The sequence below is a fragment of the Nannobrachium achirus genome, assembly GCF_963921795.1.
Source record: "Nannobrachium achirus genome assembly, chromosome: 11".
Taxonomy (NCBI): Eukaryota; Metazoa; Chordata; class Actinopteri; order Myctophiformes; family Myctophidae; genus Nannobrachium; species Nannobrachium achirus.
The window spans coordinates 15787386-15931564 of record NC_137820.1 but is presented as its reverse complement, the minus strand read 5'-3'; the positions used below and the strand labels follow the sequence as shown (position 1 = coordinate 15931564).

General features: G+C 42.2%; 5 protein-coding genes across 5 annotated transcripts; 3 read left to right on the top strand and 2 right to left on the bottom strand.

The window, feature by feature from the left end:
• Positions 1-43918: 43918 nt before the first annotated feature.
• Positions 43919-65346, top strand: LOC308294582 (inosine-5'-monophosphate dehydrogenase 1b-like; the record flags this gene model as incomplete). Its single annotated transcript, XM_080737313.1, has 15 exons — positions 43919-44154; positions 45065-45163; positions 49369-49417; positions 54058-54159; positions 54522-54596; positions 56740-56946; positions 58237-58324; positions 58782-58981; positions 59698-59788; positions 59913-60008; positions 60672-60815; positions 61713-61857; positions 62695-62838; positions 63411-63494; positions 65325-65346. The coding sequence occupies 15 exons, from the start codon at positions 43919-43921 to the stop codon at positions 65344-65346; spliced, it is 1782 nt and encodes a 593-aa protein (XP_080593439.1).
• Positions 65347-69989: 4643 nt separating this feature from the next.
• Positions 69990-72134, bottom strand: prrt4a (proline rich transmembrane protein 4a; the record flags this gene model as incomplete). Its single annotated transcript, XM_080736887.1, has 1 exon — positions 69990-72134. The coding sequence occupies one exon, from the start codon at positions 72132-72134 to the stop codon at positions 69990-69992; it is 2145 nt and encodes a 714-aa protein (XP_080593013.1).
• Positions 72135-73577: 1443 nt separating this feature from the next.
• Positions 73578-92450, top strand: LOC308294161 (transmembrane protein 53; the record flags this gene model as incomplete). Its single annotated transcript, XM_080736885.1, has 6 exons — positions 73578-73599; positions 74292-74417; positions 74928-75012; positions 82654-82939; positions 90365-90611; positions 92089-92450. The coding sequence occupies 6 exons, from the start codon at positions 73578-73580 to the stop codon at positions 92448-92450; spliced, it is 1128 nt and encodes a 375-aa protein (XP_080593011.1).
• Positions 92451-93902: 1452 nt separating this feature from the next.
• rbm28 (RNA binding motif protein 28) lies at positions 93903-113389 on the top strand. Its single transcript, XM_080736542.1, has 20 exons — positions 93903-94205; positions 94986-95132; positions 96002-96135; positions 97280-97355; positions 97757-97849; positions 98008-98079; positions 99251-99353; positions 101657-101982; positions 102077-102143; positions 102573-102682; positions 102772-102845; positions 103010-103148; positions 103765-103829; positions 104033-104191; positions 104783-104932; positions 108360-108434; positions 110734-110845; positions 111260-111398; positions 111883-112003; positions 112826-113389. Exons 1-20 carry the CDS (start codon positions 94088-94090, stop codon positions 112958-112960), a joined length of 2415 nt encoding a protein of 804 aa, XP_080592668.1. The 5' UTR covers positions 93903-94087; the 3' UTR covers positions 112961-113389.
• Positions 113390-118073: 4684 nt separating this feature from the next.
• Positions 118074-119073, bottom strand: lepa (leptin a; the record flags this gene model as incomplete). The annotated part of the gene is made up of 2 exons (XM_080736884.1): positions 118074-118418; positions 118921-119073. The coding sequence occupies 2 exons, from the start codon at positions 119071-119073 to the stop codon at positions 118074-118076; spliced, it is 498 nt and encodes a 165-aa protein (XP_080593010.1).
• Between the last annotated feature and the right edge of the window lie 25106 nt (positions 119074-144179).

Sequence of the window (144179 nt, the reverse complement as noted above, 5' to 3'; positions counted from 1 at the left end):
ACACACACACACACACACACACACACACACACACACACACACACACACACACACACTGTGACGGTTCCCTCAGTAGGAGGTTGTATTATGTCACTCCTTTAGTTATGAGTTTGCTTTGTAGTAATTTCTGTTCTCCTTTCTCCCAATAGGACTGGGGAGCAGCAATCAATTGACGGCCGCGTTAGTTAGATGCTGTGCACCTGGGCCCGGGTGCCAGCCAACGCCCTATATAAGCCTGCTTCCCCAGTCCTTCCCCGGTTCTGTTCATTTCTGTTCTCCTCTCCACTCTGCCCTATTCTTCTCTGTTTTACACATGCTACACTCACACATACTACACCACTCACACATCCATCAATGCACTACACTACTGACTTTACTGACTTCCACACCTCACATTTACCTTTGATTGAGTTAATTACTTTTGATTATTTAATAAATTATTTAAACTTTGTTTGTTGACTGCGTCTCCCCCTTATTTTTTGTTGTGTTTCCTGGTGCCCTAGGCCAGGAACATAACAATTGGGGGCTCGCGCCGGTAAAGTTTGACTTTTTATGCAGTGAGTTTGGAGAATCAAGTGATTCTCCCTTCTGCATTTGTTTGCTAGTGCTGTGCCGCAATAGCATAGTTAATTGGCCAATTTGGGTGTCGGTTAATGGCTCGTTGGCACTAGTTTTGTGAATGCAGTGACTTCAGTTGGGAATCAGTCCGGGGGTTCCTTTGTCCTGTTTGATCAACAGTCCGGTGAGTACAGAAAGCGCTGCTATGCCTTTTGGGCTGGACTTTAAGTTTGGGAGATGCAGTTAATTTGCTTGGGTTGAGTTTAATCTAAGTTTCCTTGGTTTAGTTGCATTACTATTTGGTTAAGTTTGGTACAGTGGGGAGGTTTTTCCTGGGCTATTGTGCTGCTAAAGTGAAAGTTAAAGGGTGTCCTGGCTGGCTTTAATTCATTTTTTATACAAGTGTCCCTGTGAGGTGCGTTTGTTTTTTTCCAGCTACTGGGGTTAAAATAATGCAAGTCGTTTAGGCCCGGGTGGTTTAGGTGCACGGGGCGGCTGGAGATTGCGGGTGCGTACCGGTGTGTGCGTACCCCGTCTCGGGAGCGCAGCCAGGTGGTGTACGCAGGTGGCCAGCTAGTGGTTGCCTTTCCTACCCCTGGGTTAAGCTAGGCCTTTGCGGTGGCCTTCATGTGCATAAATACCCACCGTTAACCAGCACATCCAGTCGGGTGGAGTTAGCGGGGTGGTTTAAATAGTGGGGCACTTGTATTTTGTTTTGTTTGCCAGCTGGGGGATCTGTGAAAGCGCACATTAGCCAGGATGGTTACTGTAGATGAATTTATAGATGCTCCTTCTGAGGAACTGTTAAGTCAATGCACCAAAGACCAATTACTTAAGATAGCAGAACATTATAACATTGAAATTGAGCCAGGTGACAAGAGATTAAAGGAGACTTTATTTCAAGTGTTAAGAGAGAATTTATTTGAGAAAGATGTTCCTGTTCATGAGGGACTACTGTCTGCTCCAACAAGGTCAGATGTCACAGCGGTGGCGCCACCGTTTGTGATGCCTGTAGTGTCAACAGGGTTGTCTTTTGATCAACAAAAAGAATTGATTAACCAGCAAAAAGAGTTAATTATCTTGCAAGCTAAATTACAATCCGATCAGGAAAGAGTGAGACTAGATACTCAGTATGCAATTGAAAAAATGAAATATGATACTGAACATGCTAAAATACAGGTTGAGCAGAACAGGTTGGATTTGATAAGGGATGGTAAGATGACACCTGCTGCACACGTATCTCCTGTACCTGCAGATCAGTCCGAGGGGTCGTTTGACATAAATGGGAGTCTACGTCTGGTACCCAAGTTTTCAGAACGTGATCCAGAGGCATTTTTTGTAATGTTTGAGCGTGTGGCTGACCTGCGTAAATGGCCTGATTCGGCGCGCACATTGATGTTGCAGTGCGTCTTAACCGGCAGGGCGCAAGAGGTTTTTTCGGCAATGAGTGTGGCTGACAGTCAAAGATATTCCCGTGTTAAAGCAACGGTGCTTAAGGCGTACGAGCTCGTCCCCGAGGCATACCGCCAGCGGTTCAGGTTTAGTAAGAAACATGACAAGCAGTGTCATTTGGAATTTGCACGTGAGTTAACTACGTATTTTAACCGCTGGTGCAACGCCTCAGAGGTAACAGAGTTTGAAGACTTGTGTGACTTGATGATTTTGGAGCAGTTTAAAAATTCTGTTCCTGCTCGAGTGGCGACGTATATTAATGAGCAGAAAGCGCGCACCGCTGCGGACGCGGCGGCGCTCGCTGATGATTTTGTCTTGACGCACCGTGAAGAGTTTCATGCGGGAGGTGGCAATTATGCTGCCAAAGAGTCACATGGCCGATATAATAAACCTCATCCTGTCGACGCTAAAGGCAACACTAACAGCAGTGGTAATGTGCGGGAGCCGGATAACGTTTGCAATCATTGTCATAAGAGGGGCCACTGGAGGTCTGAGTGTTTTATGTTGAACGGTTACCCAAGGACTGAAAATTTAAATGCAGGTGATCGGCAACCAAAAGGGGCTGGCATGTCCGCTCCAGTTCATCCGGTGTCCACTTGTGTTACACCACATTTCGGTCAAAATAAAGATGCGGTAGTTGCAGCAGTAGATTCTTACCGTCCATTTATCATGAAGGGTTCTGTCTCTTTGGTGCAAGGTGGGGAAGAAGTACCTGTAACTATTTTGAGAGACACTGGGGCTTTTGACTCATTTATTCAAGCTGGTGTTCTTCCTTTAACTAATGATTCTGACACGGGTGACAAGGTGCCTATCCAGGGCATAGACATGAACATACTGTTGGTTCCCTTGCATAAAGTGATGCTTAAATGTGAATTGTTTCAGGGAGAAGCAAAGCTTGCTGTGCGTCCAGCACTGCCAATTCCAGGGGTGACGGTCATCCTGGGTAACAACCTGGTTGGTGCTCGAGTGTGGGCGGAGGTGCCACCAGCAGCAGTGGTGACGTCTGTTCCCCTGGTGACGGGGGAAGCGGATAAAACTGAACGTGACTTCCCAGAAGTGTCACCATGTGTGACACATGTAAAGGCTAAGTTAAAGGAGACATCTCAGTCAAATAAGTTGGTTAAGACTAAAGTGTATGAAAAGTTTTCAATAGCTCTTGCTGAGTTTTCATTGCCTATAACACGTTCAGATCTAGTTGCAGAGCAGCAGGCTGACCCTTCTTTGAAGGAGCTGTTGCCATTGATACGACCAGAGAGTGAGCTGCTTGACAGTGCTTGTGGGTTTTTTCTGCAGGATGCCTTGTTGGTGAGAAAATGGCGGCCATGTAAGGGAAGGTTGGTGGGTGAACCAGCGTTCCAAATTGTGTTGCCAGTTAAACTTCGCCAGTCAGTGTTAAAAGTAGCTCATGAGGCTGGACATGCTGGTGTGAGAAAAACGTACAATAGGTTACGTAGGCATTTCTTTTGGCCCTGTATGAAGAGGGATGTTTCGGCGTTCATTAAAAAGATGAAACCGTTGTTTGATACTAAAACCCCTCAGTTACACGGTTCATTTCGTTCTGGCCCTGGTTTTCGAAATGTGAATAATGTCACTAAAACTGATCTTTTTCCACTTCCCAGATTCTCCACTTAGGCTCAATTGGTCCTTCGCTTGTCCTGACATTCATCCCTTAAATGCTTCGTTGACGTCAGTTGCTGGGGTGATGGCTGACAGGGGGGGTTAGCCATGGGAGGAAGTTGTGAATTGGGCATTCCATATAGTGGTGTTCTTTTGTTTGTACTGACTAGTGTTCTAGTATTCAAATTCTAAATGTTTTACATCACTAACCCTATAGTGTGGAGAACCGGAATGGTTTTATGTCCGGTGATCTGTGTTTACCCTAAAATGTCCTGTTTTCTTTTTATCTATTATAGGCCGTCCTGTTGTTTAGCTTCTTAAATTGCTCATGTGCACGATGTTGCTGAAGCTGGAAACAGGAGGGTGTGGCGAGATGGAGTAAAAGTTAAAGGAGGTTTTGGTTCTGTACTGTAGGTAGTAGAGGTAGTATATTTGATATTTAGTATATTTAACATTTATAGTAACTTTGGTGTCCGGTGATCCCTTTGAGACCCCGTCTTTATGGGGGGGGGTGTGACGGTTCCCTCAGTAGGAGGTTGTATTATGTCACTCCTTTAGTTATGAGTTTGCTTTGTAGTAATTTCTGTTCTCCTTTCTCCCAATAGGACTGGGGAGCAGCAATCAATTGACGGCCGCGTTAGTTAGATGCTGTGCACCTGGGCCCGGGTGCCAGCCAACGCCCTATATAAGCCTGCTTCCCCAGTCCTTCCCCGGTTCTGTTCATTTCTGTTCTCCTCTCCACTCTGCCCTATTCTTCTCTGTTTTACACATGCTACACTCACACATACTACACCACTCACACATCCATCAATGCACTACACTACTGACTTTACTGACTTCCACACCTCACATTTACCTTTGATTGAGTTAATTACTTTTGATTATTTAATAAATTATTTAAACTTTGTTTGTTGACTGCGTCTCCCCCTTATTTTTTGTTGTGTTTCCTGGTGCCCTAGGCCAGGAACACACACACACACACACACACACACACACACACACACACACACACACACACACACACACACACACACACACACACACACACACACACACACACACACACACACACACACACACACACACACACACACACACACACACACACACACACACACACACACACACACACACACACACACACACACACACACACACACAGAGAGAGAGGAAGGACAGGAAATACCCTGAAAGAAGAGAGGGGTTGGCAGACTTTGGTGAGCATCTGCCAGGCCCACGCAGGGTGGGGCGCGGGGTAGACGGTGGGTCAGATATTGCTTGTTACTGGCTGCCTAATTAGCTCCATCTACATGCTCAGCTGTAGCTGCTGCACAACCTTGAAGCCCAGAGCCTTCTGGCCATGCGTCAGTGTCATACAAGGAATGCGATGACACTCTCCACTGCAGTGCGGGCCTAGCTGCCATTTGAATGCAGGCGAGAGTGAGATCCCCTCACGTGTGCAGATGCTGGACATTCACATGCATTACTACAGTATGTACACACAAACACAACACACATAATATGTGTGGTATAGCGTACACACGCAGGCACAGAGTACACACTACGACAGTGTTTCTCAACCACTGTGCCTGGGGAGTGCCTTTGGAGTGCCTCTGAGAAGGGTCAAGTGTGCCCCTTGAAACTGCTTGAAAGCCAGTATTTATCATTTTAAAAATGATTTAAACTAGTGAAAACAGACAATCTACAAGCACACAACGCCTCGCGGTGCGAGGCGTTGTGTGCTTGTAGATCTGCTGTCACTACGGTTGTGCGACAGCCTTGTATGATGAAGCAGGGCTTTACTTTGCGAAAAACGTACCAATTTGAAACTTGGAGATACAAGGTTTCTTCCCGACAGTGATGATATTTACACCCCCGTATTATGTTGGTGTGCCCATGGATTCTTGGGACATGAAAAGTGTGCCCATGCAGAAAAAAGGTTGAGAAACACTGCACTACGAGAGCATGCACGCTCTCTCTCACACACGCACGCACACACTCACTCACTCACTCACACTCTCGCATGCGGACACGCGCATCATCACTGTTTTTCTGTCTCACACACAACACACAAATAACCACCGCTGGCTGAGCGAGCAGCTCGTCTGGTGAAGTCAATTATACTGGAGGTGCATCACCTCTGCGCTTCATCAATAGGCCTTAAACAGGCTGCAGAATAAACAATGCAAGTGGATTTAATAATGCGTTCCGGTTGAACGCATGCACGCACACACGTACGCATGCACGCACGCACACACGCGCACACACATACACCCTACTACATTATGCATGCAGTGAAGACAGTGGAATAAACATTTCACTCCATCACTGTTTCTCTCTCTTCCTCTCACCCTTTTCAGGTCCCACTTTCTTTTTCCCTGTCATTCATTCTCTCGCCTCCTCCCTCCCTCGCCTCCTCTTTCTTTCTCCCTCCCTCTCTCTCTCTCTTTCTTCTGTCTCTCCATATCTCTGCCCCCCTCTGTCTGGTGTTGTTTTGTGGAATTCGTAGCAGCTACAGTCAGAATGTTACATGAAACCTTTTCCGTCAAAACCCCTCAAAAGCAGAATAGCATGGTATATAGCTTGATATATAGGGTTTTGGGGAAACAGAAAACTTTGCAAAGTATCCATACCTTGCATAACTTTCAACCTGGCATCCCGATTTTGGGCCATCATAGACAAATTATAATTTCAACATTTTGTTTTTAATTCTTTGGGAAAATTTGAAAATAGGTGATCTACAAGCTCACGGTTAATAGATTGGCTATTTCACTATTTGTTGGCCCTACTGTAGAAGATAAGCCCTAAGTGTGTTCATACCTTCCCACGGTTGTAGTTAGAGATCAAACATGACACAGTTTGTTTGTAATATGTTGTCAACATGTTGTAAGAATTTCACAATAACTATTGCAGCCATGGTTCTTTTTTATAAAAAGGGAAGTAAGCAGCCCTGTCTTCATTAGTCTCGCGTGGCCAGACTTTTGACTCACTCGATTTGCGAATGCTCCCGTCATATACAGTCTGGAATAACGTAAGAAGAACGATGAGTAACCGGTTAAAGCGGAAGTGCATCCTAGCTCCTCCTCACTTCCGTTTTTGTCACACATCGCGCACATTTATCCTAATAAATAAAAATCATCTATTGCATATTTAGCTTGTTGCTTAGAAGAAATGTCATTTTAAAATATATTTTCGTGAATGAAAATGCCAGCTTCCATTACTTGCTGTTCAGGAGGTGTAGTTCCAGACTCTATATAGCATTCGGAGATTGTGGAATAGTTGTCTGGCTACGCGAGACTAGTCTTCATTGATAGAGACAACACAGCCAGAGGCTATGGCTAATTTGGGGTCCTTGGAAAAGTTTGAGAACCACTGTCTTAACCTCTTAACCTACAATGTCTGTGTCTAACACTGTAATGCGTGGTCCCATTTTGACGCAGATCTGGATCGACCCTGACCCAGGCTAAACCAGTGGTTCTCAACCTTTTCAGTGCCACGACCCCCAAAATAATTATATTTTAACTGGGGACCCCCCACCCTGTCGAGCACTAAGAGTTGAGGCATTACATTTTGTATAATACGGTTCTATTGTGAAAATAGCAGATCTACATGCTCACAACGCCTCGCAACGCTATTTTCACAATTTCTGCCTCTAATATTTAACAATTTGGCCTATGTTTAATTTGTCATTTTAGAGGTATTAAAAGTCCTTTAAATCGTCACTTAGAAATGTGCAGATAGCCTCTATACACTTCAACTTTATGTTGGCTTGTTTACTGTTGAATGAGAAAACAGTGTTGCACATTAAGTTAATCATCTGTGGGGACCCCCCCAAAATAATTTGTGGACCGCCTTGGGGGTCCCGACCCACAGCTTGAGAACCACTGGGCTAAACTTTGGTTTAGAACAGGGGTCTTCAACAGGGGGTCCGGGACCCCTAGGGGGTCCTCAGAGTTACTACAGGGGGTCCTCCAAATCTTCCAATCCTTTTTATATTAACAACTAAGTACACTGGTGTCCATATTCTGAGAACTTTAGCCAAAAATAGCAGATCTACAAGCTCACAACGCCTCGCGCTGCGAGGCGTTGTGAGCTTGTAGATCGGCTATTTTTGGCAAAGAGGTTTGGTGTAGAGGGGAAAAAGAGCAGAGTAAAAGGTCAAGTTTATTAGGTAATGACGGCTCAAGTGGTTAAATATCTGAAAACACAAATTGACATGAAAACCAAAATACACTGATGATCGTGCTGTCAAACAACTAAACTATATGGAATCTATGAAAAGGTTGTGGGGGTCCCTGCTTCATCTCTCTCTCAACTAAGGGGTCCTTGGCCTGAAAACGTTGAAGACCCCTGGTTTAGAAGGTGTTGGTTTTCTGTGTTGAGGTAAAAGAGTGCCTCTGCTGCAGTAACACAGTGACATGAGAGATCCATGGCTGTGGTTTGCTGACACCAGCAATGCAGCCGACATCAGTCAGGCATGCAGCAGCGTTCTGCAGTCTGACTCCACGACTGTTTGACGCGGCTTTGATACGAACAGGAAAACATGATTAACTGTAAAATCATTTCATTTTCATCACGTAAAAACTAGCAAACTGACATTAAGAAAAGAAAGAAAGAAAATAGAAAACGGCAAGTCAATTGAATCCCTCAATCTATGTAAACTCGAAATAGCCTAGGACAAGTCATACAGTACACGTAGATTTAATTCTTGAATTGCTATTTCAATCAGTGATAGATTCATGAATTTATTTTATTTATAAGGGAATGGCTGAATTATAAATTAACAAATGAATGAATGAAACGGAATGCATTATGGATGAATAAAGCGATCATTCGTTGACTCTTTCATTGACTCTTTCTTTCTCACCAGAACAGAAAGTGCAGATAGCCTACTGCGGGACGAGAGCAGACGGTGCTGAATGGAGATGAAGGGAGGGAGAACGTAGACGAGGAACAGAGAAAATGAAATGCCATCTGCACGCTTCCAAGTCCAACTAATCAACCATAAGGGGCTAGAAATCCATACAGGGTATAAATAGGTTGAGCAGCAGAGATGGTAGATTGATTTCCTCTGTTACTGGCAGTAACATGAGCCTCTGCGTGTGTGTGTGTGTGTGTGTGTGTGTGTGTGTGTGTGTGTGTGTGTGTGTGTGTGTGTGTGTGCGTTTGCATGTGTGTCTACGCGTGCGTGCATGTGTGTGCCTACAGAGCATACAATCTGGCGATTAAAGTTGACATAGATATTTGACTGCACCATATAGACACCACTGAGGGAAGTCTTGTAGAGGCAAATTACTCTAGCTGTCATGCAGTCGGCATGCATCCGCTGCACCGCGCGGACGCCTGTCTGGCCTACTAACTGTGTCCACGCGTGAGTCAAAAGATGACCCCCGCTTTCCTGTCGGTTCGTAAACATGGGTTATGTCAAAGCCATCTTGTAGCATCAAGATAATCACATTAAGCAGGTTGGAGGTTGGGAGGAATAACTGGAAACAATCATTAATCTTCATTTTCACTCACACACGCACACACACACACACACACACACACACACACACACACACACACACACACACACACACACACACACACACACACACACACACACACACACACACACACACACACACACACACACACACACACACACACACACACACACACACACACACACACACACACACACACACACACACACACACACATGCGCGTGATCAAATTCTCACTGCCATTGTTTCAGGTCAGTAATCAGTAATCAGTATCTCAGCATGATGTCATTCCTCTTCTCGTCCCCTCCCCCACTCCATCCTACCTTCCTACACCCTCCGTATACCGTATGTGCTGTAGTGTGTACATGTGTGTACTGTACATCTGTGTACATGCGCACATCTGTGCTTGTGCAAAGGTACACATCTGTAATGTGTGAGGAATAAAAACACTACTTTACGTATCAGACAGCTGAATAATTCTACTCCTGCAGAGTTTGTCCAAACGTCACACAGATCGCTACACAATATCACGTGATCAACACAGATCTGTCCAGTTTTCCATATTCCATCGTGATTGGCTGAGATTGGCCTCCAAAGTTTGCAGGATTGGTCCGTTTTCAACATAATGCCACAAATCATGAACACGTGTGATGGTACACATGGAAACCTATCTTCACACAGACAGACAGACAGATGAGAATGCATATCGTCGTCGGGTGGAAACTTTGTATGTCCAAAACCGTTCGTTTTGTATTCATCGTTTTTAAAATGATTTAAACTAGTGAAAACAGCCGATCTACGAGCACACAACGCCTCGCACCGCGAGGCGTTGTGTGCTTGTAGATCGGCTGTTTTCACTACTTTTGTGCAACAGCCTTGTTTAATGAAGCAGGGCTTTACTTTGCAAAAAAACATACAATATGAAACTTGGAGATACAAGGTTTCTGCTCGACAGAGACAATATTCATGCACATTTGTGTGAGCGACCACGCGTGCACGGCTGCACGCACACACACACGCACACACACATGCACGCACGCACGCACACACGCACGCACACACACACCTCTGACTGGGGCATCACGTCATGGGGCGGTGATTTGATTAGTGGTGAATGAAGCTCCTGGCCCCATCACACTGAGTCATCTGGTCTCTGTCCTCTGAGACAAGCTAATTGAATGAAGGGGAGCTAATGAAGAGACATGGCCGACCAAGGAGGACGAGGTAAAGAAGCCTGTAGTCTTTGTAGTCATGGGTCATATCTCTGCTTGTTTTCAGAGAGATATTAATAGCCAACAGTGGGCTTCCCCTTTCGTGCACTTACTTAAGTGGAGGGCTGGAGGCATACAGTAGGCCTATATCATACAGAATGTGATAATTGGGCTATGATGTCACCCCTCCATAATGTACTTTGAACTTTATTCCAGGGGTCTTCAACTTTTACAGGCCAAGGAAACCAACCTTATCATAGATTACATATAGTTTCATTGTTCAAAAGCACAATTGTCAGTGTATTTTGGATTCATGTCCGTCAATACTCAATAAACTTGACCTTTCACTGTACTTAGTTTGCTCTTTTCCCCCTCTACACCAAATGTTGTGGTTAATATATCTATCACTCAAAGATTTGGAGGACCCCCTGTAGTAACTCTGAGGACCCCCTAGGGGTCCCGGACCCCCTGTTGAAGACCCATGCTTTATTCCAGTCACTAAACAGGTAGAAGCTAACTAATGAGCTGGAACATGCATGACGCTGTGACAAACTGAGATATGATGGGGGTACGAGGACAAAACATCGCCCCACATCAGTGCCGTATGCATAGCAGCTCCCTGCAGCTCCACGCTAATCCGCTTAGCTTCTCTGTATGTGAAGATACTAACTTGCCCTGATTTCTGTCAGCTGTAGGGTTTATATGGAAGAGAGATAGCTCCCAATGAATCTGCACATGAACAAGAAACAAGAAAGGGGACAACTGCAGCAGTGTTTGCCAGGGATTCTCCACAAGAAGTCTGGCCAAAAATAGGAGAAAACAGATCAGTTGAGATCTGCAGTATTTGTTTTAGGGATGTGCATGACTGACCAAAATCAAAGTCCATTATCCTACTGCTATTAAGAATGATTAAGAATCGATCACGGGCACATCCTTGGCAGCCCTGTATATATTATAGGGTCATATAGTATGCAGGCAGTATGGTATGCAGTTTATACCATCCACACTATAAAGTAAATGTCCACATATTAAATGACATAGAAAGTGTGGGGTAGACAGAGTGATGTTGAACAACTGTGGGAGATGTACTGTATATGAATGCCATGGAAATAAATACTTAATGTAATATATATATATATATATATATATATATATATATATATATATATATATTAGGGCTGGGATGCGATTAAAAGTTTTAATCTAATTAATTACAGGCTCTGTGATTAATTAATCGCAATTAATCGCATTTTAATCGCACATCAATATTTGACCCGAGAAGCATTTTTTTCAAGTAAAACACATTTTGTTGTATGAGTGAATCAAGGAGTGATTTTTTAAAATCTAAATTTCGCATCCACTGGGCCTAGCAAAGCGCTTTGATCGGCTATTTCTCCCTTTGCGTTTGTTGTCTCTTCTTGGTTGGTGCATCGCTATGATCGGTATGGCCGAAACTGAAGGTTCTGTGGTTAAAAAACTAAGTGCGATTAAAATGAGTTAATTTTTTTAATCGCGTTAATTTTCTGTACTTAATTAATCGCAATTAATCAGTTAAAGTCCCAGCCTTAATATATTATATATATATGGTTAAAGAATATCTTTGTAAACAATATATGGGAACTATGTATTATTATAACTATTACTTTTATTGAGCATGTGCAGGTGGTATGAGTGTGAATGTGTGTGAATGTGTGAATGTGAATGTCTGTGTCTTTATGTATTATATGTCACAAAAATCAATAAAAATATATTTAAAAAAATAAATAAAGTAAATGTCCATATTCATTCATAAAATGTACTGTGCAAATCTGCATACCATGTACTGTACAGTGTGACCATGTACTGGTCATTTGTTGCACAACTATACTTTACAACTGTGCTAGCACAATTTGACCCATTACTGAATCATTGCAAAATATTTGTTGAGGAAAAAAAGCGTTCATTCAAGCAGCTAAACCTACGGCGGAAAACCCATTTCTAAATGCAATTGAGATGCATCACGCAACAGCTTATTCATATTTGTTAGACGATCACGGCTTTCTAATGTGTGCATCGGGGTGACGCGGTATATCTGCCCTGGAGATGTTATAAGGACTTAGAATCTTGAGTGGTGTGATGGAGCGCAGAGCCAATTGGCTCAGTGATGAGCGTGGCGGCGACATCTATAGATGCCCTAGTTAATAGTTATGATGTCTTTTTCCTCCATAAGGAATCCAAAGACCCATATAGCGTATAATAGCCCATCAAAGTGTCTCTTGACACTAACCACACATAATATTAAGTTCAACATAAATTGATAAATAGACTAAGGCTGCACTGTTTGATATTATAGTCCTAAAGCTTGAAAATAATACTGTATGAATCTTTTATATAAGAAAAAGAAGGTGCGCATCAGCAATGGTTTTCTCAGTGTCAAATTTACATAAAAAGTAGGAATTGAATTCCAAAAAGGTAGCACATCCCCAATTTCTTTAATCAGGAGGACAAAGTACTCACATTTCCACTTATTTATTGGCACACACCAAAAACGAACGTTCCTTTTTGGTGTGTGCCAATAAATAAGTGGAAATGTGAGTACTTTGTCCTCCTGATTAAAAAATTGGGGATGTGCTACCTTTTTGGAATTCAATTTCTACTTTTTATGTATGAATCTTTTATTGCAGAATTTACTGACACTGTATCGACAAATAATTATGTGCACTTCATGTGCGTGCCAGCTATCCATGTCCTTTTTTAAGCATGTCAAAATGCGGCCTGGTTCTGAGGTCCTCCTATAAGACTTTGGCTGCCCCTCCTTAGCTGCTGCAATTCTGTTGAAACCCTTGACACGAAAACAAAACTGAAAACAGCCTGCAGGTATGTTTGTCTTACTTTAAATGCTGTAGGCTCTTGGATGTGTGTGGAATATTTTGACAGAGAGCCAGGGTAAAGGCAGTAGCGGAGGGGGGAGAGCTGCCTTGTATTGAGACAGGACTGGCTTTTGTTTATCAATAGTGGCTACGTATCGCTCAAAATGCATTTATTTGCTATGTAAGTTTGCAACTAAGAGGGCAAGAAATGTAACTTGTAAATGTAACTGTGCCGGAGATAAGCGTAGAGCCAAAAGTGTGACGTGACATGATGGACAGTCGGAGGGACTGACTGACGGAGGGACTGACAGACAGCCGGTGGAAGTTTTCATACTTGCGACCGCCAGGTCGCAAAAAGGCTAAAAACTATTATGAATGAATGAATGAATAAATGAATGAATGAATGAATACATACATAAATAAATGGATAAACAAAAGTCACTTATTGAGACCGTCAGGGAGCAGTTTACTATGAAAACCTCCACCGGCCGTCCGTCCGTCCGTCCGTCCGTCCGTCACACGTCACACGTCACACCTTTGCCCTGCTCATATCTCCGCATCAGTATGACATCACACCACATGTGTACACAAACCTTTGTGTACGTTGCTGTGGCAACAGTCTGTTGTTGCTGGTCTGTTAGTGTACTTTAGCAACCACCTTAGCAACCATGGTTTTACCCTAGCAACCAACTGTTTACCCTAGCAACCAACTGTTTACCATAGCAACCATGTTTTTTTACCCTAGCAACCAACTGTTTACCATAGCAACCAGATACGCAGAGCAGGGATCTCCATATATGGGCATAAACAGGTGACATCACACTGATGTCAGATACTCAGAGCAGGGATTTCTCCATAATATATGGGCATAAAAGGGATTCTGTTAGGGATCTCCATATATGGGCATAAAAGGGATTCTGTTAGGGATCTCCATATATGGGCATACAAGGGATTCTGTTAGGGATCTCCATATATGGGCATAAAAGGGATTCTGTTAGGGATCTCCATATATGGGCATAAAAGGGATTCTGTTAGGGATCTCCATATATGGGCATAAAAGGGATTCTGTTAGGGATCTCCATATATGGGCATAAAAGGGATTCTGTTAGGGATCTCCATATATGGGCATAAAAGGGATTCTGTTAGCTGTTAGTGATCTCCATATATGGGCATAAAAGGGATGCTGTTAGGGATCTCCATATATGGGCATAAAAGGGATTCTGTTAGGGATCTCCATATATGGGCATGAAAGGGATTATGTTAGGGATCTCCATATATGGGCATAAAAGGGATTGTATCCCAGATGATGCCCTGTTAGGAGATCCACACTAACAGAATCCATATATGGTCCTACCGACAGCTGCCATAAGCCAACCCTGGCGATAAGGTCTGAGTCGAAGAAATGCTTCTTTCCTGGCAAGAATTGCCCCTTTATACTGTAGGGGTCGTTTGTGTATTGTATGACATCACGCCACATCATCGGCTGAGGACTGTGTGATGTCATCATATCTCCATATATGGAGACATAAGTTGCTCATGCCCAAATATGGGCTGGTGAGGTCAGACTTAGTGTGATGCGTAGGTTATCTCCATATATGGAGATTCAACTTCAATGAGTAACCATGGCAAACTGTCAACTGCCCGTATGTCTTGATAATTGGTAAAACAAACTTTTGGCCTATTTGTGGAGATAAGCGACCAACGGTCGCTTATCTCCCGATTAGGGAGTCTTACTGGTAAATAATATTATGCATGTTGTCTCTAAAAGGACTGCAACAAATAATTGCGACCGTCAGGGAGCAGTTTACTATGAAAACCTCCACCGGCCGTCCGTCCGTCCGTCCGTCCGTCCGTCACACGTCACACCTTTGCCCTGCTCATATCTCTGCATCAGTATGACATCACACCACATGTGTACACAAACCTTTGTGTACGTTGCTGTGGCAACAGTCTGTTGTTGCTGGTCTGTTAGTGTACGTTAGCAACCACCTTAGCAACCATGGTTTTACCCTAGCAACCAACTGTTTACCATAGCAACCATGTTTTTTTACCCTAGCAACCAACTGTTTACCATAGCAACCAGATACGCAGAGCAGGGATCTCCATATATGGGCATAAACAGGTGACATCACACTGATGTCAGATACTCAGAGCAGGGATTTCTCCATAATATATGGGCATAAAAGGGATTCTGTTAGGGATCTCCATATATGGGCATAAAAGGGATTCTGTTAGGGATCTCCATATATGGGCATACAAGGGATTCTGTTAGGGATCTCCATATATGGGCATAAAAGGGATTCTGTTAGGGATCTCCATATATGGGCATAAAAGGGATTCTGTTAGGGATCTCCATATATGGGCATAAAAGGGATTATGTTAGGGATCTCCATATATGGGCATAAAAGGGATTCTGTTAGCTGTTAGTGATCTCCATATATGGGCATAAAAGGGATGCTGTTAGGGATCTCCATATATGGGCATAAAAGGGATTCTGTTAGGGATCTCCATATATGGGCATGAAAGGGATTCTGTTAGGGATCTCCATATATGGGCATAAAAGGGATTGTATCCCAGATGATGCCCTGTTAGGAGATCCACACTAACAGAATCCATATATGGTCCTACCGACAGCTGCTATAAGCCAACCCTGGCGATAAGGTCTGAGTCGAAGAAATGCTTCTTTCCTGGCAAGAATTGCCCCTTTATACTGTAGGGCTCGTTTGTGTATTGTATGACATCACGCCACATCATCGGCTGAGGACTGTGTGATGTCATCATATCTCCATATATGGAGACATAAGTTGCTCATGCCCAAATATGGGCTGGTGAGGTCAGACTTAGTGTGATGCGTAGGTTATCTCCATATATGGAGATTCAACTTCAATGAGTAACCATGGCAAACTGTCAACTGCCCGTATGTCTTGATAATTGGTAAAACAAACTTTTGGCCTATTTGTGGAGATACTCCCGATTAGGGAGTCTTACTGGTATAATAGAGAATTCTGAAACAAGGCCTGTGTGTCCATGCAAGGAAAGGCTATTCCCATGAGCTGTATATAGATAGTATAAACACAATGATCTCTGTGGGCAAGAAGCTCAGCGGTAACAGCTCTATTCCATGCCCTGTTGAGGTCAAACCCTTTATAGGCTGTGATTGTATCTGCTCCAATATCAGATGACAACCTGTCTCTGTGCTGCTGGCAGTTAGACTCAAACAGACATCATGTTATCGATCCTCTCTGAACCTCAATGACAGCCCTTCAAATAAGGCAGCGTATTTCCACAGACTGACACACCTCCCCACATCTGCTCCCACACAGTAACATCTGGACTGTTCATTTCATTCTGAGAGGGTACACATTTCTACTCTCGCTGAGTTTGATTGTCTCTGCCAGGCCGGAGGGCTGAAGACCGCAGACTATGCTTTCACACGTCCTGTCCTTTTACTCCACTAAATGTATTCGAAAACGTTAGTTTACTAAGTTACTTTTCAGATGAAATGATTATATTATGAAACATACTAACCACTTCAGCCCTGTTTTATACATAGGCTATTTGGAAGCTCACAACGTGTCGCATCACAACGCGTTGTGAGTTTGTAGATTAGATATTTTCAAAAATGTTAGTTTGTAAGTACATTTTGAATTCCGGACTTTTACTTCTATATTGCAGTATTGATACTTTTACATAAGTAATGAATGTGAGAACTGGTGAAACTTTGCATGCACACTCCTGGGAGGCGAAGAAAGAACCTCTGCCCCAAATGTTTTACATAATTAGGCCTGCTATAGCGGCACCATAAGCCAGAGCTTTGCAAAACAAATGTTTGGATATTACTAAAATCCTACAGATTGTGTTCCAAACCTCACGCAAATCGGTACGATCATGTGATCAAGATGAATCTGTCAGATATTTTTCAAGCTTGTGAGCCTTGCACTGCAAAAGTCCTTTGATGACAACCAAAGAGGCACCACGTCAAGCATGGTATTTCTCTAGTAGGCATCATAGCTTGATCACTGGAGATAAAAGTGCTTAAATTAAAGTGGAGGGGGGAAAACAATCATTCATCTATTCCCAATCCAGTCATATTACTTCAATAATTTTACTCATTCATAACCATGAATCTATGAGGATATTGGCCTGAACCGTCAATCAAATTGAGCAGCACTCAGGTCTAGTTGGCTCTATGACAGGCCTGAGCCCATTCTGTTTTATGGCTCAGCTACAGCAAAGCTTGGCCAATCACATTAGTTACAGACCAATGGAGCCCTGAGGAGAGCTAAAATACAATTTAACTCTGTTTGTGTGTTTGTATCGGCAGCTCAATGGATGAGCAGTGAGCACTCGAGCACGAGCAAATGTGGTTTTCTGGTTTGTGAGTCATTGAATGAGCTCACTTCCCCGCAAATAACAAAGATTTCGATATTAACACACTCTCTCCGTCTCCCTCACCCTCAGTGTTATATGCTTCTTTGATGGTCAACCGGTGATTACTTGAGATACCTTGTGTATTGTTCAATGCAGGAATGCCATTGAGTGTGTGTGAGTCAAGCCACATTGTAAAATGAATGACGATGACTTTATTAATAGCCTACCATCTTTCATAGGTTTTAGAGGCTCTCGATGGAAAATAAATAGGGCCAAGCAGAGGAGAAAGAGACGGAGAGGGAGGGAGAGAGAGAGAGAGAGATAACATAATACCATCAAAGGTCAAATCCAGAAAGCCTCTCACTCCACAGCTTTCTTAACCGATCCTGGACACACGCATGCAGCACGCATCTCTGTGTGTCTGTCTGTCGATAACTATTGATATATCGTGTGTGGTTGTTTGCTTTAAGGTCATTTGCACTGTGAGTTATTAAAAGTAGTTCCTGTACAGTAATTACTGAGAATGATAATCATTTCACCTGAAATATTAACACGCACAGTAGTGAGGGAGCATCATCAATATTAATCTTGTACACGCGCGCGCGCGCGCACACACACACACACACACACACACACACACACACACACCTGCTTAAACATGAATAATTAAACTAGGTTCATGCTCTGAACACATCATGTGAATACAAATGTCATGTATCCTATGTGAACAAATCGTTGACTTCCTCAGTGACGACAGAATTCACACAAGTTAAATTACTCCAATTAACACCCGCTAACATCATCACGCGCATACCGATTTGTATTGTTTATTGGGAAACCAGAGTTCATTGCAAGCTGTTTTAACTGCAGATAAAGCAGAAGGTCGCGGCTCAATTTGGAGTTTATAATCACAGCTGAAGAGTGACAGTAAACAGTTGGTGAGCCTGTCTTTTTTTTTACGACGCGGCTGAATGTGTTGACAGCCGTACGGTCTAGGGCTGTCAGCTCATAGGGTGCTGGTATGAGAACCCCCTGCCTACTGTATGTGATAAGCTAAACACACATGGAGGCAGCATTGTAAAATATTGGATTCAGGGAACAAGGGGGACAGTCTGTCAGCTTGGCGATATTTGTGCATCTCTCAGCTGTGCAAGGCCTGATTATACTTAGTCGGGTGCCAGTTTCGCACACAAAAACAACAGATCTACAAGCTCACAGGGTGTTGCATTGCTTGTAGATCTTCTTGTAGACACTGGCAAGCAACTAATGCCTGATTCATACTCAGTTGTGTGACGCTGGCACACAACTAAGTATGAATCAGGCTTAACCACTTAAACCCTTACATCACTGCGGTTCGCTCCAATCTCCAAGATCACAACACTTCCCAATGCAACGTGTTGTTGTGAGCTTGTAGATCTGCTATTTTCACTGAATGTTTGTCCCAGAATAGGGACGCTACAGTAGGTTCACGTGGGTTATGTCTGAGAAAGAGCCTTGAGAGGGAGTATGTTTTGACAGGAGCAGTCTGAGACGTGAGTGCGAAAACAAAAGCCTTCCTTTCCTCCTGCTCTCTCCTCCTCTCTTCTCCATACTAAGGATGGGACGATAAGCGATATTATCGTTTATTGTTTATTGATACGATAATCGTATCGTGGAGATTCAATTTATCGTGCTATCGTCCTCCATCATGCACTGGGATCAATTCACCTTAAATTTGCCGAGCTGCATATCTGGTACCACTTAAACCCTCTCTAATTGGTAAAAGGCACTTAACTCTTATTCTGCTTTGAACGTTCCTGTTCGCCCCAATTTTAACGAGTGAGGCGCGCCAATACGGCGCTCGTTCGTTTACCTCGTCTGATGACTGTAAGCTGATGAGGGGTCGTGCCGCCGTGTACTGTAATCACATCGCGAGCAGTGATGTTCTTAAAAATCCATTATGCGTTTACATCAACGGAGACCATTTTGCTTCCGTGTTGATTATCTCAGGCCCTGGGGCTTTGTGTGCAATGTGTCTTCCCATTGTATGGCAAGAGGAAGCGGCCACATTCACATTAATGGCATTACGCCCCCCTCTGCTGGCTGGCCTGCGAAAGCGCAGCCTGCCAGGCAATATAAGGCAAAAAAAAAAAGAAGAAAAAAAAAGTCTCTCAATCTACTATAACGTTGCAAAGGTAAGCCGCTTTTTGATGGCGCCAGACCCAATAAATAAATAAATAATCTGGCAGTAAGAGAGTTAATAATACTTGATACAGTCTTTTTTTCACTCTCTATCAAATGTCTTTGCCAAAAAATAGCCATAATAATGCGACGCATTGTGAGCTTGTAGATCTGCTATTTTTGTATTGCGATAATATTGTAGAATCGCGATTTCTTTTGTCACAATAATCCTGATACGAAATTTTCATAACGTCCCATCCCTACTCCATACATTCCACCTCCTGCCACTGCTGCCCTTTCCCCTCCTGTACCTTCCTCTGACCCGTCCGTCATCTCTTGCGCTCCGCCTCTTCTATCCGCACCCCCTCCCCTCCCCTCCGCCCTCCTCCTTCCCCCTCCCCCCTCGGTGGGTTGCATGGCCAATCGCCATAGTAACAGACAGCCATGACAGGTGGAGATAGCAGGTAGCGCCGGCGAGGCGTGACACCCCTCCTGGGGGAGTGAGCGGCACCGACGCCATAGAATGAAAATGAACAGAACAAGCCAGGGACGTGCTGGGCCCCTGATTCAGCCTGGGAAAAAAGAGTTGGAGAGGCCCTCATTGCGCGCTATAGAGAGAGATCTTTCTCTATAGCGCTGCTGCTACTCAAAGATTTGCCATTTCAGATCATGACAAGCTGACAAGCCAGTGGGCCAATTACATGAGTTATATTTCGTCGTTGTCGGGTGGAAACCTTGTATGTCCAAAACCGTTTGTTTTGTATTTATCATTTAAAAAATTATTTAAACTAGTGAAAACAGCCGATCTACAAGCACACAACGCCTCGCGGTGTGTGCTTGTAGATCTGCTGTTTTCACTACTTTTGTGCGACGGCCTTGTATGATGAAGCAGGGCTTTGCTTTGCGAAAAAATGTATAAATTTGAAACTTGGAGATACAAGGTTTCTGCCGTCCGTTCGGGAGTTGTCCCGCTTTTCCCAATGGCCAGCACGTCCCTGGAACAAGCTCTCTCCCCCCAATACAGAACAGAAGTCATAATTTGAACCACTCTGAAGTGTTCCAGTTCATCGAACCATTATCTGTTTGTGTGACAGGCGCGGTTATGGAATACCACTTTTTTTCTATAAGGATGGACAGAGTTGAGAGGAGTCAATGTGGTTGTCTTTCGGTGCGTTTCTACACTGTCGCTCTCCACCCATGGCCAGGCCTGAAGCAGGCCAAGCCGAGCCAATCTGTGTCACGTCACAGAGGAAATGGGTTCTACGATAACAAGGTTTTATAAATATAAATACGCCGCCGCCGCGGACTGCAGCGCGGCTCTTTTTTTCCCCTTTCTGTATGAGTCGAAACGGTTCACCGTTTTGGGCAAAATAAATCGATCGATAAAATCTATTGCTCTTGGTCTCTTGTCTTGTCTTTTTTTCTTTAGGTTATATATCGTCGTTGTCGGGTGGAAATATTGTATGTCCAAAACCGTTTGTTTTGTATTTATTATTTTCAAAATGATTTAAATGAGTGAAAACAGCCGATCTACAAGCACACAACGCCTCGCGGTGCGAGGCGTTGTGTGCTTGTAGATCGGCAGTTTTCACTACTTTTGTGCGACGCCTTTGTATGATGAAGCAGGGCTTTACTTTACGAAAAAACATACAAATCTGAAACTTGGAGATATGCATTGAGAGATCAGTTTCCAGGGCAAAGATGGGTCCCCTATGTGAGCTTTGAGGATATCGTCTCTGTTTTCTACCATGGGAGGGTCTCCATCATTCTCTGTCCACCCTCGTAATGAGCCAGGGGAATGGCCTTGCGTTGATCACACACACACACACATAGAGCACGTCCCTTCGGTTATTCATTGCCATACACAGAGGCGGACAGATGGGTATGAACACAGTCCACACACACACACACACACACACACACACACACACACACACACACACACACACACACACACACACACACACACACACACACACACACACACACACACACACACACACACACACACACACACACACACACACACACACACACACACACACACACACACACAGCTGGCAGACAAAGCACACACTTTTCATTAATCTCACACACACACACACACACACACACACGCACAAGCCCTCTTCCTAAACCCCACCCCGCTCCCCCTAATAGCATGGATTCTTCCCACACTCCACTGCAGCAGGACCTTGCAGTGCACGTGGAGCAGTGCACATGGAGCAGGTACAGACAAAGCTACTGTGTGTATAAGCGGACGACGCCAGCATTGAATGGGATTCCCTGTAGCGAAGGGAAAGCACTACTGTAGCATGCTGACTGTCCCCATGCAGGACATGATGAGCCACTCAGGGAGAATTTCAGAATGGAAGATAGTTGTAGTAAAGGGGGAGGGGCAAGCATCCTCTTTTTTTTTTTATGAGACGACAGCTCAAAGCCTTTCTTTTAGGTTATTCTCTAAGGCTCCGGGATCCCTAGGGGGTACGGGGTTCGCATCCCTATTCTGAGGAGAACTTTCGCCAAAAATACTTTCGGCAAATAGGTTTAGTGTAGGGGTAAAAAAGAGCAGACCAAGTAGAGAGTGAAAGGTCAAGTTAAGTAAAAACACGAATCCAACATAGACTGATGACAGTGCTGTCAAACATGTCTATGAATCTATGAAATCGATGTAAATCTGCATCATACATTTGAGCGGTCCCTGCTTCATCTCTCTCTCAGCTAAGGGGTCCTTGGCCTGAAAACGCTGAAGACCCCTGCTCTAAAGAAAGACAGACAGACAGAGAGGCAGAGAAAGAGAGACAGACAGAGAGCAGTTTACAGTAGTGCTTCTACTGAGGAACACACCGTACCCTGGTGATACTCACCATAAGGAGACAGACGGCTGATTCGGGCATGAGTTGGACGGCCATGATGATGGGGTCCTCCTGTGGTTTCCTCCTGAGATGCCGAAAGAGACCTGGAGGGGACCCCCCCCCCCCAACTCTGTGATCCTCTTCCCTCTCCTCCTTATTCTTCAGAGTCGTCACTCCTTTGTCGAGACTTCTTCTCAGACAGCATGCATCTCCCAAAACACTGTTTCGCTCTTTGCCTGTCTTTTTATCGCCCTCGCACTGCTCCTCGCCACAGAAGAGACTCACTACCCAGTGTCTCACTGGCTCACTAGACTGAAGATGGTGTGTGGGGGAACTCTACTCTCCTCCTTTGATCTGTTCCCAGAGCACACCCTCCCTCCCTCCCTCCTTCTCCTCCTGCTCTGCACTTTCGACAAGGACCCCGCAGACCCCCTGCTCCCCTCACCCCCCGACCACCACCTCCACCTCCAGAAAAAAAAAGAAGCTCTCTCACAACAACCCCCCCCAGGCTCCCCTTATCTGCTCTCCTCCCTCTCAGCACAAAGCGGATCGGGGCTCCGAGATGCTCGTAAGATGGTCTTCTCCACGTGGCTCTTTTCGCGCCCCCTCCGTTCCGTTCTGCAAACTCTCTCCTGTCGCTTCGGACCCGGTACCAAGATCTGTGGTGCTCCTCTTCCTCTCCCCTGCCTCACCACCAGTCCACGCAGCGCCCCCCCAACCCACCCTCCCTCCAAGTCCACAGCCTCCCTCCTCCCTCGGGGACAGATTACAGCAAAGCGCACGCCCTCTCCACTCGCGGCGAGCTGAGCCGGTACAGTGCAGAGAGCTCGCCCTCAGCACCGGCGCCTGCCTCATCCGTCACCGCGCGAAGCAAGGAGAGAAAGGCAACACGGGGAGATGAGGAGAGGAGACAGAGAAAAAAACATGAGAATGTCAGGAGGAGGGGGAAAAAGCGCAAAGGATAGAGGACAAGATAAGGAGAGCGAGCGATGGAGTAAGAGAGCAGAGAGAGCAGCTGATGGTAAAAGAGAGAGAGAGAGATACGCACGCTGTGCGGAGCGTAAACGAGAGGCTGGGATGGGTGGGAGGGAGGAGAGAGCAAGAGCAGACCGCGCCTATTGATGCTGGGCAGGCAGCACATCAGACACAGCAAAGGAGCATGGGATATGGGTAAATACAGGGCTGCTTATACTTAATGAGGGTGTGTGAGTGTGTGTGTGAGTGGACGCGTGGGCGCGTGCGCGCGTGCGTGTGTTTTGGTTATTGGCTCCAGTACCTGGGCTCCAGACAGAGATTTTCAGATTTCAGCGGTAAGTGCAGAGTGGAACATTAATAATTTAAAATGAAACACGTCTCACCATGGCTTTTGTCTCGTGTGTGTGCCAGTGAGACAGTGACAGAGAGGGCGAGAGGGCGAGAGAGAGAGAGAGAGAGAGAGAGAGAGAGAGAGAGAGAGAGAGAGAGAGAGAAACAAAGCAAGAGAGAACAAGGTAAATGAATACTGTACAGTCAGGCATGGTTAGATTTTAGCAACCTGTGACATAGGGTCTGATGATCAGGCAGTTTCTCAGCTGAATACCACACAGTTTAGTGTATTTTGTTAACATGAAAGTCCATAATTAAACCCATTACTTCCAATATAGGATATGTCGACCCGAATTTCAATCCTCTAATTTTGGTGTCAAGTCAAGTCACCTTTATTTGTGGCATGCTTAATAATTACAAAATCTCACCCAGTGTGAAGTGAGCGGTGCCTTTTATTTGTTAATTTCATATGAACGTCCCGCAAAGCTTGGCCAATGCCAAGCTCTGCGGGACGGACACATGGAAGGACGGACATACATACACACACACAAAGCCAGATGTAGGAGCTGTTAGCACCGCTCAAAAACAAGTGGGGTTGATCCAACTCCTGTGGTCTCACAGTGCATCACAAGACAAGAGAGAGACAGGGCAACCAATCAGGTGAGGTACATTCCATACAACAGGGGTCTTCAAAGTTTTCAGGCCAAGGACCCCTTAGTTGAGAGAGAGATGAAGCAGGGACCCCCACCTTTTCATAGATTCCATATAGTTTCATTGTTTGACAGCACAATCATCAGTGTATTTTGGATTCATGTCAATTTGTGTTTTCAGATATTAACCTCTTGAGCCGTCATTACCTAATACACTTGACCTTTTACTCTGTACTCAGTCTGCTCTTTTTCCCCTCAACACCAAACCTCTTTACCGAAAATAGCCGATCTACAAGCTCACAACGCCTCGCAGCGCGAGGCGTTGTGAGCTTGTAGATCTGCTATTTTTGGCTACAGTTCTCAGAATATGGACACTAGGGTTCAGGTTGTTAATATAAAAAGGTTTGAAAGATTTGGAGGACCCCCTGTAGTAACTCTGGGGACCCCTGTTGAAGACTCCTGCCATACAAGCCAGGGTGCCACCCCTCGGCTCTCCCATGCAGCTGATAGCACACGCCCCATCATGCAACACACCTAAATATACTGTAAAAGTCAGGGGCGTAACAAGGGGGGGAAAACTGGGACTGAGTTACAAGGGCCCAAGGTGGAGGGGCCTTAATTATTTTATACTTTAGCTATTGAAAAATAGCAGATCTACAAGCGAGCTTGTAGATCTGCTAGATCTGCTATTTTTGCTAAAATGTGTGCAGATCTTGGAATGTATGTGTTTTTTTAAGCGAACATTTGTAACTCAAATTTTGCTTTTGAGGGGTCCCTGGAACTACATATTTTGAGATGAGTGTTCTTGGCAAAATACATATAATTTTGGGGTTTGAGCACCACTGACATAGAAACATGGGTTTGTCAAAAAACGTTAGAAGGATTTGAAATATTCAAAGATTGTCACGATTTTAAAAAAATAGCAGATGTACAAGCTCGAGCTTGTATCTCTGCTATTTTTCAAAAGTTAAAGCACAAAATAATGTGTAATAATCCCTGTCAGCATTCATTGCACTGGAAAAGGCCCAGTACAGTCTAATCTCACCAACAGACTGAATGCAAATAATGTCACTTACCTATGATTTCTTTACCATACACTCACTCAGTTATTATTAGTAATCACCACTAGATTTCTCAAGTTCATATAATTTGATTACTCTCACAGTAAGTAGCAGCAGGCATGCTATATATCTAATGTATTGTAATCTCTTTTACTTTCAGCTACAGGTCTTTGTCTCCGAAATAAATACAACTTTAAGTGAAACTTTTTTTTTTTTTTTGTATTTGTGTATTGTTGTTTAGTACTATCAAGTATTAAAGTGACCTACAATCTACAGTTATCTGTCATCCCATCTTCACTCTGTCTCAAGGACGTGCAGAGAATGGTCTGAAATGTCTAAAAGGGCCTTTTGGTGAAAATATTGAAAATAGCCGACCTCCAAGCTATTTTTGGTACTTTGATACCACACTAGAATTAAGCACATGAATCAAGTGAATACTAGAGATGTGGCGTACAGGTATGGCATGGAAATTCATGGTCTGGAGAGGGCACTTTTTACAGACTGGTAAAAGGGCAGGGGCCCCCTTTGATGTCTATGTGTGCACGTGCCTGCTCTGTCTAGTGTTATAACATCCTGCAGTTCAACACAGCTTCCTCTAAATATAGTTACTGGTACATACAATATAGCAGCTGAAAACCACAAACATTACTTACATAGTGATCTTCCTTTCAGGGCACATCTGTCACCATCATCACAACCACTGCACGCCCTGGACACAGAGTTCAGTTCAACTTTATTGTAATTTAAGTCAGGACACTCTCGTCTTAGACACATTTATTGCAATGATATTGAATTGTATTTTGGTGTTGTGGTTCCTGAGAAAATCTGCACATGCATGACACAGACTTGACTCTGAGGTTACAAACACTACACAGTTAAGTTAAAGATACGCTGTTATTACATGATGGCATGCTAATAGACATATGAACCCATCATACGGCAGAACCTACAGATAATCAATAATACATTAACATAATGCATTTTTTTAATATTATCTGTATACATAAAGGTTAAGTAAATAAAAACATGAATGTTGGTCTGCCTAATTAGACCAGGAAGACCATGGGTGCATGTGATTTGACTGTGGAACCAGTTCAACTGACCCTGATTTTGAGATTTAGAGGTGGAATGGGTTTGCTCAGGAAACTCTCAGAAATGTGCCCTTTCATGACTTTTCCTTGACACACAAGCAAAGTCTTGTTTTTCTGCTACCATCTGAGACGTTTTGTAAATATGAAATAAATATTTGTTGAGTGTTTCCAGAGCAGAATTGTTCCATTTCTAAATCTCGAAACAGGTCAAAATGACCTGTTCAGTCATGCGTGTGACACATTAGCACAACACTACACCACCATCCCCAAACCAGGCCTAAACGTCACCTGTTCAGCAACCTTTGCCAGTGGAAAGAAACTGTACCGAGATGGATGTTGTAATATTTAATGCTCCAGTAGTGTACAATACATGTAGCAGTTTGCAGTTCTCATCAGTTAGGTTGCCAAACCTGCACTAAAACATAACTTCCTCTTGCAAACAATGTTCTGCCGGCCGGTCACCACAAATGAGGAACTGGAATCAAAGCATTTCCCCTCCAACTTATGAATATAAATAAATACAATGTCCCCCAAAAGTAGTTTTCCACAACACCACCAGAGATGGTGACGCAGAGAAAAGCGCTGGTTGAGAAATTAACACTGACCACTGCGAGAAGCACTTCCCTCTAATGTTTCTTAGGACAAAATGAAGGCCAGCAGACTCCTCCTTGCCATGTTTAGTGTGTATGTGTGTGGCTATAGTGTTTAATGGCCGTGTCGCTGTAGGGCTGCAAATTAAAATCATCCGAACTGGTTTTATGTGGGGATGGGACAATATGGACATTTCAAATCACAATTATTGTGACAAAAGAAATCACGATTTACGATATTATCACAATAATCAAAATTCATTATCCTATATATTTTTGGGCAAAGACATTTGATAGAGAGTGAAAAAAAAAGACTGCATATTATAAGTACCTTTTACCAATTATAGAGGGTTTAAATGGTACCGGATATGCAGCTCAGCAAATAAAAGGTGAACTGATCCCAGTGCATGACGGAGGACAATATCACAATAAATTAAATTTCCACGATACGATTATCGTGTTTTTTATCATGATAAGCGTAAATATTGCAATATCCTCCCATACCTAGTTGTATGGATGGATACAATGTTGCAGTCCAGTCATCCAGTTCGGTACAAAATGCGCTCTACGTATCGACTGTGTGAACTACTGTACTCTAGTCTTCCCTAATCAAAACAAAATCTGGCACACAACCTCATACAGTACCTGCTATGCTATACAATCAATTACTTGTATCAGTGAAATATTAAAAATATTTATCCTGGCCCAGTTCTCCTTCTAAAGCACTTTTGGTTGTTTCTTTGAGTCTAAAATGAAACAGTACTGGAAAATCTATTTCAGCACCCACACAGCCGTGCCAAATTGAGACGGCGACAATGTTTTATACTGGTGGGTGGAAAGATCTGATTAAACTGATGGGAGGGAGTAGATGGGGGGCCAGATGGTGTTGGGCTTCAATCGTTCAAATGTAAGATGTAAGGTACACACAGCATGCAGTCTTTTCATCAGAAAAATAGCTTGTCACTTTCAGCTAATTGAAAATAACCTCAACTATCCAGCTTGCTAATTGAAGTGGTTACCAAAGTGATTGAGGATTCAATGAGGAAAAATGTTTGTAGGATCATAAGATGGAAACAAATTAATCCTATGGCGTCTCACATTTTGTTTTATAATCAAATTTTAACGGGTCCTGTCGTGTCATGGGTGGGATGGCCGACACAAGTGTGTAATCATATTTCAACTAGGGCTGTCACAATTATTACATAATCGTCTAATCGAAATTATTTGACAAAATCACGATTATTTTTCATAATCGTCATAATGGTTTCCATGTTGAAAAATGTTCATATATTTTTTTAAGTAAAAAATAGTGGAAATAGCAGATCTACAAGCTCACAACGTGTCGCATCGTGGCGCGTTATGAGCTTGTAGATCGGCTATTTCCATTATCAATGTTCTTTTTAAGTATAAAGTTGTCAAATATGTCAGTAATTTCTTTGTATATTTAGGTTATGTGTCATATCTACCATGTGCAACTTCAAAGCCTAAAAGCCAAACAGAAATGTAATTGTCAACACAAACACAATTAAATCGTTAATTGCAAATTATTTGAGTGACAAATAATCGTCATGTAAAATGTCAGAATCGTGACTGCCCTGATTTCAACAACATCATGTTTGCATCTCACCATGTGTACTAGTGTCACTGCAGTCATGAACGGCCAACCACACCCCAATACCAAGTATTTTCTTCAAACAGCCCTGAGAGTAGAGGGGTGGACACAAAGAAGAGGACAGCGACACATGACTGCCAAGTAAAAGCAATCTGAGGACCATATCATATTTCTTAACACATTTACGATATGGTAAGTACCTTAAATTATGAATTATAATAAATACAAAGAAACCCACTTAAAAACCTTTATTATCAGGAAGTGGGTCATGACTTATCTTGAGGTCGAAAATACAGAACAATGTAGTTCTGCAATTTCATCCGATTTCATGACAATTACAATGCAACACTAGAAAAAGCAGTTAATGGACAATTGCATGAGCTTGCTGAAATTAAATGTGAATAAAGAAAATGTGTTTAGTACAACAAATATAATTTGAGAGGAATGTAGGCTACCTTCAATGTAAAAAAATACATAATCAGCTTATGTGTAGAATGTAATTTTAAAAGTACAAAAAGTTCAAGTAGAATTAGTTACAGTACTTCTATTCACTCAAAAGTATATCGTTGTTGTCGGGTGGAAACCTTGTATGTCCAAAACATTTTTTTAAATGTTTTAAAATAGTGAAAATAGTAATATCTACAAGCACACACAAATTTGTGCAAGTCTTTGATGTTTCTGTCAGTGGCGCTCAAACTTTTTCATGTGAAGGACCCCCCAAATAAAATGTATTTGGCCCAGACCCCCCATCTCAAAATATTTAGTTACAAATGTTTGCTTAAAAAAGACATATATTCAAAGATTTGCACACATTTTCACGACTTTTCAAAAATAGCAGATCTACAAGCTCACGGCGCTGTGATCTTGTATATCTGCTATTTTTCAATAGCTAAAGTAAAAAATAATTAAAGCCCCTCCATCTTGGGCCCTAGTAACTCAGTCCCACTTCCCCCCCCCCTTGTGACGCCCCTGTTGACAGCAGACACAGCGTGGCAGAGAGACAATTGGCGATGAAAGCCTGGAGAACTGGCAAAGCCTAGGCTCAGGGGGCTTCGGAGAGGTCTTGAGGGCCAAACACAAGGACTGGCACTTTGAAGTGGCCATTAAGCTGCTTCATGTCGGGTAATGATGAAAATGACCAAAAAGCTAAACCATTACGATGGGGATTTTATCTGCAACCATTAATTAGGTTGATTATTTCACACTAATTACTTTTCTAATTACTATCAAAGTCAGTTTCATGTAACTGTGTCTGCCGTTTCTCTCCTCCAATACGGTAAACCGGCCCCTGCCTTTCTGCAGCTCTGACACCTCGTGTCCCGACATGGGGCGAGAGGCTGATCATATGAACTCTGCCACCATTCAGTATTTTCCCAGGGTCTATGGGATGTACCAGGGCTGTCCCCCTGGCCGGGGCTTTGCCAAGAGGCAGGGTATAGTCATGGAGCTGATGGAGAGAGGCTCCCTGCAGTCCTTCCAGCAGGCCCTTTCTAAGCCCCCGCCCTGGCCCCTGGCTTTCCGCCTGGCCGACCAGGTGGCCCTGGCCATGAACTTCCTCCACAGTAAGAAAATACCACTTGTGCATATGGACCTGAAACCAGGCAATGTACTGCTGGATGCCAACTTAAATGCCAAGGTAAATATAATCTATCTACTTTTGTATTCAAATGAATCAGGGATAGGGGTGGGCGATATGGAAAAATACAATATTGTGATATTTTTCCAAGCTGTATCACGATACACGATCTTATCACGATTCTTTTTCATGTTGGTTTTTATGGTTATTTTTCAAGTTACTTAACAGTAACTGACAGTATACAAATGAAACCGTTTCATTTGTATACAGTCAGAGTTAAGGGGAGACCTTGACATTTTAAAGTTTGAGAACTACTGATTTAGACAAAAATGCAGGTTTAAATGAATTCTGCAATGAATCTCTGTATTAACAATTCAACAGGATTTCTTATAAGGCTCTCTCATTGTATCACGATATATACGATACCTCTGAAAAGGCAAATCGTGGCGACATTGTATCGTCTCAACGATATTTATCACCATATCACCCAACCCTAATCAGGGAGCACCCTGTTTGCTCTACCAATTAATGCCATGACAACCAACAGTTTGATTACCATCTCACGCCAAATTGCATATTGCCACATCTTTGCCCTCACTGCATGGGTCTCTTCAATGTCCTACTTAAATAAAAGACAGCGGTCTAAAAAACAAATAACAATCCTCTTTATTTCAATAGATATCCGATTTTGGCTTGTCTAACGTGTCCACCAGTGTTTTGAATATCAGCGACAAAGGTGACCATGGAGGGACAGCAGCCTACACACCCCCTGAGGCTTTTGAGCAGTCGTACAATCGCGTTCGCTCTTATGATATTTACAGGTAAACTCTTGAACGAAAGTAGTTGATAGAGTTCAAATTGCTTTCATTATTTATGAAAACAGTTTTCCAAACCATTTTCAACAGTTTGTATTTATTTGTATCCCTTTTTATTAGCTACGGAATACTTCTCTGGACCATTCTTACTGGAAAGGCACCCTATCCAGGTCAAGTACTTCTTATTTGTATATAATACAGAAACACATATGCACCTTCTACTTTAGAGTCTACAGCAGGGGTCTTCAACAAGGGGTCCGGGACCCCTAGGGGGTCCTTAGGGTTACTACAGGGGGGCCGCCAAATCCCTGTGTGATAGAATAATTATTTTAAATTAACAACTTGAACCCTTGCATCCCTAATCCGTGGAGAACTTTAATCAAAAATAGCAGATCTACAAGCTCTCAACGCCTCGCGCGTAGATCTGCTATTTTCGGCAAATAGTGTAGAGGTAAAAAAGAGCAGACCAAGTAAGTATATAGTGAAAGGTCAAGTTTTCAAAATGAAAACATGAATCCAACATAGACTGATGACAGTGCTGTCAAACAAGTCTATGAATCTATCTATGAAATCGATGAAAATCTCCATCATATTTATATACAATATGTAGAGGGGGTCCCTGCTTCATCTCTCTCTCAGCTAAGGGGTCCTTGGCCTGAAAACGTTGAATTCCCCTGGTCTACAGTATACACAGTATTAGAGAACAGAGTTTAAATGGAGTGGTTGTGGATGAGACTATCTCTCTCACACACCTTCAAATGTGGGATAGGAGAGGAAGTTACACTTCCCACAATCAACAGGTTTGCTTTGACATATTTGTTAATGAGCCTTTCACCTATCTATACTGATTATTATTTTCATTTTTGCTGTGTAAAGCGATTTGATGTTTATTTTTTCTCACAGGAGAGCTGGGGACACCTCAGAAAACCGCCTACCAGCCTACCATCGTTAGGCAGATTTTATTTTTTCAAACAATTGTGAGGGTTCCATGTTAGCTTTTCAGGAATAGAAAGCCTGCAGTTTCTATAAGCTTAGATTCCCCATCGATGATGTCACTGGTAGGCGGGTTTCTTAACTGTCCATACTCTGAGACACAGACCGAGTAGACAAAAATGCTACCATATTAATGAGCAGTGGTGAGGGCCAATTGTATGAATATTAAGTTAAAAAAAAGGCTGAAGTCGTCCTTTAACCTAATATCCACAATATGGGCCAGAACCTTAATTCTATTCTATTTCCCGTATTTTACGTAGGGAGGATTGATTACAGCCTTCTGGCCTTCAGGATTAGACAGGGAGACAGACCCGATCTTGACCAAATTGATCCGAAAGGAGCAGATGGATTCGAAGAGCTGGTTGGCCTCATGAAGAGGTGTTGGGATGCTGAGTCCACTAAGAGGCCCTTGTTTAGAGGTGAAATTACATCAATATTCAGATATTAACTTTTATATTTCATAGCAGTGTATTTATATTATATATTCAAGTCTCATGCACACATAACATGGCAAAAATGTAATTTGGACATACAATATATGTGAGAAATATACTTTAGAGGCCAGAATATATCTTTCTGCATACGCTTTTGAACTTGATTTACAGTGCAGGTTCAGAAGATAATTTTACATTTTGGGCAATTTTTATTAATGTAATAAATGTATCGTATACATCTTTACTTATATACGCACATCATTCACTCTGATACAGAGTTATAATTCTTGTGAATTATACAGTCAAATGGCCAAACATCTCTAGGCCAATACAGAGTAGACTATGTATGTATTTGAAATTCGTTTAGCATTTCATGGTGGTTTTCCTTTCAGAATGCATTGAAGTGACAAGTCATGTTTTTTCAAAGCATGCCAAGGGAATCAATAAGGCTGTCTATGAAGTCTTGACGGAGCTGGTAGGTTGGCTACTGATTTTCCTTTGTTACAATAAAAAGAATGCCTTGCTGTGTATTCACTACTCTGTTTTATAATAACGTTGTTCCAGGACCAAGTGAACAGACAGGAGTGTGTACTACCGCATAGCTACAGTCTACAGTCTACCATACTGCCAGTTTTTAGCAGCAGGTCACCAGGTATAGGTCTCTTCATGCATATACTGCATTAAAAATACTTAAGATGTTACCATTGAAAAGGTGTGTGTGTGTGTGTGTGTGTGTGTGTGTGTGTGTGTGTGTGTGTGTGTGTGTGTGCTAAATACTTTCTATAGCCTACTAGTAAGACGCCTCAGGGCGACATGCGACCTCGTGCCAATTCTTGGCCATCTGGCCAGTGATGTACAGTATATCAGACCAGTTACCCATATATGGAGACCCCTGGTACTGTATATGGTACATCCCTTTTATGCCCATACAAGGAGATCACTGTCTGAACCAGCCACACAGATATGGCATTCCCATATTAAGTTAGATATGGACTTAATATTGATGACATCAAGGGATCTCCATGTATGGGCATAAAAGGGATTCTGTTAGAGTGGTTCCCATGACATCACAACATACAATCCCTTTTATGCCCATACATGGAGATCCCTATCAGAACCAGCCACACAGATACGGGCCATGTCATGGCCATCTGGACAGTGATTTATATCGATGACATCAGGGATCTTCATAAATGGGCATAAAAGGGATTCTGGGAATACCCATATATGGACTTTTACATAGGTGATGTCACCTTTGATGTCACAGTGATGTGTCAAGGGAACCACAGTATTAGGCTAACCTTCAGAGATACACGGATACGTGGACAAGATGTGCCAGACATCACAGTGACATCAGATCATGATGTCAGAGCAGCAAACCCATAGACCATAAAAATGTGTAGGCTACACACACAGAGACAAGCTGTGACATTTCTCATGGTCAACTGCGACCTTCGGTCGCAACAAAGAATTATCTTAAATAAAACAAATCTACAACTTTTTCAACAGCAGTGCCAGGAGATGAAGGTGATCATAGCGATTTGGGGAAAAGTAAAGGACCCTCAAAGCAGGTAAAAGGCTCAGCTTTGTCCTCATACAGCTTTCAGGTGCACACAGGTAAATATGGATCAAGGCTAGCCTGAAACTATGAAATCCAATTCAGCCCTAGGTAAAATAAATAAATAAATGCATAAACCAACAACACGCGCCACCCAAACATATTACCTGAGACACACATTGTCGTTGCACGCTGTTGTTGTGCATTAGGCCTACACAACACACAACTGACACGGAAGAATAGCTACTAGGCTAGGCCTATCAACTACTAGACATTAGGCTATATGCCTACTATAGCCTACATCTGCAGGACTCTGCAGCTCACAATCACATCACGAAAATATGAATAAAATGCATCTGATAAACATCTAGTGTAAACTTTTAGACATTTAGGCCTATTCAGTTCGGATTTTCAGTTGACATTATCTGACACTCGATCGTCCTTTAGAGCTGGGTAAGTTCTATATTTTAGAACTACCATTAGGCTAAATAGCTAACGTTAACACACTAACAAAAGAGAGACAAGAGAAAACTGTTGTGCACACACCTGTAAGGCCTTGTGGTTACACATCTCCATTTAGAAACATGTTTTATAGTGGACTGCATGTGTGTGCAGACTGTGGACTGACTGTGCAGACATCGTACTATGTAGACTACTCACTACTACAACACAGGCCATGTGAAGAGACTGTGGAAGTCATGTAATTTCACCCTTCATACACTAGATGGCAACAAAATGCTTTGCTCAATGTCATATCAAGAGCATCAGCTTCAGGTTACCATTCTTGTTCAACACACCCAAGGTGACTTTTCACTTTACAGTTCACTGTCTGCTCTTCCCTTTCGTTCATTAGCTTGTTAATGATAGCTATACCTAACATACCTATAACATACCTATAACTATTAGTTATAGGTATGTTGGTTAAACCAACATTAACATTGTCCTAAAAGATGCTGGGCATTGCAGATTGCCATAGCAACTAGGCACCCCCCCCCCCTTTCTTTTACCTCCCCTTTCTCCCCAATTCAGTCCCCAAATTAGAAAATGTTACATTTTCTAACCCTCAAGAATAAAGCAATGTATTAGCAGGAATATAAAGAAGTAGCTGTACAATCATTATTTTAGAAAGACAGGCATAAGGAAAATTACAAATTATCATTCTCCCTAAGGAATTAGCCTATGTGCTAGGGGATACAATTAAATACTATTTTTTCCCCACATTCTTTTTTTATTGATAATATTACTAAATTATCTTTAGTATTAAAATTGTGGCAAATCTTACTCAAAGGTTTTACACATTTATTTAGTTTGTCTTCCGGTAAATAATGATAATTGATGATAATGATAATAATTCAGTCTTTTCAGAGTGTTCCTCTATAACATACAGGAGCAGCCTGTTATTTGTTTGAGTTTTCCTGACTACAGTATCTACGGTAGTACACATCATTGGTAGACGCCATGGCTCATATCAAAACCCTGTAAATGTGTAGATTTTAGTCGGCTGCTCATTTATTAGGAAGAAAATGGTTCACCTCCTGCGCACACTCAGTTGTGAGTTTGTCACAATTGCCTACAGTATACAGTATATCTTCCCAGCTCTATAGAACGGAATAGAGTTAAGCTATATACTTAATGTGACCCAAAACCACACCTCACTGCTCTCTCCAATTGTGTCTCTACGTGGTCTCACTAAGTGGTGACATTTTCTCGGTGTGCACCGTGCGGGCCTATTCTCCTCACACATCATCAAATTTCATTATTTTGAGGCTTTTTTTTCATGTTTCCTGACCTCAGTTACACCAAAAAACCTGAACTTTTAACATTCAGTGGTTTTTCTGTAATCTGTAGTTTTTTAAATTACTAGGCTCAGAAAAGTGAGTTAATTTGCCTCTGGACGTACGCATCATCATCCAGGGGAGGATGTGGTTGTAGGGGAGGGTGAACGCAACAACCAAAGTGGTGGATGGTAAATGGTAAATGGTGCATTGGACCGATGCAAACACAATGTAAGGTAACAGCAAAGGTGATACACCCTCCCCTACAACCACACCCTCCCCTGGATGATGATGCGTACGTCCAGAGACAAATGAACTCACCTTTCTGAGCCTAATTATTTAAAAAAACTACAGATTACAGAAAAAACACTGAATGTTGAAAGGTCAGGTTTTTTGGTGTAATTGAGGTCAGGAAACATGAAAAAAAAGAGAAAGATTTGATGTCATAAGACCTTTAATTAAGAGTTCGGCTTAAGGCTTAATTACTGTAAATGTTGTATTGAGAGATTTACTGAAACAATAATTAGTGGTTATTGTTAAATCTAACAGTGGCCAAACACATTGTTAGTTTTCAGGTTAATGGCTACTGTAGCCAATACCATGAAAGACATATAGCGCTCAGACATGATATGATTGAAATAACTTGATTGTGTACAACAGGATGCTGGCCAGAGTGTGACTTCAGAAAAAACTGATGTAGAAAAGGGTGAGCTTTTTCTGTTCTTGCTCTATTCAATTATTTAATGATGCAATTAGCAAGTAGGTTGTTGACTGGTGAAAGCTTTTGTTTGCCAGGGAGCACATCCTCAATATCTTATGTATAAATGTACCGATTGTTACACTAATATTTATGTGAGAATTGTCATTGATATAATGACATACTTTTCTGTGATGCATTCATCTCAATCACTCTCCTTTTCTCCTATACAGCACTATTTGTGGTCCAGCACAGAGCAGAGTTGACTCAAAATGTTTCTACAGTCATGGCTATAGTAGACAGTCTAGGACCCATGGTACATCCTGAACTCTATGCCAGCATTCAAGCCGAAAAGACAAGCATGGAACAAATGAGGACACTGTACACAACAAGGCTACAAACAGGGGGGATAAAAATCAGAGCAGCATTTTACGATGCCCTTAAACAGCACGAACCCCTTCTGTTAGATTGATTGGTTGATTGATTGATTGATTGATATAATTTATTTTGAATATATATGTGTGTGTATATACACACACACACACACACACACACACACACACACACACACACACACACACACACACACACACACACACACACACACACACACACACACACACACACACACACACACACACACACACACAGGTATATACACACATCATTCACAACAATCTCCATTTGGCTATATGTAGTGCATGCCTGCATAATTCCCCTGCACACATCTTCTCCCCTACAATGTAAAGGATGACAGCAAAAGGAGAATGAGTTCAGCTGTGGCTGTGTGTGTTTCTTGGCAGTATGTATATGTACGTACCCCAAGGGGTATGTGTGGAGTGGAACACTAAACTTTGGGAAACTTTGTGTGAACCTGCTGATCTGATTTTTAAACCAAATTAAATGAAAACCCTGATACAGCACAAATGTTATTGAATATACCATTATACTGTTTTATAAATGCTTTTATAAACTATTTCACTCTCTTTCTTATTTGTAATGTTATATTTAAAAGGTTTACTCATTTATAGAATTAGCCTACCGGTATATGCTAGCTATGCACTCAAATACGTTTGATAACCACTGATTTGAAGGATCAAGGATGTGATAAGAATTATGTCAAAGTCCAACCCAGGGTTGATCAAAGATCCAAAATATTTTTTTTGTGTCTGAAACATTTAAATTGTATTATCTGACTTAACCTCCACAGTGTTTTTGATAAAAGATTATTATTGTTTTAGCCTACATCTTCACGAGTTCAACTTCAAATGTATTTAGCTTGTGAAATTTGGCTCCATTGAAGGCCATTGTCCATGGTCAAATATTTGATTATATCACAGTATCTATAGTCTACTGTGGGCTTCTGTATCTGTCTCTCTGTCAGGCATGCACAAATATTGCCAACTATGATATCAGTAGTCTGGGATCCCTTCACATTTCGGGCTTTGATCCGGTCAGGAACGATGGCGTCCTACGTAATTAGTCAAAACGGACTACACTTTGGCCAGAACTATCAAACCAGAATTGGTTGTAACCCAAAAGTTCCATGGCATCATTATTTAAGGGCCAACAACCCTGGATGCAGCATAGTTTTGATTATTATTTTTAAATGCAAAAAATATATAAATGTGAGTGTACTTACCAGATACTATAGACGGGTTTCTTGTTTACAACCATTGAGACTAAATGCACAGCTGACTGTATCATGTAATCAATTCCGTCCAATCCCCAAACCTGTTGTTTTGGGGAGCGCTGGTTTCATTGGCTCATTTGGTACCGACCCTGCGCACGCATCTAGTTCTTATCAGTGTAACGTGGACCAGAAACCCGTCTATTTAGCGTGTGTCTACCTTTATTATACACAGGGAAATGCTATTCTTAATGTAGACTACCAACCAAATCAAAGCGACACCGCTTCTTCTGCCATTCGGTCTAGGGTGCCATCCGGTCTAAACGGATAAAACGACCTGTTGTTGTAAACGAATACCAGGATTTCCCCTGAGAAAGCCTGGTGACGCGAGGTTATGATATCAGTAGCCTACTATGACTCATATTGATGACAGGGTACTCCAGGGATTTGTGGTGTTATCAATAGTAGAAGTTAGGGCTGCTATGCGGCACCTATGTTGGTACGCCGATGTGTATTTATTGTAAGCAACAACCTTGTTTGACTTGCCTGATTGAGACAAATGTGATATAATAATTATGCTGCATAGAAGCAGGCAACTTTCTGGGACTTGACAGTGGTAGCTCTCCACCAAACAGACTACAACAGATTACTACAGACTACCAGTCAAATGAAGTTCTGAGATCAGTCAGTTGGAAGGTGAGAAGAATGTATTGTCTTTTACAGTTATAGACAGACAGACAGACAGACAGACAGACAGACAGACAGACAGACAGACAGACAGACAGACAGACAGACAGACAGACAGACAGACAGACAGACAGACAGACAGACAGACAGACAGACAGACAGACAGACAGACAGACACACACACACACACACACACACACACACACACACACACACACACACACACACACACACACACACACATATAGATGGACAGAGCAGAGTGTGAGAGAAATAGAGTGAGAGGGTAAGAGGCTTTTCTAGTTCAATCCCTCAGTAACTGTCACAAGCAGTCAGTCAGTCACCTGCAGCTGATGTTACCTAGGACACAGTCACTCTCATGTCACTGTCTAATACACAGCACAGCACAGCACACACACACACACACGCATGCACACACACACACACACGCATGCACGCACGCACGCACGCACGCACGCACGCACGCACGCACGCACGCACGCACACACACACACACACACACACACACACACACACACACACACACACACACACTCTTCTACATAGATAATGGACTCTAATCCTAATTCTTGTCCATTTGTATCACCCCTTTCTTTCTGTCCAAGTGAGAGTTGTGATATATGAAACCATGGGGCCTTACTCCAAACATGAAATACAATGCACTTTACATGGAGAGAATAAAAAGCATGTGGTGGGTGGATCTATCATATTTATATTTGATCAGATACACAGCTTTATATTGTGTAGTTTTATGCCTGTATAGAAGTGTTTCTATATAAAGGAAGCGTTAAGTGATGCAGTTCCTCTTGAGATAATACTCAATGATACACATTTGCTCTGGAAAAATTCAAAGCCTGAATTTTGTGTTTGGAACTGATTTATTTTCAACTGCATCAAAGGACATTTTCTACCACTTTTTGTGGTCACATGTTCAGATACTGGATTCTGGATCAGTCAACAACCTTGAGTTGGCTCATGGACCCCCCCCCACTGTTGTGTTGCAGTTGTAACATTTCCAAGATCAAGCAAGTTACAGCTGTGTTTTCTTTCAATTATATTAAGTGGTAGAAAAGCAATTTACCATTCGAGGGTTGTGGGTTGTTTGGCGCTCGGCTTCGGTTCGTGCCACAACCCTGAAACAGTGGTAAATCAGCCAACAACCCACTCCCTCTCATGGTAAATGGCTTACGTTTATTACATTTTCACACACTGATGTGTGGAGAAACAGATGCACGTACATGTGCATAGATACACACAAACACATTATTTCTTCATTGGTGTTTTGTTTATTTATTTATTCATCTCTTGTACATTGGTTTTATGACTATCTCTGTTATTGAATGTTATTAATACAGTGATTTTTATTTAGCTATAATAGAATAACACATGCGTTATCAGTTAGATGCAATCCACAAGTTTACAACGTCCCATCGTGCATTGCGCAGAAGGTGTGCGGCAGTTCCGGTGTCGCAGCCCAGAGTGATCTACAAGCTCACAACTGTTGCATCTGCGGTGCGACGTGAGCTTGTATGTCTGCTGTTCTCCGGAGGTGTCCCACACATAATTCTACAGTAAATTCTCACGGAAACAGGTGGATAGATACTGTACCCATGCTGCAATCATTTAGGTAAGAAGGAGATACAAGGAGATATGCATGTGTTTTGTGTTTGCACCGCTCACTTCGCACTGGTGAGATTTTTTAAATGCACGTTATTATTATAAATCCAATTGACTTGACTTGACTAATTTCGGAACTATGCTGGATGAATTTAAGTTCTGAGTGCTTCGCTCAGCTCGTAACGACTGCCGACTGGCAGATGAAGCCTAACAGCCCGTCACCTCACCTGCCAGCACTAACGGTCAGTAGTTCTCAAACGTTTTTATGTGAAAGACCCACACATTTATATGGTATAGCTCAGCAGGTTCAATGTTTACTGAACTCCAAGCTGCCACATAGCATAGCACCACTCAAACACTAAGCTCATCGCAGTCCAACAATGAGCTTGCAGATCTGCAATACGATAGGTATAAATCATGCTCTCCTGGAACGTCCATCACGTCCCAGCACTAATTCCCACCTGATGTCGTGTGGGAGTTCCGACTGCTCCAGACCGTACTGAATAATGTCTAGAGACAAGGACTCAAGTTTAAGATGTCCAAGGGGTCATTAATGTGATAAGTAGCAACCCGATAACTGTTCTCCCACCTTGCAACAGCACTTCATTTGAGACATTGAAGGCCATTTGAGGCCTTTCCCCTTGGGCTGAACCTCCTTCCAGGAGAAGGTCTCTGGATTGAATTTACACAGATCAATGAGATCAAGTAAGAACCCCCACATATAACTGAAACCCCTGCACCTTCCAAACGCACCAAATATGTACAGTTCTCCATTGTAAGAAAAGGCTGAATGACTACACCATTCTTTTGGAAGAAGCTGTGCAGAAGGCGCACGCTGTTTGTTTTGATGCTTTTTTGATGTTTTGTTTTGATGGTGGCAGAGTGACCTGCTGAGGCAAGTCCCGGAGTGCCTCTGGTGTTAATTAAAGACCAGTCCATTGTGGTGGTGTCCAACAAGTCATTAATGAAGCTGGTCCGGTTTAATCCTCCATAGACATACATGACTTCCTCCAAGACACAGGCTGAATGCTTCTCCCCCCCTGAAAACCTGGGCTTGAAGCATCTGTGGGTGTCAACAAGGACATTGCAGTACCCCCATGGCTTGTATGTATTAGTACGTTCCCCCAGAGGTAGGTTATATTTTCGATCAGCACAACTGTGTGGCCAACACGATAGGAGGGAACCTCTAGGTCAAATTCTCTTCCAATTGTCATTTTGGAAAACGTCATCCAGCACAAAGACACTGTGTTGATGATTTGCACCTCAATCTGACCATTCGCCATTCGTCCTTCCAGATGCTCGACCCATTGCAACATTACACACACACATACACACACAGACACACACACAGACACACACACACACACACACACACAGACACACACACACACACACACACACACACACACACACACACACACACACGCGCGCACACACGCACACGTGCACGCGCACACGCACACGCACACGCACACACACACACACACACACACACACACACACACACACACACACACACACACACACACACACACATACACACACAGTGCTAACTGCTCCTATACGTCTGGCTTTGTGTGTGTGAGCACGGATTTGTGTGAGCATGGATCTCCATGTATGAAAGAAGGTGGAGTCATTACATTATATGGGATTCAGGGAGATTACCAAAGGCTTCATATTATCACTGTACTCCACGTTAAAATATTACATGACACATATTGCTGCAATATCACTAGCGGTAATAAACATGAAACAATGTGATAGTGTAGTGACTATAGGGTCAAGTGTTTTGGAGCGGTGCCTGCCGCACCAAGATTTGACTTGAGTGTGTATGTCCGTATGAGTTCCGCCTGTATGTCCGTATGTCAGTATGATTATGGCCTATATGTCTGTATGTCAGTATGAATAGGCATACGGCCTGTATGTCTGTATGAGTACAGCCTGTATGTCTGTATGTCTGTATGAGTACAGCCTGTATGTCTGTATGAGTAGGCCTACGGCCTGTACCGTATGTCTGTATGAGTACGGCAACACCCAGGTGCTGTTGAGCAGCCTGCACCGCTCAGTTCACACATGTATGATTTTTTTTCTTAGCGGCAATTATTTATTTTGGGGCTGCAATGGAATTAATTATGGATAATTATATTATACTATGCACCTTGGTGAATTGTATCGTGAATTTACTTTCTCTTATCCTTTCTCAGTCTCTTTCCTATCCTTTCCTATCCTTGTCCCTCGCTCTCTCTCTCTCAGAGGACAGAACGCTGATACCAAGCTTTTGTCCTGGGATTTGATCCTTGTTTGTCTCAATTAGAGTTCTGTCTCCAAGAGAGCACTCATCACCAAAACACACCTTCTTAATCCTCAGGGGCAGGGGGAGACGGTGTGTTTAAGTGTCATATGTGGCCCCTCCTTCTCTCTCTCAGTCCCAACACCCTCATTTCACCCTTCCACCCCATCCATCCTGTATTAATGCTCCCAATCCTCTTTGTGGTGGAGTGACGTCTGCTGCTGTCAGACGCAGAGTTAAGCTCAGTGGGGCACCGGGGAAAGAGAGTGACGGGTGGACTCGACAACTGAGCAGAGCTGCTCTTCTGCAAGCCTCCGCTGGGGAACTCGTTCTCTCACTGGCTACTGGGGATGTCCTATACCCCTCCAAACGGTTGTAAAGGATAACTCTGTGAGCTGTGCCTATATATCACAGCTCATCTGCAGGTCAACAGGTCCTCCTGGCCAGGGACCACAGTGAGACTCTGAGGTCTTTGTGTCGTTGGAGCAGGTGAAAGCATTGGGAGTCGTCTTCCAAGACACAAACATTTTTTTTTGGGAAGAACTGCTTTTGAAGGACTGCTGCAAAATGTTTCTTTGAGAGGATTACTTTTTCTTTTTTTTCTGAGGCACCACATAGTACAACTTCACATTTGAGTCTGCAAACCTTGAGCTTCCAACTTTGTATTTTGCATTCTAATTATTTTCCCCCAAAAAGATAACAAAGGTTGCTTGCTGCCTCATCAAGTGTGTGTGCGTGTGTTGTTGGGGCTAGAGCATCAGGTGTTCATGAGTAATTGTTATCAGAAAGCCATTGAGGCGGAAGCTGTGTGCAACTGTGTGTATGCGTGCAGACACTAGCTGCTACTCTTTGTGAGTGAGTGCATGCGAGTGTGTTTTGTGTATGTCAGTGCTTAAAGAGTGGGTCTTTGAGCCGGCGGGGGCCGCAGAGGCCGTAGCCCTGGAATACCCAGAAATGGAGGGTCATGGGAATGACCGCTTTGGAGACGGGGAAAGGGACAACTACCAGATAGACTACCGAAGGATTGTTGGGGACATGGAGCCTGCACGGCCACACCTCCCACCCAGGGAAGGGGAACATGTCCACTCCTATGGGCCCTACGCCCATGCCAATCCCCATGGACACGGGCATGAGACAGCAGCACAGAGATACAGTGCCACACGCATCCAAGTCGGATATGAACCAGAGAGGTCAGACTCAAAACTACAAACAGCTTAGGCTTTGAGGTCATTCAGACAATTACTTACACAGAATCACTTACTCAGAAATCATTAAGCCAAGCCTTTTGTAATTCATTAACTCACTTTCTAGTGACGTCGCTGGGCTTTTAAAAGCCCAGGTATCACCTACTGGTACCTGGACAGCCAAGGTGATGTAACCAAATCCTCTTAGCTACTGTACAACACTCACGCATGTGTGCAAGGACTTTCCATTGACATGCAATGAGTTGTTTGTGTTTGTCTGTGCGAAAGAAATGGGAGATAATGTAGTCATAAAAGACAACTTGACTATAATAAAAATGTATAACATCGTAACAGCAACATGATCATAATACTGAACATTCATCAAGTAGATTCTCACAGATGAAAGCTCACAGATGAAAGGATGTGTCACTAACTGCAGAATCAAGTTTTATAATCAACATCTAATCACTACCAGCCAATGTTTCATGCTGTATGACCATACGTTCTCATTCGATGGCAGCCAATCATGGAAAATGTACGTAAAATACTGAAAATGTATAAACTAAGGTGTGACGCATTACAATGTATGTGCATGCTGTCCAAGTTCTCACATGAGAATGAAAATTAATACTTTTTTTTCTTCAATACTGCATGTGAAAATATAAGCCAACCATAATGCACAACTGCGTGTTTAAAGTATGTTTGTGTTCTGTTGCACCATGGCTAACTCCATGTACGTTTGTGTTTGTGTTGTAGTATGTCTGACTACATATTTGTGTTTGTTTTGTAGTATGTCTTACTTGTTTGTGATTAAGTGGTCTAACTATGTTTGTGTTTGCGTGTAGTATGTGTCTGAGTATATGTTTGCGTTTGTGTCATAGTAAGGCTGACTATTATGTTTGTCTTTGTATTGCAGCATGGCAGACTACTTGATCAGTGGAGGAACAGGTTATGTTCCTGAAGATGGTCTGACAGCACAGCAACTCTTTTCTATCGGTGATGGACTCACATACAAGTAGGTATTATGCAATGAGTCCCTCAGTCTGCTAAGTGGTCGGTAGTTATATCAGTAAAAATGCATCTGCTGTGGTTTAAAATGGAGGATTATTATTAGTAAAACCACTTCATGTTAGAGAGCTTATGTAAGCATTAGACATTAAAAGCAAAGTGTATAAAGTGTGTGCGTGTGTGTTTGTGTTTGTGTGTGTATGCGTGTGTGTAAGTGTTTTAATGGAGTTTAAGTTTTAAATGGAGGCTATATTTAGACTTTATGAATGCAGTGGATGTGTGTTAGATTCCAGGCTGACGGATGGGTCAAATAACTCACTCACTGTCAGAAAGCTGTTTCCTTGAACACTAGAAAAAGGAATATAGGCTACCGGAAGTCTGTAATGCCATTTACCATAATTATTTAAGTGGTAAATCTTCTCTTTAGGGGTGACCTATTTTAAAGAGGTGGTGCCATAGTTTTATACTTTTTTCTGTTTTGTATGTGTCTATGGTGTTAACATTACTCTAATAGACCCCAAGGTCAAGGCGTGGTTATAATATGCAAATATGTCTTCCCTGGGTATTTTTGGTTTCTTCCTGAAAGCTGATAGTCAAAAGGCCCAATTGAAATATACCGTTGTAATGACATCATAAAATCACCCCCCCCCCCCCCTTTACCATACAGCAACACTGTGGGTGTGACTTCAGCTGGGTTACCACCCACCTGAAAACCAGGTAGCCTATATAATTTTAACAATTTCTGTACACTTTTTTGAGATAAATCTTCTTCCAAGGATAATTGTGGGCTTGCCTGAAAGGCGAGAACACTATGTTATCCTCATTATTGCCAGACCCATGAAATGGGTAGGCCTACATAAGCAAATGTCGGTCCGGGTTTTTTATATAAAGGGTATATATGATGATGACATGATGATGACATGCCTACAAAAGGCATGATGTCATAAATGATGATGACAGACAGGGGGTCTGGCACAACCAGGTTGACCTGGTCTAGTTTATATATATATAGTGAGTTCCGCCACATATTTCTGCCGCAGACAGTACAAAGGCAGGGCCCTTAGCCAATGAGGCGCAATTGGTGGAAAAAAATCTGGGAGTGGTGTTAGCTGGAGTATTGGTTGAGCTTCACATGACAGTTAACACGCTGAGGCAACAAACCTCGCAGGCGGCGCTCCAGCTGAGAATGCGCCTAGAACTCCAACAGACATGAGGGGTATGAAACTCCAACCAGAGTGCACAAAATGAACAAAATGCCCATGGTCTCCCGAGACAATGAGAATGAGGTTCTGGATCCAGTGAGTGACAGGATCCAAGGAATGACCATTCAGCATGAAGGTAGAGAAAGGCCTCTGGAGTTCCCAGAGTCAATGGAAACTGGAATTGTGAGCAACTGTCCCTCCCAGCCAAGCTTGACAAAAACACGAGCGAGCCCACACTGTTTCGTAGGAACAGTATCTCTAGTGATTATAGTTTTCTTTGTGTGAACTGTTTAACGTCTCATCCGTAACACTCTTTATCAAACTTTTCAAGTCAAATGTAGGAGTGGTTTGCACCACTCAAAAACACCTTCTGTGCTGTTGCCCACAGGTAATACATTGCTGTTGGCACTTGGCAGTCATGGCTGCCAGGGGTGCATCCCCCCATTCTGACATGCTGCCATTCCGAAGTGCCGCCACTCAAGACAATTAGAAGTCAATGTTGGAATGGCAGCATGTCGGAATGAAGAGCGGCCCCTGGCTGCCAGTTCCCACCTGACGTTATGTGGGAGTTCCGACTGCTCCAGACTGTACTGAATAGCCGCTAGCTTGCATAACGTCTTCAGACTAGGATTCATGTCTAAGATGTACAGGTCATCTCCAAAGAGGACGACGCGATCTCCCACCATGCAGCAGAGTATGTTCCTCCACTGAGAATGACCTTCCCCCCTGAGCTCAACCTTGACCCAGGAGAAGGTCTCAGAGTTGAATCTCCACATGGAAACCTCAAAGTTATGGACATACCGGTACTTGCCGTTGTGGACTCCAAATATGTACAGCTCTCCATTGTAGACAAAGGCTGAGTGACGAGTAAATGTTTCTGGAAGCTTTGCGGAAGGCGTGTTCAGCCAACAGTCGGTCTCTGTGTCAAACACTCTAATATCATTGATATATTTGAGCTTGTCTTTCCCTAGGCCCCCGAATACAAACATCTTTGTCCCGATGGCAGTGGCAGAGTGGTAAGCCGAAGCAGGCGACGGAGTTCCTCTGGCGTTGATCAAAGACCAGACCATTGAGGCTGTGTCCAACTTGTAGAAGCCATTTTTGAGTCTCATCAGGTGGACAAATCCTCCGAAGACATACATGATCTTCCCCAAGACGCAGGCCGAATGGTCACGCCTCGCCTGTGGACGGCTCCCTGAAACCCCGGGGTGGGACCACGTGTGGGTGTCGACATCGAATGCATAAACCACGTTGCATAATGCATATGTCTCCCATATGAACCCTCCCCACATGTAGATGGTGTCTTCTATGAGCACAACTGTGTGGAAGGACCTACTGGAGGGGACCTCATGGGGGACGTCTCTTTCGGTTGTCACTGGGGGCATCCAGCGCAAAGACACCGTGTTGAAAACATTCACATTAATGTGATCAAGGAGCGAGACTGAGTGGGTTCCAAAGACGTGGACCTTGTGACCGACTGCCACGGCAGCATAACCACGGAGGTTGTTTATAGCTGACTTGTGTTTCACTATCCAGCGCAACATGCTTCTTCACTCTCTCGCTCTCTCTAATGTTAAGCAGAACTCCTTTTCTTTCTCGTTTCTGTCTCCCCCTCTACACGACTGGCATCATTACGGAAACATCCTTAGACCTTATGTATTGTGTGACGACAGGTCTGGTCTGGTCTGACGTCACACAAACAACAAACTGTTGCATGCAGCAGCTACTCGGCTACAGTCGTACCATTCATTGTGGGCTCGCTGAAAGCGAGACCAGTATGTTCTCCCAAATCTTTATATAGTAAGGTTATTCTCCTCAAAACTGTCCGAGTACAAAGGCAGGGCTTTTAGCCAATGAGGGAGCAGCGTTCTTGGTGACACCAACAAATGTGACCTGATATAAATAACAACACCCACATGAAATCTTTTGTTGTTTTTGAAATATTTAACTGGGAAGAGAGTGAAGAGACACCCATTGAATCCCTCAGTATCTGAGGGATTGAATGTAGGAGTCTCAGAAGTAATGTTGAAATGCCCGTTGCTTTGGGCAGATCTTTATGCCCATATATGGTGTTCCAAGTTGGAGTGCCCGTTGGGTAGATCTTTATGCCCATACATGGTGTTCCATGCGAGTCCCACACTGTTTCGTAGGAACAGTATTTCTAGTCATACATGTTGTAGCAGGGAAAGAATCATGGCACCCCGTCTTTAAATGTTTGTTTTTTGCCATGTGGAAATTTCATTCAAAAATATTAGGCTACAATGAAAACCTTCTTCTACCACTGCTGCTGCCATTAGGCCTACCATTAGTGGTCATTCTACCAGTAAGACGGCCTAAGGGCGAGACGTGGGCACATGCACATGGGCGCGTGCACGTATCCGCCTGGGTGACAGCAGACTGCTGGGTGAGCACTGGCGCTTTGGCATGAGATCAACTTTCCCTCAGTGTTTGTGGTCGCTTCTTTGTCTTTTGAAGACTATTAATGGGATCAACTTTGACCCAAAAAAAAGCACAGACCTGGTTGGTTTTTAAAGTTGAACAAAATGTGTCTGTATTTTCCCAAATATGGAGATGACTGACGTCTGACATCATAGATGTTTGATGTCATAGACCACATGAGACTGACACAATATGTCCATATACGGTATGGGCATTCACAGATATGGGCTTAATATTGATGACATCAGGGATCTCCATATACTGTATGGGCATAAAAGGGACAAGGACGGAATTAATTTGCAAGTGTGACTCACGTTGCGGTTGGTTGTTCAAGTTGGCCAAAATGTACAACATCATTGTGATGTCAGAACAGGTCAGCTATATCCTTCTGCTGAGCTGGGATGAGGTGTCATTGTGATGTCAGAAGAGTGACGGATGGACGGACGGACGGACGGACAGACAGACAGACAGACAGACAGACAGGCAGACAGACAGACATGAGCTGGAGGTTTTCATACTAAGTAGCGACCTAAGGTGACGATGTTAATACTTTGTTCTCCTTCCTTTTCAGTGACTTCCTGATTCTACCAGGTTTCATTGACTTCACATCAGATGAAGTGGTGAGTATCTCTGTAACTGGCCATTATGCTTGGCTATCTATGTCATACTCTACAAGTGTACATTGTGTGTGTTTATGTGTGAGTGTGTATGCGACTGTGCGTGTTGTGTTTGCGTTGTTGAGAATGTAACCTGGTGTGGTAAGGAATTTACTTTTATTAAATAATAATGATGCTCGACTAGGATAATGAATGGGTTGTTGTTGTGTTCTGTCATAACCCCATGCAATTTACAATTTAGGCTTTTAGCTGACTTACAATAGCAAGGTCATCATTACATCAAATGCATAGACATTGTAGAAAAGCGTAGGTAGACCAAGCACCTATTCAGTATGCCACCTCATCTAGGCACATGAACGCAACCTGAATATAACCAGTCGGGAGATAAACGACCGTCAGGTCGCAGCGTGATTTTTGGCCAAAATGTGTAGGAGCCGTGTCCAAAAATGTGTTTGAAAAAATCGGCCTGATGGTGGTGCTTTATGGGACAGATCCATGTTGATGACATGAGTGTAGACATACTGTGTAGTGATTTGCGTGATTTTAGGGCAAAATCTGTAGGAGTAGTGTCCAAAAATGTGTTTTAAAAAATCGGCCTGAAGGTGGCGCTAAATGTGACAGATCCATGTTGATGAGATGAGTGTAGACATACTGAGTACCGATTTGCGTGATTTTAGGGCAAAAATTGTAGGAGCAGTGTCCAAAAATGTGTTTTGCAAGAATCGGCCTCATGGTGGCGCTAGAAGAGGACCATGTCAGAATTGATGGGATATGGAGATATGAGCAGGGCAAAAGTGTGACGTGTGACGTGTGACAGACTGACAGACTGACTGACTGACGGACATCTGGTCGAGGTTTTGATAGTAACTGCATGCGACCTGACGGTCGCAATAAAATCGGATGTGGTTATTGTACCAGTCTACAACATGAATTCGACATTCGACAGTACTCACCCTGGCAGAGCAGATAAAACATAAACATGAGACCCAGGTCGCAAGACGCGCAGGGGACTGAGCATTGGTCAGACCTCCCGTTGGTTAGACCAGCTTAGCATTCACCAGGTTAACATTCACCAACGTCGGCAGGTTAGCATTTCACCAGGTTAGCATTCACCAGCGTCGTCAGGTTAGCATTTCACTAGGTTAGCATTCACCAGCGTTCACCAAGCAACCTACCGGTATGTTTGGTAGACTGCGCAGGGCATTTATTTATACCATGATAGACTTATACTCACACCTTGCTCACACTGAGGAAGTGACAGTATAGCTGTCCTAAGGTTGCCGGTGTGGCTCAGCTCTGACTGGTTACACAATACTGGAATGTGATGTCCAAAACATTTTGTTGTATAGAGGTCATCTGTTGGGTTATCCTTTGGATATTGTTTGGAGGAGGCATTCCATGTGTTTTAGCAGTCTATATAATGTCAATTGTACATACCGGTAGGTTGGTCAGTGGTTAGGCAGAATCCAGTCTACTCGACTTAAGGCTAAAGCAGAATTACGATAAAATATTATCTAAAAGTTAGTTGTATGGTTGGTTGTATATGTTTTTAATGTATTATGTGAACATGAATGAAAGTGGTCCAGTGTGTGACCAACTGCAGTTGTGTAAATGTCTGACTGGAGATGCCAGTGTGAAGTTATGTTCCTTTTTGTTGCGACCGTAGGTCGCACTTACTACAGAAAGCTGCTCGAGGTGTCCGTCTGTCCGTCCGTCCGTCCGTCCGTCCGTCACACACGTCACACGTCACACTTTTGCCCTGCTCATATCTCCGCAACCGTTGCCCCGATCCATGCCAGATTTTGCACACACACTCCTTACCTGCCAAACTACAACCTCCAAGGACCCCCGGAGCTCCAGGGACCCCCAGCTCCCTCGGGGACCCCCAAGTGTAAAAAATGAGCACATGTGCAAAAATTACCAAATGACCACCCCAACGGGGCTGCTCACGGGGCATTCCCGGGGACCACCCACTCCTGGTGCTCCAGAACGGATGCAAAAGTGGTGGCGCCCCCAGTGGAGGACCCCCTGCCACTGCAGCTCACATAAAATGCCGTAACTCGGGCTAGGAGCGACCGGGAGAGCCGGGGCCGGTACCTATTCGTCCGCCTTGGCGGCGCGGAGACCCCACCCCTCATTTCTCACATCTCCACAAAATGCTCTATTTGTGGAGATAAGTGACCTACGGTCGCTTATCTCCCGATTAGGGAGTCTTACTGGTGTTATTGAAGGTCTTTAAAGAGCAAGGAGACCACATGGGTGGCAAAAGAACACATACAGCTTTTCTGTGGCCGTGTTTACATCGGCATGGCACTCTTATGAGCTTTGCTCAGACAGTGTCTTTAAGAGCTTAAGTGTAAGTCTCACTGTGCACACAAACTCACTCAAGTCTATCCCGCTCTAGTTTACTGCTCTTAATTCCTTTGTCTGTGTCAACTCAACTCATGAATTCTTTGCTCTTTCTCTATACTACAACCCAATGATAACTGTCTCTTATTTGGCAGGTTTTGTTTGTTTGCAACAGCTGTAGGCAATCAAGCTTATTGTGTTCTTTCTTCTTTGTTTACCTCTTTGTAAACTCTGCTGGGATTGGAAATTAATTTGTTGCTGAGATCACAGGGTTCTTACAGGATAGGACAACACACACACACACACACACACACACACACACACACACACACACACACACACACACACACACACACACACACACACACACACACACACACACACACACCTGTGACACCTCACACAGCAAGTGCATTAACAAGTCAGCATGAAGCATAAAGAGGATAGCGTCTAAGCTGTTCCATCATGACATAATAAATAAATAAATCTGCCTCGAATCACACAAAACGAGCAGCTTGCTAATTCCGTATCAACTGGGATTTTGTCGTTTTTGAAGGGCATCTACCATTGCCTGGTTAATAAACCAGACTGAACACAACAACACCCCCTGGCGGTAGGCTGGCAACGCCAGGCAACATCTACCAGGGTGCTCTCCCGAGAAACACATGCAGGCTAACTCCCTAACCCTCAAAGTCATTTTTTTTATATCAACGAATCAATACGCTATGTCAGCCAAACATCTGGTTCCATTTTGTCTGTGTTTGGAATTGCCAGAGATAGAAAGAGTTGCATCATCTCCGTTCAAACCAGTTATTTTACAGCAATGGCGGATTATGAAAGTATAATATTCATATCATAACTCAAGGTCATGTGACTGTGTAACACACTATACATACAGTTTAATGCCCCATGATGAATATTATATTATGTGTAAAATGCTACTCAAAGGAGAGGGTCACTGGTCTAAGACGAGGACTTACAAGACAGGTGGCTTCCGATAAGAACTTAACCAATATATCAACCCTTGCAGTATGAAGGTGGTCTGGGTCTGTATACAGAGTAGTGTCAATGGAGAGTCCTTATTTTAAGTCCTGGAGGTCGAGGGTCTTGAAGGTAAAGTCTACTCTAGAAGAAGGACTTGGAGACAGTCGTATGCTGAAGAAAAAAGTGGATTGAATCTGGCTTCCCTCTGAGTATGCTGTGCCCTTTAAACTTTACACAGTTGGCTAAGACGCTCATGTCATCTTGGTGATGTCACGATGGGTTATATGGTCCCAAAGACAGTCATGCCCGAATAACGAAGATATAATAACCATGACAACTAGGACTCACTAACTATGGTGACCTGTCAATCAAACGAGATGATGTAAAAACCTTTGTAGCTCTATGACTATAGCATAGTCTATATGCCATACACCAGTGTTTCTCAAATGGGGGTACATGTACCACTAGGGTACGCAGGGGTACTCCAGGGGATACGGGAGAATAACTAGAAAACTGGGAATGTATTTACTGTTTTGGTCAATGATAAAACATTGACAGACTTTGTGTGAACCTGCTCATATGTAAATTGTTAAACCAAATTGCATCAATAACTTGACTAGAACCACTGTTGTTGAATAGAAACCAATGTTTATTTGGTTTATGCCATTATGCTGTTTTATTTTGAACATATTGGCATTGGAACTGGACGTTTGATGTACTTTTTTCTAAGCAAAATACTGTGGTCAGGGGAAGGGGGTACTTGGCTTCAGAAATCAGTATAAGGGGGTACTGCAGCCAAAAAGGTTTGAGAACCACTTCCATACACTAGTGTTATGAAGGCTTTCAGTGCACTGCATGGATCATATGTTGCCACTGGTTACTTTGAAAAAATATTCCACTTGTATGTTTGCTGCCACCACATAGGCGTAGTAACAGTACCTGTACATCTTATTTTGGCTACTCCATTATTACCAAACATGAGTAGTGTCTGGCAGAAACCTGGCAATGTATTTGTAGTCTTTGTAATTTGTGTGAATTAGCTTCCCTTTTTTTTTTTTTTTTTTCATTGTTGACTATTAAATCTATTAAAACTATGCCATCTAAGTCACTGATCTCAAGGGGGGAAAAAACAGCATGGGTTCGAGTGGTGGTGTGTGTTTGGGATTAGCTACACACATTACACAGGAGGAAAGCCATATTAAACCCAGTCTTGTGTGTTAATGGACTGTTTCCAAATGTAAATTTGACTTAAGTTTACTTTACTTCTATTTTAATTTGATCAAATGTTGATTATGTTTCTCCACCGTCAGGATCTAACCTCTGCGTTGACGCGGAAGATAACCCTGAAGACCCCTCTCATCTCTTCTCCTATGGACACTGTCACGGAGTCATCCATGGCCATTGCCATGGCAGTGAGTAGCCTAATGCAACATGTATCATTCCAATAGCATAACGTCGTTGTCGAGTGGAAACCTTGTATGTCCAAAGCCGTTCCTTTTCTATTTATCATTTTAAAAAGGATTTAAACTATAGTGAAAATAGCCGATCCACAAGTGTGCCAGTAGATCTGCTATTTTCACTAGTTTTGTTCAACAGTCTTATATGATGAGGCAGGGCTTTAATTAACACGAACAAACGTGCACATTTGAAACATGGAGATACAAGGTTTCTGCTGGGCAGTGACGATAATTTAAAATGGTAGTAGTATCCCATACAGCAAGAACGTTTCCAAATATATTTTGGATCCTGGAAAGGCATTTTCTATGTATTTCAGCTGATGGGTGGGATTGGAATCATCCACCATAACTGCACCGCTGAAGTCCAGGCCAATGAGGTGCGCAAGGTCAAGGTAAGAGTTGAGGCACATAAGAGTGAGAAATACAAAAAACTTTTATATAACTTTTGTATAAACTTTCTATAATACTGTGGAAGCCCTGGACAATAATCCCCACTACTTTTATTATCAATTCACCCAACAAGTGTACAACAGTCTTATAGTACAGTAAAACAGTACTGTAAGTGAAATAAACAGTATTTAGACTATTACGCCACACATTACATTTTTGCTGTATAAACTTTAGTGTCTCACCCACAAATTTGACCGCATTATCCAAAGCGGCAAAGTTTCATTCATTTTTACATGATGAATTCCTTAAGAAAAGAGTTCACTCACTATGTCATCTCCAATAGGGAAGATATGCCTTTATTTAGAAATGTGTCGGTTGCTGTATATCACTCATACAGTATTAGTATTAACAAGAATCGACACACAGTCAATTTAAAATCTGGTGGATTGGTGTGTTGAAGTTAGTGTTGGTGTTCTTTCTCATGTATATTTCATAATATTCTAACTTACTGTAGGCTATATGTCTAGGGATGGCCAAATGGAGATTTGTTCTTAACCGATAACCGTCAGGCCTTATCAGTTAATTAACCGTTAACCGTTAAGGAAATGTGTTCAAAAATGCGCTATTTTAGCGATTTAAAAAAGGAAAATAGGCCTACACACGTTTTTCCCCATAATAAAGTGCTATATTTACACATTAAAAACCATAACACTGGGAGAAACAAGAATACAAATGTTTTCTAAAAGAAATGTGTTTTTGCAAAGAAACGGATTGAAATGATAAGTCTGTAATGTGACGCGCTGGTCGCCAGGCACGTGCGCACATACAGCAAAAGGGGCTTGAGCCCTTAACTTTTATCCGTATGAAAAGGCCCTTTTAGAAATGTCAGCCCATGCCTCTCTAAAATTCTGTGCACTCCCTGGACCCTGGCTATTGCCTAACAAAACCAGCATGAGACGCATGTAGCCGCATGTAGCAATAACTTCCAATCGTATGACTTTTGGAATCGTTGAATCGGCTAAACGTGATGTCCATTTCATTCATTTACTTCTCTCACGCCCGTGTTTTGTGTGTGCTGATGCATCGATCATTGAATTTGCGACTCTGAGCTTTGTTATTTCGCATAGCCTACTATGTAACCAAGACGACTTTAGCGTTCCTCACGTCATCAATGTAACATTAGAAAGTTGTGTTTTAAGCTCTTCTTAAACAGGATTCAATGTGACGACGCGGGTCTGTTTTGTAAAATCCAATCGACGAGGGAGCATGTTTCCTGATGAACAAGTCAGCGTGTACAGCCAAATCAAGCACGCAGCGGCAGACTCGCAGTTGTATAAATGCATGGATGTTACACAGATATTGGTGTCCAGAAATGTGTGACCACAGGGCCTGACCATAGAGTTATAGGGCCTGACCTGTGAAGTGTGAAGGAATGGTGCTCCCTGCTGGACAAAATATTTCATTACACCAGTCTAGGATTCCATAGCCTGGAGGAGCGGTAAAGTCCCCTGCTATTGGCCCTAATGCAGTACCCCCCATCCCATCGTTTGGAGGGCCGCTCCCAATCATGAAACTAGCTTGGTTACCATGTGACATTGGACAGCCAATCGGCAAATAGGTCGCCTGAATGTCTCGCCAGAAAATGATCTCTTTAAAGATCTGGTTTACACCAGATAAAAATGCTGAGCAGGCACGTGCACACATAGACATCAAAGGGGAATGAGCCCCTGCCCTTTTATCAAAAGTGCCCTCTTCAGACCATGAATGCAGTTTTTTGACTATGGTGAAAGAAATGCAAATGCCCTCTTTTCCTGCCATACTCCAAACTCTCCTGAACTTAAATGCAGCATCTTATGTTGAAAGAATTGCCCTCTCTGTGTAGAAATCCATGCCGTTACGCCACATCTCCATTGACTTTATTGACTTGATTATGCTTAGTTCAGTATGGTATCAAGCGCCGAAAATAGCCAACCTCCAAGCTCACAACGCGTCACGCTGAGCTTGCAGGTCTGCTATTTTCAGTATTTTCACCAAAAGGACCTTTTAAAAATGTCCTCTCTAACATTCTCTGCACGTCCCTGAGGCTGAGTAGCACTGATAAATAAGAAGATCAACGACAGTGTTTGTATTTGATTGTCTTGTCAGAAATTCGAGCAGGGCTTCATCACAGACCCGGTGGTGATGAGCCCCCGCCACACGGTGAAGGACGTGCTGGAGGCCAAGGTGCGTCATGGTTTCTCAGGGATCCCCATCACAGAGACCGGCAAGCTGGGCAGCAAGCTGGTGGGCATCGTCACCTCCAGAGACATCGACTTCCTGTCTGAGAAGGACCACGACAGACCTCTGGAGGAGGTTGGTGTTATTTGTGTGCAGGCCGGGGCGTCACAAGGGGGCAGGGACATGCTGGGCCCCTGAATCAGCCCGGGAAAAAAGAGTTGGAGAGGTCCTCATTGCGCACTATAGAGAGAGATCTCTCTCTATAGCACTGCTGCTACTCAAAGATTTGCCATTTCAGATCATGACAAGTGACAAGCCAGTGGGCCAATTACTGTACATGAGTTATATTTTGTCGTTGTCGGGTGGAAACCTTGTATGTCCAAACCATTTGTTTTGTATTTATCATTTTAAAAATTTAAACTAGTGAAAACAGCCGATCTACAAGCACACAACGCCTCGCACCGCGAGGCGTTGTGTGCTTGTAGATTTGCTGTTTTCACTACTTTTGTGCGACGGCCTTGTATGATGAAGCAGGGCTTTGCTTTGCGAAGAAATCTACAAATTTGAAACTTGGAGATACGAGGTTTCTGCCTGTCAGTGACGATTTACTTTGTTGGCCGCCCAGCCTCCAACATGGAACGAAGCCTAAAAAGTTTTAGCCGATTTTTTTTTATTTTTTTCCTAATGGCCGGCCTGGACCGGCTGGGAATGAACCGGCCGCTCGGGAGTTGTCCCGCTTTTCCCAATGGCCACCACGTCCCTGGTTACTAGGGCCCAAGGTGGAGGGGTCTTAATTATTTTATACTGGCTATTGAAAAATAGCAGATATACAAGCTTGCAGTGCGGCAAGCTTGTAGATCTGCTATTTTTGAAAGGTTGTGAAAATGTGTGCAAATCTTTGAATATATGTATTTGTTAAGCAAATATTTGTAACTCAAATTTTGCTTGTGGGGGAGGGGGGGGGGGGGGGGGGGTTGATCCCTGGAACTTGAAATATTTTGAGATGGGGGTCCGTGGCCAAATACATATAATTTTGGGGGTCCTTCACATGAAAAGGTTTGAGCACCACTGATGTAGAAACACAGGTTTTTCAAAAAAACCTATGAAGGATTTGAAATATTCAAAGACTTGCACAAATGTTCAATATTTTTCAAAAATAGCAGATCTACAAGTGCCGCGCTGTGAGCTTGTATCTGCTATTTTTCAATAGTTAAAGCACAGTAAAGCAGTAATAATGTGTTCCCAGTCTAAATGGGTTATGGGTTATGGGCTATGAAGAACATTCATGGGGGGCCCGCAATGAATCCTTGTACCCAGGGCCCAGAATTTGGTGCGACACCTCTGTTTGTGTGTGTTTGTATTTGATTGATTTTGAAACGTAAAGACACTGAACATTTGAGTGGAATTCATTTCTGTTTTTACCAGGCAATGACAAAGAGGGACGATTTAGTTGTTGCACCAGCTGGTGTCACGCTGAAAGAGGCCAATGACATCCTCCAACGTAGTAAAAAAGGTACTGTGAGTCAGAGCTGTTTGTGTCTCCATCATGCAATGTGAGGCAGAGAGAGAGGCAGTTATGTTACTGCATAGTTTCTCACCTCAAATGTTTTAAAACACATATTTGAATGTACTTGTTGTTTGAGTTTAAAACGAGTGATGCACCGTCTCCGGCCATCATCTTTAGTTAGATAAAGACTGCAGTAAGTGAATCACACAGGTGAATGAAATCATTATTGATAGTTATTCACAAAGACTTGCCGATTTAATCATGCAGTATACGTTTGAATTTTAGGAGAAAAATTGTAGTCATCTCCTCATTATATTTTTAATTTCATTGTGTTTTTAAATGTTTCCAGAATATATAAAAAAAAAGAATTGGTCACAAATCAGCTTTTGGACTGAGACATAGAACCTCACTTCTCCGTTCCATCATTCAGATTTACACTCCCTACTTACTATCTTTCTTTCAGGTAAGTTGCCCATTGTGAACGACAGTGATGAGCTTGTGGCCATCATTGCTAGGACTGACCTGAAGAAGAACAGAGACTACCCGCTGGCCTCCAAGGACTCCAGAAAGCAGCTGTTATGTGGGGCGGCCATTGGCACCAGGGAGGACGACAAGTACAGGTTGGACCTCCTCATGCAGGCTGGGGTGGATTTGGTGGTCCTGGTGAGTGTTCTGTTGGAATTTAGTTTTGTCATCAGATTTTGTCATTAGGTTGTCATTAGATCAGAATTGTAATAAGGCATTCCTTATCATGGCTGGGTGGGTAAGATGCTTGCACTAGTAGTGAATTCACCCTTTGTCAGCCCTCTGATTTGTTCCTGACTGACCAACCAGCAGGCTCTTTCTGCCTTGTCCCGCCCTGGTTGTGCCTTTTTATGTTGAATTTACTAAAACATCATTTTTGGAGAAATGAAAACATTTAAAACATGCCCAGTCAGTATACTGCACCTGAGAGGCTCCTTTTTACTGAAACCAAGTTTAAAATGAGAATTGAATACACAAAATAACAATACGAAGCAACTGAATTTCAATGGAAGTGGATGGAGAGAAAGGACTGTTGTCCCACCAAGACACAACAACCAATGGGTGCGAAGAGGGGCGGGACAACGGGTGAGACTTGACAAAGGGTGAATCAGGAACTTTCTCCTATACAGTCACCCCATTCAAAGTCAATTTAAAAAAATCTCCGAACATCAAAACATAAATAACATAATAAAATGTATAATAATTGTAATATTCTTCAGCTACTGCACTAGAACTGAAAAACGGATTGGTTCATAATGAACCAATCCGTTTTTCAGTTCTAGTGCATTAATGTATTAATGACTATTGTTTCTTGGAGTCTTGGTCAATCTCTCATCTGGATGCTTGAATCACAGGACTCTTCTCAAGGGAACTCTGTGTATCAAATAAGCATGATAAACTACATCAAACAGAAATACGCTGAACTTCAGGTCGTGGGTGGAAACGGTAAGCTCCTCTCCTCTCTCATCTCTCTCTCCAGCATTTGTCTTGTAAAAGTAAAACCCTATCAGGTTATCGTTCTCTGGGTCCCATCTTCTATACTGATTGGTGTGTCTTTGGCTCCCTCTAGTGGTGACAGCTGCTCAGGCTAAGAACCTGATAGATGCTGGTGTGGATGCACTAAGGGTGGGCATGGGTTGTGGCTCCATCTGCATCACTCAAGAAGGTAGGGTCAGCAAGCAAGATGTGGCTGGAACCAGGGGCATCACAAGGGGGGAAAAGTGGGACTGAGTTACTAGGGCCCACGGTGGAGGGGCCTTCATTATTTTATACTTTAGCTATTGAAAAATAGCAGATATACAAGCTCACAGCGTGGCACCGAGTGCCGCGCTGCGAGCTTGTAGATCTGCAACTTTTTTAAAGTCGTGAAAATGTGTGCAAATCTTTGAATATATGTATTTTTTAACAAAAAATTTGCTTCTGGGGGGTCCCTGGAACTAAATATTTTGAGATAGGGGTCTGTGGCCAAATACATATCATTTTGGGGGCCCTTCACATGAAAAAGTTTGAGCACCACTGACATATAACGTTTTTCAAAACGCATGTTCACTCGGTGCCGGGCTGTGAGCTTGTACAGTATATCTGCTATTTTTCAATAGTTAAAGCACAAAATAACGTGTAATAATGCGTTCCCAGTCTAAATGGGTTAAACCCCCTCCACCTATGAAGAACATTCATGGAGGGCCCACAGTGAATAATGTACCCAGGGCCCAGAATTTGGTGTGACACCCCTGGGCTGGAACTCACTATTTTGGGCATTTCATGTATCATTGTATTATTTTACGTGTGTGTGTGTGTGTGTGGCCAAAACACTGCATTATCTTCTCAGTTATGGCGTGTGGTCGACCCCAGGGTACGTCGGTGTATAAAGTAGCAGAGTACGCCCGGCGGTTCGGGGTGCCCGTCATCGCTGACGGTGGCATTCAGACTGTTGGACATGTAGTGAAGGCTTTGGCCCTGGGAGCCTCCACAGGTGAGGAAATGTCTACCTTGATTCACATAGGACACTGTGTGCACCAGGGACGTGCTGGCCATTGGGAAAAGCGGGACAACTCCCGAACGGCCGGTTCATTCCCGGCCGGTCCAGGCCGGCCATTAGGAAAACATTAAACTGTTTGCCCAAAAGTAAAAATTAAACTGTTTGCACAAAAGTAGTGAAAACAGCCGATCTACAAGCACACAACGCCTCGCACCGCGAGGCGTTGTGTGCTTGTAGATCTGCTGTTTTCACTAGTTTAATTTTTTTTTTAAATGATAAATACAAAACAAACGGTTTTGGACATACAAGGTTTCCACCCGTCAACGACGAAATATAACTAATGTAATTGGTCCACTGGCTTGTTACTTGTCATGATCTGAAATGGCAAATCTTTGAGTAGCAGCAGCTACTATATCTCTCTCTATAGTGCAATGAGGGCCTCTCCAATTCTTTTTCCCGGGCTGAATCAGGGGCCCAGCACGTCCCTGGTGTGCACATCTTGTAGGCCTAGCTGTATTTAGGCCAGGTTTAAAGCTCCCATAACTTTATTTTATTGAACTGTAATTGTATTTAAAGGTGCAACGTTTCGACCTTATAGGTCTTCATCGACCTGTAAGGTTGAAACATTGCGGCATTAAATAAACACATTTTGGGAGGTTTAAACTAGTGTGCGGATGTTTTACCCTTTCTCCTTTTACTTTGACTAGGGGTTCATTTTAATCACACTAAAAACATCCAGGTGTGAAGGCACCTTAAGATGACATAAATAGGTACGATTCAAATGAAGAGATTTGGGTGAAATATGCAGCAATCAGCAGTCGTTAATGTGTGTAACTTGTAAGACACACATTTGGCCTTTCAGATTGTCTTGACATTGCCTTCTGTCCTCAGTGATGATGGGGTCGTTGCTCGCGGCAACCACTGAAGCCCCGGGGGAATACTTCTTTACGGACGGCGTGCGTCTGAAGAAGTACCGTGGCATGGGCTCTCTGGACGCCATGGAGAAGAACAACAGCAGTCAGAAACGCTACTTCAGGTAGAGACGCTCAGAGCAATAAGGTCATAGAGGTCATCAGGGACGTGCTGGCCATTGGGAAAAGCGGGACAACTCCCGAACGGCTGGCCTGGACCGGCCATTAGGAAAAAAATTAAAATAAAATGTCTGCCTTCGTTTCATTTTGGGGGCTGGGCGGCCAACAAAGTAAATTGTCACTGACGGGCAGAAACCTCGTATCTCCAAGTTTCAAATGTATAAATTTTTTCGCAAAGCAAAGCCCTGCTTTATCATACAAGGCCGTCGCACAAAAGTAGTGAAAACAGCCAATCTACAAGCACAGTGCTTGTAGATCGGCTGTTTTCACTAGTTTAAATCATTTTTAAAATGATAAATACAAAACAAACAGTTTTGGACATACAAGGTTTCCACCCGACAACGACGAAATATAACTAATGTAATTGGCCCACTGGCTTGTCACTTGTCATGATCTGAAATGGCAAATCTTTGAGGAGCAGAAGCGCTATAAAGAGAGATCTCTCTCTATAGCGCGCAATGAGGGCGTGTCCAACTCTTTTTCCCGGGCTGAATCAGGGGCCCAGCACGTCCCTGATAGAGTTCATCATTCTACTAAATGTACTGTCACTAATTATCCACTTTACACCTGGTTGGCATCCCTGTGTGTGTGTGTGTGTGTGTGTGTGTGTGTGTGTGTGTGTGTGTGTGTGTGTGTGTGTGTGTGTGCGTGCGTGCGTGCGTGCGTGCGTGCGTGCGTGCGTGCGTGCGTGCGTGCGTGCGTGCGTGCGTGCGTGCGTGCGTGCGTGCGTGCGTGCGTGCGTGCGTGCGTGCGTGCGCGCGCGCGCGTGCGTGTGTGTCCAGTGAGGGGGATGGGGTGAAAGTTGCCCAGGGAGTGTCAGGATCAGTACAGGACAAAGGCTCCATCCATAAATTTGTTCCCTACCTCATTGCTGGTATCCAACATGGCTGTCAGGATATCGGGGCCAAGAGTCTATCCATACTGCGGTAAGTGTGTGGCGCATGTGTGTGTGTGTGTGTGTGTGTGTGTGTGTGTGTGTGTGTGTGTGTGTGTGTGTGTGTGTGTGTGTGTGTGTGTGTGTGTGTGTGTGTGTGTGTGTGTGTGTGTGTGTGTGTGTGTGACATAGGCATAGATAGACAGACAGACAGACAGACAGACAGACAGACAGACAGACAGACAGACAGACAGATGGAAATTGTTGAATAGATTGGGAAATTGGGAAATTGAGTTCTCAGAGACAGAACAGCAGCTTAGAACAGAAACAGAAACAAAAAGGTATATAGATACAGCTAACTAACTAGGATAACTAAAAATGATGACGGAATTTACACAGGAAACTTTATGTATCTCATATAACATTGAATGACAGACGGATAGAACACACTACTATGCAGTAGATATTGTCAGGAAAAAACGGTGCAAAAAGAATTATGATAATAGAAGGGTTGTTTTTAGGGCTTTTGGGACGTTGCAATACCATTTATGGACTCCGTAGTCATAGGGGCTGAATGATTGCAATCATTGTGTCTTCAACTTGACATGAGTGTCTTTGTCCCAGATCCATGATGTACTCTGGAGAGCTGAAGTTTGAGAAGAGAACCATGTCTGCACAGGTTGAGGGGGGAGTCCACGGCCTCCACTCGTAAGTCTGACCTTTGTTGTCCCCTTTGTTGATGACTTTTTCTCCCCAATATCGTCTCTGTCGGGCAGAAACCTCATATCTCCACGTTTCAAATTTGTATGTTTTTTCCGCGAAGTAAAGCCCTGCTTCATCATACAAGGCCGTCGCACAAAGGTAGTGAAAACAGCAGATCTACAAGCACACAACGCCTCGCACCGCGAGGCGTTGTGTGCTTGTAGATCGGCTGTTTTCACTAGTTTAGATAATTTTTAAAATGATAAATGCAAAACGAATGGAAGGTTTCCACCCGACAACGACGATATAGGATTCATCCCCTCTACTCCTATTTTCTGCAACTATGACACTTTTTGATGTTCATAGAACATGGAAACAATTACGTCAACATTAAAGGAAGTGTTTTAAATAGCTTTATATTCTGATAACAGCAGTCTCCCTGTCTCTCCAGCTCTTTAGTAAAGAGATATTGCATGTTTGGATGTCGGGATACTTATTTGATCAATTTTATCATACTTTATACAGGATAAACAAGTGAAATTGGAAGTGATGACACAAGAAATGAGCAGACAAAATTGGAACTGGAACACCATACATTTGAAGCTGATAAATGGGTATTGATTGATTGAATATTTTAGACAGAAATGTAAGTACGGTAAAGTCTAAAAGGATTACACCAAAGAAGTTCTTGTGGTCTTGTCTCCATTGAGGTCCTAGGTATTCAATTAATCAACATATAAAGTAGCACCAAAAGATTCAATATCATCACAAATATGTAAAACACAATATGTATAGAGTAGAAAAGGTGGGGTAAGATAAGGGAAGGGGGGGGGGGGGGGGTGATCACTTCTCGCCTGTCTAAGAGAGAAGTGATAACTACCTCCCCCTTTGGCCTCCTGAAATGTGAATTTTCAGGGCTGTTTTAAAGGAGGACACTGAACTATGTATGATTGGCTGAAATTCGGCTGAGATTCGCAACTCACCTCAAAAGGATTTATTTTATTTATTAAAGAGCTGGAGAGGTAGGGAGACCACTGTTATTGAACAAACACACAAAAAACATTTTGGTAAAACTTCTTACCAAAAATAAAAAATATAATTTAAGTTACACTACCTTTGAGTGAGTACAAAAAGTAACGTGTCATACTGTAGCTGTTGTATGGACATTTTATTTGTTCACTTGAATAGAGTTACGTTTTCATCTGCTTTTCCCCCCTTCTGGTTGCCATTTTCATACCCATCCCAACACACCTGTACACATCCTTCCCATTGTGCAAATCAATACATTTTTCATGTATGGTTATGGTTCCAAATATAAAGAAAATTTGCATTTGGGCATTTCTTTTATATTTTGAAATGTGCAGTATTGTTTGTTGTGGTATGGGGTGCGGGTGCTGTATGTGTACAGTATGTGTTATATTGGTGTTGTCAGCAGTAGCACTATACCTTACATTGAGTATGTTTCGGTGGTGGGTTGTGGTCCATTGCAGTCGGTCAGTATCTGAGTTATATATATCGCTGCACAAGTAGCGGCTACTGTTGTGCCATTCTCAATGTTTTGTGTGTTCAAGCCTACTTTACATCCTGTTTCATATGTCATTAATGTCATAACCATTTCCTTTCCCACTGTCAAGTGAAGTGAAATATTTCTGACGTTAGCAAACTGAGTTCTCTCTTCTTTCTCTTGCCCATGCTCTCATGTTAGATATTCTTTTGTACCATGTAAGTACACATCCTGTGCTCACACTTCCACCCTCTTCAATCCCCATCCAACATAGTGTAACAGTATTCAGCAACGTGTAATTGACCGGTGGTTGTCGTATTTTCCGACTGCAGTTACGAGAAACGACTTTACTGAGGGAGGAGGGAAAGGAGGAACCTCTCGGTTGGCACCAAATGTCCCCTTGCCTGCAGCTACGAGAAGACATAATTGATGCATGGTGAAACACTTTGACCCTGTTCCTCTTTCTCTCTCTTTCTCTCTCTCAATCTCTCTTACATCCACTTATCCATTGAATCCTCGACATGCAACGTTGCATGCAACACTTTATTCTGTTGGTTGACTATGGTTTAGTGAACAAGTTAATTGAAGAGAATTGTATTGATGCATGCCACACTGTCTGGGGGAGATACAATAAGGCGGGACGGTAGTAATGGTTCTGAAACAAATCTACTGATCCCCTCTGAGGAACCAAGCCTTTAGCTCTTATTAGACACACCATTGATGATCTCAAGAGAGTGTGCTATAGGGAGCTGAAGTTAGACTTCTGAAGCTGGGAGATCCAATGGGAGAGTATAGGTTAAGTTTGCAGTTTCTTTCTCAGGAACACTGTGGCATATGCATCTGGCTGTTGGTTGACAGGTTGGGTGCTGGGATCACATTTAAGGGACTGTTTCTCCTCTGTTCAGTTTTTGTCAAATATAATTTGTGGACATTTATCAAGCTTTATCAAGCTAAAGATCCTTTAGCTATCTTGAAATGTACCCAAGTAATTAGCTGATTGGCTCATTAAATGATTAAAGGAAATATTTATTTTTATCAATTACAAAGGTGGACTCTTGCAGCTCGGCTACTTGCCATGTACCCATGGTCACATGATTGCAGTAGTTATCACAGGCAGCTTAAGGCTCCTCAACATACATTTTCAGTAGTATAGTATCAAATTACAGTGAATTGGCTTCATACGCAGGTATGAGTTCAGTATCTTGCTCCCAGGTCCTATTTAAGGTCACTTGGACAGGATACATGGCTATAATGGGGGTTTAACAGTACACCAGACCTTTGTCTGGGTCACGTTACAAGCATGTTGCAAGTGACTTATGTTATCACTGACCTTTTTACAGCCAGGGTCTTGAGAGTCCCTAGTGGTACCTGAAGGCACTGCAGGAGGGCCACAACAAGGTAGTCTTGCTTTAAAAAAAAGGATAGACAACCTGCTCTGTAGCAGCTCTCTGGGCACCCAGTTATTTATTGCCATCTGTTTTCTGTTCTGTTTATCTGTTTTAAAATAATAATTAAAAGTACTGTATGCTTTGAGTTTACAATTGTAAAACAATGATTTAGCTTGCATGTCACACCTGTATTGTAATTACAACTGTATTACTTTATATGACATGTGTGCTACTGCTACACTATTAAGGGTAATTCCCACTGGGCAAGATAAAGATAAAAAAATCTAACCTCGGTTCGAAGTTGAGCAGCTATACCCTGTGTGCGCGTGTGTCTAGTCTGCACAACAGTTCCCGTCTCAATCTGTTCCTGTCTGTCAGTAGTTTACACTACAGTACTGGTGTGAGGAGGCTGCGAAACTCTTCTGGTCACCAATTGTCATTGCAGCTATTTATGCTGGACGGGACAGGGACACACACAAAGCTATCCATTGGGAGTGCTGTTTCACCGCTCCAAAAATATCTTTCTCAATTGAAGTGGATGGTAGCGTCCAGTGTGGACTCCAATTCAATTGAGCAAGATATTTTTTTATCTTTATCTTTATTTTGCCAGATGGGAATGACCCTTTAGATCTGCAGAAGTGACTAAAACTAAGCATTAGCCTTAATTTAACTTTGTACATGTAACCAGAGGGCCTTATAGAGAGGAAGTATATTCACATTCTGAATAGGCTGTTTTCTGGATATCAGAATGTGACTTGTTTTCAGGAGTGTTACTTGTTTGTTGGGTGACGAGAAGGTAGACGCTTTAAATATGATTTGACACATTTATCTTGTTCCAGTATCCATTGCACAGCAATGGATATATTTTGAACAAATGTGTTTGTTTGATTTTTGAATGTACAAGTTGCACAATCTCTTCAGTTTGTCAAGACGGAAAGACAAAAATGGTTCACACTCCTCTGTTCTTTCCAGAACTTAATGTTGCAGATTCCCATGTTATTACCTTTATGTGGTCATCATAGACAGACTGCAAATACTAACTGTACATACTACATAGTATTGATATTATAATTATTTTTTTACAGGCAATTTCTTTGAGGAGTAGTAGACCGTTTTCAGAGCAGATTGTGGGTGTGTTTTGTTTAGGTGTTTCTGTATGCTAGCAGTCAACACTTAAATGAAAACACTGCCACAATTACCTGCATCGGTGTCTACCTCAAAATGGTTGTTGTGAAAAGGGTCTATTGTATCGTCAATGGAATCAGGTTGTACCTATAGTCATTTACCATTACACTTTTAGGCATTAATGTTTGCTAAATTAGCTTTTGCTAAATTTTAGCAAACATTCTTTATCCATTTGCTGAGGTTCCTTGTGGGTCTGATTTAGCTTATTCAGTAGTCACCTTTATTTTATTGTATTTTATTTTATGACTTGTTTCCTGGGACATTATAACAATATGCATATGTACTTCTGTTTGATCATTCAGCATGATTGCATTCATTTGTAGCAGGACAATAATGCATTAAGGGCAGATGAACAGGTTTCCCAACTGAATAGCCATTCAGTGACACGATTCTTCAGCTGAACATTTCTTCTATTAACTGCTGTGCTCACTGCTCAGACTTCAGATGAATTTTAGATGTTGTGCATGAGTGAGAATAAAGATGAAAGTTTAACAACCATCATTGATGTTACTTTGCCAAGGAAAAATGGGAAGACATGTAAAATAATCCAATATGGTGATATTTTCTCTCCCATTAAAACTCACAACATTAAAGGGTCATATTATGGCCTCTTTTACATTTAGAAAAGAAGACTTGAAACTATTTATGCTCTGTAACAAAGGTTTATGAAGTTTCAATCCTCACAGATATTTGTCATGTTAACCTGAATAAATTAGATATATTTTATAATAAACATTTCATACAGAACATTAAAGTGAGTTACAAGCCTTCTTTTCTTAACACAACATTATTTCTTAATATTCTTAGATATTGTCTCTACTCCAATAAAGGGGCATGAGTGTTAAACTTAAATCTATCACAAATAGTCCTCTTGACTCCCACACTCCTGTCAGTGTTTAACCTCTGTAGAAAATGTAATTGGACTCATGTGATCATGCCTCCACTACATACATGATCTTGGTATATATCACAACCACAGTCAAATGAGTCGTAGAAGAACAAGTAAAGTAAAGCATGTAGAGTAAAGTTTATTCCCATGATTAGGGCTGTCACAATTAGGGCTATTACATTATTACAATTATTACATAAAGTAAAAAATTGTGGAAATAGCAGATCTACAAGCTCACAACGCTTTGCATCGCGACGCTTTGTGAGCTTGCAGGTCGACTATTTCCACTATCAATGTTCTTTTTTAAGTATAAAGTTGTCAAATATGTCAGTAATTTCTTTGTATATTTAGGTTATGTGTCATATCTGCCATGTGCAATTTCAAAGCCTAAAAGCCAAAGAGAAATGTAATTGTCAACGACAAAAACACAATGAAATCGTTAATCGCAATTATTTCAGTGACAATTAATCGTCATGTAAAATGTCATAAATGTGACAGCCCTACCCATGATTGTGTAATGTTGACACAGGCTCTCCTTGACCTATAATAATATATGACAATGGAGGGGATGACATTCAAAACAGGTGTCAGGTGCTTTGCAGTTTTGCCATAATGTTTGTTTAATGTAAAAACATGACATTCCAGTTGACTTGACACACTGAAGATCACTATTACTATTTGACTAATCCTGTTCAAGTTAGGAGACAACATGAAGAAAGCAACACTGAGCTTATTAATGGTGGCCACTGTTTGCAGTGCCAAAAATACAAAAGTTCATAAATGACCTTTGCTTGAGCCTAAACTTGTTTGTCTCACAGCTACGTAACATGTCCTTCATTAGATTATTTATCACTCTTATATAGAGTGATTTACAAGTAAATAACCTTTAGTTCCTAGTTGGACAACATTAGAGGCAACTGAATCAGAATTGGAGTAAAAAGCTAGGGCCATAGTGTGTAGTGTTCCTTTGATCCATGAACATAATATCAAAGTCCTCAGAGGAGCAGCACCCAAGTCAGATCTGTCAACGTGTGTGTTGAAAGATCAGCTACTCTACATACAAATGACTGCATACAGTTTAAGCCAGGGTTTTCCCACAGTTATTCAAAAGAGGATTTAGTTCAACTTTCCCCCCAACAGATGGCACTAAACCTCACTGCTTGCATGCCATGAAGCTGCCATGGTAATTTCTAAACAGTAGACATTGCACAGTGAGAATGGTAAAAATGTTTACAAAAAAATGTCCAATGTGGAAGTCAGCTTTGAGTCATTTTAAATGTCAAGAATATTGACTGTACAGTATTAAAAGTCCATTTGTTGTTTATGCTACATGTAGGCCTAATAATAAATAACAATTCTTAATCTCAAGGGACAAAAATGCACAATACGTACAGTACTCTAGTAGTTAACCATTTACCATATACACAACTAAAATTATGTATAATTTAATTCCACAAAACAAACTAATCTATATGTGCCGTATTTCATTTTACAATCCAGTAGGAGCGAGATCATTTAGCGACATTTACAGAGGCCTACAGATCAATGGTGTCGCTGCACACGCTCATGGAATCCAACTGCTTGCACACGTTGACAAACTCAGCCTGTACGGCCAGATCCCGTTCCAGCTGCTTGCTTTCACTCAGGTGTTCTGTACCCACCAGCCTACCAGATCCCTGGCTATCCTGCGATGCCAAGCTGAGGGTTCGGTAGCGCCTGTAACAAGGCAGGTGTGGGATGGCCCTGGGAAGGCTGTCGTGGGAGATGTTTTGCCCTTTGTTGGCCCAGGGATGATGGGAACGTTTCTTCCCCGTTTCTTCCCCGGGGTCGCAGCACAGGCCCTGGGAGGAGCTGCACAGAGACGCCTGGCACAAGGAGCCCCACTGCTCGGGCGGCGACGGAAGCTGGTTGTGGCACGATAGGGTGCCTCCCTGCTGGGGGGGAGCTCGTGTCTTGCACAGGGGCTTCTCTTCGTCCATTTCTCCACAGGAAGAGGTTCGATAGAGGGCACTGTCTCCTAAGCTGTGGCCCTGCTTTGAAGTGCCTTGAGAGGGAGAGTTTAATGACAGGCTGGAGGAGGCGTGAACCATTCTTGGGGAGTCAAAGAGACTGTGGGAGAACAGGGCTTCGCTGTGCAGGGCCTGGTCGATGCTGCGGGACAGGTTTATGGGAGATGGGGGGCGCAGGTCCCCGGTAGAGTCGGTGTCCAGGCCCAGGCCGTCCTGGGAGGATAGCTGCGACTCCGCCCCACCTTTGGTTCTATGGGGCGGGATAGGAGGCGTAGGAAGAGGGAATATGGAGGTCCAGGTGTAGCTGGGGTGAGGAACAGCGTCTATCCCACTTGGAGGGAGGTCGACCATTGAGCAAAGAGGGAGAGCCTCTGACTGTCCCTTAGTGATGACGTTACAGAGCATTACCTTTTCCGTCTTGCCCTGGGACCAGGGGTAGTGATAGGGGACGCCAGGAGACTTGACAAGCTCCTGAGAGGGCAGATTGGACCCTCCTGAGGGGGAGGCGCAGGTGAGACGAGACCAAGACCCTGGCCGGGGATGAGTCATAGCCCTAAGGGCGGAGTTAGTGTGACAGAATAGAGGCTGCGCGCCGATGAGCGACAGGCCCAGATACACCCCCGCCTCGCACAGCCTGCAGCCCAGCTGGTAGCCCCACCAGGGCCAGGGCTGGAACCCGTGTCCTTCGACCCCGCCCAGCCCGAGGGCGTGCAGGATCCCGTACAGCTGTAGCCCTCCGCACCCTAACAGAGCCAGCGCGGCGCCTATGCCGGCGCGAGCCGCCCTGCCCCAGTCCTCGACCTCTGCAAACGGGCAGCTCGCGGGCCGCATCACCACGGGTGACCCTCCCCCCTCGCTGTTGTCGTTCAGCCGGTAGATGTGCTTGGTGTCGGATCGTATGAAGCAGTAGAAGATGAGGTAGGAGCACGGGAGGAGGATGGAGAGGCAGACGAACAGGCCCCGGGGCAGGAGGAGAAGCATGGCGGGGAGGCCCGGCAGGAGCAGCAGGAGGCCCACGCAGCCCATAGAGATGCCGAAATGCAGCAGGGACAGACAGAGCAGCAGGCAGGGTTTGGGCAGAACGGAGAAGGAGGCAGAGATGGAGAGCGAGAGGGACAGGTGCATGCGTGAGCGCAGGGATAGCAGGAGGAAGGCCAGGGAGAAGGCTGAGGTCAGGCATGGGAAGGGCAGTTCAGACATCAGGAAGGAGGCCAGAGGTGGGAGACGCTCTTGGTGACTGTAAGCGTCATAAACCAAGGAGAAGGCTCGCATCCCTGCCACGGCCAGCAGGAACACGTGCAGCAGGAAAAAGTAGGGACAAGCAGGGGGACAACGCAGGGGCAGGCCTAACAAGCAGATAACGGATATCAAGCCAAACACGGCAAAGACGGATCCCAGTCCATAGATGTGAGCTTCCCATGCCAGTCCCCAAGTGGCAAGGGCAGAGTTCCAGTCCGAGTACAGAGGGACAAAGAAGGGCGGGCTACGGGTCAGGGAGGGACGCTGGGATTCATTGGAGGTGAGGTCATCCGGGTTCACAGAGCTCCAGGATTGGTTTGAGGTTTTGCAAGGTGGGGCTGCAGAGTCACGGTTACAGTCTGGGAGAAGGATTGTCCCGTTGGTCTCTGAATCGCGCAACTCCTCACCTGGAGTCCCACCTGCAGAACACATGCCAGCAAATAAGACACCGTTATATGACAGATTGGGTTGACAAGTACATTCAAAGTCAAGAGAGATGTTAAATGTTGAATCAAACTGGCAACCCATTATCCTGTCAACCCATTAGTGCTAGTGGGTTTCTTAAAACTCACTCTGTGTACACAGAGCAAACAGAGTTCACCATATTGATTTTTGAAAGAATTACAGGAAAGCATTACTGTAATCCAGGCACACGCAACTCTCACTGTTGCATGACTGGAATGGCCCTGTGTAGTAGGATTGATTTACTTCAACACATTAAAGTATGATGTCTATATGTCATGGAACTTTCATTTTAAAAAAAGAGCTATGGAGAATCTGCAGTGTGAAAGGAGATAATCCATAATAAAACAGAGCAGGCTTGTAAAACTGGGAATCTCTAACTGGGTCAAAGAGGGAGTGAGAGTAGGAGAAAGAGAGAGAGAGAGAGAGAGAGAGAGAGAGAGAGAGAGAGAGAGAGAGAGAGAGAGAGAGAGAGAGAGAGAGAGAGAGAGAGAGATATGTTAGTAGATTAGGTTAGTATTGACCTCATTGCTGCTCTCATTTTGTGTGACTATTTCTAATCGTGGTCAAGTGATTCTTTTTGCCAGTAATAGTGCATTAATTTGAAAAGGATTTGTGGATATCTTCTAACATTACAATGTATATTGAAGTCTGATTGTGTGAACGATAAATAATGCAAGTAGGCCTACCGTATTCTCTTGGTGAAAGGACATCTACAGTAATAGCACTGCTGGTGTATAAATATCCAGTCCAACCCAAGCCAGTTATCTATGGAATATGCTTTGTTTCTGCTTTTGCAGGGGCATAAGGGGGTGTACTGTAGGCTAAGTTGTGAACGAGAAACAAACGTGGTTTCATAGTTCAGTGAGTCTCAATTGGAATTGTACGAAGGACATACTGTATGACTCAAAAGATTGGTTGCGGCCCATCTGTAATACAGCCATAATTGACAAAAACACAAATATGATATAGACGTCAAGTCCAAGGGTGGTATACAGAAATTGTATAATCAAGTTAGGTCCCGGGTTTAAAAAAGAACTGCGAAAGCTATGATTAATTAATTATTCACAAATAGTGAAAATATCCGCCCACAGTGTGTCACAACTTGTTGTGAGCTTGTAGATCAGCTATTTTCTCCATTTGTGATTAATTTTCTTTAACATTTTAGATTTCTTAAAAAAAAAAAAAAAGATTTAGGAAAAGCCTTTAAATAGGATATTTACTCATAACCCGTAGAAATTGGTCTGTGTTCCACAATTGGGTTGCAACCCTGTGTTTGGGAAACTTGAGTGTGAGTGTTTGTGTGTGAGTGAGTACAGTATATCTTTTTCAATTGGATGATCTCACAACACATGGAATGTTTCCATGTCCTCATTAAAGAGAGCGTGGTGGGCCTGTGTTGAGCAGAAGAATATGGAAGGATTCAACGAGGAAGGTAGGGGAGATGGGGTTAGAGGACAGCGAGAAAGATATGCAGGTAGGAGGTAGAGAAGGAAACCTTGGTCAGAGAGAAGTGATGCAAACTGCTCTGTGAATATAAAACGACTGTGTTTTGCAGTCAGAATACATATTGGAGAACCCTGCAGAAACACTTGGATTTCGAGTGTTGCTGTCCTTTGTGAGGACAAGACTAATTCTGAATCAAATAAAGGTTGGAAACAGATAGTCCATGACCATACGGTTTGCTTCGCTATTACAAAATGTCACCTCAAGATGTTGGGCTAATAGGGGTGCTGCTGTCCTAGCGGTTAAGGCAAATACCACATATAGGCTCTATATACCACATATAGGCTCTAATGCTAATTATCCCACAACTTGCTGTCAGCCTGACAGAAAGTTGTGGGTTCAATTCCCGAGCCCTTCGACCTTTGCTGCCTGTCACTCCCTGTCTCTCTCTCCCTGTTTCCTGTTGCTCTGTGTACTATCAATAAAGGCAGAAAAGGTCCCACAAATACCTTAAAAAAGATGTTGAGTATATGAAAACATACTAGCCTGAGCATTCTCTTATTGTCAACACATAATTCATGTGATGCTCACCTTTGTCTGTCCTCATGACAGTTTTAGGCTTTGAAAGACTATCTGTAGAATCCTGTAACCTGTGTCCAGTCCCCTCCTGTATCTCTCTAGGTAATTGCTTGTCAGTGGCCAGTGACGGGAACGGACCCTCAGCGATGGCCGCAGGTCCAGTGGACAGCGCTGAAGACGTAACTGAGTCCGGGCTGTATGTTGGAACGGTGACGGACAGAAGGACAGGTAATTTTGTGTCATTTCTCTGGTTAGACTTGGCTGACAAAGTTGGCAGATTCTCTCCATTCTGTGTCCTAGGGTGGAGTGTACCATACATGTCTGCTTTTCTAGACTCAGTAAGCCAATAATCTGTTCCTTGGCCTTGGGCAGTTTGTGCTGCAACTCCCCCTAATGAAGACCCTATTAGTCTGGTATCCACCTTTGATGTATAACCCTCTGTGGAAGCATCTGTGGGACTGAACGTCAGCGGCCATTTTTCAGTTGGATACAGAAGGGATATCTCTGAACTGTCCTGGGTGTCAGCATATTCACCAATAACTCCTTGGCTGTCGGTTTCCTCGGGTGATTGTGAGAGCCAACCCAGCGGTAGAGTCAGGATGTCAGCCCCTTTGGGTCCAAGCACAGGGTGCATAGGCGCTGAATTGGGCCCGTGGGGGCCCCGTGTTGGCATTATGTGATGCTGTGCTGCTGCCATTTCAAAGTCTGCCTGCGGCGTCTCCTTGTCATCTTCTCCAGTTAAGGCTGCGACAAGTGAGAGAAGCAAAGGGACAGAGAAGAGCAGACAACGGTGGGTCCAGGAGGAGAACATGGCGGAGGACTCGTACGCTCCTCTGTGAAGTCGCAAGAGGACTGTCCAATCACATGGCTGACCTATCCGTGTACTCAGGTCACCGAACGTCACGTGTTCAGCTCACCTGGAGAAAAGAAGCGGAAATTACATTGATGCCCCAAAAAAAGTCTACAATCTAATAGATTATTGCTGCCATCTCTGTTGGCAAAGAACAGGGGTTAAGGACAATAACTGTACTACAGGATGAGCATTCAACTGAGGTTAATTTTATGAAAATATAATATTGAAAAGCAAGCGCTTCCGTCACTTCACATTTCAGACATTGAAAAACATACACATTAGCACACACTAGTGCACATGCACACGCGCACACGCACGCACACACACACACACACACACACACACACACACACACACACACACACACACACACACACACACACACACACACACACACACACACACACACGGTTGTGGCAACCTAAAAAACACACAACAGCGCTATGCTATGTGTAAGCAACAAAAGCACAAAACATGCTGGTGCAAAAGAAAACAGCCTTACGTTTTTTTTCTCCCCTTTTTGCTTCTCTCCCTCTCAGCTGCCCTGCTCTATTTCCACTGGTTCGTCTTGTTCTTGATGAGCTCTTAGCTCATAAATAGCCCACTTTGCTGCAGCCTCTCTCCAAGTGCAACACACATGCTGCTCCACATTGCTGCAATCCTGCAGTGTCTCTGCTGCGTACGTAGTGCTGGCTGTCCTGTCATACTTACTGTGCCTCTCTCCTCTCTCCATCAGACAGTCCTCACACAGACCCCAACAGACCCCACCTCCTCCAGGCAAAACTCCACCATCCGTCCCTCTCTCTCTCTCTCTCTCTCTGCCGCTGCAACCGCTCCGTCACACTGACTGTTCCTCCCCGTCTGTGTAAGGAATTACACCATCCTACTGGCTCGGTGGGACCATGGACACCAAAATATATGGTGTCTCTTTCATGGATGTGTGAAAAGTCCACTGTTTCTGTTTTCCCTCTTCTCTCGTCCCTCTCTCCCCGCTCACCTCTACATCTGTCTGTCTGTCTCTCTCTCTCTCACACACACACACACGCACACGCACGCACGCACTTCAGTGTGTCGTATGTACCTGTAGAAGAGTGTTATACAGTATACAGTATTATGCAAATGCATGGTTTCTGTGGGTTACTCACTGAGCAAATAGGCCTAATTATTCTTTGGGGTTGTCAGTGTTATGGGACAACACACACGCACGCACGCACGCACGCACGCACGCACGCACGCACGCACGCACGCACGCACGCACGCACGCACACACACACACACACACACACACACACACACACACACACACACACACACACACACACACACACAGGGGAGGGAGCTAGCAGGAGAGATTTAAGATAGAGAACGAAACAGCAACAGGGAGAAAGAGAATGAGAACAAGAGTGAGAGTGAGTGTGTCTATGTGTGTGTGTGTGTGTGTGTGTGTGTGTGTGTGTGTGTGTGTGTGAGAGAGAGAGAGAGAGAGAGAGAGAGAGAGAGAGAGAGAGAGAGAGAGAGAGAGAGAGAGAGATGCCATTGGATCAGTGGCTCACGTTTTTCAGTTAACGGGTGAGCAGCACTCTGCATTTAACTAACCATAAGATCAATACATGGTATTGACTGTAATTTAGAGCTAGTACTGTGTCCTTCCCCTTTGTCACAGTAAACATCAAGTCAGCGGATTCATTTGAAACTGCCGTTTGTGTAAAGTAGTATAATGTATGATTGCAGTGACATGCATGCATGCATGCATGTCCATACATGCTGTGTTCTAGTGGATTTTCTCTTTTAAAAAGGAATTACAGACGTAACGCCCTTGATTGCCATTCACATGACCCTCCGGGCCATGTCCATTATGTCTAGAGACTGTGACAACTGCGTGCCGTCCCACTCTCTGTCCTTGCAGTGCCAACCCAACCCCTTCTTTTGAACATTACCACACTGCTTTAGATGCTTCTTCTTTCCCCAGTGGGGGAAATCCGACGGCCTCATGGCCTAATTCAATTCCTTGGATGTTTTCTAAAATAGACACTGGTCCACATACCTTCTGATGCATTCAGCGACACAGAGCACATAGCAGGAACACAAAATGTGCACTCTCTCTCCCCCTGTAAACCTGATGTAAGATTACAAGTACCGTAGTGTGAATGTACGGTTTCTTTAGTTCAAGGACAGGCTTCTAGACGGAAGTGAGGTTCACTAAGAATAGGAAAACCAGATTTTTGACAGATTGTTGGACAGACCACAATCTACAGCATGTTTTTCCCAAACAGTAGTAGCCTAGGTTTGGACCCATTTTTGCGTCGCTGACTCATTTTAATATCGTTTTCTTTTCTTTATTTTTTCAGTTTCCTATCTTTTTTTCTATTAATTAAAAAATATTATAAATCTGAATCTTTCATGATTACAACATTCAAAAACATAAAATAAATAAATGTATAAATAAAAAAAGCAAAAAAATAAAATAAAAAATCTGAACCACGGATCTACAGGAAAGACTGATTTATTGGACCTTATCTTAAACACTATGGGCTAGGGTTATGTCAAAATATATTATGCATCATTATAATAAACACACAAAGACATATTCAATATAATGTTAAACCTGACAGTGGTATTGAACGGAGTGTTTATCTGGGTAACAGTTTCATGCTGACAGGGCAATGGGCTGCTTCTCAACATTCATTCCCATCAGGACTGATGCAAGAAACTAAGATAGAAAAAGCAGGCCTTCTCTGACTATTTTAGATCTGTGGCCCCTGGGGGCCCCTGGAAACATATGTTCAGCACGGGAAGAGTTTGAAACGACCGAGTTGAACAGTCGGTCACTGGTAATGACAGGAGCCTCCAGAGGGGCCTGACTGACCGTGACCCGTTGTCCAGTGATGACACAGGAAAGCACCAAATCAGCTGGAACTAAGGGGGTCTGGAGAGGAACAATGACAGGCCAAACACATGAGCTCAATGAGGTGCAGGGCCAAATTATTGCCGCCTCACACCAGCGATCCAGAGTCATTGAGTATCTGTCCTCTGTTTGGACAAGTCATCCTCCAACAAGATGTGGTCAGCAGGGACTGGTGATATTCACTAGGCCTATACAGCCACTAGAATCCGTCGCTAATTGCAGAGGAGGAAGTCCTCATCGGACACAATGGGAAACCGCAGGCAGGCATGCACGTGCTATGATATAGTTCTGGACTTGACCGAGGAACCAGTTAAGCACATATAAATCATGAGAGAAAATAAACAACTGTCAAAAACAAGTCAATTTACTCCTTTTCCACATATCAAATTAAAATAGATCATGTTAAATGCATAATAAATGTACAAGTCGGATGCAGTAAATGCACTAGAGTCCTAGACGAACTGTTGTAATGAAGTAGCGTATACAAGTTAAGATTCAATCACCCAAACCACCTAAAAAAGACACTTAATTCTATGATTGCAGTTCTGTGCTGTCTCGTGTTTGCAGGAGGAATCATTACTCACTGCCAAAGTTAAAAGTTGGCCCTGTTAGAGACACTTATCTTAATAGAGAAGAATGTAGCGAAGCAGGTGCAGCTAAGCAGTTAGCACAGAAAAGATAGCCAATAATGAAAATTACTCTGACGGAATGCTTTGGTTAAGGGGAGACTGTGGTTGGTTGACAAACGTTTTACTCTGTCATGATGAATTGCTCATCATCAGCTTGCCACTTGTACGCATCCCCCTTACCCACTGAGATCAAAATCGCTAAAACAATAGAAAGCAGTATATAAAAACATTTTAACACTTATCTTTTCTTTTCTCTAATTACAATCTAAAATATGAACCCTTGTTGGAAAAAAAACAAAGTTGTCCTTAAAGTCTTCAATTCAAGTTATTTTAACAGTAAGTTATTGACCATCAAATGCATAGTGACACATTGCCACAACCAGTTGCCCCTAATATCAATGGGTTTTTGGTAAAACAAAAACAAAAAGGTTTCTTAAAGCTAGAAAAGAGAGTATTCTACCATGAATACAAACCACAATTACTTATTATCCTCTGTAATGAGAATTAAAATGAAATAATTTAGAATTGATGGAAAAGGTCTAGCTTTTATTATGTTTCAACAATAAAATAACAACATAAAAAAGCAACTATACTGTGTAGGGAAGAATAACCTTGAAATGGCAGATGTAACATTTGGGTGCACAGTATGTGCTCTATGTTATGTGAGCGTGCAGACTATAGCCAACACCAACTCTGGACTCCCTGATCATTGCCTTTCACTGCCCCCAAACAGCATTAGGGTTTGGAGCTCTGCAGTGTTGCTCCGCTGTCACCCTACACTACACTACAGTGTGTCTACATAGGTGTTGCACCTTGTGCCTTGGGTTGGCTTCCACAGCTTCAGTTCACTCGCCAGCAGTTCTAATTGTATGACTATGACACAGTGCCCGGTAAGCCTCATCCCTCTCTCCCTGACCTTGTCTGTGACCCATGGGATGTCTCTGTAGATCTACCCATGTAACATCAAGTGCCATTGTCTTGTATTGATGCCATGGCCTTTTCCTACTGTACTGTCTGGACTATAACAGATGTTTTTTTTAAACTAATTAATGTCCAACAAGACAACTTAAAACAGGCGTAAAAGTAGCCTAAAAGAACAGAATTAGGCTAATTTGGGTTCAACAGAAGCCTATAGGCTTCTTTTAAATCTTTTTTGGCTGGAAGGATCCTTTTTTGTCTGGAAGGATTTTGCACCATCCTTCCATCCTTTTTTGGCTGGAAGGATTTTGCACCATCCAGCCAAAGGAAATTCAGCCCATGCACTCAGGCTTGTTCCTCAGCTCACTTTTGCATAGAACTTACTCCATCTACTGGCTAACTGGATAACTAAAATCTTGAATGAATGAATGAATGAATGAATGAATGAATGAATGAATACATTTGTTGTCAAGTCAAGCCAATGTAAATTTGTAATAGATTTAGGATAAACTACCAATAGGAGCTGGTGGCTGATGTGTTTTAGTGTTCTAACAGCTGTTACAATTCAGCAGTGTTGGGATAAAACGACATATATGATATTTCATCATATCCTGGCTATGTTGTAACCATGCAGTTGCAATACCGTTTTATAAGAACAAACCCATGATGTGTGATAAAAATGGAAATTGTCAAAGAGTTGTATTTTGCTCAGCAAACAAAAGATTAGCCCCATTCCTGAAGGGGGAGGTCACTGAGTTAGTTATACTGAACCTAGGTGACCTCGACCTGTATTGATGTAAAACTTCTGAATGAGTAGATTTGTAAAAGGATTATCATTGGAATGTAGTGTGTTTGGATTTGTGAGACAACTGCTATTAAATCAAGCAATATGCCTATTTATTTCCCATTATGCAGTTTTATTTGGAACATAAAGACAGTAAACTGAAGTTTTTTTATGTAACTTTTTTACAGGGCACTGGCAGGTGTATGTCCCTATAACGTCCATCCATGGCTTTTGGATGGAAAATATCAGTTAACAGCTGGAACAGATGTTTTACAGTAATGGAGCAAAGAGGGCTTTATCACAATTAGGACAATGAACAACAAACCTCTGTGTGCTCATTACAGTTGCAATAAATATAATGAAAACCACACATTTTCTATCACCGTTCTGGCATTGCAAACGTACATTGTTATTCAATCCTTTTAACCGATCCATGTTTATTTAATAACAATGTAGACAACGTATTTCAATACCATATCTTGAAATAAGATATGGTAATGGGGGATGGGTGGGGGATACAGAGTTCAATGTTGTTGAATGTTGTTGATTTGTGCTGCTTGAAGTGCATAGTTGATTCTATGTGAAAAGCAATACGAATTGGGGGGGTGGGGGGGAGACAGCTGCTGAGCAACAAAATGACTACTATGTAGAGTAGGCTTTGATTGATTGATTGAAGACTTTATTAGAAGTTTGCATAGAAAAAGGTACAGTTTCATGACGGTAGGCCTACAGTTCACTGGTACAAGGTCAACTAAAAGGAGATCCTAGAAAAGCAGTTGGCTTATTTACACAGGAAACCATTGAAGTATCTCATATAACATTGAATGACAGACTGATAGAACACAGCTACTATGCAGTATGCAGTCGATATATTCAGGAGAAAAATAAAATAAAAATGAAAGAATAAAAAAAACAGTGCAAAAACAGGCAAAGACTACAACATCTGGTAGCATGGCTTGTTGCGATAGTGATACAAAATACATTGAGTTTCCTGAGTCTTGACATACTTATCTTCACGCATACCTCTCATTTCCTGACAATTTATATCACTTTATAACTTTCTTTAACATAACTTTCACACCGGATTTTGAGTATGCTATATCTCAGAATTCTGAATTGTTGTGTGTGTGTGTGTGTGTGTGTGTGTGTGTGTGTGTGTGCACACTGTGCATGTCCCCCCCCCCCCCCCCCCCCATTCCCCCCCCATTCCCCCCCCCCCCCATTGCACGTGAGATTTGAGACTGAGAGGGGAAAAAAACATAGTAGCATTTCGGGCAGTCAACTGTGCTCTATTTTGAAAACCATAAAGCACTAGAGTTTCCCATCGTTCGTACGGTCGCAGATCAAGGCATGACCAGGGCATGACGCACAGTGACGACACTAAATGCGGAAGTCAACTCAATGGCATAATTCCAATGTTTATGTTTGGAACCTGTTGGTGGAAATATGCCATTGAGAATCATGAGAAGCGTGTCACTACTTCCTTCTTGTATTGTTCTGGGCTCGGTAGTAGGTTGTCGGGGAGACAGTCAACTAAAATCAGCGTCCATTCCATAGTTCAGCGTGATCTATTCTGCACCATCTGCATGCTACCATGGTCCATGCTTCCACTCACTGATGGACGCCTAGTGGCAAATGTTGTATTGCAGGTTAAATATAAACGTGGAGGAAGATTTAGATATTAAACTTGGCTATCGGCCAGAGAGAGGCAGAGGCAGCGCTGATGAAACACTTCTCTGTTTAGGCGAACACAGAAAGGCTTATTGAAGACTGAGGAGTGGACAAGTATGGTAGCTGGTCTAAGGAAAATACTCTAAACATAATAGCTTATAACAGTTAAGGTAAGTCGTTTATTACACATACTAATAATAACGACGATTTAGTATCAATTGATACTATTATGCTAACGAACGAAGCCACGCGTTTACAAGCCACTTTACCCCCTGACCATTAATGCTGTCTTGAATGTGAATGTTTTGAATTGCGCATATGTTTGCTTCATAATAAGGTGGATACATAGTGACAAATGTGCTTCATCTATAGACTGTTCTCTCTCTCTCTCTCTCTCTCTCTCTCTCTCTCTCTCTCTCTGTACACTACTATTAGTGCGTAGCAATGCTGTAATAACGATGTAATAGTGCTTTCATGTATTCAGGCACCAACTTAACAAGCTGCATTTAGACATGATCTTCTTTAGAAATAGTTGTATTGCTTGTATAGTTTGTCTCAAGGTTGCAACCTTGAGACTAACTATACTATAAGGCGACTCCCAACATTTGTTTCTACACAATAATACCTTTCTTCAGGTCTGAGGAAGGTTGAGTACTTCCTCATGTTGTTCTCACTTTTGTAACCTTGCTGTGTTTTTCTTCTAGATCCGGATCCTCTCACCGTTGCCCTTCAGACACCCTGTCTGATATTATGATGCTTGGCAGGGTTGGCATGGGCAGTGGTGTCAGCACCCATCGCCTCTGCAAGAACATCACTCTCTACCTAAACAAATCCGTGTCCCCTGCCTCTGTGAAACAGAGCCCATCCACTGTAAACACTAAGCCCCTCCTGGTGATGTTGCCATGGCTGGGCGCGCGACCCCAAGCTGTGGCCAAGTACTGTGAAATCTACCTCCGTACTGGCTTTGACATTCTCATGGTGGAGAGTGAGGTAAGGATATATCATGAATGGATTCCTTCTATAACCTTGAGATGATTAAGTGTTCTGACTGGCCTGTATTCTCTTTACTCTTCACTCACAGTGACTCCAAACTGGTGGGGCCACAATTCAATCATTGGCAAAACAATACGATTTTAATGATGATATTACGTTAGTATAAAAACCTTATGTAAAAACAAAAAGGTAGTCTTTAAAACCTTGTGATAAGAATAAATAGAAACTTAAAGTACAACTACTTTGGTTCCACCAATCCAAGCCGGAACACAATTGATTGATTAATTGTTCAAATAAGCTATAATTCTTAATATCCAACCTACTTTCTCCTTTAAAGTAGACATATTTTAGGACTTTTGCTGGAGCTGATGGAAATTCAAGTCACAATTATTTGAATAATCCTTAATAGGTAGGTAGGTATGTATCAGGTACTGTAGGTAGGTACTTCCCAGCAGCAAGGAAAAATAAGGTGTAAACAAAAGATGACATCTTTTGTTGAAACAAACAACTTATGTCTGAGTTGTTTGTTTCTCTAACAAAGAATGGAATCTGCAGGGCATTATATCCCAGCATGATATCAGATGTTACAAGGCATTACGTAGTGTTCAAGCACCAGTATAGTCGCTGGTCCTTGAACTGTTATCGTAGAATAACAGTTGAGTGAGTCGTCTCTGAGTGTCTCTTAGAGGTTGTCATCTTGGAGGTTGTTTATCAGCTTGTTGTATTAGAGAGGCACCTGGAAGTTCAAAACATTCTGGCTCTGACACTGTCAGCTATTTTTCTGTGTCAAGTTTGTTAATTCATTTGACATGGGAAATGTAATCTCTTCAATATCCTAAGGCTACTGCAACATTAATTTGACACTACAAAATGGTACACACATCAGCACTAATGATTATAAAAAATAGGGTCCAATGTTAAGGTTCTTTTCCTACTTGCCCTGGAGAGCAAATACTTCTTGACCCATCTGACAAATGTATTCTTTCCCTGCTTAGGTGGTATTGTTGCTGGTGTCGATTTCTTTGACAATATACTTCTAACTCAAATCCATTACCTTTTGATTGTGTAAAAGTAACAGTTTCTTCAAAAAATATTTCAATCAAACTATTATATTTAATTGTAAATTACAATTTATTCCAAGTTCCAACTAGAAAAATATTGTTCCTTCGAAACAATTGTGGGCCAAAGATTGGTCCATTTTGTTCCAAAAATGTGTTGTGCAAAAGTTGACCCGCTGGTGGCGCTATAACAGGCCAATGTAAGAAGGGTGGTATCTGTTCCTTGACCTATTGGGAATGTGCTTGCAAGATTTCACGCACATTGCAGGCTGTGTTCATGATTTGAGGTGTTTTTGGCTTTGGCCACTTTATCGCTGCTTGCAGCTATATTCATTATTATTATTTTTTTTGTGTGTGTGTGCACTTCATAGGCATATTAGATAAAGGTCCTTAGATTGTGTGTAGAATGTTTCATGCAAATTGCAAAAAAAAAATCCTAACGGGTTTAAGCGTTTCACAAACTGCTCAAAATGATATAGCGCCCCCCTTTGGCCAATTGGGGTAAGATTGGTTTTAGTGATATTTGGACTAACACTCTACATCTTTGCCAAATGCCATGAACATGTTACTTTGCATGTATGATTTAGAGGCAGAAGAATAATTTGCATAAAACTGCAATATTCATTGAATTTATTTAAAAAAGCATGTTTCAATTTTAAAGAAATCCGATCTGACAGATCTTTAGATATCGGTCCAAAGTTCATGTAAAAAAAGTTTTGTGCACGTGGAGCGAAAATTCCAGAATAAAAGCGGGTTTACGTGTTTTACAAACTGCTCAATATGGCGGAAAATTGAAGGGCGGAGCTTACTTAACAACGACACAGATGTCTTCCGCTTGAGTCAAAGCACGCGTGTAACAAGTTGCATGTCTTCAAACGAAACGAGTCATGACTTATGCCCGTTTGAAGTTTGAATTTTCAAACGCTTCGTATAGCGCCCCCCTTTGGCCGATTGGAATAAAATTGGTTTCAGTGATACCTTGACTAACCCTCTACATCTTTGCCAAATGACATGAACGTGTAACTTTGCATGTATGATTTAGAGGCCGAAGAATAATTTGCATAAAACTGCAATATTTATTGAATTATTAAAAAATTATATTTCACTTTAAAAGAAATCCAACCAGACAGTTTGACCGCATTGGTCCAAAGTTCATGTGAAAAAGGTTTTGTGCACTTGACGCGAAAATCCCAGGAGGAGATAGATTTTTACTGTTTTTCATATAATTCCGAATTGTGGGAGACCTAAAGGTCAGAGGTCAAAAGTTAGAGGGTAAAAGTTGTTCGGCATGAGGAGACGCATAAGTGTATACAGGTTTCATGGCTGGACCTCAAACACAGCATGAGCTATACCTGTTCAAAGTTCGCACTTTCGAAGGCTTCCTACAGCGCCACCATTTGGCCGATTGCTATAGAAAATAATAGCACACTTCGCCACTGTAAACTGAACACATTGATGTTTTTATTTTCATTTTCTCACTAAGTATGTAGGAGTAGAAAGGAACCGAAATCCCGTCTACTGTTGATTGCCTGCCTGATAGATAAACTAGAAAAATATTGTTCCTTCGAAACAATTGTGGGCTCGCTTCAAGCCAGAAAACAATGGCTATAAAAGTACAAAATGTCAAGATCGCAGGCAGTGCTCTCTTTGACGTTACTGACGTCAAAGATCGGTCCATATTGTTCCAAAAATGTGTTGTACAAAAGTTGACCCGCTGGTGGCGCTATAACAGGCCAATGTGAGAAGGGTGGTATCTGTTCCTTGACCTATTGGGAATGTGCTTGCAAGATTTCATGCACATTGCAGGCTGTGTTCATGATTTGAGGTGTTTTTGGCTTTGGCCACTTTATCGCTGCTTGCAGCTATATTTATTATTATTATTATTATTTTGTGTGTGCGCACTTCATAGGCATATTAGATAAAGGTCCTTAGATTGTGTGTAGAATGTATCATGCAAATTGCTAAAAAAATCCTAACGGTTTAAGCGTTTCACAAACTGCTCAAAATGATATAGCGCCCCCCTTTGGCCAATTGGGGTAAGATTGGTTTTAGTGATATTTGGACTAACACTCTACATCTTTGCCAAATGCCATGAACATGTTACTTTGCATGTATGATTTAGAGGCAGAAGAATAATTTGCATAAAACTGCAATATTCATTGAATTATTAAAAAAGCATGTTTCAATTTAAAAAAGAAAATCCGATCTGACAGATCTTTAGATATTGGTCCAAAGTTCATGTAAAAAAAGTTTTGTGGACGTGACGCGAAAATTCCAGAATAAAAGCGGGTTTAAGCGTTTTACAAACTGCTCAAAATGGCGGAAAATCTAAGGGCGGAGCTTACTCAACAAAGACACAGATGTCTTCCGCTCGAGTCAAAGCACGCGTGTAAGCAAGTTGCATGTCTTCAAACGAAACGAGGCATGACTTATGCCCGTTTAAAGTTTGAATTTTCAAACGCTTCGTATAGCGCCCCCCTTTGGCCGATTGGAATAAAATTGGTTTCAGTGATACTTTGACTAACCCTCTACATCTTTGCCAAATGCCATGAACGTGTAACTTTGCATGTATGATTTAGAGGCAGAAGAATAATTTGCATAAAACCGCAATATCTATTGAATTATTAAAAAATTATATTTCACTTTAAAAGAAATCCGACCAGACAGTTTGACCGTATTGGTCCAAAGTTCATGTGAAAAAAGTTTTGTGCGCATAACGTGAAAATCCCAGGAGGAGATAGATTTTTACTGTTTTTCATATAATTCAAAATTCTGGGGGATCTATAGGTCAGAGGTAAAAGTCAGGGCGTAACAGTTGTTCGGCATGAGGAGACGCATACATGTATACAGGTTTCATGGCTGTACTTAAAACAGAGCATGATCTATACCTGTTCAAAGTTCGCACTTTCGAAGGCTTCCTACAGCGCCACCATTTGGCCGATTTGAATAAAATTGGTTTCAGTGATACTTTGACTAACCCTCTACATCTTTGCCAAATGCCATGAACGTGTAACTTTGCATGTATGATTTAGAGGCAGAAGAATAATTTGCATAAAACCGCAATATCTATTGAATTATTAAAAAATTATATTTCACTTTAAAAGAAATCCGACCAGACAGTTTGACCGTATTGGTCCAAAGTTCATGTGAAAAAAGTTTCATGCGCGTATCGCGAAAATCCCAGGAGGAGATAGATTTTTACTGTTTTTCATATAATTCCGAATTGTGGGAGACCTAAAGGTCAGAGGTCAAAAGTTAGAGGGTAAAAGTTGTTCGGCATGAGGAGACGCATAAGTGTATACAGGTTTCATGGCTGTACGTATAACAGAGCATGAGCTATACCTGTTCAAAGATCGCACTTTCGAAGGCTTCCTACAGCGCCACCATTTGGCCGATTGCTATAATAAATAATAGCACACTTCGCCACTGTAAGCTGAACACATTGATGTTTTTATTTTCATTTTCTCACTAAGTATGTAGGAGTAGAAAGGAACCGAAGATCCCGTCTACTGATAGATAAATAAACAAATAAATAATGACAATATCTAAAGTGTGCTCGCCTTATAGGCGAGCCCACAAAAGTACAAAATGTCAAGATCGCAGGCAGTGCTCTCTTTGACGTTACTGACGTCAAAGATCGGTCCATATTGTTCCAAAAATGTGTTGTACAAAAGTTGACCCGCTGGTGGCGCTATAACAGGCCAATGTGAGAAGGGTGGTATCTGTTCCTTGACCTATTGGGAATGTGCTTGCAAGATTTCATGCACATTGCAGGCTGTGTTCATGATTTGAGGTGTTTTTGGCTTTGGCCACTTTATCGCTGCTTGCAGCTATATTTATTATTATTATTATTATTTTGTGTGTGCGCACTTCATAGGCATATTAGATAAAGGTCCTTAGATTGTGTGTAGAATGTATCATGCAAATTGCTAAAAAAATCCTAACGGTTTAAGCGTTTCACAAACTGCTCAAAATGATATAGCGCCCCCCTTTGGCCAATTGGGGTAAGATTGGTTTTAGTGATATTTGGACTAACACTCTACATCTTTGCCAAATGCCATGAACATGTTACTTTGCATGTATGATTTAGAGGCAGAAGAATAATTTGCATAAAACTGCAATATTCATTGAATTATTAAAAAAGCATGTTTCAATTTAAAAAAGAAAATCCGATCTGACAGATCTTTAGATATTGGTCCAAAGTTCATGTAAAAAAAGTTTTGTGGACGTGACGCGAAAATTCCAGAATAAAAGCGGGTTTAAGCGTTTTACAAACTGCTCAAAATGGCGGAAAATCTAAGGGCGGAGCTTACTCAACAAAGACACAGATGTCTTCCGCTCGAGTCAAAGCACGCGTGTAAGCAAGTTGCATGTCTTCAAACGAAACGAGGCATGACTTATGCCCGTTTAAAGTTTGAATTTTCAAACGCTTCGTATAGCGCCCCCCTTTGGCCGATTGGAATAAAATTGGTTTCAGTGATACTTTGACTAACCCTCTACATCTTTGCCAAATGCCATGAACGTGTAACTTTGCATGTATGATTTAGAGGCAGAAGAATAATTTGCATAAAACCGCAATATCTATTGAATTATTAAAAAATTATATTTCACTTTAAAAGAAATCCGACCAGACAGTTTGACCGTATTGGTCCAAAGTTCATGTGAAAAAAGTTTTGTGCGCGTAACGTGAAAATCCCAGGAGGAGATAGATTTTTACTGTTTTTCATATAATTCAAAATTCTGGGGGATCTATAGGTCAGAGGTAAAAGTCAGGGCGTAACAGTTGTTCGGCATGAGGAGACGCATACATGTATACAGGTTTCATGGCTGTACTTAAAACAGAGCATGATCTATACCTGTTCAAAGTTCGCACTTTCGAAGGCTTCCTACAGCGCCACCATTTGGCCGATTTGAATAAAATTGGTTTCAGTGATACTTTGACTAACCCTCTACATCTTTGCCAAATGCCATGAACGTGTAACTTTGCATGTATGATTTAGAGGCAGAAGAATAATTTGCATAAAACCGCAATATCTATTGAATTATTAAAAAATTATATTTCACTTTAAAAGAAATCCGACCAGACAGTTTGACCGTATTGGTCCAAAGTTCATGTGAAAAAAGTTTCATGCGCGTATCGCGAAAATCCCAGGAGGAGATAGATTTTTACTGTTTTTCATATAATTCCGAATTGTGGGAGACCTAAAGGTCAGAGGTCAAAAGTTAGAGGGTAAAAGTTGTTCGGCATGAGGAGACGCATAAGTGTATACAGGTTTCATGGCTGTACGTATAACAGAGCATGAGCTATACCTGTTCAAAGATCGCACTTTCGAAGGCTTCCTACAGCGCCACCATTTGGCCGATTGCTATAATAAATAATAGCACACTTCGCCACTGTAAGCTGAACACATTGATGTTTTTATTTTCATTTTCTCACTAAGTATGTAGGAGTAGAAAGGAACCGAAGATCCCGTCTACTGATAGATAAATAAACAAATAAATAATGACAATATCTAAAGTGTGCTCGCCTTATAGGCGAGCCCACAATAATGACAATATCTAAAGTGTGCTCGCCTTATAGGCGAGCCCACAACTATTACTATTTATTGCATGGAATGGTAAAGAAGCAATATGGGACTGATGAAATCAATCAGTAGTAATTTCCAATCAGACGTTCAGAAGGGCTCCAGCAGTTATTTAATTTTAATGGCATGACTCGTCTCTTGAGTCATGACATGACTACATGCTTTTACTAACAGGATGGTTGTGCTTGTGTATCATTCATCATTGTACACATGTAGACACGCACTGATAAAGAACTTGCAGCAGGGAATCAACATGCATCCACACTCGCACAAAAGGATTAGGTGACGTTTTTAAGGCACACTGGTAGTAGTTGCTCAGGCAGACAGGAGCAGCCCACAGCCTATTGCGTTCAATTGGTACTTGCCGGACCAGGCTGGTCTGACAGGTTTAATTTCCGCAACAAATCAGGCATCTTCTAAATGCCTTATTGAAACAAGGAAACCACAAGGCAGTGGAAAACATTTCCCAAAAGAGAGATGACCAACTCCAAATTCATTTTTACTTCGTACAATCAGGCAACTGCGGAAACAGTGGAATTTCCCAAAAGTTTGATGACTAACTTTAACACTGTTCGCCTCGTATGTTTCTGTCTTCTCGCTGCATTCAAGTACATCAATTGCGCAACATACGCTTCACTGATGCAGTTTCGGTTTGAAACTTATAAAGTATTCTGTCATAGTTGATGTGAAACTTGAAGTATATTGTTCTCTCTGTCATAATTCAGCTGAAAGAGTTCTTGTCATGACTCAGGAGTAATGGTTCTCGTGTCGTGTTTCAGGTGAAACACTTCTTGTGGCCACGCTGGGGGCTGGAATACGGTGGCCAGGTGCTGGAGCTGCTCCAGAGCGAACGCTTTGTGTCACGTCCATTGCTCGTGCACGCCTTCTCCATTGGCGCCTACACGTTTGGTCAGCTGCTGGTTCACATCTCCCAAGACACACAGAAATACCAGGGGTTTGCACAGAGGATCAGAGGACACATCTACGATAGCCTGGTAATCGGCTCTCTGGAGAGGATGGCCATAGGTTTGTTTTACCATGCTAGATAATTTGCTTTGCAATGAATAGAAAATGGCCTATGTACAAAGCTTGTAGGTCTGCTTTTTGTACTTGTATGTGATTATACCCAAGATAGTTTCAGGCCATCTTGTTAATTCTGACTTCCCTACCCTAAAAGGCGTTGGCCAGCTTGCGTGAAAATGCAGACCAGCATGTCTCTGGTTTCAAAGTTCAACCCCCGATGTCTTGAGGACTATAACGAAGTCTGTGAGATACATGTTGGAATTCTTGGGGAAGAGAGATAGCTGATAGTGATAGCTGAGTGGTTAGTGTCCATACCTAGGACTCCGGAGGTCCCAGAGGTCGCAGGTACGATTCCCTGCTCCAGCTATCACTGCTCCTCTTCCCTCGCGCCCCTTGTGGGCAGCACTGGGTACAGCTGGGTTAAGCTGAAAAAACGGAATTTCCCCTTGTGGGATGATGTAGGTAAATTCTTCTTCTTCAATTCTTCTTCTAGCAAGAGAGGGAGAGACAGATCATGGCAACTGTTAAGCCCTGCACTGAACATCTTCTTTGATAAATGTTGACTTTTCACCCCCACACACTAAATATACTGTATATTTGTATTTTTTTAAAATGTGGTCTTTCTTTATTTTCTTGAAATCATTTCTCCTATAATGACATACCCAAAATAGGGACACTAATGGCAAACATGAGTTGGCTAGGTAAAATCGAATGGCTACGATATAGCAATTTGAGACACAATCAAAATGATGATGTGCCACCAAGCTTGACAGCTGTTGGCAAAATTCAAGTGAATTTACAATTAACATCCTCTATATTATGTCAATACTATTAACGCATTCAGAACAGGTACACTATATTGTGTATCATTATTTTATGCTTTAACTATTGAAAAATAGCAGATATACAAGCTCACAGCGCGGCACCGAGTGCCGCGCTGCGAGCTTGTAGATCTGCTATTTTTGAAAAATCGTGAAAATTTGAATTTTGACCCCGATTCTATAAGTGTCTTTTGAATCCTTCTAAGGTTTTTTGAAAAACCTATGTTTCTATGTTTGCAATCTGGCCAGCCATCATCAAAGAAAAGGTCCTTTTCACTTAAATGGAGCTCAGTTAGTCTGTTCTTGAGAGACTACTATGTCAGTGGTTCTCAAACCTTTTCATTTGAAGGACCAACAAAATGATATGTATTTGGCCACGGACCCCCATCTCAAAATATTTAGTTCCGGGGACCCCCCAGAAGCAAACTTTGAGTTACAAACATTCGCTTTGAAAATACATACTGTATACAAGATTTGCACACATTTTCAAGACTTTTTCAAAAATAGCAGATCTACAAGCTCGCAGCGCGGCACTCGGTGCCGCGCTGTGAGCTTGTATATCTGCTATTTTTCACTGGTTAAAGCATTCAATAATTCTAGGCCTAAATGGGTTAAGTGAAAGCCCTCATTGATATGATATTTCTCCTCCACCCCTTCAGGTCTAGGCAAGAGCTTAGTGCCTCAGTTGGAGAGCCTGGTGAAGCACACCAGCCTATTGTACTTTGGCACTTTCAAGCGGCAAACAGTCGATTACTTTGAGCGAAGTATCGAGGTCTTCCACAATACGCCGCTCACTGCTCCGGCACTCTTCTTCTACTGTGAAAACGACCCGCTGGGTGACCCGCGTTCCCTGGAGCAAATTGCGGACCTGTGGCGGCAGCGTGGGATGGAGGTCACAGTGAAGTGGTGGGAGGACTCCGTTCATGCAGGTCACATGAGGAAGCACCCCGAGGAGTACCTGACCACCCTGGACACGTTCCTCCAGTCTGTCAGCATGGCTCTTCCCAAGGCCAAAATGTAACTGACCACAGATAGCCAAAGTTCAGTGCAGAGCAAAAACTGATTCAACATTTCGTTGTTGTCGGGTGGAAACCTCGCATGTCCAAGGCCGTTCGTTTTGTATTTATCATTTTAAAAATGAACTAAACTAGCCTTGTATGATGAAGCAGGGCTTTGCTTGGTGATAAAGGTACAAATTTGAAACCTGGAGATACGAGGTTTCTGCCCAACAGTGACGATTTGCTCTATTTATTTATTTCTTTGTTTGTGTGTGTTTACGTGGAAATGCAAGGTTTCACCAGAATGAGAACAAAGCAATATAACCGTGACCAAGATCTGTTTAAAGGCATGTTTTACTCATTCATATAGTCAGCGATAATATATTGTAATAACTTGATACAATAACATATACTTGAAATGTCTTTATATAGACACAGTACTGTTTGAGGGTGTCACTTTACTGCCTTAAGTCTGATGTACTTATACTATTTGTTTTATATTTGTGTTTCCATGATTGTAAGCGCTATATGTTATACTCTCAGGGAAATTAATATTAATACTGTATATTATTCTAATTGTGTTTCTCTCAGGGATTTTTTAATTAATATATCATTCTAATTACAATGTTATAATGTGCTTGATTATGTTTTCTCCAATTCAATGGAATAGTTTTTTACTATTGAGATTATGGGCCTATATGCACTGTATATGGTATCCTTCCACATTTTGTGTGTTAGAAAACAAGCTTTTTTCATCTGCTGTGAGCCATCATCTAAATACAGTAACGTTTAATTTATATTCCCTTAATTTAGGGCTCTATGAATCCATTTTCTTCTAAATATTGAAAGGAAGACACTTTACAGTACATGTTTTTCTGTATGGTTTTGTTTTTTGGGGAGTTTTGTTGAGTTGATTGATGCCTGAATGTAACAGTTGTTAGTAATTGTTTTCTCCATGATGCAACTTCACTTGATGATTTCAAGTTCTCAGGGCCTTTTGTGATATCCTTTTAGCATTATTGTAGCCTATACTGTACCGTCCTGTACCTTTTGCAAACTGTTGATAAAGTATTCAATAAAAACGTATAAACCAATAGTTATTAATATTTTCTAATTATCTCGCATCATATTCAAATCTGTCTCATATTGTTAGCTTGTTTTTGAACTTGCCTAAAATGATCAGGGCTTCAAAAGATGTGAATTGGTCATTACTAAACAAGATTTCTGAGATAAGAAGGTTATGTGCAGAATGGCATTCCTCACTAAATATATTTGCAAGTGATCAATACATCTGAATGGTTAGACCAGATTAGTTTGGAGGCTTTTCCCTGCATGTATCCTTATTTGCTTTAGGGGGCGCTAATCAGCAATTTCAGTAGAAGAAAAACTACAGTATGACAACTTCCGCTGCTGCTACGCAATATTGTCCAAGATGTCTGCCTCCGCATGTAAACATGCGATGCGTTTTCTCTGAACTATAGCCTGTCGTTTTCCAAGTTAAACATTTTTATTTTGAACATGTTTTTGTCGCGGAAGACATAATATTGTTAGATACTATCTCTGCCTATAGTACTATCTATCTAGAGTTAACGTTCGTGTGAAAGTTAACGTGTGCGAGCTTGACGTATTGAGCTGTACAGCCTGTACACGAGTTCCAGCCATGCCATCACATACTTTATTCGTTAAGTCGTTACCAGACTCTGCAACAAATGAGCATCTGGAGGAGATATGCTCTGAAATCGGCCCTGTTAAGCAATGCTTCGTGGTCAACGAAAAAGGTGGGATTCTCGTGGTCTTGTAATGTAAAATGTTGTGTTGTGTCTCAGTCCAGTTCGTGGGAGAATGGGGCATACAGTACTACTGAACATCATCTTTTTTTAAACACGAACGAATTTAATATTGAATTGTAAAATGTAGCAAAAACAAATCTGTTTGTTGGTTGTTGGTTTGATTGATTGATTGAAGACTTTATTAGAAGTTTGCATAGGAAAAGGTACAGTTTCATGACGGTACAGTTCACTGGTACAAGGTCAACTAAAAGGAGATCCTAGAAAAGCACTTGGCTTATTTACACAGGAAACCATTGAAGTATCTGTATCTCATATAACATTGAATGACAGACGGATAGAACACAGTAGTACTATGTAGTAAATAGTCAGGAAAAAAGGAAAATAAATACAAATAAAACAGTAGGTAATGTGACAAAGTACTTGGAAATCAATTGGATCAATTCTTCAAGTACTAAAAGACCCCAATGCAAACAAGCCATTGCACTTTCTTGTGGATTAAATCCTTTTAGTAGACCATGTATCTGAACTGTACTGTCCTGTATCCTATGCAAACTTCTAATAAAGTATTCAGTCAATCAATCAATCAATCAATCAAAAGATGCATTTTATCGATAAAATGCATCAATGATTGTATTGATCCAAGGCTACGATTAATGATAATTTAGTAATAATGACACTTTTTGTATTATGTTCATTAAAATGTCTGTTGAAGAATTTGATACATTGCCTATTATTTACGGTTATTATTTCACACATCATCCATACCAGGCACAACAAAATGTCGTGGATTTGGGTATGTCACCTATGCCATGGAGGAGGACGCGCAACGTGCCTTGAAAGAAGTCCTGCAGTATGATGGACAGAGGATATCTGTGTCAGTAGCAAAGAAGAAAGTTGTTGACAACAAGAAAGCAGGTGAGTTGGAAGCATCCCTGCAAGCCAAATGACTATGATAACGTCCTCCGGTGACTCCGGTGACGTTCAGAAGTAGGCCAGATCACAGCCCATATGGGGATGATCTTGACGTCCTTACCAGGACGTCATATGGACTATATGATTATTGTTATTGTTTGTAATGTTAGTTGAAATATGAGCATGTAAGGTATATTCTGAGACATATCTGACTAGTTATGATATTCATCTCTGATTAATCCAGGAAGTCCGTTTTCGTGGGCAGGATATATATTAATTTATTTATGAAACCAGGTGATATTCTAGGCCATGGTTTGACTTGATCTGGCCCCAATCGAGAGACGTCACTGATTGGTCCAGGTCCTGACTGTGCTTGCTGGGATAGTTTGGAACAGGTCCAACAACCCTAAAGAGACTGACTTATAGAGTGCTCAGCAGTGTTTCTCAACCACTGTGCCTGGGGACCTTTGGTGTGCCCCTGAGAAGGGTCAAGTGTGCCCCTTGAAACTGCTTGAAAGTCAGTATTGTATTTATCATTTTAAAAATGATTTAAACTAGTGAAAACAGCCGATCTACAAGCACACAACGCCTCGCACACCGCGAGGCGTTGTGTGCTTGTAGATCTGCTGTTTTCACTACTGTTGTGCGACAGGGCTTTACTTTGCGAAGAAACGTACACATTTGAAACTTGGAGATACAAGGTTTCTTCCCGACAGTGACGATATTTACACCCCCGTATTATGTTGGTGTGCCCAATGCCCATGGATTCTTGGGACATGAAAAATGTGCCCATGCAGAAAAAAGGTTGAGAAACACTGCAGTCATCCTCGCTAACCAAGGTGTAAAATGGATTGTGGGTTGCTCTTATTTAGCGTCAAAGGAGCCCCCTCCAGCACCAAGTGGAAAGGAGACGAAATCTGGTGAAATCGGAAAGGAGCAGAAATCCAGTGGAGTACGAAAAAACCAGCTGAAAGCAAGGCTTATTATTCGGAATCTCAGTTTCAAGGTATGAAGCTACGGTGTGGAAAATCTGGAAAATGTATTTTGTATTTATAATTTGTCTAGAATTTATATTTTTTTGTAACGCACATCTTAATTCTTCAGACGAGTCTGTGTCTCTGCGTGCATACATTGGACAGTTACAATGAGTATTGAACCTTATCTTATGCCCTTATCTGTTCTTCACAAACACATGAAGTAGGGTTGAAACTATCGATTAGCAATTATTTCGGCGATCGGTTAATCAAATCATTGTAACTGTTCTGATTAAGCCAGGGGTATTCAACTAGATTAGGCAGGGGGCCACAATTGTAAAATTACAGAAGTCGGGGGCCACAAGACACAACAAGAGTTTTTGTAGCTACACATTTTTTAGGTGACTCCAATCACCCAATAGTGTCATGATTCTCTCTCTCTCTCAACTAATGGTTCATGAAACGCATCATGAGTGTTTGTCTTCGCTCCATCTCTCTCTGAACTGTCCACAGCCCTCCTATGACAAAAGTAAAAATGGCTGAATGTCATGATGCTGTGACTCAACAGACTGCTCATGAAACACATAATAAGAGCCTGTGCCCTTATCAGCCATGTCAAATATAATCAAAAAGCTAAAACCTTTCCATACAAACACAGAAACACGTGCCAGCTTGGCTCCACTAGTCTTCTCACAAAGACCCTTCCATGCCAGCATCTGGTGTACAGGACACATTGAAATACCTATTTCCTATTTTATTTTTGGTTAATGGTTATGAAAAAACGTTCAAAATGGAAAATGGAAATTGGAATGTGAATGTGTTCCAGGGCCACAAGACAACTACCCCCTGCAGGCAGAATTTGGCCTGCCGGGCGGTAGTTGAATATAACTGACTTAAGCCCTACGAATACAATGGTTTCACAGAAAAAGCATGGAAATAGTCAACCTACAAGCTCATAACACGTTGTGAAGCAACACTTGTCGATGGATACATTTGATTAGTTTGATTAACTGTTGCACCACTATGATGAAGGCAAACTCTTATCACTGCCCTCTTGTGGCACTTCACTGACACAACTCTGAATGTAGATCCACTGACAAAAGAAGGGAAGTTTCTTGCTCTCCCTTCCTATTCTCTCTTTATCTTTAAAGAATATTTCCCTTTTTCTTGTTAAAGTGCTCAGAGGATGAACTGAAGCAATCCTTTGGCGAGTTTGGAACAGTGCTTGAGGTCAAAATTCCCCTCAAATCAGGTAAATACGTATGTTCTTGGCTCCTTTGCCATTCTGACTGTGACATTGCTGTTATTTGCACATTTCTGTAACTGCTGCATATTGATGAGCTAATGTGCCTGTCTAAGACGAGATCTTAATATACAGTATATAGTATATATTCTCTTACTTAATATATTATTATATTTAGGATGTTGTACAATTTTGCTGCTTGTACTTAATAAGTATTCTCAAAAAAAGAAAAAAAGAAAAAGAAAAACACTTGGCCGATGGATTTCCATAATAAAACCTTGAATCTTGTATTTTGTAAAGATGGCAAATGCTGCTTTGGGTGTTATAGTACATTTGAATTATTATAGTAACTTAATTATGCACTTAATGTTTTATTTTATTTTATTTTTGTATTACCATTCGTTACATAGATGGGAAGATGAGAGGATTCGCTTTTGTCCAGTTTAAGAGCGTGTCTGAGGCTGGGAAAGCACTGAACGCTATGAACCTAAAGGAAATCAAAGGTTAGTGTCCGAAACCTTTATCTCTACCCCTGTTCTGTAGACCTCAAAACATTGGGTTGTGTTCATGGTCTCACTTCATAAAAGAAGAAACTTCGATGTGTGCAGTGTAAATGTGAGTCTATGAGATTTGTGCATCGCTATTGTTGTTTCTTTGACAGGACGACCAGTAGCAGTAGATTGGGCTGTGGCTAAGGACAAGTATGTTGCCACACAGCCGTCATCCAAAGCAGGTAATGGCTGCCTCATACTTTATATAGCGTAAATTAGGGATGTGAAAAAAAATCAAAAATCGACTCGAAAATCGACTCATGCTCACCGCGACTCAAAAAGTATGAGTCGAAAAATCGAAAAAAGTTTATTTTTTATTATTATTATTATTTTTCTTTTTCAAAAGTTTTTCCCCCAAAAATGTTTTAATCGCTTTTTCGTTATAAGCGTCAATGTTTTCCAAATGTGAGAGGACCGGTGTGTGTGTGTGTGTGTGTGTGTGTGTGTCTGTCTGTGTCTGTGTCGGGGACGAGTGAATGTCTGTGTTGTTGCATGCATGGATCACAGATTCGCATGCATGCGGCGCTGGTCAGGTCCGCGGACTACTGGTTGAGAAACACTAGCTGGTCTGTTCGTGTGCCGCGTCATAGCAGTGCGCGCTGACTGGATGTTGTTTACCTCCTGCATGCATGCTTGACACGAAAGCTCGCTTATTTAATGGCAACGTCGCCTCGTGTGCAGTGTGTGCAGTGATTTTGTCAAGATTGACAATAAAACACAACACAAAATAAATACACTACTCGCCGTTAATGCGACACCCGTCGCCACAGGGTTTGCCCAGAACTGCGGTGTGATTTCCAATCACACGTCGGGGAGGGAGTGCGAGCCAGCGAGGCAGACCAAAAGCTCCACATTTGATACACTATTCTGGAGCGCTCCCACAACGGAACGGTTCCATGGACTTTGTCAGTTGTCACTCCGCTTCTAGTCTATAGAGAACAGACTCCATGCTAACGCAAGGAAGAGCAATTGTTTATTATAATTATTATTAGGGCTTTGATGCAAGTTCTGGTGGGTGCTGCTGCAAGTTGTGTTGCTTAAAGTAATGCGCCGTTGTGGTCTCCTCTCAGCTGCAGCTTAGTATTAAGCTGCGGGGGAGAAAAAAAAGTGAAAAAAGTCGATCGACGCGTCGATTATCGGCCGCGACGCGTCGATTCGCAAATAATGCGTCGATTAACATCCCTAGCGTAAATGGTAACCACTTACATGTATTTATATTGGCTGTTATGATTTATTAAATACAATGGATTTTATTTTCCTTTTGAACATTTGTATTTATGAATTTATGAAATTTATGAATACAAGACAATGGATATTGTTACAGTTGACAAATTAGTTTTATTTCCACCATAGCTCCTGAAAAATCACAGGAGGTAAATGCAAATCCTGCGTCATCTGAGAGTGACTCTGAAGAAGAAGAAGAAGAAGAAGAGGAAGAAACACCTCAGGAGAAAAAGTAGGAAACTGAAACATTTGAGATGTATCATTGTACTACAGATGTACAGTATCAGTCAGATATTGGTATAGGTCAGTGGTTCGCAAACATTTACATGTCAAGGACTACCATCTAAAAATATGTTTAGCCTGGGGACCCCTTCAAGGACCCATGGGTAACCACTGGTATAGGTCATTAAAGGTAAAATATGATGAGATGTATGTTTAACGGACCATAAGATATTGATTCATGACAAATTGTGAAAAGTTAAGTTGGAGGGATGTTATTAGCCTGCTTCCAGACCATAGACCCCGCCCACTCTCAGAGTGGACTCTTTCTCTGGTCTGGAGCTTAGTACAGGAATCGTTTTTTATTTTCGGCTGTTCCAATGAGCGCGGGGGGCGGGGGTGACGGGTGAGTCTAACGAATATCCAATCCGCGCAGCAGTTGAAACGATTCAAACGAAGTTCACACACAGACACACACACACACACACACACACACGCGCTGACTTCACCAAGCTGTTAATGTTGATTACATGTTTCTGGTCGCAGTTCTGTCACTGGCACAGACAGAGACACACACACAATCACACACACACACACACACACACACACACACACACACACACACACACACACTCCGCGACCGTGCGTCACGTCCACCGTGCGTCTCGATCACTGTGCGTCGCGATCACTTGCGCGCGTGCACGCTCGCAAAAAAGTCCCTCCCCCGTAAACCGCTTAGAATAGGGCACAGGTTCAGACTACTGCGTGAGCTGAGTCTGAGATCAGGCTAGGATGTTATAGAAATGTTTCAGTCTGTCAGTGTTTGATTTTATAAATTGCTTGGAAAGATTCATCAGAGGAAGTTGTACAGTTCTATCTTTGCCCTTAGGTTAACTAAGGACTTTATTGCTTGAGGAGAGTTTAGTGCAGCCTGTTGAATTGAGAGATCTTATCTATTCAAACATAACTACACATCAATGCAAAGTTCGCTTTGGACCTATCATTTCTCATTTAGTGGCAGTATGGAGAGCAGCTGAAAAGATGTGTAAGATTGATTGTAAATGGAACTTATTTTCCCCAGTGTTCAATAATCAAAGACTTTTAATCGAGGATCGCCCCATTCGCTTTCCAAGGTGGAGGGCTAAGGGGATTCGTACATTAGGGGACTTATTTGATAGAAATGGTTTACGACCTTTTGGAGATTTGTGTGACATCTTCAATCTGCCTGGAAATACCCTTTTTTTCTACTTCCAACTGAGATTGTCCATGAGGACCTATGGGGTCCCATGGCAAGCTCCCCTTAGATTGCACCCCTTCCATGAGTTTATCTGTGATGGTAACAGAACAAGAGGTTTGGTTTCCACCCTCTATGGTTTTTTATTAGACTGTAGTTATGGGCCCCTATCTGTTGATACTGTTTGGAGGAATGATGTACCAAATTTGGACCCTGACTTTTGTTGGGACACAGTGTGGTCTAACATTAGGCTATCTTCTAGAAATCCAGACCATCAACAAATTCATTTAAATTTTGTTCATCGGACTTATTTAACTCCCCGCAGACTATGTGCTATGAGGATTTTGAATAATCCCAACTGCACTCTCTGCGCCTCAAATAGTATTGGTACCTTCCTTCACATGGTTTGGGAATGCCCAAATGTGTCGTCATTCTGGAATATGGTTGCCTCAAAACTTTCAACTATTTTTAGTATTAATATCATATCTTCTCCTTCTTTATTTTTATTAAATGACGTCTCACAGTTGCAACTAAACAATATACGCAAGCGCATCTTCTTTGCTGGATTAACGGCGGCGAAGAAGATGGTAGCTACGCGGTGGAAACCTCCTCATACGTTAACGTTTCGCCAGTGGGCCTTAACCTTTCTAGATATAGTATATTTAGAGCAGTCGATAGCAAGGTTACACGGAGCAAAAGAAGAAAACATTAATATGTGGTCGGACATTGCAGATAAGCTTAAGGCTATGATTCAAGAAATCACTATATAGTGGTAACAGCCTAGCACAGGCATGCACTATTGTACATTCCGTGTTGGTCCGGGGAAAGGGGGTGGGTGGGTTTTCTTTTCCTTTTCTTGTTTTGCTATTGTTTGTGTTTGTCTGTTAATTGCATTTTTCTTTTGATTAATGTTTTACTTTTTCTTGTTCTATTCATATGTATGTCTCTAATTTTATGTTATGGAAAATAAAAATAATTGATAACAAAAAAAAAAACTAAGGACTTTATAAACTATTCTGATCAGTGTACATGTGTAATGACCTTGGTGAATCTTACTAGTTTGTGACCAATCCTCTTCACAGAGCATGTACTCAAGAAGTTGTAAAGAAGGTGGAGGAGTCCCCGAAACCAGCTGTAAAGAAGGTGAAGGAGTCTCCGAAACCAGTTGTAAAGAAAGTGGAGGAGTCCCCGAAACCAGCTAAGAAGAAGGCGAAGGAGTCCCCAAAACCAGTTGTAGAGGAGTTGCCATCGGAAGACGAAGATGACGATGAAGAACAAGACAGTGAGGATGATGACGAAGACGATGACAGGAATCTTGATTCTGATGACGAGGATGATGACGACGACGACGACGACGACGATGATGATGATGATGATGATGATGATGATGATGATGATGATGAATCGGGTATGTTTCTCTACCAACTGCTCTCGTTCTTTGATATGTGTTTGCTTGGAAATGTGATGTTTTTTCACTTCACTTCACTGCCTTTTCTTTCTAGGCCAGAAGAAACCACCAAGGAAACCTCTTCCTTCAGACGTGAATCAGGGCAGAACGGTCTTCATCAGGTTTGTAGCCCTCCTAGTCCTACACCATGTTCTTAACCATGGGTCTCGTATACTTTACTCTGCCTTCTGTTTTTGAGCGGTGGTAAACCGCTCCATAGAGTGGCTGTGTGTGTATCTATAGCCTTTTTCCTCAGCGTTTTGCCATAGCAAAATGTGTGTACGTGGCATCATGTTTGTCTAGTGATGTCATATGTCGTATGTCTGTAGCCTTTTTCCTCAGCGTTTTGCCATAGCAAAACGCGTGTGTGTAGCATAGCCTGTACATCCTAGACTCAAATCCTAGTCTGAAGACGTTATGCAAGCACGACCACCGCTCACTTCACATTGGGTGTGATTTTTCTTTTCGGTTTGGCTCATAAATAAAAATGTCTGCACCTTTTTTTCATTCACTCATGTTGATGATGGCTCTTTTCCTTTCACTGATTCTAGGAACCTCTCCTTTGACACTGAGGAGGAGGGGCTAGAGGAGGTTCTTCTAAAATACGGAGAACTGAACTACATTAAAATCGTTGTCCACCCAGACACGGAGCACTCTAAAGGTCAGTCCGCAGTGCCTGAGTATAACTATTGTCTTGCTCATTTTATTTTGTTGTTGTTCATTGGTTGATCGATTTTATTTGGTTGCTAGGTTGTGCATTTGCCCAATTCAAGACGAAAGAGGCTGCAGACAAGTGTATTGCTGCGGCAGCGGTCGAGGCAGAGGTAAGATGCAACATCCGGATGGTTTGTTAATTTGGATCACTGATTGGCAATATTCTAGTGCAGTGGTAGTATATACAGTACATGCAGATGTGTTGTGTCCTGGAACATAGGCCTTGTCCTATTGTTTATGTAGTCAGTGATCTAACTTTGGGTGTTACATTCAGGATGGTGGCATCCGAGCAGACGGTAGAAAGCTGATGATCGTGGCAGCGGTGAGCAGGGACGCTGCTGCTAAGTTGAAAACCGAGAAGAAGGTGAAAGTTGAAACGGGCACCAGGAACCTCTACTTGGCCAGGGAGGGGAGTGAGTAAAACCCTACACTTTGACCTCTCACACCTCATCGTGCAACCAAAAGTATATATGAAAATGATTTTGATAAACTGACGAAGCCATGCTGGCCACACATACGTAAACATTGAATTTGACTTGGAGATGCTCTGTTTTGGCATCATCTGAGATGATACATATCTCCCAGTCTTTGAAGAGAAAATCAGCTACAATAATCACTTACGTTAGATACATTGTTTCTGGGCAAGGTGGTACTGTGTAATCAAAAAGACCGACTTATCTGTGTGGAGTTTGCATGTTCACCCCGTGTCTCCTAGGGTAGATGCCCTCACAAAAACATGCAGTAGTCCTGGTTTCTATACTACCTCCCCCTAGCCAGCCAGGTGCTCCCCAATTCCCCTGGCGCGGCAGGGGGAGAGCGGAAAACAGGACTACAGGTTAGGTAGTTGGCACTGGGTGAGAAAATGGGTTGCAAAAAAACGTGGGATAAAAATATTTAAAGAGAGAAAAAAAGAAGACCGACTTATCTTCAACGATTAATTATGTGTCTGTAAATTAGATGTGCTTGCATCCTGTCAGTCAGAACACTTCCTCACCCTCTCTGTTCCTCTCTCCCATCTTATCTGTCCAGTGATCCGTGAAGGCACCAAAGCTGCAGAGGGTGTCCCTGCAACAGATATGGCCAAGAGGATGAGAGTAAGGACCGTTTCTCTACAATATCTAGACATAATAACCTTTATATAACTATGATGATAGTCTTAATTTGTGCAGCACCTTTCATACAAAGACAATTATGCATTATATGTACTATACAGCTTACTGCGCCTGTCTATTAACTTTACACTCGGAAACATTAAGACAAATATTGCTTTGACACCCGTGCTTTGCTTCGTCTTCAGTTTGAAGAGGTGAAGAGGACAAAGCTTAAGGATGTCGAAGTGTTCGTGTCAAAGACTCGCTTGTGCATCCACAACCTTCCCAAGTCGGTGGACAACAAAAAACTACGAGCACTCTGTCTGAATGCAGTCAAACAAAGCAAAGGGGCCTACATCACAGAGGTGAGCAAATATTACCATTGACTGAAAGAATTGAACACGCCTTGATCTTTTCTCAATCGTCTACTGCCACTAGAGGATTTGTAAAAAGGTGCTGGGCCAGAGACACCAATGGGACATAACAGAACTGTATAGGTAGCTCTTTGTCCACTAGGGGGTACTGTTTTACTATGTAATCCAGGGGTGCCAAAAGAAGGTAGATCGTGATCTACCAGTTGATCACAAAGGCTGTGCAGGTAGACCACACTGCATGCCCCTGAACATATGATTAAAATACAAAGACAGATATTTATGAACAAAAATAACAAAACCACTCTTTTTGGCATTTGTCACTTGAATTAAGGTGACTTGATGATTGATTGACATCAAGAAGGGCCTGTCAGCTACCTTCATGGTTTCTAAAGGCAAACCCGAAAAACAAAGAACCCGAAAACACAAGACTAACCTAAGACTATTCCCCCAGTATTTCCTGTTTCAAGTGCGTTTGTTTTATGTAACACTAGTCCCGCTATTCCAAAGCCCCATCAGGTAATCATTTGGGGGTGGGTAGATCATGTTAAGCTGGTCATTGGGAATCCCTTTCTTTCTCCCTAGTGCCGGGTGATGTATGACAGGAAGCCGCAGAAGGGTCAGGTGTTGGGACAGTCCCTGGGTTACGGCTTTGTCGAGTTCCGGGAACACGAGCATGCCCTCGGCGCACTTCGACACCTCAACAACAACCCTGACATCTTCGGCGCTCACAAGGTATGTGCGATGTCATGTGTTTGTGCATGCAAGTGTGCACATGCTTGTGTATGTGAGAAAGATGGAACATTGCTGAATTTTTATGAGATTAGAACAGCAGTGAGAATGAAAACAGGACAGATACAGATTAGAGATGGGACGATATGAACATTTCATATCACGATTATTGTGACAAAAGAAATCATGATTTACAATATTATCACGATAATCAAAATCCATTATCCTGGGGCGGAACATTTGCCAAAAAATAGCAGATCTACAAGCTCACAACGTGACGCATTGTGAGCTTGTGAGCTTGTCGATTTTTTGGCAAAGACACTTGATAGAGAGTGAAAAAAAGAAGGTTTAAGTGGTTCTGTTACTGTATACAGTTTGGCAAATAAAAGGTGAATTGATCCCAGTGCATGACGGAGGACGATATCATGATAGATCTCCACAACGATAATATTGCGTATCGTCCTATCCCTAATACAGATAGGCATAAGTATCAAGAACCAAACCAGGATACATAAGAATAAAGATATAAAGATAAATGAATATACGAGCTGCTGGCTGTGGATCTTTGAATAAGTGAACACGTGTACGATCTATCAATATATAAATAAATGAATAATATGTACAAACTATCAACAATGAATATATCAATGGATATGTGTACAGTCTTATCAGCAATGAATATGATAATTTATTTATACTGTATGCCATCCCTAATGTACATTCTAGAAGTCCATGTGCAAGTTTGCCAGAATCGATGCAGGAGTCAGTAGCAGACAGTCAGTGTCACGCTTGTTTGTGGAGCCTACTGGCACAAAGGACTGGCCAAGGTGCCAGTGGTGTGTGGAGAAGGGAGGGCTGGGTTTGTGGAAGAATGTGCTAGTCATCTTTACTAGCTCCTTGTAGAGGTGATGGGGGGGGGGTTCATGAGGATTGAGTTAAGCTTCCTCCCCCTCCACAACCATCCCCATATTGTCTGGTTCACCAACCACGGAGTTTCCTTACCAGCTTGTTTACCTTGATGGCATCCCTGGTGTTGGTGTTAACTCCTCCCAAACATACCACATCAAAGAAGAGGATGCTGGAACATACAGTCTGGTTAGAACAGTGGTTCTCAACCTGTGTGTCGGGACCCCCAGGGGGCCCCCAGATGATTAACTTAATGTGCAACATTGTTTTCTCACTCAACAGTAAACAAACCAACTTAAAGTTTAAGTGTATAGAGGGTATATCCACATTTCTCAAGTGACAATTTAAGGACTTTTTAATACCTCTAAAATGACAAATTGAACATTGGCCAAATTGTCAAACATTAGAGGCAGAAATTGTGAAAATAGCCGATCTACATGCTCACAATGCCTCGTATACAATACAGTGTATACAAAATGTAATGCCTCAACTCTTAGTGCTCGTCAGGGTGGGGGGTCCCCAGTTAAAATATGATTATTTGAGGGGTCACGATCTGAAAAGGTTGAGAACCACTGTGGTAGAACATCTGCAGCAGTCTGCTGAAGGAGCTGAGCCTCCTCAGAAAGAATGGCTTTCTCTGTTCCTTCCTGTAGAGGGCGTCTGCAGTCCAGTTTGTTGTTCATGTTAAAGGAGAATTCCGCTGTAAATCGCTTTCTTACCTCGTTTTCTTGTTATTTAGCATCCAAAAAATAGTGGATTTTAAAGCGATGGGAATAATCGGTTTTGCGTAATGCCAACTGCTGCCATTGTGGGCTGTATAAGGTTGCCGCGATTCAGCCAAAATGGACAATAATGCTTTTTTTGGATTACAAAAAACACCTGGACCTATTTTTTGGATGCTAAATAACAAGAAAACAAGGTAAGAAAGCGATTTACAGCGGAATTCTCCATTAACTTTTAAGCGTCTACCACCTCCACTTCTTCTGAACAGCCATGGCTCCCTCATTGTCACCTGCCATGATATGTCTGATCTTCCTGTTCAAAGTTTAATGTTGGGAAAGCAGCATACCTTTTTGGTTGGTACAGTAACAGTGCCTGACATACAGTAGGCCATAATACAATGGAAGAGTCCATCAATTTCCTCATTGTTGACCTTTGCTGAATTCCCAAGCTCATTCAGTTCATTCACAGAATAAGTCACAGTGTCATTGAACTTGTTTTGATTGCTGTCACATGTATTTATCCTTGTTGGTTTTGGACAGGTTTACAGGTTTATTTCTGGCTCGCTTGGATGCACTTGTCATGAATCCAGGCTTGTGCAAATTGACAGTGACATCATATTGACAAAGTCTGTGATAATTGCCAATTACAAGTGTTTCTGCAAATGTAAAAAGGATTTTTGGGCCATTTAACCCATTTAGGACTGAGACTGATTCTAAAAATACCTTCAAAATCCTTAAAGTTTCCTGAAAAACATATTTATTTATTCAAAAGCTACACAACAAGAACTCCAAAGTGGTTCCCGTATTGAAAGGTAAAAACCCCAAAAGGGGTTCCCATCCTAAATGGGTTACCGGTAAGTAAAAGATTATGTCTGGCTCAGCGGTCGTTATCGAGAAATACAAATCCCGACAGGCTGAATGGATTTTTATTTCTCTCTCTCAAAAAAAAAAGCTGAGCGAGACGTTATCCCGGTTATTACACGGCTACTCAATAAAATGTATAATTTGACTCTAAACTAAAAACAAAACAAAGTACTGTATTTCCTTGCTTAAAGTAGTGAAAGACCCAAGTGTTGCACTGGGCGTCCCCCCAGCGCAACACAGTCGCCTTGGAAAACAAGGTGGTCACAAGTGTTGGTCAAATAAAATCCATTTTCTATTACTCCATCGTCTAGTTTCTCGCTTAAAATATATTTTTTTTAACATTCTTCAGCGATTGACCAATCAGAATCAAGCATTCAACCAAGCTGTGTATTAGCAGTAACTAGTCTGCTGTGGTAACCCACAAGTAGTTTCCTAAATATGGGTTTAAATGGTAAATAAATAAATCGGTTCTCGCTCCTTTGCTACTTAATGGTCCATTTGTACATCTAGTCTGACTATCAAAACTTAAACTGAGCTGCAGTGATGAAAGCTGCCTACATAAATGATCACATGGCCTTAGCCCACATACAGTACATATACTATGGTCCCCATTGAATCCGAGATGATGTTGGTGATGACACATTTGAGAGAAATGTTGGCACACTCGGACTCATTCCCTGCAGTTTAACCACATTAGACCCGGTGTCCCTATTTTTGGCATGTCATTAGAGGTGACATTTCTAAATATTTGCAACTGTTTTTCAAACTCAACCTGTCATAATGGGACACGTTATGAGCTGTCGATCAGCTATTTCTTTTATGTGTTGTGCAACAAAGTATTTAGACATAAGTCATTAATATAACCAACGTCCCATGAAGGAAGCTGGTCTAGCTGTTTTCGGTGAACTGAGTTCTTTATGCCTTTTGTGTTATTGCAGAGGCCCATTGTCGAGTTCTCTCTCGAGGATGGAAGGAAGCTCAAAATGAAACAACTACGGCAACAGAAAATCAAGGTTTGTCTTTTTACGTGGCTTGAAAACTTTGGAAATTGTGTTTGGCTGCAAAATACCTTCCCCACTCAACCACCCACATGACATCCTTTCCTCTACATATACAGGGATCGTTTTTTTTTAACTCATCCACTGCTTACGACTAGTTTGACGAGTTATATTTATGTGTCCACTCTGCTTATGACAAGTATGACGAGTTTGAAAAAAAAAAAAAAAAAAAAAAAGCCATCTTTGCTTACATAACATGTAAAACATAATGGCTATTATCTCAAGAATGCCTGAACGGATTTCCAATTGAATTTTTTTGTTTGAAAGCTGTGAACAAACTGCACAAACATGGAGCATGATCTGTGCATGGGCGTGCATGATCTGTGCACTATAAATTACATGGACGTCTATGGAGACTTCTGGCAGGGAAATCCCAAAGACGGCATATTTAAATGGCAGTAGATGAGTTAAACAGTTAATCATGTACACAAAGAATCTGTTTAAGACCTATTAAACAAAAGTAAATCATATCTTTTAGTTTTTCAAAGTGACCGTTCTCAGACTGGATTTAATACAATAATTAGTTTTACAGGCGTTTCATTCTAATGTAGGACATGCACTGCCTTAAGGTTCAGACATGTGCTGCTATTTACTTAATTTTAGCCTGTTTGATTCATCCAACTGTATTAAATATCCAAAGTTGCTGACCACCACTAGCAATGTGGGAAATTATCGATTTCTATTCTACAAATCTGTAGCCTACCAGGCAAGTTTAATTTTTGTTTTTAAAGAAAAGGAAAAAGAAAATTTGATTTGAGACCAAAGATTATAAAGATACATCTAGGAAACCACACAGAGGAAAACATTTCCAGCAAGACAGATGACTGTTTAACTTCATTTGGACGCTGTTCACCTTTGTCTGCTTGTATTGAGACTGGCTGGCTTCGCTGCGTTCAGTAACGTCATGCTATGTTTAACCGTGGAGCACAGATTATACTGTATACAATATACACATGTAAACTCAGCACAAAAAGAAAGGAAACATATTAATAATTAATTATATCTCCCCTTTAATAATACCCAATAACCAATTTGTATTGTGTTTTATATCATTTTTATCGTTGATTTGTCACCTTTACAACGCAGTACAGCTTGTAAGCATCGGGCATTCTAGGCATGAGCTACACAGCCAAACGTGTGGGTAGCGCCGACCCGAATTTTGCCAAAAGGGTTGCAAAATATACTGTTCTGTTGGCATTTACTCTCGTTTTGGGCTTCCCTGACACTGAGCTTAACATTAACAAAGTGTAAAAATGGCCAATATGTGTTGTTTTTTCTTTTCCTTATTACTGTGAGAGAGTGCAATCATTCAATGCCCCAAGTAACAAAGGTGAACACCAAAAGAACAGTATTGCAGGCCTGCCAGGCCATTTTGACCATTTTTGGAGGGGCGCCACCCACACGTTTGGCTGTGTAGCTCTTGCCTGACTGCTAGCGTCCGACATCTCAACACCACACTACGTGGGGGGAGAGAGTCTGACATTCCGGGCAGACAATCCATTTCGGCGGGGGGGGGCTAAAGCCTATTGACGTCACACACACACACACACACACACATACACACACACACGCGCGCGACGGCGACGTGGCGTGACATTGCAAAAATACGTTATTTCTCATAACATATTATATGTCTGCATGTTTACGTTAGTGCAAAATGGTATTAAAACGTGAAGAAACGGCACTATTTCATAGTTTATTAAAATAATACGAGTCAAGTCTGACTCCGCCATGACAGTTTTCACGGACCAATCAGAGTCCACTAGACTCTCACGTGGGCAGAGGACACCAATCAGAGTCCACGAGTGAGTCTTACGTGAGCTCAAGAGCTCTGTTTGGAGGGGGCTGGGACCGGAGCAGCCACACACGTGCCCCAAGCATACAACCCTGATTGGCCCATTCAATGCGCCCGCTCTTCGGGCGCCTTCGAAATAGATTAAAATGTGTGCAGCTTCAGTCCACACTACAAACCACCCACCAGCAGGGGGGGGTGATGTGCGGACTGAAGTGTCAGGCTAGTGTAGCTCATGCCTCGAATGCCTGATGCTTACAAGCTGTACCTCGTTGTAAAGGTGACAAATCAACGATAAAAATGATATAAAACACAATACCATTTGGTATTATTAAAGGGGAGATATAATCGACCAAAGTTAGATTTCCGAACTTTTTGTGGCAGGTTCATATACTGTATATGTGTGTATATTACTATTACATAGCTGCCTGTAACAAACTGTACGTGGAAACGTTTCTCTAGGAACAGTTCAGAAACGGGCCAGTGAAAGGAGCCAATTCTCAGGTCATTGGCCCAAAGAAAATTGGACCTAAAACCCAGCCCTCGTCACCATGGCAGGCTGGGAAGAACAAAGGTATGGTGACAAATGTTTGTTCATCTTTTTTTCTTTACAGCTTTATTCCAGTGTCAGGAACACATTAGACAGTAATGCCTCATCACACTTTTTAAATCTTTGTGTTCATCTTTTCTTTTTTCTTTTTACATTTTTTTTACAACTTCATTTCCAATATCAGGAACACATGTGACAGTAATGCCTCACCACACTTTTTAAATCTTTGTGTTCATCATCTTCTTTTTTTTCTTCTTTTTTTATTACAACTTAATTCCAATATCAGGAACACATGTGACAGTAATGATTCCCCACACATTTTAAATCCTACGATTGGCACTGACCCCACGTTTGTTAGAAATGCATTCTGTTCGTTTGTATATAACACACGTTACCAATTAGAATTGACATTGTTCCGGCTGTGTCTCTGTGCACCAGCTGGTCCCCAGAAATGGAGCCAAGGCAAACATCACTCGGGCTTCCAGACCAACCCTGTGGTGGAACATGTTGAATTTGAAGATGGAAAGAAACGGAGGAAGGTTCTGCCCCTCCCATCCCACCGAGGGCCCAAGAACAGGTACTTAGAAACTAAATGACACTTTGATAGTGGTTTGAGTTGTTTTGTTCCCTTGCCATTATTACCATGATGTAAACTCCAAAATATTGGTGAGATGTGTTCCATAGTTGCTCTGTTAATATTCCAAAATGGTCTACCCATTGACTTACATTGTGTCAATGGTGAAACGAGTCTCAGAATCACACTCTAGCAAATAAATTAACAAAAACAATGTAGATTTTGTCAACGATCCAGTTTGGATCTTCTTCCTAATTCAAGTTGCATGCCTCTGTCAGCCTGGTGATGGGGAGATGAGTTGTGAAATGTTCTGGTTACTAACCGTTATACCGTAATGACAAGGCGACGACGGCTGACGAAATAAGGATTTGGAAGCAATTATCTTTTGGTTTTTCGATTTACTTTTGAGAATTGTGCAGCCATAATGTTAGCAACAGATCAGGGAAGAAATGTCTAATTTAGTTGTAACTTTCTTTCTTGCATTCAGGGTGCGTGATAAAGGGCAGAAGCAGACCCCTGCACCCATTAAGGCCAAGAAGAACCAACCCAGCAGGAGCGAGCAACAGAGAAGACACACAATGGAAAAACCCACACAGCCAAGACCCAAGGTACATTTATATTAACTGTTCATAATGTAGAATATCCCCAACTGTATTTATCTGATCTATGCCTGGTAGTAGACCATTTGATTGATTGTTCTGTATTTCACAGTACATGCATAGCCCCCCTTCATTTGTCTCTGTGGGAAAGTGGTCCAAGTTAAGCCCAGTCAGTTAAGCCCAGTAATACCATGGTCAGTAGTAGTTTTGGCTCTGTAGGCACGTGCCAAGTGCATCTGGCTAAGGGAGATCATCATCTCCATAAAGTTTGTCAACCTACGGAAGCACAAAGTGCTCCAACACTTTCGTATAGATGGCTATGTTGACTCTGAACTTGTTAAATCACAGTGTGGGCAAAACCAGCATTGCATTGTATTGCTGGTGTTGGTCCACTGTGTTTTATCAAATTCAGAGTCAACACAGCCATCTACCTGGGGATTTTACATACCCCTTGCTTTTGGGCAGAAACCTTGTATCTGCATATTTAATATACACTACTAGCCCTTACCCGTTCAAAGATATGAGCTCCTAAATGATGTGCAGTGTGTGGGTTATGGGATGTGCACTGTGCACACAGTATATGAGGGATGGAAAGTAACTTTAACTGGCGCTTGCATGATAATATGTAGGAGCATCAATGTAAGAAATACCCGTTTAACATCTGTAACAGGGCTAGACATTTTTTTCTCCTTTTTTTCTCCACTCGTTCTCCTTTATTCATAAATTGACAGGCTAACCAATATGTTTTATGGGAATCCATGAGCAGAACATGTGAGCTCTAATCGAACTGCATCATCGCCAATAAAATACTTGTGTACTTGTGTTTTCCAGAGTGCTAAAATGGCCAAGAGACGGAGCAAAGATGAGGACCGTTTTGAGAGTCTTGTGGCCCAGTACAAGAGGAAACTGCTGGGTCCTACCAACAAGACCACCAACATAAAAAGAAGCAAATGGTTCGATAGTTAAAGTGTGTGTGTGTGTGAGTGTGTGAGTGTGTGAGTGTGTGAGTGTGTGAGTGAGTGAGTGAAGAGAATGGTGCAGTGTAAGTCGGTATTTTACGTCCAAGGGAACCGGTCTACTGCCAGTTTTCATTGTAGTCACCTAATCAGAGACTAATTAAACTACCTGGACTTACTGGTTTGAATGCTAGAATGAAGCCATGCTTTTTGGAAAACAATGACATTTTTACACAAATAGTTTAAAAGACATGAATGCAACACAGTTAACATCCCATGTGTGTTAGATTGACATCCAGTATACTAAACTGTACTTACGTTTATTCATTATATTCCTAGGATTTCCTTGACTATGTGAATAGATGTATATTGATTTGATCTATGCTAATGGTTCTCAAAAAGACAATGTTTTTTTGTTAATGTAAAAGGTAAAATTTGTATTGTGTGACAACACTTGTTTGTTTTTCATCGAACCTTTGTGTTTGAGTATTAAATGTCATTTTGTTGACAGTTTGCAAGTGTGTGAGAGTCAGGTATGACCGGGCTTACTATTGCTTTAACCCATTTAGGTCTGGGATTATTGAAAAATAGCAGATATACAAGCTCACAGCGCGGCACCGAGTGCCGCGCTGCGAGCTTGTAGATCTGCTATTTTTGAAAAGTCGTGAAAATTTTAGCAAATCTTTGAATATATGTATTTTTAAAGCAAACATTTGTAACTCATATTTTGCTTCTGGGTGGTCCCTGGAACAAAATATTTTGAGATGGGGGTCTGTGGCCAAATACACATCATTTTGGGGGTCCTTCACATGAAAAAGTTTGAGAACCACTGACACAGTAGTCTCTCAAGAACTGAGCTCCAGTTAAGTGAAAAGGACCCTTTCTTTGACGATGGCTAGCCAGATTGCTGACATAGAAACATAGGTTTCTCAAAAAACCTACAAAAGACACTTATAGAATCAGGTCAAAATCGGAAAATTCATTTTTTTACGTTTTTTCAAAAATAGCAGATCTACAAGCTCGCAGCGCGGCACCGTGCTGTTAGCTTGTAGATCTGCTATTTTTCAATAGTTAAAGCACAAAATAATAATACACAATAATATGTACCCGTTCTGAATGGCTTAAGTACTAATAGTGGAGCGGCGTAGCTCTTGAAACATGTCAAATCGTTCAATTTTGCGATACAAGCGCCAAACTTGGTAGATATGTTGATTGATATATTAGAAACAAATCTGGATATCGGGCCATCAAAACTTTTGATTTTTCAAAATGGCCACTAGCGGTTTGTTAAACCTTCCTAAATCACCCTCTAGGAGCGACAGTTTTAGTGATAGGAAGCTGAAATGTTGCATGCTGTGTGTGCATGTTCATGTCAATTGGTTAAAAGGGGGTGTGGCAATGGGAGTGGCCTATCATAAAAAGGTGCATAACTTTGATATAGATGCACAGATTTGCACGAAATGTTGTAGAAAGGTTGGTCACGACCCAAATAACATCTGAGTAACTATTCACACCATCTTCCAAAAAAGGGGTTTGTCATTAGGACCAGTGTAATACCAGTGTAGTACCAGTACAAAACCAGAAGCTCCCTGTGGTCCAAACACCCAGAGGTCGTAGCGGCACGGGGCAGGGTGGAGGAAGCATGGCTTGGCTTTGCATGTGAGCCTACGGTGGAGAGACGTGGCATGCAACCAGGGTACCCGCGGATCTTGAAAAGCATTGAAAAGTATTGAATTTAGTTTTGCTAATTCAAGGCCTTAAAATGTCTTAAAAAGTATGGAATAGTGTGAGTGGGGGTATTGAATTTTATCTGGGGCAGAATGAATAAACGTGTCGCTGTCGCCAACAGACTATTAGTTGCGTTTCACTCTGTAGTTTTTTATTCCTGGTTGCCGTCCGACGTAATCCATCTCTCGCTGCCGCTGGTTGAGACGCGCTGTCTGCACACACAGCACAGAGCGTGTGGCGAGTGCGACACACACTGTGTGTGTGTGTGTGTGTGTGTGCGCGCGCGCGTGTGTGTGTGTGTGTGTGTGTGCTCGCACGCTAGGCGCACGCAGCAGTCTCACACAGAGAGAATCCCTCGTATCTACTCAGTGCTCGTTGTTGCGTTATTGTCTTCGTTATTTATGTAAGCTAAAGACTCGCCAGTCGCCAGGATGGCATGTGTGGAACCGTCGCAACCCGTTTCGATTGTAAACAAAACGCAGTGCTGTTTGGACGTACTATGGAGAGTCCAATGAACACAGACAGGACAGACACCAAACTGTTAGCTGTGCCAACAAAAGGAGCTAACGGAGCTAACACGACCAACTTATTATCAAAGCACCTCCAAAAACATGCACAGGTTGTTGGACAGAAAATTGCGCTAGATAATGCATTTAATAGTGACAGCAACATGTGTGCACTGTGCAGCCTATGGTGGTGCAGCCAGCTAGCGTTCATGCTAACTTCCAAACAAAACAACGATGTATCTACCCAGCGTTGCCATGTTCTCTTTCTGAGAGAGAAACAAGCAACCAGGTCTATGAAAATAATAAGTCCAAATTAGGCAACTTAGGCAGTTCAGTCAAACTTTATTGTCGAATATTGTCAAGAGTAGTGGTTCTCAAGCATTTTCTTGTAAAGGACCTCCAATATCTTAAAGCAACTTCAGATTTAAAAAGAACAAGCCCAAAGGAGCTTGTAATAAGCAGACATGGCAACACTCTATAGGCCTTTAAAGGGACAGTACACACATTGCCTTCTGTCAGCTTGACAAACATTTGGAAATTCTAATGCCTAAGTTTATTAATTAGTTTATTAATAGCCTAAAATGTACATTTTAACACAAATCTTTGCCAAATTAGCCAACAACTACCAACAATAGAAAAGGATTTATAGTGGGACTTGTTACACATGGGTACAACATTTCCCCTAAATCTATCTGAGATATTGTGCCTTTTTGTTAATGATAAATTGGTCTTAAATCTGTAGACCTGCAGATATCCTGTTACATGTATTTTTCAGAAGGACAACATTATTATTTTTTTAAATCCAATGAGATCATATTGACATCAGTTATATCGGCTAATAATAATCTAATAAACACTTAATGAAGAAGAAAAAAACGCTGGGCAAAGGACAAGAGAGGAGATCTTAGCCATAGATGGTGAAATTGATAAGGCAGTTGAGCTACGACACATGTCATGAAGGAAATCGTGTCCATGTAATAATTGTGACAGGCCTCTCCCCCCTCTCTCCATCCTCGCTGATCTCTCTGGTAGAAATGAAATACAGCGTATAGATTGTTAAGATTGCTGTTACTAAAATTAATTTAGAGAGATGTTTTTCTTTTGGATTTAAAAGGTCAAAGTTACAGTGAAGGTCAATATTTGCCCACATAATTGTTGAAGAGACCAGAATAAGAATGGTTGGCCAGGTTTGCATGTGCATTTGATTATTCCTACTGTATATGTGGTAGCTTTTTACTGACACACTGCTTTGTCTCTGATTTATGAATGTGGCCTTACATTTGTCAATTCCTTTGCCGCGGTAATGGTATTGAATTTGTCCTTTTAGAGGTATTAAAAAGCCTTAAAAAGTATTGAATTTGTACTTGGGAAATGTGCAGATACCCTGCATGCAACATTTCAGCTTCCTATCACTAAAACTGTCGCTCCTAGAGGGTGATTTAGGAAGGTTTAACAAACCGCTAGTGGCCATTTTGAAAAATCAAAATTTTTGATGGCCCGATATCCAGATTTGTTTCTAATATATCAATCAACATATCTACCAAGTTTGGCGCTTGTATCGCAAAATTGAACGATTTTATAGCCACGCCGCCCTACTATAAAGTACTGTTCTGCTCTTGGTTCGATCACAAATGTATGAATATATACATTGTGTTACTCTTTAAGACATTATCCTACCACCACCACTTATTAAAATACACCACATGTAATGACATAGAAAAATATTTTATTTTAAATATAGCATACTTGAATACACATTTTTTGCAAATGGTTACAAACATGTCCACTGTACAAAAATATGCAATATAAATAGATACTATAATATTATAATACTATAATAATAAAAATACTAGAATCTACCAATGCTACCAGTGCTGTTGTGAGGAAGACTGGGGGGTCCCTACTGTACGGTACCTTTTCTGCTCTCCACCTCCCCCTGACTCCTCACACAAAAACATCTGCTTTTCCTGGAATGGTTTTGATCTGGCTTTCAGGAATCTTTGAGCATGACATCATCACCGATCACGGTGACACCTTCTCCAGAGAGGACGGCCTTACTCAGCTAGTTTGGGCTTCTAATGTGAGTACAAGTCTCATATTTCACTGTCGCTGCTTCTCTGTACGTGTAGGCAACAGTCACAGATACAGCGCTCAGCTCTTAGTTCACAACATAGCAGCGTGGTCGGAGAGCTGCCAGCAGCATGTAGACCTTTTCCTGTGCAAAGCATCGATCCCCCTGCGTGTAAACACTCCTAGAAAGTAAACATTCAACACCATGTAAACAATCTCATTGACACCCGACACGTTTTCTTCTGAATATGTGTATAAATATGTCAAGGATAAAGGATACATGTCTTGGAAAATATACACTATAAAAAGTGCATCACAGAGGACGGTAATGGGCCATAGACCAGATGGCAAATTATTTTTGGTTTCGTCATGTCACAAGCTCACAAAACGATGGGAGTTGTTGGTGCAGATTTGCGCAGCAAAATCTCAACCCAACTTCAAATCAACAGATGCAGGTCGATTTCGCAACTAAACATTGTGGGCACCTCGATGTTAAATTGATACATTTTACCAAAATGTTTTAAAATAATAAATAAATGATTTGAAGATGTGTACGGTACAACATTATCTGACCTACATTTTAAATCAAGTTGACAAAATGTACCCTTCAACAACTTATTTATGCCCAAAATGACTGACTATCCACAGGTTTTGGCATTAAATGTCATAAAAAAATACGTATTTGGCCCTGTTTATAAAATAAAAGCAAATAAAATATAAAATAAATAAATATAAAAATAAAAAAAGTTGCCCGGTATAGTCTCAGTCACTGTTAGCCACGTCAATTACTTCCAATCACCCAGGATTCAAAAAAGTCCCTCAACAGGTCCCGAGATGATCTAGGTTCTTCAGTAGTTGGTTGAGGAAGTCCTTCAGTCCCATAAGGGCCTCCAGGCCCACAGTGTGAACGTACTCTTTCCGCGTCAGGAGCTGCGCCAGGCGTCCCTGCATGGGGGGCTTTGGCCGCTGCTCTCTGCAGTGGCCTTGCCTCATGGCGTCCAGGTATCCCCGCAGCGAAGACACCTCCTGCTTCAGCTGGGAGACGCCGTCCAGCGTTTCGGAGAGCAGGTTCTCGTAGCCCTCCAGGACCCTGACGATGGAGGAGAGGCCTTCCACCATGTTGTCTGGATGTGGGCTGATAGTCCGGCCCTCGGGGACGAGAAGCTAGAGAGGACAGAAGAGTATGAATTCATTTGAAGTCGGGGAAACGTGTTTGCAAGGGCTCTCCGGTAGGGCTGTCACAATTATTACATAATCGTCTAATCGTGATTATTTGACATTATCGCAATTATTTTGTCATAATCGTCATAATCGTGAATGTTGAAAAATGACAGAAATAGTGGAAATAGCAGATCTACAAGCTCACAACGCGTTGTGAGCTTGTAGATCCGCTATTTCCACTATCAATGTTATTTTTTAAGTAGTAAGTTGTCAAATATGTCAGTAATGTATTTGTATATTTAGGTTATGTGTCATATCTACTATGTACAACTTCAAAGCCTAAAAGCCAAACAGAAATGTAATTATCAACGACAAAAACACAATTAAATCGTTAATCGCCAATTATTTGAGTGACAATTAATCGTCATGTAAAATGTCATATCGTGACAGCCCTACTCTCCGGGTTCTTTTGGGGAAGTAATGGCACAGTGAATGCAAGAGTTACCTTAAGGGTGCTGTCTATCTTCCTCATTAACTGCTCAGCGTTCATTTTGACTTTGGTCTTCATGAACAGCACATCTCTTTGTAGAGGGGTGGCCGTGCCCATGCTGAACACCTGCAGCAGACAAAATACCAGGAGAGCCGGAGTGTAGTCCATATTTGGTGTAAACAGGATGCACGGTGTGTGTTACTCCTAAGAAAACAGACATTGAAAGGGTTTAAGGCCTCCTCCCACATAATTGTTTGCTCGTGTACACCTACAGAAGGCTGTATGTGCAGTATCTGTATACGTACTGGAGGATGTATGTGTACACATTTGAACAACTACACTTCCATCCAGTGATTACATCATGTTTGTTAATGCCAATCAATATTTGGAAAAGAGACTCCAACAGGGACAAAGAAAGATCATGGACATATCTTGATAACTGACATGCACATTTTAAGTATACCTCAAACACTCATTTACTACTCTAACTTTGAATAAAACGTTAAAATAAAAAATAAAAACTAACATAGAACCAGGAAGTGCTGAATTTTCGCCACACTTGCATCTCACAGATCAGATTTATAGCACTTTAGTCTTGGCATGTTGCAAACTCAAAGCACTTACAATGGTCCATTCATTCAAACATTGGGAACTACTTATCAACTCGGTGCCCAACAAATATACACATATTATATACATAAAGTGTCTGCACCAAGACATGCAATAATACTTTAAAAGTGCAGAGCCAACAATTTGTACACTGTCAGAGTTAAGAGGAGAGTGGGAATGTAAAAGTTAAAGGATGTGATGTGTGAGAGGGGGGGAGAGAGAGAGAGAGAGAGAGGGAGAGAGGGTGGATGCAGTTGCAGAGGAGGTGAAGCAGGAGGAGAGTAGACCTTACCTTGGCCGATCTGAGTGAGCTTGCCACTGTAGGGCTCCATCAGGATGTCTTATAGTAGAGGGCTGTTGACTCATTGCTTACTCACCTCTCTCTCAACCCCTCACATCCACCCCCCCCCTCCCCACTCTCTCCCCACTCTCTCCCCGCCGTCCCGTCTCCCCTGGGGGTCCTTTGGGGAGGGCAGCGAAGCACACGACAGAGGAAGGGAGGGCTGTTCAAAACAAAACACTGGTGACTAACCACTTTCACACCATTTCATTCAAAGAAACACAAACGCACATGCGGCTCACATGCATTGATGAAACTGTAAAGATCCACACTTACTAAAACATTTCAGCATATATACTGTATATACGGTACACAGTATATCTTTTTCAGGTTCAGTGTTTCACTTACAAGTTTTTCTGCTTATTTCTTTATTTCACCTTTTCTCTCTCCTGATTGAATAACATTCTTGTGTTTTCTGCTTCAGAGCTGGAGAGACAGGGAGACCCCTGATACTGAACAAACCCTCTAGGGCAAATTAGTATTGATATTTTAACAAAGGAAAATATGTACTTACAGTTCTGTAACTCTTGAGTGTACAAATGGAACCAAATGCACCCGTAAAGGTTAAAAAGTTTGAGATCCACTTTCGGATTGGCGAAAACGTTTTGTTGTTAAATGTAATGGCATGGAACATCGAAGACAACTAAACTGACAACCTCTTCTTTCTTTAATGTAAACCGCTTTGTAACGTTTGTATTAGAAATTTAGAATGTACCTAAACTTTAAAAATAGGAGTTGAATAACAAACTGCAAAATAGTGAATGCAATTATAGATCCAATCTTTATGCACATTGCATTGTCCTACTGTATTCTTGTGTTCCTATTATTGCAGTCAGAGGGGGGTTCCTCTCCCACTTGACGTAAACCTCTACGTCTTTCCCTCGCTGTCTGTTGACAGGGATCTCCAAGGGCAGGTGACATCATTTACGACAGAAAACAAACAGCTATTTGCGCACAGTGCTTTGCACTGACGTCAAGCATTGTCGAATCGATGACAGAGCATCTCCAAATTTGGGCATAATCCGGCCTCCAGACCACAATGACACGGCAAACTTGATTTTTTCAATTAACAGTTCAAAAGGCAGTTCTTCAAAGCAAATTATTAAGTGATTGACAGCTTCTATTTCGACTCTTTCAATCTCTATCATTTCATGGTTCTCCCTTAGAAACTCAAATTAATTGCAGGTACCAACTGTTCCAATTCAACACTTTTCATTATAACTAGGTTATATTCAGGCAAAAGACATTTGGTGCTGGGATGCTGTCACTTATCCCTCCAACTGATACCTTTTCATAATTACCATTCCTGTGTCGTGACATTGCTCATGTTTGCTGTGTCACTGGATGTCACTTAAAACCTAGCAAGACAAAGAAATAAGTATTGGTTTTGTGTAGGGATGGGCAATATAATCGATATGGCAATATATCACCATATTTTATTTCCCAATACTGTATTGATACTTCAAGCTGTAGTATCGCAATACTTTAGGAGCAAGAAAGCATTGGTTCCCGTGCATAGAAACCAATGGTAGAAGTCCAGTCCTGACATGCCACTGCTGTTCAATAAATTAAAATGGAAAGTTTTAATGAAATCGAAATGTTTTGACTCAATGTGTCCATTGAGTTATCTATATAATGTGATGTACATGTATATTATTACTTATTAGACTACCCAGGTGGTACATGGCAGGTTGGATTTTAAGCTCTACAAAAAAGTAGATTCAGTTGAATATCGCAATTTATTATGCAGCTTGTTTGAATACTTGATTCTGATTGGTCAATCGCTGAAATCAGAGGTCTGATATTTCTGGATAACAGACCGCTGTGCTCTATAACAAACCGCTGCTAATCAAAGACTCAGAACACCTGCTGCAGTCAAGCTGCACATGTAAACAAACACACAGCGACATTTACAACTAAACGTTGCTCTCAAGAATGTTTATAAAAATATTTTAAGCGAAAAATAGACGACGTAGTATCAGAAAATGGATTCTATCTCATCAGCACGTCCTTGTTTTCCAAGGCGACCGTGTCTCGCTGGGAGGACGCCCAGCGCAACACTTCTGGAACACTTCCAGCTGTCTGTAAACAAGGAAATACTTTTTAGTTTTTAGTCAAATTATTAATTTTATATAGTAGCTGGGTAATAAGCGGGATAATGAATGGCTCCTTGGTGATTGACGATATATAACATCCCTTCAGCCTGATAACTCTGTCGGTCTGTTATGTATCGTCAATCACCGCGGAGCCATTCATTATCCCTTACATATCGCAATATGTATCGCATCGCAATATATCATGACCCAATCGTATCGTAACCCAAGTATCGTGATACATATCGTATCGTGAGGCTCTTGCCAACACCCATCCCTAGTTTGTGTGCATGTGTGCACATCTGGAGTGAGTGAGCAAATGTCTCAACACGTGCCGCTGTATCTGTGTCACAAGCACATTGATTGTGCCCATTGCTGTGATGAAACCCTACCCAGTTGTCACTAGTAATCCTCCCCTCTGAGTCATTGTCAAGATGCCCTCATTATTGAACACGTACAGGAGGCTCCTGCTTCAGGGACTAGCTCTGAATCCAGGGACGTGCTGGCCATTGGGAAAAGCGGGACAACTCCCGAACGGCCGGTTCATTCCCGGCCGGTCCAGGCCGGCCATTAGGAAAAAAATAAAAATAAAATGCCGCCTTCGTTCCATTTTGGGGGCTGGGCGGCCAACAAAGTAAATCGTCACTGTCAGGCAGAAAATCTCCAAGTTTCAAATTTGTACATTCTTTTGCAAAGCAAAGCCCTGCTTCATCATACAAGGCTGTCGCACAAAAGTAGTGAAAACAGCTGATCTACAGCAGTGTGCTTGTAGATTGGCTGTTTTCACTAGTTTAAATCATTTTTAAAATGGTTTTGGACATACAAGTGATGGAAATGTATAATCATATTCCATATTGATGAACAGTTTTTCCCAACCATAATAACGTACTCCACACAAGAAAAGAGTCCACACCAGTGCAATTGGGTTTTGAGTTAGTTGTATTGAAATTATAGTCCGAGTTTAGATTGTACTGTACAAGTACAGTAGAGAACAACTTCACCCATAGTTTTTTTCTGTATAAAGCATAATGATTCACAGATATATGGAGTTTACAGAATACATTAGTCACATTTTGATTGGACAATTAAGCCCAACAGTGTGCGTCAGATGTTTTCGTGTTGTTCGTCCCAGTAGCAAGGCCAGATATCCTGGCCTGGCAATATCATTTTGTTATCCTGGATCCTGGACATTGTGACCTGATTGGCATCTCTCAGCGTCATTGTCCTGCGTTAGTTATTTGTTCAAAACATCATGACATTGACGTTTAACACTGAAAATGATATCTATACCATATTAAACACAATAACATATTTTACTATCAACAAGGTTTCCACCCGACAATGACGAAATATAACTCATATAATTGGCCCACTGGCTTGTCACTTGTCATGATCTGAAATGGCAATTTTTTTAGTGGCAGCAGCGCTATAGAGAGAGATCTCTCTCTATAGCGCGCAATGAGGGCCTCTCCAACTCTTTTTCCCGGGCTGAATCAGGGTCCCAGCACGTCCCTGTCTGAATCCAATCAAATTCGCTGTAAGACGGTGGTTCCCAACCTTTTTATTTTTTCTTGGAGCCCCCCTCTTGTGTATGTGTGCACACACACACACATGCATGCATGGTGTTTTTTCAGACATGTTAACCGTTTAAGCCCTATACTTGTATGACGAATAGCGAAAATAGCCGCTCTACAAGCTCACACAATGCATCAGATGCGTATGTAAGTATGTGGATGACAAGACGCACAGCGAACAGACCAATTAATGAACTGAAAAATTGTAATTCAAATGAGTAAGTAACTAAAATGAGGTGTGGTTTATGAAAGGTGCATGAGTGCAGTGGTTAATTGAATGTGGTGTTCATGTAAGAAAAAAGACGGCAATGCAACCACAACAGGGGTCATCGCCATGCTGGCTTGTAGACATTTTCATTAATATTACATTTTTGCCATGGACACAGAATGAGTGGACAGTACTATTACCAGAAACACATACAGGGGCTAGCCCTGAATGACCATAGCAGATCTGTAACTCAGAGTGTTCAAATGGACCCATTTGGTCTACAGTGCCATAGTGTCGCGGACCTGACGTCACGCTCATGTCACCATGACTCACCACTACCATATATGTATGGAGTTCTCAATGCAGCTATGCCCAAATATGGAGTTTGTCTAACCTCTTCTTCTTTCGTGTATCGTCGTCCTTGATGATTGTTTGGCAACATTTTATTTCAGAAGGGGAGACCATGAGGTGGCTGTCTAACCTCAATCAGTCAGCTCCATATATGGGCACAAAAGGGGCATGCCCATACAGACATCTGAGAGACGGGTAAGGGACATTTACTTTTTGGATACGATGTTTGGTGAAGGTATAATCGTTAAAAGCGTGGCGAACTGTCACCGGGAAAAAACTCATATGGGCTTGTAATGAGCAGGAAACTCATCTTGGAGCTAGCCTATGCCTATCAGTCAAATTGCAACGTAGACTTATAACACATATAAGCTGTATGTACCGTCTCCCCCTTCTCCTCCCCTCATTGGTTACATTTCCAGCTTTTAAAATGGTCTGCTGTCCTGTCTTTAATGGTGCTCTAGGTACCCGGCTGTTAATTGCAATCTACTGTGTCTCACTCATCCCTGATTAGACATCACGGAAACACCAGCTGAATCCAATGAACCTTCTGGCAGGATAGAAAAGCATCAGTAAAAGCCATCCCCAAAGACCAGGGTTGTTGTACCACACTTGCAAGTTGAAAGCATCAAAGTGGAACCACATGACAAAGTAGACAATACCGTGACTTACTGGATTTGTCAGAGAAATTCCGAACGTCAGCAGCAGTGGGGTGACACGTCTCTCTCTTTTGGTTCATGGTTGCGTGCTGTGTTGATGGTGGAGCAGAGGCTTTAATGACCTGAACTCTTCAGAGATCTAATGGTCTGATCATGCCTTTCTCTCTCTCTTCCCCAGTGTTGTTTTTGACACCAAATTTTGATTAGTTTTAGTCATAGTCTTTTGAATAACATGTATTTTAGTTTTAGTCATAATTTAGTCATCTAAAAAAGTTTTAGTTTTAGTCTAATTTTAGTCGACTAAATATTATAAGATTTTAGTCGACTAAATCTACAGTTGATTTAGTCAACTGACATGTATTTTGGCGGGCCTTGATGACATCGTAATGGCTGATTTTACGCTTGGTTGCATGCTGAAAATAGCCGATCTACAAGCTCACAACGCGTCGCGCTGCGAGCTTGTTATGCAACACCTGAGAGAAACCAAACATAAAATGACTCTCTTCTCCACTAGTCCCTCCCTAACGTTTTAGTCTAGTTTTTATTTTGTTGTTACTTTTCATTTAGTTTTTATTTATTTTTTGTCAGTGAAAAAAACGCAGTCGACAAGATTTTTCGTTATAGTTTTAGTCGACGAAATCAACACTGCTCTTCCCCCATCTCCATCTCTATCTTCATCTGTTATCCCCTCAAATCACCCCGAATCCAGAGAAGAGAATAAAGTCAACAAAACTTAAATCCGGTATCAGTCGAAAACAAATTCAAGTGAAATGCTAGTGGTCAAAGAGAGGCCTCTGTATATAATCAAAGGCTTTTCATTGTTTCAGGCTCAACACAAAGTAAAATATGTTGGAGGTGAGACATGTTTCCTTTTTATTTTTATTTAGAGGAGACAATTGTTTTTTTTTTATACCCCTTTAAAAAGGAGGTAAAACGTTGTGATGCGTTGTGAGCTTGTAGATCTGGTATTTTTGGTGAAGAGAGTTGATGTAGATGGAAACTCATGTACAGTGCAACTCAGGTCTGTTTTACTAAGCATAGAGGGTCTAGTGATATTTAACGGAAGTGATATTGATGAATTCCAAATATTATCAAAGTATTCTGCAGCACCCCTGGACTGGTGTCACGGCGCTCACTTTAGTCCAGTCGCTTGTGTAATTTGTTCGTTAACATTTTCTGGGGATTATGAACACTATATATTTTTGGATATATAAGAGTATATCAAATCAGAAAATCCATGATTCCATTTGCAAAATCCCTAGGGACATTTTGACAGTTGCTGAAAGTTTGAGTCTCATTCACTTACTATAGTATACACTATAGTATACTATACTGTAACCCTATACTATAAAGGAAAAAGAAAATCTGCTTTAAGTAGCACGATTATTCTGAATCCGTTGCAAGCATTTGTTTGGCATGAAAAACATTCCTTGGGCTAAAAACTGCCCCCAGGAAACATGTCTTAACATGTCTAAACTGCAGTTTTACAATGGTGTGTGTGCAGGGATTGATTACCCAACGGGCCCAAGGGCCCCTGAGCTAGGGGGGCCCCTGAGCTAGGGGGGCCCTGAACTTGAGCCTCCATGTGACTGCGTCACTGTTATTAACTTTGTGCTTTTTGTCAGACAATTGGCTTATTCAATCATTTCAATAAAATAACCCCAAAAACCATCATGTTACTGTTAAGTTTTAACCCCTATTAATCCATAGGACTTCAGAGGGACTCATTGCCTCATTCATACAATAGCATCATACTTGACTGTAAGGTCCTTTATAAGTATGTGTTACTAGTGTTAGGCCTTACCTGGCTGGGACAAGTGAGATTCCTTACATACACATACAAAAACCTAGTTCTAGCAAATGTATAGGGGCCCAACTCTTGCAAGAACCCTATTCATTATGCCATGGCATAAACAAAGTTGAAGGGTACATTTAACAAGTTCAAATCATGCATACTTGACATTATTTCATACAATTAACGTTTTTATATTTTGCCAATTTCAAACTGCAAAACATACATAGGCTACACAATATTGTGTGTTATAGTTATAACTATTCTGCGCTTTTCACGTTTTTTTGGAGAAAAGAAATAGTTTTTCTCTGGCGGGCTTGGAAGGTACGTCCATTCAGCTGCACCGCTCGCTCAGAGCGCAGGGGGGGGCCTTTTGCGTGTCCAGGCCCAGGGGCCTTTTTTCTCATAATCTGTGTGTGTGTGTGTGTGTGTGTGTGTGTGTGTGTGTGTGTGTGTGTGCGTGTGCGTGTGCGTGCGCAAGTGCATGAATGCATGCAAACTGGCTGCCCTGAAACTTGGATCAGACAGGGGAGGAACAAAGTGAGTGAATACAGAATGTGAACACAATTGGGCCGTTCGGGGGAGGGGAGGCCTTTGTTACATTACTGGCAAGGCACCTTCTTATTGTTGTCTCCGCCAGGCCGAAAGGCATGGCCAAGACTATGTTTTACCCACCGACCGTGTGTGTCTGTCTGCACGTCCGCCCGCCCGCCTGTTCCGGTCGTTTAAAAGGAAACATGTCTAAACACAGAGCTGGTGTGACCGGCTTTGTCGGGTGTCTTTCGGGTGTCCCTATGGATTTGCTAAATCCATAGGGAATTTTTCACAGCTGCTGAAAGTTTGGAGCCTAGATCCAGCCTGTTCGCTCCGTTCCACATTTTGTATTGTCTCTACGCATCACAAGTGATGCGTAGAGACAATACAAAATGTGGAACGGAGCGAACAGGCTGGATCCAGGCTAGAAAGTTTGGGTCTCATGCACTTACTATACACTGTACTATAAAGGAAAACAATACCCCCTAAAGATCTGCTTTAAGTAGCATGTGAGGGGTCTAAATAGGGGTTTTTCATGATTCTGAATCCATTTCAAGCATTTGTTTTGCACAAAAGAATATTCCTTGGGCTAAAAACGGGCCCACAAAGCTATGGTTTAGTGATGAGTCATCACTTTTCAGTTTTGTGAGGGCAGTTTTTATCCCCATAAAGCAGATCTTTTGAGGTTATTGTTTTCTTTATAGTAGGCCTATAGACTAGTATAGACTATAAACTTTCAGCAGCTGTGAAAAATTCCCTAGGGATTTTGCAAATCTTGGCATAGACACCCGACAAAGCCGGTTGCACCAGCTCTGTCATGTTTTCTAGTATCACCACACGTAAAGCACACACATAACTTTTATCTCAGACATACAGTATAGCAGAGGCACAATGTTTTGTCCACGCCGCGGGGGGCTGAAGCCATATCGAGCGCTACCCCCGCCCGCTTGCATACACGCAAATAGGCTATAGGAGCGCTCTGCGGGGTGCTGCATCCCCACGTCCCCCACAGACTTGCCGCCTATGCAGTATAAAGGCCTCCAATTCTCTGATTCATTTTGTACTTATATTTCCATCACAACGGTTGGCTGTGGAGGATTACCCGCACACTTCACCATCTTGTTTATATACTCTCCTCCTTTCGTTAGGAGTAAATACTCTTCCTGGAAATGGTGTTAGGAAATCTTTGCGTTTTCACAGAGCAAGTGGCTATCTTTTGAAGTCTTGTACGTCTGTCCTTGGTGGGAGGCCGGAAGGGGCTGTGTTTAAGATGTTTTCACTAGGCCTCTTGAGTGGAGAGTGGGGAGCCCGTGCGTACGAGACCGATCTGCATGAACGAGAAACACAGCACGGACCTCAAGGGGGAAGGGCAGTTTCTGATCCTGCGCAGGTCACTTACAGTAAGTTCCACGCACAGGCACGCACCTGCATGCATGCATGCAAACCTATCCATATGGCCAGACAGACACACACGCTCACACACTTGCACACACTCCAACATATAGACGCAACCACACGTGGGGTCTCAACAAATTAAATAACTATTGGCACAGAGATGTACTGTAAAAACAATAATATAAGACGTAATTCTGGGAAAGAGCGATCAGGCGACTTATTCCCAGCTCTGCCACTGCTTTGTTGGGGGTTACAGAGCTGCTCACGCTGCCAGCAAAAGTTCACATTGTATTTCAATCGAGAAGTGATTTGCTTCCATCTGGATCGGATATTAAGTTGCTGCTGAATTCTCTTTTGGTCCAACAACTTCTCTGTCAGCGGTTTCACCTGTCTATTCAAGATCATAGTGCGCACAGGTCATACTTGATGGCAAATGATACCACATCTATGAATGATAATATTGTTTCATGATTGTTTCATTTTCCTCCTTTTTTATATTAAGCACTTAGCGTCCATATTCAGAGAACTTAAGCCAAAAATAGCAGATGCGAGGCGTTGTGAGCTTGTAGATCAGCTATTTTTGGCAAAGAGCTTTGGTGTAGAGGGGGAAAAGAGCAGACTAAGTACAGAGTGAAAGGTAAACTTGTTTTTAAGTATTGGCAGTTCAAGTGGTTAAATCAAATCAAAAACACAAATCGACATGATTCCAAAATACACTAATGATTGTGCAAAAGATGAAACTATATGGAAACAGGTTGTGGGGGTCCCTGCTTCATCTCTCTCTCATTTAAGGGGTCCCTGGCCTGAAAACATTGAAGACCCCTGCTTTATGTTGTTATGCTTGCCTTGAAATGTTTCCTGTGTATATTACTAGGAAGAATGCAGTCTTCCTCTTGGCTCCTGTTTAAAGGAAGGGGTTTAGCAGACTTATTACGTGCATCATGGCACTTATGCGCTGACTGTTTCCCTGGTTTACGTGGAATTCTGGAACTGGTAGAAGTGAAGCGCTTTACTAGCTACAGTTTACTCACAAACGTCTAGTCATGTTTGAGAAATGGGTCAGCACTTACTAGCTACAGTTTACTCACAAACGTCTAGTCATGTTTGAGAAATGGGTCGGCATAAAAAATACAACATGCCCAAATCCCCGGAAGCAGCGTCTATCACGAAAACACATGCTGACTCAGATGTGTTCTAGACGGTGTAATTAGGCAACTTTATTCCTTCATTGTTGCTCAGCATACACTCACTTGCCTTCAAAGAATATATGGGCATTTGGAACTTTATTGATAATTCTTAAAAAAAAAAAAAAACACGTTGTAGGATGAAGCCTTCTCTGCGTCTGGACAGTAGTGGAACTTGGCTCAGTTCAGGAGGTGGAATTCACCTGACCAAATGGTTTACGGTATAGGGGTCTTCAACAGGGGGTCCTCAGAGTTACTACAGGGGGGGGGGGGAATCTTTGTGTGATAGGATCATGTTTTATACATTAACCACTTGAACCCTATAGCATCCCTATTCTGAGTGGAACATTACCCAAAAATAGCAGATCTACCAGCTTACAACGCCTTGGAACGCGAGGCGTTGTAAGCTTGTAGATCGGCTATTTTTGGCAAAGAAGAGCAGACTAAAGTATTTGACGGTTCAAGTGGTTAAATGTCTGAAAATACACCCACTCCAACATGATGACAGTGCTGTCAAACAAGTCAAAGCTGTCTAAGAAATCGATGAAAATCTTTGTTCTGCAACATAATTTTATACAATATGGTACTTGGGGTCCCTGCTTTATCTGTCTCTCAGCTGAGGGGTCCCTGGCCTGAGAACGTTGAAGACCCCTGGTTTACAGTCAGGTGTGTCTTGTCCCCTGGTTAATATTGTGGAATCCTAACCCACAGCAGTTCTCCAGGACCGCATGTCGTAAATCAGCCTGGTGTGGCAGAAGGACACTGTCGGACCTAATGAATAATTTATGTGGAGCGCCGTCACATGACTTATCGTAGAGGATGACTCATATATCGTCACTGTCCAGCAGAAACCTCGTATCTCCATGTTTCAAATTCGCACGTTTTTTCGTATAAATTATTGCCCTCTGCCTTATCACATAAGACTGTTGCAAAAAATTGGGAAAATAGCCTACAAGCACAGTGCGAGGCGTTGTCTGCTTGTGATAATAAAAAGGGAACGGTTTTGGACATAAAAGGTTTCCACCCAACAACGACGATATTTTACATCAGTGTCCTGCTTGACTTTTCAAATCATATTCTCTCTCTCTCTCTCTCTCTCTCTCTCTCTCTCTCACACACACACACACACACACACACACACACACACACACACACACACACACACACACACACACAAATTAAATAATTTTAAATTCTCTTTAAGCTTGTAATTAAATTAGAATATAGTCACTGGCAAAAAGCGAAGGGTCCCTGACCTATTCCCATTAAAGTGGCCATGTTGTAAACGGCCTTGCACAGTGTCAGATTACACTTGCATAATGCAACTTGGAAACCAGGAATTCCACACAGCAGAAACGATCTGCATGAGTCAGAGGAATGACGGGAATTCTAATTCCGCGATCCTGTACAGTATATGTTGCCAGCTGGGAACAATAGTTCAACTTTCACTTTTGAGTGTCACATTCACAGTGAAATCTTGTTCCAAACCTGAGTCATTTTGTCTTGTCAGCATGATTGTGTGCAATTGCAATAAATCCAGTCCAACCGTTGCAGCCAACAAGTTTAGCTGTCATTTCCTCAGATGGGAGGCGTTAACTGGGTTGTGGTCTTTAGTAAAACTGGCATCTTTTGCATTGGAAAGAATACTAGTAATAGGAACTGGGGCATCACACCAAATTCTGGGCCCTGGGTACAAGGATTCACTACGGGCCCCCCATGAATGTTAACTATCAGTGCCGCGCTGCGAGCTTGTAGATCTGCTATTTTTGAAAAATCGTGAAAATGTGTGCCAAGAAACCTATGTTTCCATGTCAGTGATGCTCAAACTTTTTCATGTGAAGGACCCCCGTCTCAAAATATTTAGTTCTAGGGACCCCCCAGAAGCAAAATTTTAGTTAGAAATGTTCACTTAAAAAATACATTATATTCAAAGATTTGCGCACATTTTCACGACTTTTCAAAAATAGCAGATCTACAGGCTCGCAGCGCGGCACTCGGTGCCGTGCTGTGAGCTTGTATATCTGCTGTTTTTCAATAGATAAAGTTATTAGGGGCCCTCCACCTTGGGCCCCAGTAACTCAGTCCCACTTTCCTACCCCTTGTGACGCCCCTAAATAGAAATACAGTAATAGGAAGGAAATGGTTGGAACACTCAGGGCTGTCACAAGGGGGGGAAAAGTGGGACTGAGTTACCAGGGCCCAAGGTGGAGGGGCCTGGAATTATTTTTTACATTAGCTTTTGAAAAATAGCAGATATACATTTTGGGGGTCCTTGACATGTAAAAGTCTGAGCACCACTGACATAGAAACATAGGTTTTTAAAAAAACCTTAGAAGGATTTGAAATAGACTTGCACACATTTTCACGATCTTTCAAAAATAGCAGATCTACAAGCTTGCAGCACGGCACTCTGTGCCGTGTTATGAGCTTGTATATTTGCTATTTTTCGATAGTTAAAGTACCCAGGGCCCAGCATTTCCCTGCTTACACTTTACAAGCACTATAAACCATGGTTTTGTTCAGGTCCAGCATGTTTCCTGGCTGCAGATGTTGTCATCTCTCCTGCCAACGTAGTTCAGAGAAGTGTTTTGGATGCAGAAGCATTTTGAATAATGCATTTCAAAATGTGCTACAGCAAGGCCTGGCTCCAATCAGTCATATTTCTGATGTGGAGACATTCCAGCAAAGAAACGCAATAAGAACACTACTCCAATGTTGTTACATCAGTGTCATTCTTTTTTAAATTATCTATTTCTTGCAGAATATGTTGGAATTTTATATACAAACAGAAAGAGCTGGTAAGAATATAAAATAAACAGAAAAATAATGGATATACAATCCATTCTCGACCCTCACAACCCGCAAGAAATACTAAACAAAAAACAAAGAGTAAACAGAATAAATAACAAGGTTACATAGACATAGTGCAGAGCAGAGACAGAGGTAGGCTGAACCTGAAGAGGAAAGTATGGCTGAGACGTAGGTCCAATATCATGAAGCATTGGTGTTCAACAGGGGGTCCGGGACCCCTAGGGGGTCCTCAGAGTCACTACAGGGGGTCCTCCAAATCTTTGTGTAATAGAAACTCTTTTCTCCTTTTTTATATTGAACCCTAGTGTCCATATTCTGAGAACTCAATAAAATCCAGATCTACAAGCTCACAACCGCGCTGCGAGGCGTTGTGAGCTTGTAGATCGGCTATTTTTTGGCAAAGAGGTTTTGTGGAGGGGAAAAAGAGCAGACTAAGTACAGAGTGAAAGGTCAACTTTATTTTGTATTGATGGTTGATGGTTCAGGTGGTTACATATCTGATAACACAAACTGACATGAATCCAAGATACACTGATTGTGCTGTCAAACAATGAAACTATATGGAATCTATGAAAAGGTTTTGGGGGTCCCTGCTTCATCTCTCTCTGGACTAAGGGGTCCTTGGCCTGAAAACGTTGAAGACCCCTGTCATGAAGTATGGGTCCAAACTTTGGACCCATCCAAACCTCATAGAAAGTGTCCATCTTAGAGTGCAGCATGTGATGTGTACATTAGGAATACATTGCATTATTATATTGAGACCTTTTCGCTGGAGCAACATCTGATCCAAAATAATAAAATATTCGTTTTAGCTGCTGATAGAAAATGTTGTTTGGCTATAACCTAGGGCGTGAGCTTTTAGCCAGCCTGATAAGGCAGCCCAAACGAGTGCTCATAGTCAGTTTGTGGTTATAGCTGGTTTGTTTGTTTGTTTCTTTTTGTCTTGGTCTGCAGGAGTGTTTTTTTTTAATCAGCTTGTTGAATCGTTAGTTGCCGGTATGTTGTACCGATTATCTCTCTTTCGATCGGCCTTGGCCAACCCGTAGAGAGGGAATGCACTTTTATCTTAGACCTGTTTATTGACCATTTCTGTTCTGTAATTGATAATAAGTCTTATTAAGCTTTTAAAATGTCTCTGATAAGTTAAATTATCTTTAAACATATCGTCGGTGGCGGGTGAAAACCTTGTATGTCCAAAACCTTTCGTTTTGTATTTATTGTTTTAAAAATGAACTAAACTAGTGAAAACAGCAGATCTACAAGCACACAACCTGCTCTGATCTCCCTCTGCTCTCTGTTGGGCTGTATCAGTGAATGTGTGAGTGTGTGCATGTGCACGTGTGCATGTGTGTGTGTGTGTATATGCAGGTCTGGGAGCAGAGTCTGTTCACCCCCCCTTTCTCTCCATCTCTCTCTCCCTCTGTGCCTGTGTGCATGAGAGAATGAGGTGTTTGAATGCATGATTGACCCCCCTGTCCATTCATTTGTGGTTTTAATGTTTGATTCCTGCACAAGGTTTTGCTTTTAAGAGTATGTTATTAATTTTAATCTCGCAAATATGTAAAAAAGAACCAGTAAAATATTAGATTAGATTTAGAACAGAAACTGCTTTAAACTTACTTAAAATAAAAAAAGTTACTTTTCCACCACTGCAGGGTGTTCTCTTGTTTACATTCCATCCTGGAATGCATAACAATGATACTTTAGAGAAACTCTTAACCCACAATTTTTGTTTAAACTTCTGTGACATTGAGGTCTGCCTCGTTGCCATGGTTAGCTTCAATTTTACGTTAACCCATTCCTGGGGAGGACGGCTTATAGGGTAAGGTCGCTTCTCTCCCTTAGGGTGTCTTACTGGTATTAAGAAACATTGACATTATAAATTGTCTCCACCAGGCCCGAAGGCATGGGGAGACTATGTTTTGATAGTTGATAGATAATTTTGTTGATGATGGTTAATATCATATCTTTTTATCGATAATGTGCCATGCCATCTAATGACTGGCAACATGTACCTTCAACCTTGGCTCTGTGGAACTCGGTGCAAAGCACCCACAAGGCCATGCCACTGTCTGGTGGAACCATAGACATAAAAAGGTAGACACCTCCACCGGCTCTGAGGCGTTGGTAAAAGAGGACTGGCAAGCTTCTGGGAATTCTGAAGGACGCTTCCTTGTGCGTCACAGAATAGGATGCTCGGTAGGCCAATCAGACATGCCTTTTGAGTTAATAGATTTGCTATTTTCCGCATGCAACACAGGACTCCCTCTTTCCCACTGCAGGGGGCAGCAGAGTGCCTTCCACAGTTCCACACTTCCGCCAGTCCTGTTTTACCAGTCACGCCAATGAACTGCAGGGGCGGATGAGGTATCTAGCTTTTTGGAGCGGTGAAAGCGCTCCCAATAGACAGGTATGTCCGTGGCTGGCTGGCTGGCTGGCTGGCTGGCTGGCTATGTGGCTGGGTATGTCTGTAGCCTGGCAATACCTTGAGTGGCCACACATGTTAAAGGAGGGGCGCTGTTGTGCAGGCACAAACACACATACAAACACACACACACACACACACACACACACACACACACACACACACACACACACACACACACACACACACACACACACACACACACATACAGATTCACCGCTCCACTTCGAACCGAGGTTTGATTTTTATATCTGTGGGTGGAACTGAGAACTCTTTGCCTTATCAACTGTGGCCCCAAAACAACAGGGATTGTTTTTATTTTGTCTAACAGAGGGCAACTTGTGTGGTGTGTGTGTGTGTGTGTGTGTGTGTGTGTGTGTGTGTGTGTGTGTGTGTGTGTGTGTGTGTGTGCGTGTGCGTGTGCGTGTGCGTGTGTGTGTGTGTGTGTGTGTGCGTGCGTGCGTGCGTGCGTGCGTGCGTGTGTGTACTGGCCTACCACTGGTCACCAGCGGTATTGCAGCTTATGATACGGACATAGACAGTAACATAGATAGATAGGAACGAACAAAGTGACCCTTAGGATTAGTGTAACCACCGCCCAAAAAAGCAAACATTTTTCATGAATTACAGACAAATTCATAGTTTTGTTTTTTTTACAACATAATTTCATACATTTGAAATCAAATCAATTCCATAAATTAGAAAAAAAAATGTTTAAAGAAGTAGTGAAAATATCGAGATATCTGCAAGCTCACAAAGTGGCGCGAAGCGACGTGTTGTGAGCTTGCTAGTTTGGGTCCCGGGCGACTAAAAAGTTTGGGAACCAGTCTGCTCTATAATACTGTAGCAAGGCTCTGGTCTAGTCTCTAGCAGCTCTTCTCTCCACAGAGTGCACTCATTAAGCTAAGATAGGCTACTCTCTCACTGGTTTCCCAGGAGTGCATGTCAACAGACCTAATAAGGAAAGAACAAAAGGCAAACAAACCTTTTGACACTGCATAGGGCTGGGTGTCACTGAGTTAATAATCTCTAAAGGCAGAGTGTGTCCACTGTCCAATCACTGAGAGGTCTAGGTTTTAATCTCTGCAGCACAGCAGCCAGTATGTCCATCAACAGGCATGCATCTCTGTTTATATTTTTATTAGCTTACTATGAGAAACATCACAGCTTGTCCGTGTGTAGACGTGTACACATTTTTACGGTCTATGGGTTTGCCACTCTGACATCATGCTCTGATGTCACTGTGATGTCCAGCACATCTTGTCCACGTATCTGTGTATCTCTGAAGGTCACACCTGTGGTTCCCTTGACACATCTCGGGTGACATCACCTACAGTATTCCCCAATTTCCCCAGAATCCCTTTTATGCCCATATATGAAGATCCCTGATGTCATCGATATATATCACTGGCCAGATGGCCAAGACATGGCCCATATATATGTGTGGCTGGTTCAGATAGGGATCTCCATGTATGGGCATAACATATATTGTATGTTGTGATGTCATGGGAACCACTCTAACAGAATCCCTTTATATGCCCATATATGGAGATTCCTGATGTCATCGATATATATCACTGGCCAGATGGCCAAGACATGGCCCATATATGTGTGGCTGGTTCAGATAGGGATCTCCATGTATGGGCATAAAATATATTATATGTTGTGATGTCAGGGGAACCACTCTAACAGAATCCCTTTATATGCCCATATATGGAGATCCCTGATGTCATCAATATTAAGCCCATATCTAACAGGACTTCATATGGGAATGCTCATATATGGAGGAAGACAGCCCATATCTGTGTTGCTGGTTCAGACAGGGATCTCCATGTATTGTATACATGGGCATAAAAGGGATATACTATATCTATGTTGCATGTCGCCCTGAGGCGTCTTACTAGTAGGGGTTAGTGGAGACAGGAAAAAGGGAGCGAGAGGATTAGGAGTGACACGCAGCAAAGGTTGTCGGGAACAGGATTCTAACCCACAACACGTTGTCAGGCACATAGCCTATATGTGGTATGCGCCTGGACAGACCAGCAGGGCACAAGCTCATACTGTAATCTCATACTGTAAGCACGAGTGTTCTCCCAAGAACACATATAGGCCTCAAGTGGTTTGTGTAAAAAGAGAAAAGGTCCCTATCACACAAAGATTTGGGGACTCCCCTGTAGGAGGACTCCTTGGGGGTTCTGGACCCCCTAAGTCATGACCTACAGTACTAATAACCCAGGAAAGGCTAAGTTGAACAGCGTAGTTTGTCAGCCAAAAGCAGAGTGTTATATGGACCAGGACCAGCACCACATTGTCTCATATGTTAACCCAGTGGTTCTCAACCTTTTCAGGCCGCGACCCCCAAAATAATAATATTTTAACTGGGGACCCCCCACACCGACAAGATTTGAGGCATTACATTTTGTATAACACGGTCATATGGTGAAAATAGTAGATCTACATGCTCACATCGCCTCGCAACAATCTCTGCCTCTAATATTTGACAATTTGGCCAATGTTTAATTTGTCATTTTAGAGGTATTAAAGTCCTTAAATTGTCACTTTAGAAATGTACAGAAACCCTCTATACACTTAAACTTTATGTTGGTTTGTTTACTGTTGAATGAGAAAACAATGTTGCACATTAAGTTAATCATCTGGGGACCCCCCAAAATCATGTTCAATGCATTTCTTGGTTAATGGTCTAAATGTGTTGGTCAATATGGAACTGATTATAAGGTGTGTGTGTGTGTGTGTGTGTGTGTGTGTGTGTGTGTGTGTGTGTGTGTGTGTGTGTGTGTGTGTGTGTGTGTGTGTGTGTGTGTGTGTGTGTGTGTGTGTGTGTGTGTGTGTGTGTGTGTGGTGTGTGTGTGTGTGTGTGTGTGTGTGTGTGTGTGTGTGTGTGTGTGCGCGTGCGTGCGTGCGTGTGTGTGTGCTCGCTCGTGCGCGAGTGTCTTACTGGAAAAGGGAGTGCATGAGGGCTAGTTAAAAACAAGTTAATAAAACTTTTGATCTGTTTGCACCTGCCACTCATTTGGTGTGCTGCTTCAAGCACTTGGACCAGGAAATGTTGAGCCTTGCAGAGATGAATGGGAAATGACTAATTTGTGCATGAGAAGTCAGCTTGTTGGATATGAAGTCTACAGATGCATTTGATTCACAGCCTTGACTAGTCATGCTGCGTGCTGGCAGAGACCACTGCTTTTTGCCCGGAAATAATAAATAACACATACATATACCGTTCCAAATTTATTTAACATACATTTGGATTTAATACCACAATTTTCATTAATTAATCATAATAATAATTAGTAATTGCATTACTTTGACATCATGCAATAAATGTCATTGCTGCAGGTGAATGGAAAGGTATTTTCACACTCAAGCCGGATTTAGCCTTTCAACAGCTTGCACCATAAAAGCTCACAACATAACGTTACTACTGTTCATGCCTTGTGAGTTAATAGATTGTCTATTTTCTGCATGCAACACAAAAACATCATATGAAGGAGCATAAAATTAGCATCAGTTGCTCTTGTCAATATAAACTGTCACATGAGTCATGACAGACAAAGACACAATGATCATTGTTATGATTATCATCATAAAAGCCCATATGTATCACAAGGGTCTCCAAAGGTGACCAAGGCTGCCATCTACTGGACATATCAGAGTAGCTGCGCAACCTGACAATCTCTTGCAAATCCAATCGCATTTTGGTTGGATGATATAGGCAGGTTCTTACGCAAAGATCTGGACACAATCTATCATTTCAGACCACTTTTCACTGGATCCAGAACAGCTACATTTTCACAGAAAACTCAGTTTATATCTAAGCAAAACTACAACTTTATACACTTGGGCTTTCACGTTGTGTAAACTGAGCTCAGTGTGGCAAGAGGGAGGATTTGAAGGTAGCTCATCTTTGACGCAAGGATCCCCTGCAGATGCTTTTTGGGGTAAGGGCTTCCTGGATAGTCATTTTAACAGCAAGCCCAGACCGCAAAAAGACCTGAAAAGGACAACAGTGGTTTACACTGACAGACTAGAAGTCATTCACAGTTGTAGTTGTCGTTGTTGTTGTTGGTGTTGTTGGTGCACCTGAAAGACACAGTCACAGTTCAATGAGACTAGAAGGAGTTATTAGACCATACAATTAATCATAAGTTTACACTCATCTTTCCTTTTAGGTAGCCTACAGCAGTGGTTCTCAACCTGTGGGTCGGGACCCCCAGGGGGGTCGCCAAATTATTTTGGGGGGTCCCCAGATGATTAACTTAATTTGAAACATTGTTTTCCTCACTCAACAGTATACAAACCAACATAACATGTAAGTGTAGAGGGTATCTGCATATAAAGTGACAATTTAAGGACTTTTTAATACCTCTAAAATGACAAATTAAATATTGGCCATATTGTCAAATATTAGAGGCAGAAATTGTGAAAATAGCCGATCTACATGCTCACAACGCCTCGCGTTGCGAGGCGTTGTGAGCATGTAGATCTGCTATTTTCACAATAGAACCGTGTTATACAAAATCTAATGCCCTAACTCTTAGTGCTCGTCAGGGTGGGGGGTCCTCAGTTAAAATATAATATAATAATAATTTTGGGGGCCAGAAAAGGTTGAGAACCACTGGCCTACAGTATAAGGGACTTGTACAGGATACACCATACAGTATTCTTAGCTGTGAACGTCTAATTCAACCAAAATATAATTGAAGAGTAATGCCAAGTATTTCAGAAATATATATTTTTTTCCTCCTATCCACAACTTTCCAACGTCCCATCGTGCATTGCGCAGAAGGACTGCGGCAGTTCCGGCGCCGCAGCCAAGAGTGATCTACAAGCTCACAACGGTTGCATTTGCGACGCGACGTGAGCTTGTATGTCTGCTGTTCTCCGGAAGTGTCCCACAAATAATTCTACAGTAAATTCTCACGGAAACAGGTGGATACAATTGGACCATTTGTGATGCGATGCAATAGTGCAGACTAGCCATCACCAACTTATGGGCCTCTTGAATCGCTGCCCCCACCCTCCTGTAATATCAGGGTCTTAAGCTCTGCAGTGCATTATAATAAATAATAATACATAACTACAAACTACAAAACGTCGTTGTCGAGCGGAAACCTCGTATCTCCAAGTTTCAAATGTGTACAGCCCTGCTTCATCATACAAGGCGGTCGCACAAAAGTAGCGAAAACAGCAGATCTACAAGCACACAACGCCTCGCGGCGAGAGGCGTTGTGTGCTTGTAGATCGGCTGTTTTCACTAGTTTAAATCATTTTCAAAATGATAAATGCAAAATGAACGGTTTTGGACATACAGGGTTTTCACCCGACAGGGACGAAAAGTAGGGGACTGAAATGAAGCCTACTTGGTGCACCCATACACCAGGAGACACAAAGGAGACCCTTTGTGGCTCCTATACCGGATACATGAGGGTCTTTATTATCATCATCAAATTATTGTCTTAGGAATGCGACAAAAACAACCCATGAATTCAGGTCTCCATGGGGTGTGTAATTGATTGGGGGGAACTATCCCTTTAAGGCTCAGTTTCCAACACACATCTAACAGGCCAGTGGTCGAATGTACATCTGTGGTGTCAACTTTCAGGAGAATATTGTTCATGTTCATGAATATAAATATTGATTAAACTATCCTAGACCAATAAGAGAATATAGCTCATGCTAATTATTACTGAAAGTAGTTTCAGTTTAATTTTGCAATATATAATACTGTCTTCTTGGCACTTTTAGCAGCAGCGGTTCAAAGGAACATCTTTTCTTTTATTAATCCTTAATGTATTAACATACATTTAGGATGACCATCTCACATGTTTTCTGCCAATGATGACCGCAGATCAATGAAAATGAATAGAGTGGAAGATGAAATGGAGACGGACAGGATAGGAATGAAAATCTATATCCTGACTCAGAATGTAAAAGCAAAATGCAAAATCGACAGACATATGAACACACACACACACACACACACACACACGCACGCGCGCGCGCACACACACACACACACACACACACACACACACACACACACACACACATACACACACGCAAGCATGTGCACACAGACACACACGCACGTGCGGGTCGTGCGCACACGCCAGTCTATGGCGCACGCACGCACGCACGCACGCACGCACGCACGCACGCACGCACGCACGCACGCACAAACACACACACACACACACACACACACACACACACACACACACACACACACACACACACAGGGCTGTCAACTTTACTTTGTTCGCAATGGAACAAATCACCAAATATTCACCATATTTATAAAAAAAACACAATACTTTACGAACAATAAAATGCTAGTTCTTGCACGCACACAAAATGTATGCTTTCTTCAGCAGATCTACAGTGGTTCTTACTGCTGCAGTATAAAGAACCTGTTAAGCACCTGTATGGTTCTGGAGGTTCTCTACTGGTTCTTCAGCTTTGGTTTAGGGTACTCTAATGGTTCTATATAGCAGTGGTTCTTAACCTTTTCAGGCTGCGACCACCAGAATAATTAGATTTTGACTGGGGACCCCCCCCCCCCACCCTGACGAGCAATAAGAGTTGAGGCATTACATTTTTTATAACACAGTTCTATTGTGAAAATAGCAGATCTACGTGCTCACAACGCCTCGCGTTGCGAACATGAAGATCAGCTATTTTCACAATTTCTGGCTCCTAATATTTGACAATTTGGCAAATGTTTAATTTGTAATTTTAGAGGTGTAAAAAAGTCCTTAAATTGTCACTTTAGAAATGGGCAGATACCCTCTCTAAACTTAAACGTTATGTTGGTTTGTTTTCATCAATCATCTGGGGACCCCCCAAAATAATTTGGGGACCCCCCTGGGGGTGCCGACCCACAGGTTGAGAACCACTGCTATATAGCACCATTTGATAAAGGTGCTAATAGCACATTTAAGATAGGCTCCCCTGTGGTTACAAGCCAAAGAACCACATTGCTATTTAGCACCATTTTTGTTAGGTGTGGCAACTAAATTCATGTGTGTATTTACACCACATTGCAACTGTAGCCACAAAAACCCTAGCATCCGTATTCTGACGTAAATGTATGTAGATTGGCTGTTTGCAGCGAAGACATTTAAAGTAGAGCAAAAACAGAACACACACTAATTTACACTCTTGAGAGCTCATTTTACGTTCTCAAGAGTTAAATATCTTGTTGTTAAACATATGCATTACTTAATTTACAAGAAGACAATTAGAGAATGTAGAATAATTGTTATTTTGGTCAATGTTTGCCTGTTGTCTCTCCTTTATGGTACCACTTCAATACAGCATGGAATTATGGCCAAAATCTTATCAAACAACTTAAATATTCTAAGTCTTGGGTCTGAGAGGCTAAACCTCATCAAATGGTGGTCCATGTCTCAAATGCCACATAAGTAATGGACCTTGATATGGAAATAGTTTAAAACCACTGGGTTAGGCAATCAGCTGATTGACCATGTAGGCCCATGTGTAAAATGTACTCATAACCAGATCGTACAGCATACAGCAAATTCCCCAGTGTTCATTTATCAATTCATATCTTTGAGAGTGTGCAAATGTAACCAAATGGACCCTCGCATGCCCATTGAGGAGTTAAATTAACACTAAGGCAGGGGTCTTCAACAGGGGGTCCGGGACCCCTAGGGGTCCTCAAAGTTACTACAGGGGGTCCTCCAAATATTCCATTCCTTTTTATATACTGTAGCCAGAAATAGCAGATCTACAAGCTCACAACGCCTCGCACTGCGAGCTTGTAGATCGGCTATTTTCGGCAAAGAGGTTTGGTGTAGAGGGGAAAAAGAGCAGACTTTAGAGTAAAAGGTCAAGTTTATTAGGTAATGAGTCTAATGACGGCTCAAGTGGTTAAATATCTGATAACACAAATTGACATGAATCCAAAATACACTGATTGTGCTGTCAAACGATGAGACTATATGGAATCTGAAAAGGTTGTGGGGAGTCCCTGCTTTCATCTCTCTCAACTAAGGGGTCCTCGGCCTGAAAACATTGAAGACCCCTGCACTAAGGATTTAACTGCGCCTCGCTCCTTACATTGGCTAAAGGGAGAGGCACTCAGGTGCAGCACGACAGCAATCAGGTGTGGGTATACAATATGAAGCTTACTATGACGAACTAACCCGAATAACAAACTGGACGACATGTGAGTAAAAACTCCCACCACAGGTGATGATTAATTTCAGGTGTTTTGAGAGTGGGGAGAGAATGAAGTAGAGTTGTAATGAATATGTGAGAGAGTATGAGGAGAGGTGTGAAGGGTGAGAAAATAATTGTTTCATGGACGATACTATAGTGTGATAAACGCTGTTTATGGCAAGACTGTGTGTGTGTGTGTGTGTGTGTGTGTGTGTGTGTGTGTGTGTGTGTGTGTGTGTGTGTGTACGTGTACGTGCTTGCGTGCGTGTGTGCATGTGTTTGAAAGCTAAATGAGAGCAATGAGAGAGCAAGCCTATGTTTTGTAAGCATCCGTATTGTGGCCTAAAATGCACAACATAAATCATGCTGCACAGGAATTACATTAAGATTCAAAAGCATTAGTGACAATAGAGACTGAATTAATCTGAGTACTCTAGTATTCAGTCATTCAGTCACCTACACCTTTTGATTTGTCTGGTAACACGTCTCCTATGTGTTTCTGATGAAGCCAGTCCAGATACTTTCTGGTGTCAAAGGTCTAAATCAGTTCTCAACCTGTGGGTCGGGGTCCCCAAAATTATTTCGGGGTGTCCCCAGATGATTAACTTAATGTGTATCATTGTTTTCTCTCTCAACAGTAAACAAACCAACATAACGTTTAAGTGTAGAGGGTATCTGCACCTTTCTAAAGTGACAATTTGAGGACCTTTTAATACCTCTAAAATGGAAAATTAAACATTGGCCAAATTGTCAAATATTAGAGGCAGAAATTGTGAAAATAGCCGGTCTACATGCTCACAATGTAGATCTGCTACTGTCACAATAGAACCGTGTTATACAAAATGTAATGCCTCAACTCTTAGTGCTCGTCAAGGGGGGGGCGGGGTCCCCCGTTCAAATATGATTATTTTGGGGGTCGCGGCCTGGAAAGGTTGAGAACCACTTGTCTAAATTAGTAGCCACAAGTTTAGATCGCAGAAATGAAACCCAACTTAAGCTATGCACTACTCTGGGTCCCCAGGAGCACAGTTCAGAAACGCTGTGTAAATCACACACCCCACACCACGCTGCAGAATGGGCCATGAGCCTTTCAAAACATC

Coding starts and splice junctions, on each gene's coding strand:
- rbm28 (XM_080736542.1), top strand. CDS start 94,088: ATGCCATCACATACTTTATTCGTTAAGTCGTTACCAGACTCTGCAACA. Junction 94,206..94,985: donor CTTCGTGGTCAACGAAAAAG/GTGGGATTCTCG, acceptor CATCCATACCAG/GCACAACAAAATGTCGTGGA. Junction 95,133..96,001: donor TGTTGACAACAAGAAAGCAG/GTGAGTTGGAAG, acceptor GCTCTTATTTAG/CGTCAAAGGAGCCCCCTCCA.